The following is a 144,179-nucleotide window of genomic DNA, read 5'->3' on the forward strand; positions in this document are numbered from 1 at the left end:
AGACGGTCCACTTGGACTGTGGGATTACTGATGATCCTAATGACTCTGCCAGAGGATAACAAAGCTGAAGTTGCTATAACTCAGAAAGGTGGAATCACTACCTTCTGGTACAATTCCTCCAGTACTCACGTTGCAACATGTATCATACCATGTGTATGGAAACTAATAATGAAAGGAGTATCAAATATGTCATTTTATGAGACTCTGCTGCCTAATCCTGAAGGATATAGAAAATATCAGGCGGTATACAGGGAAAAGGGCAAGGGTAAAGAACCATGTTATCTAAGAAATTTGGTTCTAAGAGGGGATTGAAGAGAAATGTGAATCCATCTTGTTTGCTCTAAATATGTAAAGAATTGTTATAACATCTCACCCACACACTGTTTCAAGTTCCCCCGCTGTGAGTTAGGTTCGCTTATCTGTCCCAGGACAGATTCTGGGAATCTCCCAGAACTAGTACAAACGTTCTTGCCTTATTCAGGGTCATTCGGCACAACTGCGTACATTCTTATATGTGACTGATTAAAACCTATTCTTTTTGCTAACTGCACGTACACATACCATATAAGGATGTTCCGGTAGTATGTGTATGAGCACCAATGCTTATCTTTTATGATTGGTTTAACGCTGTTGTTATGCAAACTTTTCTACTGCCTATATAAGACCAAGCGATAGCATAATAAAGTTAGAGTATTTCTCAGTGATGCCTGTGTGATTGCCAACTGAGAAATATCTCTCCTGATGTCAGTGACATCAAACCAAGGTGGTCGTAGAGGTCCAGAAAGGTCCAAATCCTTTCAGTTTCTATTATGTATGCTTCACAAAGACCTGAACTGGTCCTTAAAAAGTTGGTTTTGGAAATGTCCCCAAAAAATAAAATGTCATTTTCAAAATGATCTAAACATGAAGTAGACATATGGGAAATGTAAAGTAATAACTATTATATGAGGTATCACTATGTATTTAAAAAGTAAAGAAATAGAAATTAGAAAATTTGGCAATTTTTTAAAATTTTGTGTAAATTTGGGATTTTTTCACAAATAAAGGTGAAATACAGTACAGACCAAAAGTTTGGACACACCTTCTCATTCAAAGAGTTTTCTTTATTTTCATGACTATGAAAGCATCAAAACTATGAATTAACACATGTGGAATTATATACATAACAAACAAGTGTGAAACAACAGAAAATATGTCATATTCTAGGTTCTTCAAAGTAGCCACCTTTTGCTTTGATTACTGCTTTGCACCCTCTTGGCATTCTCTTGATGAGCTTCAAGAGGTAGTCCCCTGAAATGGTCTTCCAACAGTCTTAAAGGAGTTCCCAGAGATGCTTAGCACTTGTTGGCCCTTTTGCCTTCACTCTGCGGTCCAGCTCACCCCAAACCATCTCGATTGGGTTCAGGTCCGGTGACTATGGAGGCCAGGTCATCTGGCGCAGCACCCAATCACTCTCCTTCATGGTCAAATAGCCCTTACTTTCAAAGTTTTCCCAATTTTCCGGCTGACTGACTGACCTTAATTTCTTAAAGTAATGATGGCCACTCGTTTTTCTTTACTTAGCTGCTTTTTTCTTGCCATAATACAAATTCTAACAGTCTATTCAGTAGGACTATCAGCTGTGTATCCACCTGACTTCTCCTCAATGCAACTGATGGTCCCAACCCCATTTATAAGGAAAGAAATCCCACTTATTAAACCTGACAGGGCACACCTGTGAAGTGAAAACCATTTCAGGGGACTACCTCTTGAAGCTCATCAAGAGAATGCCAAGAGTGTGCAAAGCAGTAATCAAAACAAAAGTAGGCTAGTTTGAAGAAACTAGAATATGACATATTTTCAGTTGTTTCACACTTGTTTGTTATGTATAAAATTCCACATGTGTTAATGCACAGTTTTGATGCCTTCAGTGTGAATCTACAATTTCCATAGTCATGAAAAAAAAGAAAACTCTTTGAATGAGAAGGTGTGTCCAAACTTTTGGTCCGTACTGTATATTGACTCAAAGTTATGACTATCATGAAGTACATGTGTCACGAGAAAACAGTCTCAGAATGGCTTGGATAAGTAAAAGTGTTCCAAAGCTATTACCACATAAGTGACATGTCAGATTTGCAAAAAAAAGGCCTGGGCAGAAGAGTAAAAACTGGCCCGGGGTAGAAGGGGTTAAGCTACATTCACATGACAGTGAAAAAAAGCCATTTCTAGAACTAATTAAAGTCAATGGGGCTATTCACATGGTCTTTTTTTAACAGCCAGTGAATAGCGGCCATCAAAAAATAGGACATGTCCTATTTTTGGTCTTTTTTACTACCACGGACAACAGACGAAATGAATGGCACTGTTAAAAATGTGTACACTGGGGTGAAATTACCTTTCAGGGGTTAACATATAAAATAATACTCACCTCAACCACTTGCATGCATGGGGACACTAGATGCAGCTGGACCTGTGTTCCCAGCATGATGATGTAACCACACAGGGATCTTCAGGTCCTGCTGCCTGTGGTAAAGGGAGTGTCCCCACGTATGCAAGTAGATGTTTTTTTCATACAAGCAGAATGGGGGCCAAAGGTGGGCATTCTTTATACTGGGGGCCACTAATTGAATCATTAATAGTACTGGGAGCCAATAATATGGGCATTCTTTATACTGCAGGCCACTAATTGGGGCATTAATAGTACTGGGACATTCTTTATCCTGGTGGCTGATAACGGAGCATTAATAATGCTGGGGGCACTAATCGAACTGGGGGACACTAATGGGGGCATTAATTATACTGGGAGCACTGTTGGGGGCATTTGATGTCCAGGGGCAGGGCCGGCCTTTGGGGTGTGCGGGCTGTGCGGCCGCACAGGGCGCCATGGTAACAGGGGCGCTGGGCGGCCGACAGCTCGCAATGTAATCTGCGGCAGGCGAAGCTGTACTTGTGTTCTCCCTCGGGGCGCCCCCTCCATCTCCCCCTCCCCTATCTGACCTGCCTGCTGCCCCCGCCGCTGCCAATAAGAAGAGAGACAGGAGGAGGAGGGGAGGGGCTGTGGCCACTGCGCCACCAATGAAGAAAACTGACCTGAATACAAATACAGGAGGCGGGTGCCGGAATCAAATAGCCGGCCTGGCACCCGACCTCTGTGACAGGGAGCTGCGATCAGCGGCAGTTAACCCCTCAGGTACCGCACCTGAAGGGTTAACTCAACTGCAGCTGATCGCAGCTCCCTGTCACAGAGGTCGGGTGCCGGGCCGGCTATTTGATTCCGGCACCCGCCTCCTGTATTTGTATAAGAAACGTTGGTGGCACAGTGCGCCCCCCCCCCCCAACACCCCAGTATAAGAAACATAATTGGTGGCTCAGTGCGCCCCCGCCCTAGTATAAGAAACGTTGGTGGCACAGTGCGCCCCCCCAGTATAAGAAACATTGGTGGCTCAGTGGGAAGTGCCAATGAGGGTTAAAAAATAATTTTAAAAAATTAACTCACCTCCTCCAGTTGATCGCGTAGCTGCCGGTCTTTCTTCAGGACCTGTGGTGACGTCACTGAGCTCATCACATGACCCATTACCATGGTGATGGATCATGTGATGAGCACAGTGATGTCACCACAGGTCCTTTGACAGGTCATGAAGAAAGAACAGAAGACGATCAATTGGAGGAGGTGAGTTAATTATTTTTTTATTTTTTAACCCTCATTGGCACTGCCCACTGCGCCACCAATGTTTATTATATTGAGGGGGGGCGCACTGCGCCACCAATGTTTATTATATTGAGGGGGGGCGCACTGCGCCACCAATGTTTATTATATTGAGGGGGGGCGCACTGCGCCACCAATGTTTATTATATTGAGGGGGGGCGCACTGCGCCACCAATGTTTATATTGAGGGGGGCGCACTGCGCCACCAATGTTTATTATATTGAGGGGGGGCGCACTGCGCCACCAATGTTTATTATATTGAGGGGGGCGCACTGCGCCACCAATGTTTATTATACTGGGGTGTTGGGGGGGCGCACTGCGCCACCAATGTTTATTGTATTGAGGGGGGGCGCACTGCGCCAATGTTTATTATACTGGGGTGTTGGGGGGGCGCACTGCGCCACCAATGTTTATTATATTGAGGGGGGGCGCACTGCGCAAATGTTTATTATACTGGGGTGTTGGGGGGAGCGCACTGCGCCACCAATGTTTATTATACTGGGGTGTTGGGGGGGCGCACTGCGCCACCAATGTTTATTATACTGGGGTGTTGGGGGGGGCGCACTGTGCCACCAATGTTTATTATATTGGGGGGGCGCACTGCGCACAACGATGGGTTAGGGAAATTTCACAGCAGAGTACGCATGCGCTGGGAGCCTCGCCGGCGGTTAGGGTAGGGAAAAATTATGGGCCAGTGCACAGGTGCGGTGATCGGATGGATGTTCTCAGCAGGACATCGGCCGACACTGCGCATGCGCTGGGAGCCTCACCAGCGGTTAGGGTAGGGAAAAAGCACTGGCCCGTACGTAATTTTTCCCTTCCCTAACCGCTGGTGAGGCTCCCGGTGCATGCGCAGTGTCGGCCGGTGTTCAGCTGAGAACATCCATCCGATCACTGCGCCTGCGCACTGGCCCATAGTTTTTCCCTACCCTAACCACCGGCGAGACTCCCAGCGCATGCGTACTCTGCTGTGAAATTTCCCTAACCCATCGTTGTGCGCAGTGCGCCCCCCCAATATAATAAACATTGGTGGCACAGTGCGCCCCCCCCAACACACCTCCTCACGTCATGTCCGGTGCGACCGGAAGTGACGAGGGTAGGGAAATCTCACGAAGTAGGGAAGTATAACATTACACCGGCCTTTGGGGTGTGTGGGCTGGTAACTACTTGGTTGGATAGTCAGCCAGCCTATGCCATGATGCCAGCAACAAGCAGTGTTTTTTTTTTTTTTTGGGGGGGGGGGTTAGCTCGCACAGGGCGCCTGAACACCTAAGGCCGGCCCTGTCCAGGGGCACTATGAAGGGCATTATGTATATTGAGGGTACTACAGGGGTTGGGATAAAAAATAAAAGGCAATTGAATTCATCTGTTTTAATGGCTGTTTTTTTTTTCCAGTGTCGTGTGAATGTAGCTTTTCAAGTGATGGCCTAACCTCAGGATGTACCATCACTTTTTGACAGGTGGAAGGACAAGTACCACACATGTTGTGTAGTGGATGGAGCTGGATGCTGCACTGCTTCTCCAACTGAAGTAAATGGAAGCAGTGCTAAAGTTACAAGCTTACTGCAGAACTGCTGATTTGCAGACATGAGGGCTGTCAGACCCCCTTCCCTCCTGATCTGATAGTGATGGCCTATACAGAGCATAGGCCATTACTTGTAAAAGAGCGGACAGCGCCTTTAAGTCTTGTTCACACATAAACCACAGACACTACCAGTGTTACATTTTCATTTTCTTAATTCCCGGTGAACCCCTTTAAAGAAGATGAAATAAAGATTATTATATTTTACAGATTGCTGGAGAAATTTTGCCTCTGGATTTTCACACGTTATTTTTAGGTTATTATGTCAGCTTTAATATTACAACACCTATATCATATTTTTAAATAGGAATTTCCTGTTAACCTACATTTTGTAAGATTGTGTATAAAATTTCCCCACATGAGACGGTACATGGAGAACACCATCTTAATAGTCCAGACTTGGTATATGACATAGGGCAACTTACAAACTGTTCAGTGAGGCTAATGGGTCTGTGGTCATCAGATAACTGCTACTACTGACAGCTACCGTAGGTGCGTGAGTCATGTACAGAACTTGAGGATGACATTACAGATCGGGTGTCTCTTCTCAGAAGACACAAATAATTCACTAAGCTAAATTTAAACATGAAACTGGAGCTCTTCTAGCATTGATGTGCAGATTTAATGCTGGATTCAGTAGTATGACATTCCACAGCTTACATGCAACGGCTAAAATTCACATAGAAAATGAACATGGAGTGGATTTTAAAATCTACAGTATGTTCATCATTTGCACAGATTTCTCATGAAAAATTACAACTAAGAGCTTGTTCACACGACCGTGTGAAGCCCGTGCTGTGGAGCGCAAATTGCGGTCCGCAATGCACGCGCACCAACCGTGGCCCAGCCGCATGGGGATCGCGGACCCATTTACTTGAATGGGTTTGCGAACCGTCCATTCGGCAAAAAGATTGAACATGCTCTATCTTTTTGCTGTGCAGAGGCATGGAACCCCAGGAAGCACTCCGTAGTGTTCCGTGCTTCCGTTCCACATCTCCGGATTTGCGAACCCATTAAAGTGAATGGGTGCATCCGTGATGCGGAATGCACACGGAACGGTGCCCGTGTATTGCGGATCCGCAAAATGCGGGCCGCAATACGGCAACGGGCAGCACACGTTCGTGTAAATGAACCCTAATTCACATGTCGATCTGCTGCAATATCTTGAAGTCAGAGTTTTGAAAGATACACATTAGATTTACCATAAGCAAATCCTAACATAGCCCTTGTGTTTCATGCCGCTATAGAATGCCAGAGAGGCAGATGTGGGGAGTTTCATTTCACCAATTGCACGTAAATGTTACAAGATTGCAAGATTTGAGTTTTTTAGTACATAATTCGTGGAATAAATGAGACAATTACCGACTATCTTATCATTAGAGACCTTTTATAAATAATGCGGGTTTATATCGCCACCTAGTGTACTACAATAATGCTTACATATTGCACTGACATTTCAATTTTTGCGGCCTCGTCCATGCACACTACACGTCAGGGTATGTCCACAGGGGATGGGTCCGCTGCAGACTATGCACAGAAGAATATCCACAGCAGCAAAATCTGAATCAAGTGAAATGCATTTTGATGCGGAATGCATGGCAGAAATCCTGCAGGTTGGCCACCAGTTTAATTCTCTGTAGTGTGGAAATCGGCAACATAAACTGACCCATGGACTTAGGCTGATTCTGCTTCACATTTTTCTTTGCATGAAGTTTTGTAGAATCTCATCCACTTTGCTGGTACTATAATACACTGAGGATTTTCCACACATTGTGATGGAAAATGTGCAGCATATGCCCCACATGTAAACATACTCTAAGGCCGAATGCACACGGCCGTGTTCCGCGGCCGAGAGCGGTCCGTGGTATGCCGGGCTGGATTCCTGTTCAGAGCAGGAGCGCACGGCGTCATTGGTTGCTATGATGCCGCTGCACTACAGTAATACACTATACGAGTTTATTGCTGTACAGCAGCGGCGGCATGAAGCGCACGGCACAATTCTGCACTGCAGAGACGTGCCACTAGCTAACCACTGCAGGCATGTCAGTAATACAACCACCGCTGGCTAACTCTACTTGTCCCTAGAGTGTCACAATGAATGGTTGTGGTCAGTCACAGGTATTTTATCACAATGGTATGACATAGGTTGCCAGAGTCTGGGGCAAGCCACGTATTGCGCCCCCCTAACTTGTAGACTCACCATTTTTACCTACATGCAGTCCTATGTAACACCACAGATAACACAGTGATAACCCTGAGCATAGATAATGCAGTTTACCTGCAGTCCCATGTAACACCACAGTCAACATAGTAATAACTCTGAGTACCATAGGCGTGCGCACGGGGAGTGCCTGGGCACACCCTAATCAAGCCTGTCACCTCCGTGCTCCCAGGTCGTCGCCCCCCGCTGATTCCCCTTTAACGCTGTGAATACTAATACTAAGAGCTGATTAGTACAGGAGGACCGGGAAGCGGTGAAGGATCTGTACTCACCGCTTCCTGGTCCTCGACTATTTGCTGTGCAGCGCTCGGCGTAAGTCGCTCTGTGATGTCACGCTGTGCGTTCCAGCCGACAGCAGGAGGAAGAAGATCGCGGGAGGTGCTTGTGATGAGCGGCGGCATCCAGGAGCAGGAAAGGTAAGTGTTTTATTTATTTTATCTGAGGCTGCTGGGGGCAATAATGGCCCGGTTGCTAGGGCTGAGGCATAAATTTGGCTGAGAGGCATAATGGGGAGGGCTGAGGCATAAATTGGGGTGACTCGGCGAGGCAATGGCATAGTGGGGGCTGAGACTCCTGAGAGGCATAATGGGGGGGCATAAATTGGGCTGAGAGGCATAATGAGGGGGGCTGAGGCAAAAATTGGGCTGAGAGGCATAATGGGGGGCGGGGCTGAGGCATAAATTGGGCTGAGAGGCATAAGACATAATGAAGGGGGGGGGGGGGTTGAGGCATTGTTAGGGCAAAACCCCTACAGCTGTGACCTGCTGGCATCCAAATCAGGTAAAAATGCGAGTACTCGGAAGAGATAAACAATACAGACTCAAGGTTGTATCAGAATGATCTCTCATCTTTATTGGGCGGATACAAAATATTTATACCCTTTTTCTAGAACTCAAGCCAAACATAGATATCGTCATTTTACGTAAGCATCGTGTGATTAATAATAATAATTTCTTTTTTTTGATGTTTGCAAGTGAAGCATATTTAATTACAAAAAAACTTATCTTATCCTTCAGTTGTTCATCCTTGAGAAGTATCTAGAACCAGTTGTACTCCCAGAACATCAGACACACATAGTTCTGAGGACTAACAAGTAATTAACTTTGTTTGTCTCAAATACACACGGCTCAGCAATTCTCCATTCTGACCTAAAATAAACCAGCAAAGTAAATTGGAATCCAGGAAACAAAATGAAGGTACAATCCCTCACAGCATAAATTGGGCTGACTCGAAGAGGCAATGGCATAATGGGGGCTGAGAGGCATAGTGCCCCGAGCACTGATCCTGAGCCTGCTGGAGTCTTCAGAACTGTAAGTATTTACAGTTATTCACTCTATAGCTATATTATATACAATGCTCAAAAAAATAAAGGGAACACTTAAACAACACAATGTAACTCCAAGTCAATCACACTTCTGTGAAATCAAACTGTCCACTTAGGAAGCAACACTGAGTGACAATCAATTTCACATGCTGTTGTGCAAATGGGATAGACAACAGGTGGAAATTATAGGCAATTAGCAAGACACCCCGAATAAAGGAGTGGTTCTGCAGGTGGTGACCACAGACCACTTCTCAGTTCCTATGCTTCCTGGCTGATGTTTTGGTCACTCTTGAATGCTGGCGGTGCTTTCACTCTAGTGGTAGCATGAGACGGAGTCTACAACCCACACAAGTGGCTCAGGTAGTGCAGCTTATCCAGGATGGCACATCAATGCGAGCTGTGGCAAGAAGGTTTGCTGTGTCTGTCAGCATAGTGTCCAGAGCATGGAGGCGCTACCAGGAGACAGGCCAGTACATCAGGAGACGTGGAGGAGGCCGTAGGAGGGCAACAACCCAGCAGCAGGACCGCTACCTCTGCATTGTGCAAGGAGGAACAGGAGGAGCACTGCCAGAGCCCTGCAAAATGACCTCCAGCAGGCCACAAATGTGCATGTGTCTGCTCAAACGGTCAGAAACAGACTCCATGAGGGTTATATGAGGGCCCGACGTCCACAGGTGGGGGTTGTGCTTACAGCCCAACACCGTGCAGGACGTTTGGCATTTGCCAGAGAACACCAGGATTGGCAAATTCGCCACTGGCGCCCTGTGCTCTTCACAGATGAAAGCAGGTTCACACTGAGCACATGTGACAGAGTCTGGAGACGCCGTGGAGAACGTTCTGCTGCCTGCAACATCCTCCAGCATGACCGGTTTGGCATTGGCTCAGTAATGGTGTGGGGTGGCATTTCTTTGGAGGGCCGCACAGCCCTCCATGTGCTCGCCAGAGGTAGCCTGACTGCCATTAGGTACCGAGATGAGATCCTCAGACCCCTTGTGAGACCATATGCTGGTGCGGTTGGCCCTGGGTTCCTCCTAATGCAAGACAATGCTAGACCTCATGTGGCTGGAGTGTGTCAGCAGTTCCTGGAAGACAAAGGCATTGATGCTATGGACTGGCCCGCCCGTTCCCCAGACCTGAATCCAATTGAGCACATCTGGGACATCATGTCTCGCTCAGTCCACCAACGTCCTGTTGCACCACAGACTGTCCAGGAGTTGGCAGATGCTTTAGCCCAGGTCTGGGAGGATATCCCTCAGGAGACCGTCCGCCACCTCATCAGGAGCATGCACAGGCATTGTAGGGAGGTCATGCAGGCACGTGGAGGCCACACACACTACTGAGCCTCATTTTGACTTGCTTTAAGGACATTACATCAAAGTTGGATCAGCCTGTAGTGTGTTTTTCCACTTTAATTTTGAGTGTGACTCCAAATCCAGACCTCCATGGGTTAAAAAATTTGATTTCCATTTTTTTATTTTTGTGTGATTTTGTTGTCAGCACATTCAACTATGTAAAGAACAAAGTATTTCAGAAGAATATTTAATTAATTCAGATCTAGGATGTGTTATTTTTGTGTTCCCTTTATTTTTTTGAGCAGTGTATATTACTTGTTTTATGTGAGTAAGGGTGGAGAAGGGGGAGGGAGGGGTAAAATACTATCTGCACATTGTAAAAAAAAAAAAAAAAGTAAGCATCACATTATTTTCTGTCTGCCGCCACAAAACAATCTGGAAGTGCCCCTCCCAAAGGGTAAATTATGCAGGGGGTAATATAACTAGGGGTATCAGGGTACATTATTATACAGGGGTTATATAACTTATTTTTGTTTATATTGATAATTATATGAGTGCGGATCTGTATGTATGTATGCAGAGTGTATTTGTGTATGTGTGTGTGTGTATATATATATATATATATATATAATATATTTATATATACATACACACACACACACACACACACACACACGCGCGCGCGTGGGGCGTGTGTGTTTGTGCTTTAGGGTGAACACCCTAATGCAATAGGCTGCGCACGCCTATGCTGAGTACAAATCATGTAGCAGATGTTACCTGCAGTCTTATGTAACACCACAGATAACAGTGATAACTCTCTGAGTACAGATAATGTAATAGATGTTACCTGCAGTCCTATGTAACACCACAGATAACACAGTGCTATAACTCTCTGAGCATAATGTAGAACATACCACCCTGCAGTCCCATGTAACACAACAAATAACAGTGATAACTCTCTGAGCACAGATAATGTAGCAGTTGTCACCTGTAGTTCTGTGTGGGGATCCAAGCTGGTGCCGCCTTCTCCTTATTGCCATGCTGCAGTTGTGTCCTCCTCCTTGTGCGCATTGTTGGGGTGGGCAGCACTAGAATTCAGAACAGCACTGTGTGAGTTGAAGTCCGCACCGGGCCCGCGGCAGTGAGCAGCGGCACTATGGGGGAACATTGCCAGGGCGCCCACTTGTGTGTGGCAAGCATTGGTAGCCTATGGGCATGATGTATGCCTGAGTATTACCTCACACACACCTCTGAAGGACACGACAACATGCAGTGAGAAAAGACTAATTCACTTACACAGAGAACGCCCATATAGAGAACATGACTGCAGTCAACAGAGAATAACGGTACAGTAAGGTGCTTTCACACATACATTTTTGGTGGCATTTCTCTGCACGCTTGTATTTTTAGTGGTGTTTTTTGTACCTGCGACTACCACTCCCAGCATGCACATTTACTTGGCTGTTCTTGTAACTCCCATTGAAAGGAGGATTCTGGGAGCTGTAATTTCTCAACAGCTGGAGTGCCGGAGGTTGCTGATACTTGGTCTAGAGGAAATATGAAATGCAGGACACACGGAATGCTAGAGTTCTTGGTGTTTTTACATCACCTTTTCTGTTGGGAAATAATACCATAAAGAAAACGCTAGTTGTAAGACACACTATTTGCAAAAAAAACGCAGCTGGCCAATATATTCCATCTTTTGTACAGGCCAAAAAACACCAGTGCAAATTCATGTGTTTAAGTACCCTGATAGCAAAATCTGAGCCAAGATCTATATGTATCAGGGGCAGACTGGGAACTTGAAGTGGCCCTGGAAAAAAAATTAAGTGGAGCCATGTTGTAGACAGGTCCAAATTGACAGAAAGCAAAAACAACACAAGCTGTCCAAGGAAAGAAGAAAATAATAAAATACCTGTTCCAAGCCACCATCTTTAGGGCAGGCATGGGCCTATTCCAGCCTGCAGCCTGAGACACCTGTGTCCCTGCACTATCTGTATACTGCCTCATATAGTGGCCTATGAGAGGGAACAGTAGAGGCGGGAGCCATAGGCTCGCATGTCCTGCAGCAGTATTAAACTCTATCAGTTATATTCAGGAGAGCATCTGCAGCTGCCGGGCAGGTACATAAGTACTTTAATCTCCCAGCGTTAATTACCACTGAGATCATCAGATCATTATGTACCTGGCCTGTGGCAGACAGGAGGACTTGGGTGGCCCCCTGGGCATCGGCCCCTGACATATAGGGTGCTTTCTCACGTGGCAGATTTTGTTATAGAAAAATTTCTGCGACTGAACATCAGTGCTATTCACCTGAATGGGGCTTTTCGGAAATCCATATGGGCGGGACAGTACCTTTTTTCACCAAAGTCCGTCTGTCCCTCTTTGATCCTTAAATGTCCCTCTTTTTGACCTGAGGAATGTGACGCTTTGCGATCCACAGCGATACTAGGAAATCGCAAATGCGCCATATTTCGCAATCACAGAGACACCAGAGCCTTTACTAAAAATCTTATCTTTTCACTAAAGGAGTAATTCACAGAGCAGAGGTGCCATTATCACCACCTTGTGACAAACCTTTCCTGCCCAGGCCAAGTTGAGTAGCCATCAATCTAGTTCTCTTATGACAGAACCTCATAAAACTGGTCTTTCTGCAGCCATAGTGTCTCCAATACCAGCAGGGGTCTCACACCTTTAGCCTGGGCAGCGAGCTTCAGAAGAAAAGGACAGATCCTTATCACACAGCTGGTTGGTACAGGAAGGAAGATGACCTGAAAGTCCCCTTCAATCCATAAGCTTCATATTTTTCCCCATATTTCCTAATATTTCATGGGTTATGGAAATGTGAAAGGAACCATCTTTTCAGAGATGGTTTTGGTTCTTCTAACCCACCTTCTAGGAAACCCGCGGGCAAATCAGAGATCCCTGCTCTGAGATATAAAGGTTCTCAGGCACCCTGTAATATCTTTTAGTCGTATTTGTTATCAGATGATGCGTAAAATTGTACTGATTATCAAAATCAACTATATTTCTTGATTGGACTTACGGGATATGGAGAAATGGGCAAAGCAAAGATTCTGCCAGATTTTCTCCCTATGGGGCAAAGGACTGCCCCTGTTCTAATTACACAAGGCTGGACCTGAACGTGTCATAACCACTCCCCGCTTCAGAGTGGGTAAAAACAGTGACACCCTCAGGTCCTGCGTCCTTCTTCTACCATCTGACGTTGACTAACATCACGACCGCCCGCTGGACACGGGCACACCCCACCATCTTGGATTATTATACAAAGACTTTGCCTTTTACTGGACACTACCACGGTAATTCTGAACTTACAGACATTCTATTCCCTTCCACCTCTTACCTATTTCTATCCAAACCAATCTGTCCAACTGGCAGGTAGATTTATCTGTCAGCTTTAATGTATATATTTTTGTGTATAGTTTTAGAATAAAAACTAACGATTTCATCATTCCAGTTTTGCCCTTGTTACTTGATGAACTGATCTATGCTAAGAACTCAGAAGACATACTACCAAATTGTTTTATTTTTATAAATTGTTAATTTACTAGCTAGGTTGCAAATAACCGTTTCGTCCCTTTAGGATTAGCTAGCCGGGGTCTCTTCGCCCCGATTCAATACGAAGAGTGGTGGCAGCAAATTAATTTGATTTCCAGCGTGAAATCAGTAAGTTTATTTTTACCGATTGTACATACAATCGTGATTGTATCCTGTCTGGGCCCACTAACCAATCTTAAACGTCTTCTGTGCTCACAGTGGATTCGCCTCCAGAAGTCTCTAGTGGAGACCTGTATGGCAACTGTGGCATAGTACGACGGGATTGGCGGGTGGTTGTCACATAGGAATTAATGCATAAATGTGCATTAATACATTTACTAAATTGCTCCTTACTAAAGTGTCTGTATGGTTTCTACCTGTATATTAGACTAGAACTTCATTATTTGGACCTTACAATATGTACATTTTCAGATGATTTATGTGCTAATATTTAAATGGATATTGAAGCGCAAGAAAAATATTGTCCCAGGTGCTCCACACGCTGTAAAAAGGAACGTATAGTCACCTAACCGATCCCCAGCTATTGCCGTTCTGACGGAGTCAGTAACTATGCTTTGGGTGGAGTTAGAGGCGTGGCAGGGATCTCAAGTCTCCCGGACGTTCAGGGAGTCTCCCGCTATTAGATAGCGGCTCCCTGACGCCCGCATGTGAAACAATATATCCCGGAAAGGTTTACTCGCAGTAAACCTTTCCGGCAACCTGTGCAGTGTCCCCTTCTCGGCGCGTGCGCACAGTGCAAGAAGAAGCTGATGCCAGCAGTCCACATCGGCGCATCAGGCTGAGCCTGTGCGCACGCGCGGGATCTCAAAGGGAGAGGCGGCACTGAGGAGTAGAAGGCGGCGCTGGGCACGAACGGCGATGCGTGCGGCTGGGCACCATGCATCCACAGACCTCCCCTGCTTGGGCACCTTAATTCAATGATTGACAGGTTAGTAAAACCTGTTTTTCCGCAGAATAAAGCTACAAATAGCTTTTATAAGGCCACCTTAGAAATCAGAATGCTACCCTGGACATGAGCATATGTTTAGCTCACAGGGCTTATAGGTGGTGACAGAATCTCTTTAATCATATACAGAAATATGATAATTTGGGGCAGGGTAATGAGCCCAGTCCTCCACACCATAGAGCAAAGTGTTTGGAAAATGTAATAAAAAGTTTGTGAAAGAAAAAAAAAGAAAACCTCCCTGAAATGAGAAGTGCACCTCCCTGAAATGAGTTTTTGCAGGTTGGGATGTCTGGCGTGGCCTAGTATGAAAAAACTGCCGTGATGCGCGCCGCTCATATTGTCCCTCTTTGTGATTTTCAAAAGTTGGGAGGTATGATGTGCTTCCTGCCAAAACAACCCCTTTCACATCAATAAAACTCATTTTCAGCTTTCTGCAACAAAATCTGCTGTTAGGAGGCACCCTTATGAGCAGTACATAAGGGTGTTCACCAGCAAACACATGCGGGCTGCCATCTTTAGTAAGGTAGACTCACCCGTCCGGCGATGCACAGGTAAGCCCTTAGCTGTGACGGGAGCCGGTCTGAAATCAAATGCAGTCACTGGGAGCAGGGAGTTCCGAGAACAGCCGCCGGGGGCCTTCATCGGGCTGTTCTCGGAACTGCCTGCTCCCGGTGACCGCATTTGATTTCAGACCGGCTCCCGGCACAGGTAAAGGCTTACCTGTGCATCGCCGGACGGGTGAGTTTACCTTACTAAAGATGGCAGCCCGCATGTGTTCGCTGGCAAGCACTGCAAACTGACCATCACTACTTATGAGGACACTATCAATGGCCTTGTTATGAGGACACATTACTATGTTTAGTTCTGTTTGGGGAAGACTGAGAATAACAATTTTAGAGTGTTCACTTAAAACAATGCAATTTAAAAAGTCTTGCTGAAGAGCACACAGTACATATAATACATTTCTATCCTTTTGTCTCTGAATCTATAGTAAATATAAGTAGTCAGAGAAATATCCATAAATAACAACGCAGAGAACCTGGGAGAGGTCTGATGTTTTCCTCCAGTCCACTAGGTGTCGCCCTTCTACTCTGCTATACAAATGCCCTATACGCGTTTCCGGTTTGATGACGCGCAGGAATGCGCCGGTATAACGTGACGTCATTATTCTGTGCGGTGGAGGAAAGTTTACACGTGTGTAGAAGGAAGACTTCAGAATGTCTGAGTTAGATCGTGTAGTGTAAGTACCGGACGCCCCATGAGTACGGGTGCTCGTGGCAGTAATGTAGGGGCGCAGGCTCTTGAATGATGAGGGTTTCCCTCATTCTCCAGCCTTCGCTCCTGCTATCATACTGGAGTAGTCATCTGTGTAATCCTATGTACTGGTAACGTTCTGATCTCTTGTTACAGAAAACCGAAAAACAGGAGATCAAAGAGATTCCTTCAGCACAGGGAGTCTAAGCTTACCGAGAACGACAAATATGCCATGCTTATTAAAGGGGGCAATGCCAACCTGATTGTCACCCAAGCTCTCAAAGATCTGGTATGTGGGTGGAGTTTTCTGTGCTCTAATGTTAAATGGTACCTGTGACATATGTGGGGTCTGGGTACTAAGACCCCCACCAATTGCAGAAATAATGAGGCTGAATGACTTCTCTGGTCATTGTGACCTGCTGTGCTCAGCCTCCTTGAAGAGTAGTCTAAGGACTGGTAGACTAGTTTCTATGAGTGTGTATGTGGATCCTGAGAACTAAGGGACTGTGGCGCTGGGTAAAGCACAGTGGTTTAATGTACAGTGTCACTTGTGACCATGAGTTGGGCAGAATAAAAGCTGAAGAAACACCCACAGAGATGGACCCTCAGCAATCAGTGGAGTGATGGCAGGGAACATCCCCTCGCACAACATTGAATTGAAATAGTGTGAAGGGCAGGGGTGGACTGGGAACTTAGTAGCCTTGAAAAAAAGTGGCCCCAAACTGGCAGAAGGTGGGGTAACACAAGTAGGTGTGTTCAACAGCACAAAATACTGTCCCAGCAGAACCATATACCACAGTGCAGCACAATTGCTCCAAAAGCTGTACCTCTGGTGGTCATCAGTAGATGCCATTTTCTGTCCTCCTCCAGTTGTCTCTGATTAAGATATGGAGCAGGGGACTTAGGAAATAAGATGCGGGCCACAGCAGTGGAGAGCTCATTATGTACCCCTCCAGTGACAGAGGCCAGTTGGCCCCCTGGGCAGTGATGCCCACCTCATTTCTACGCCCTTTTGTCTTGATTGACAGGGCCAGGCTAGCGTTGGTTCTCCTGCTGGCCCTGTCTGCCGTGTAAATCTTGCGCCTGCGCCGTCCCGTTCAGTACTCGGCGCAGGCACAGTGAGAAAGCTGGCTGCTGACTTTCTCACTGCGCCTGCGCCGAATACTGAACGGGACGGCGCAATACCATGTGCTTAGAAGAGAGCTAAAGGAACCAGAGGTACCCCAGAAGAAAAATAAGACACACTTGCAGTAGAATATTGCTTTATTGGTTCAGAGACATGCATCGCAATTCACGCAGTCCCATTCACTTCTATGGGGCCTGCGTTGCACGAAAAATGCACAATATAGAGCATGCTGCGATTTTCACGCAATGCACAAGTGATGCATGAAAATCACTGCTCATGTGCACAGCCCCATAGAAATGAATGGGTCTGGATTCAGTGCGGGGGCAATGCGTTCACCTCATGCATTGCACCCGCCCGTGTGAAAGAGGCCTAAGAACAGCACTTAATACCGTGTAGACACTGGAATGGATCAGCCCATCCATGACCTCAGATCCACTTTGGTCATCCAATCAGCAAACAAAGACAAATGACGGCAGCATCTCCAGAAGTGAATTTTTTTCACAGTGGGTCCATGAAAAAATATGCAACTGACGCCAAAAAGTGCAACGTTTCGACTAACAAGTAGTCTTTATCAAGCATGATATGCTTGATAAAGACTACTTGTTAGGCTACTTTCACACCTCCGTTAGGTGCGGATCCGTCTGGTATCTGCACAGACGGATCCGCACCTATAATGCAAACGCTTGTATCTGTTCAGAACGGATCCGTTTGCATTACCATAAACAAAAAAAAAATATTATTTTTTTTCTTTTCATGATCATGCAAATGAATCCGTCCTGACTTATATTGAAAGTTAATGGGAGGCGGATCCGTTTTCAATTGCACAATATTGTGTCAGTGAAAATGGATCCGTCCCCATTGACTTACATTGTAAGTCAGGACGGATCCGTTTGGCTCCGCATCGTCAGGCGTCAGTCTTTGTTTGCTATTATACAGATGATAGGTCATCGATATAGGAGTCCCTTACATGAGATATTTCTCCTGAAAGTATCCATGCTGCTACAAATGCTAGTGACAAAACAGTTTTGCCACATTTTTGGAGGTCTTTCCTCTACACTTTGCCTACCTTTTAGTGTCCAGTTCTATTAAAATCTGCATCCATCTGCGAAACCGCATGCAGAAATGACAGCTTTTATGTTAACTGATTTTTATGTTTTTCAGCGTTCATTGAAAAAGCCATACTGTGTGATTTATAAAAGGTAAGGTATAAACTGCATATGTGTATATTAGATTATATAATTGTATATATAAATTCATCTCATCTGTATTTGTGCATATGCAGTTTTTTTTTGTTTTTTTTATTTCATTTAATTTTGGGGCTTTTGAAGAAACATGGCTTTGTGCATACATAGTATCTGCTTGCATACACCCACATTATGGATCTGTAATACGGTACCTATAGACTACTATGGGGCCTTACTAAATGCATGTCACCATGCACAGATTTTTTTCTTATGTATTTATGAAAAAAATGGGGCATTTCTATTGCTTAAAGAGGTAACCTGCCCTAGAAGCTTTCCATATGGCTATAAGTGACCCATAAAATACTGCACTGTGTTAAAGGGGTTATTCAATTTCACAAACAATCTCCCCATATGCCGGGCCCCTCAGAGGGAATATAGGAATATACTTATCCCGCTCCCTGCACCGCCTCTGCTGCTTCTCCCTGTGCGCCGATAAAAACACGGTGACGCTAGGGAGCCTCGCCCCCGCTTGCCATTGGCTGCTCCCCCCTGACACCAGATGCTTTAATCCGTGTACAGGCAGAAGCAGCGGCGGTGCGGGGGCCAGGAGCGACGCAAGTATATTCCCTTTGAGGGGCCCGGCACATGGGGGGGCTGTTTGTGAGCTTTGTCATCTCGGCAAACTAAACCACTCAAAATATGTATCTATTTACCCTTGTAAAGACCCTGCAGCTTCTCACTGGGTGCAAAGTACATTGCAAGTGACTCCTGTTCTGCTGTATATCACCCATAGCAGATATGTCCTTTAGCATGTATTCACCTGGCTGCACCATGTGAATAGTCATAATTCGTGTTGTATCCGTGTAGTTGTCACTATTTGCATGATTCATTGTAATACTCCAATAATTTCTGAAATAACTAACGGGATATCTATCGGTTTAGGAAAAACATGACAAGACCTTTTGACGATCCTACATCCCTGGTAAGTGTAAATGAATGAGTGCAAACTTGCTGAGTAGATTTTCTCGAGACACGCAAAAGTGAAGTTCATTTTTCTCAACTCCATCCGTCAGATGTGTTTTGTTTGAATAAGGCCTGGGTGACACAAAGATATTTTGTAGTGTACCTTCAGGACTACACTACTGCTTCGTCTGATTCAGTTGCCAATAGGAAGCTGTTAATGGTATTTTGAATGTTTATTACACAGTAGAAAATGCTTGTTCGCTGCTAAAAGCATGTCGTGCGACATGTTTTGTAATTATAGTCTATGGTGTCGCACTGCAACACGACAGTCGCACAAAAATCTAACTTGGATGGATATTTGTGCGTCTGTCGTGTTACAGCATGTTGCATGGCGACACCATAGACTATCATTACAAAAATAGACTAAGGCCTCATGCACGCGACCGTTGTTTTGGTCCGCATCCGAGCCACAGTTCTGGCGGCTCGGATGCGGACCCATTCACTTCAATGGGGCCGCAAAAGATGAACTGTCCTATTCTTGTCTGCGGTCAAGAATAGGCAGTTATATTAAAGGCTGTCCGTGTCGTTCCGCAAATTGCGGAACGCACACGGACGCCATCCGTGTTTTGCGGATCCGTGATTTGTGGACTGCAAAACACACAACGGTTGTGTGCATGTAGCCTAAGAGTGGGTTTTGCACACAGGTTTTTGTGGTAGTTTGTGGTTTTGTTTTTTCTTTAGTTTTTTTTTTTTTTCAGGGGAATTCTTTTAGCTGGATTCACTTCTGACTTTGGCAAAAAAAAGAAAAATGCTAAAAAAGCTGTGCGGAATGCCACCCTAAGGCCTCATGCACTGAACTGTAGTTTCGTTCCGCATCCGACACGCATTTATTTGCGATTGGATGCGGACCCACTCATTTCAGTGGGGCCGCAAAAGATGCAGACAGCACATGACAGTATATGTCTGTTCCACTGCCCCTCAAAAAAATAGAACATGTCCTATTCTTGTCCGTTCTGTGGACAAAAATCTGCATTTGAAAAATACTACGGGAAGGAAAATGCAGGATGCACAGTTTGCGGACTGAAAAAACTGATAAGGCCGTATGCATTTGTTTTCTAAAAACTGATGCAGTTTTGCTGTAGTTATGACAGTTGCAACAAAGACTAGCCTATTAATACATCATTGCTAATTAATCACTCTTCAGCTTTACGTAGTGTTGGCATCTTCAGTAACATTGTGCACTAAAACAGATTTCACTGTGTTCTAGGAATTTTTTTCTAAGAAATCTGACTGCTCATTATTTGTGTTTGGGTCTCATAATAAGAAACGGCCAAACAACTTGATCTTTGGTAAGTCTGTTAACTATATATATAGATATATATACACTGCTGTCTTTAAAAAAAAAAAATGTAAAAGTTGAAATGGAGTGCCTAATTCTACATTTATACAGCCCAATTTTCAGGCAGATTATCTGGAATTTAAGTTTGTACAAACGCTTGTTCTGGATAATCTGCCTTTTGTAAAGGTGCTGCTGATCACCCGCTGGACAAGCAAAATGCTTGTTCATAAGGTGAAATGATTGTTCGTGTGTACACCTCAATCATTGTTTCTGGGCAGCAGATCATGCTTTTTAAACAGCACTCTGCTGCCCAGAAACCAAAAAAATTTGAGGACGAGTGGTGGAAGATATCTGCATGTAAAGGCAGCTCTCCACCCCTCCCCTGATGAGCAGGCAGTTATTGTGAAGAAACAGTTCCTTCCAAATAAATGTTTACCAGTAGTTTAAATGCGTCTTAAGCCTAGTGCATACAGTATTATTGTAGTTAATGTATAACTAGTATGCAGGAAGTTCCTCTAAGCTTCTTAATGAATTCCTGAGCAGGTTGGCTCCTCTTGAGTTGAGCCTCCCCTGGGTGTTCTTGCACTTCACCAACCACAGATGACCTGACCATTGTCTGGGCAAAATGAGTACTAAGGGGCCTCCATTAGTAGTGTTGTCTTTTAACCCTGCAGAGTAATTGAAACCCACATCATATATCTCAGCGCCCACTTTTGGTTGTGGCTATCTATTTTTGCGCACCGTACACATATTAGCCTTACTTATCAGGTAGTAATCCTACATCTGTGAAGCCTCCCTGGAAGCTACCTGATTAATGGCACATTCATCAGCACTGCTGGTAGCCATGCATAGAACCGTGTGTGTGTTTTAATTTTTTTGGTTGGTGGCAAATAACTCTTTCAAAAAAGTGCTCACAGCCCTCCCCTTTGCTGGCCTATGCTTTTTGGGTGGAAAATTGCCGAGCACATCTTGGACACCACCAGGGGCAAGAGCAGTCGTCTTCAACAGTATAGATCCGCCCATGCCAACAGCTTCAAAAGGATTAGGCCCTACTTTCTCTCCTTTTGGTGCTTTCCAAGCCCCCAGCCTTCTGGGTTGAAGACAACTCAGGACCACAAAAGAAGTCCTTCAAACCTTTCCTCTCATGATGACCTCACCACAACTTATCCAAACTCTCTTCCTCCAAGTCTACGTCCACTCCATTTGCAGCCCCCATCCAAGCTTGCTTGGGTGGGGTGTGGTTACATGTTTCGTTTTGAAAGGTCTGGCTTTCCAAGCGACCACCCCAGCCTTCCAAGCCAAAACCTCAACATTGTTTGAAGCCACACTAGGGTTGTCACAATACCAAAATGTTGATTTGATTTCGATACCATAAAAAAGTATTGCAATGCTCAATACCACACGAAAAAATAAAACCCCAAGAAAGCCACGCACATGCCGCATTTTATGGAACGTCTATCCTATTTTTGGGGGGACAAGGTGACTAAAAAATGGCGAATTGTGTGTTTATTTTTTTCTGTTACGGCGTTCATCGCATAGGGGATATTTTTTTATATTTTAATAGTTCTGACTTTCCATTTCATCCACCATGACTACAGGTGAGATTGACCCCTTGACCTCTGTAGGGGCAGGAATACACAGAGAGAGATTAAAAGTCCCCACCCACTCTCTCCCTTCAGTGTTTCCTGTCCCTACAGGGACATTGCACAGAGAGGCCGCCCTAAGGAGAGGTGAAGAGTTCTTATTTTCATTACGCCCCATGACAGCACCTGTGAGAGATCCTCCCCCTTCCGGACAGGGAACAGGAACTTCCCAGATCTTTAAATTGGTCCACTGCCTTCCACCACTCAGTTTTCCTGTTTCCTGTCCAGAGACAGTAGGATTTCTTTTCAGGTCTATCTTTTGGGCTGCAGGACCTCTAGGGTTAAAAGGATGGAAACCTAGTGGAGGTACCTGTCGGCGTAAGTCTCCACTAGGAGCCGCTGAGAAGCCCAGCGTTTTCTCTCCCTTCAGAGCCATGGGGGATGCCTGTAGCTGCCTCGTTGTCCCTGCCTAGTCGGTGAAGTTCGGTGTGAGGGGGAGGTGGATCTTCTCCTCTCATTGCGGCAGGCCGAGTCTGGACGCGCGCATCGAACTGGAAGTGACGCGTGCGTTCCACCGGCTGGAAGGGGAGGAGCTTAAACATGGCGGGCGTTGCACGGCCCGTTTGAAAAAGGGAACGCCAGCCAGCATGGAGGGAGCAGGAGGAGCAGCAGCAAGCAGATACCGGTCCGGACGGCCAGATCTTCCCTCCATTGCCCCCCTTGAAGCAGCATCATCATGCAGGAAGAAGGGGATGTGCAATTGCGCTCTGACAGACAGGAGCAGATTTCTGAATCCAGCATGGTACTCCTGGGGGTAAGAGGGTTAACCACCACCATCTCCCTTTGGGGAGTTATTATTGTGGTCAGAATTAGACTGATTAGGGCTGTTTTATTAAATGCAGGTTAAAGAAGCCCCAAGAAAAGCTACCCACAAAACAAGAGCTACGGAGTGTGGAATTTGCAAGCGTAAATTGGGCCCGTCCTACCCCAAAACATGTTGCCAACCATGTCAGGATAAGTTAGTAGCAGATGAGTCGCCATCTTTATTACAAAGCATCCAGGAGTTAGTTAAAAAGGAAGTTCGTTCTTCTGTGGAAGATCTTAAAAAATCCCTCCCTAGCTCATCCAGACATAAGAAGGCTCAGACAATAGTGGAGGATACTACGGATTCTGAGTCTGAGGAGGGCGCCATTGCAAGCTCAGATTCCTCCTCTGAGGATTTGACAGGGAAGCCGTTATTCAGAGCGGAGGATACGGATCTACTATTAAAAGCGGTTAGCTCCACGATAGAGCTGGAGGAAGAAAAGGAGTCCAGGTCTAGGCCAGAACTCATGTTTGAAAGCCTAAAGCCAAAAAAGTCTAGGGTGTTCCCCATTCAGGACTGTATCAAAGACCTGATTAAACGTGAATTGGAGAAGCCCGACAAAAAATTCTTTATCCCTAGAGCGGTTAAGAGAAAGTACCCCTTTGATGATCAAGAAGTATCAGCTTGGCAGGAGGTACCGAGGGTAGACTCCTCCGTAGCGAAGATAAATAAAAAATCAGCTCTCCCGTTTGAGGATTTAGGTTCCCTTAAAGATCCAATGGACAAAAGGGCAGATGCCTACTTAAGAAAGAATTGGAAGGCATCCACTTCTGCCTTTTAAACCGAATATAGCGAATTCAGAGCACTTCCCTTTGGGATATCTCAGGCGCGGAGGCTCTTCACAAAGCTAATGGCGGAGGTAATGGCAGAAATAATGATCAGACATCATTATAATCTCGTACCTGGACGAACTTCTCTTAGTAGGGCAGTCCCCAGAGCTGTTGATCTCAAATACAGGAGGTCCTGGGGATCCTGATGAGCCTTGGCTGGTTAATAAATTGGGACAAATCGTCCCTGATTCAAACCTCCAAATGCGTTTTCCTAGGCATCTTATTAGATTCCCAGACGCAGAAATCTTATCTTCCGGTAGACAAGAAGAAAGCTATTCGGCAGAAAATCAGGTCTTTCAGCAAAACCAAGGAAGTATCCCTAAGAAAAGCAATGTCTATTCTGGGTCTGATGACTGCTTGCATTCCAGCTGTGAGATGGGCCCAATTCAGGTCCAGAATACTTCAATGGCACATTTTGTCCAAATGGGATGGGATGTTGCTATCCCTGGATCGCAAGATTGTGATCCCGGGGTCAGTAACCCGGTACCTAACTTGGTGGCTGAAAACTCTGAACCTAAGTCGGGGAGTAGAGTGGTTGAAACAGGACCCCTTAATAATAACCACCGATGCAAGCCCTTGGGGACGGGGGGCCCCATTCAGTTTTGGGGTTTTTCCAAGGCCCTTGGTCAAAAACCCAGAGTGCTCAGTCCCAAAATGCCAGGGAGTTAAGAGCAGTCCTGTGCGCATTAAAGTAAAGTCTCTCATCATTGCCTCCAAAAACATGTCAGAATCCTATCCGACAAACGCCTCGGTGGTAGCTTATTTCAACAAACAAGGGGGGACAAGATCTCCTCAACTAATACAGCTAGCATCCAGGATCTTCTTACTAATACAGGGGAAAGCTCTTTCTCTCTCAGCAGTTCATTTGAAAGGCTCAGAGAATTACCAGGTGGACTTTCTCAGCAGACACAGATTCAGCCAAGTGAATTGGTGTCTGAATCAGGAGGTATTTCACCAAATAGAGGCCCTATGGGGATCTCCCACAATAGATCTATTCGCCTCGGTAGAGAACAAAAAGTGTGAAAGTTTTTCTTTTCTCTGAGCAGGGAGGATCAGTCGATAGGCACAGATGCGCTCACAGCCATGGGGGAAGGGCCTAGCTATGCGTTTCCTCCCATTAGCCTGTTGCCCAGAGTGATCCAGAAGATCAGTGGGGAGCAGGCAACAGTGATACTAATAGCACCGTTTTGGCCGAGAAGAGTCTGGTTTGCCTGGTTGAGGAGACTATCAATAGCCGATCCCTGGATACTTCCAGAAAGACAGGACCTATTATATCAGGGCCCTCTACATCATCCGGAAGTCAAGAACCTCCACCTGACAGCCTGGATTTTGAGAGGACATTCTTCAGGTCTAGAGGCCTATCGGAACAAGTCATTGGGACTCTTCTAGCCAGTAGGAAAAAGGTCACCTCCGAAATCTATCTGAGGGTATGGAAGACCTTCCCTCGGTTTGCAGGGCCAGGCCTAGACTTGAGCTCGCCCAACATCCCTTTTTAATTAAATTTTTTTTTTACAGGAAGGCCTTATAAAACTTAAACCCAGCACTCTCAAGGTCCAGGTCTCGGCACTGAGTGCTCTATTTGACTTTAGATTAGCTACTCATCCTTGGGTCAAAAGGTTTATTAAGGGTTCCTCTAGACCAGTGGTGGGCAACCTTTTTTTTCAACTGAGCCAAATATCGCCAAAACCACGATTGAAATTTCTTTGGAGAGCCACATTTTTAAAACCTAAAATATTGCGTCAACAGTACCAGTGAGGACTATTAGGGCTCATGCACACGACCGTGTGCCCGCCGTTGCCATATTGCAGGTCTCATACGGCGGGTCCGCAATACACGGGCACTGGCCGTGTGCAGCCCGCATCAAGGACCCATTCACTTCAATGGGTCCAGGATCCGGAATATGAGTGCTACAGAGTGCTTCCGTGGAGCTTCTGGCTGTGCCTCCGCACCGCAAAAAAGTAGCGCATGCACTACTTTTTCGCGGTGCGGAGGCACAGCCAGAAGCACCACGGAAGCACACTGTAGCACTCATATCCCCGATCCTGGACCCATTGAAGTGAATGGGTCCATGATGCGGGCTGCACACGGCCAGTGCCCGTGTATTGCGGACCCGCCGTATGAGACCTGCAATATGGCAACGGCGGGCACACGGTCGTGTGCATGAGCCCTAATAGTCCTCACTGGTACACTGGCATCATGGACCCATTCACTTTAGCATGCGCTACTTTTTTGCGGTGCGGGCAGTCGGATGCGGATCGTGAACCCCATTCAAGTGAATGGGTCCGCGATCCTCATGCAGCTGCCCCATGGTCTGTGTCCGTGCATTGCGGACGGACCGCTATTTGCGGTCCAGAGCACAGGCACGGCGCCCTTACATTCGTGGGCATGAGCCCAGAGTGTGTTTTTACATACTTTTATATGTACTTTCTTTTATTTGGATCTTGATTATTATTTCATTTAATCTTTATAATTTTTTACTTTTATTAAACGCACTTATGGGGGATATCTGTGGATGACGCACTTATGGGGGATATCTGTGGATGACGCACTTATGGGGGATATCTGTGGATGACACACTTATGGGGGATATCTGTGGATGACACACTTATGGGGGATATCTGTGGATGACGCACATATGGGGGATATCTGTGGATGACGCACTTATGGGGGATATCTGTGGATGACGCACTTATGGGGGATATCTGTGGATGACGCACTTATGGGGGATATCTGTGGATGACGCACTTATGGGGGATATCTGTGGAGGGCGCACTTATGGGGGATATCTGTGGAGGGCGCACTTATGGGGGATATCTGTGGATGACGCACCTATGGGGGATATCTGTGGATGACGCACCTATGGGGGATATCTGTGGATGACGCACCTATGGGGGATATCTGTGGATGACACATATATAGCATAAGATGCTATATAAGTGCCCTCCACAGATATCCCCCATAAGTGCCCTCCACAGATATCCCCCATAAGTGCCCTCCAGTAAGTAAAGTAATGTATTAGTGGGGGGAAGGGAGGAGGCACATGAAATACATGAAGCCCACGGGGGCACTCGGGAAAGCGGCATTTGATATTTGCCATTCGGTGTTCTTGGAAAGGAGGGTGACCACTTTTTTGCGCGCAGTAATGGCGGACATATTGCTTAAGACTCATAGTCATTGGTTATTATTTTTAAACTTTTATTTTTGAAGAAAATTTTCCACAGCTCACAGAACATTTTCCACAGCTCACAGAACATTTTCCCTCAGAGCCTATGTTCATTTTTGAGGGCTATTTTCCCTCAGCACAGTTCAGTCATTAATCCCAATTCATCCCTGTTTACTAAAACTTCCCCCGACGTTAGTCTCCACACCTCCCCATTGACTGCGACCTTCATCTGTATTATAAAGTACTGTAGAGGGCCCGGCCAGAGGCTATTCAAAACTCACCGCACGTCCGCACAGTCACTGCCGCCTGCTGCTTCTGAGTGTCTGACTGGGAGGGATCCGGAGATGCACGGAAACCACGCCTCCGGGCGGCTCCTCCTCACTCTCCTCTGACACACGTGAGCTGCCTACTGCGCTGCGCCGTGCGCACTGCCCCCGGCACTGTTAGATCACATTTTGAATAGGAGGCGGTGGGGGGGCCGGGGGCCCCCCTGGCTGAGGGGCCCGGTCGCAATTGCGACCGCTGCGACCCCTGTAGCTACGCCACTGCATCTCACCCTCCGTCATGCGCCTCCTGCCCCGCCTGCCTGCTTCATTCATAAAGTGGAAGGAGCAGACAGACGGGGCAGGAGGCGCATGACGGACATTTTGCAAGCTTGAGCGGCGCGATATGGCTGCGCGGCCGCCCACCCGCCAGCCCGCACGAAAGAGCCGCATTCAAGGATAAAAAGAGCCGCATGTGGCTCGCGAGCCGCGGCTTGCCGACCACTGCTCGCCGACCACTGCTCTAGACTATGTCCTACAGTGAAATCTAAATCAGCCCCGTGGGACCTTAATCTGGTTCTATCCGCTCTAACCAAGGCTCCGTTTGAGCCCCTTGGGGACATCCCCTTAAAGATGCTATCCTATAAAACTGTATTTTTAGTGGCCATTACATCCGCCAGATGAGTAGGAGAACTATCCGCTTTGTCATCTTCCCCGCCATATACTCAGATTCTGGAGGATAGAATTGTATTCAAACCGGATCCTGCCTTCCTGCCCAAAGTTTCAGTATTCCATAAATCTCAGGAAATAGTTCTCCCCTCTTTTTGCCAGAACCCGAAGAACGAGGGGGAAAAGTCCTTTTCATACTTTAGACGTCAGAAGGTGTGTCTGTGCATATTTAGAGTCTACGAAGGGCTTTAGGAAAACCCCACAACTCTTTGTTCAGGGTCAGAACAGAGGCTCGAAAGTCACAAGCCGTACCTTAGCCAGGTGGATCAAGAGAGCGATAGGTCTGGCATATTCACAATCAGGTTGTCAGGTACCTTTAGATTTTTCAGCTCATTCCACCAGGGCAGTAGCCTCTTCCTGGGCAGAAAAAGGGTGCGCTACTATTGAGCAAATCTGTAGGTCAGCAACGTGGAGTTCCCCCTCTACGTTTTACAAGCACCTTAATGAAAATATTAAGGATATGAATGGACAGATCCGGAAAAAGATCAGGGGTCTAGAAATAATTACTCTTTGATCCGTCCGAAACAAAAATCTTTAATGATATCCGAAAAATTGATATACAGGTGGCAAAAGTTAAGTAAACTTCCCAGCCTTTTGAGGATTCGTCACAGTTACGAGATCCCATGGAACGAAAGGCTGATTCCCTTTTGAGAAAATGCTGGTAAGCCTCCATGTTTGGAGTAAAGACAAGAATAGCGGCAACTTCCGTGGCTAGAGCTATGTACTTCTAGCTCGATGAGTTAGAAAATCACATTAAGAATAAAACTCCTAGGGAAGAAATTTTACCCTCCATCCCCTTTCTTAGATCCTCCACCGCATTTCTGGCAGATGCTTCTGCAGAATCAGATTTGCGGCCAAAGACTCGGCTCTTTCAAACTTAGCCAGAAGAGTGCTGTGGATGAAATCCTTGGGGGGGGGGGAGATAGGACCTCCAAGGCAAAACTGTGTTCTATTGCTTTTTCAGGTGAATATGTTTTCGGCCCTGTACTAGATAAAATCTTAGAAAAAGCGGCCGATAAAAAGAAAGGGTTTCCTGAGGAGAGTAAAAAAACTTTTTCGTCCCTTCAGTTCGCAGTCCAGACCCTATAGATCAGGTATGCTCAACCTGCGGTGCAAAACTACAACTCCCATAATTCCCTGACAGTCTACAGCTATCATCCTACAAAAGGGCATTGTGGGAGTTGTAGTTTTACAACAGCTGGAGGGCCACAGGTTGAGCATCCCTGCTATAGAGGAAAAGGAAAAACGGGACGTTGGAGTTATCAAAAAGGGGGCAACGGCAGGGGGTTCCTCCTTAATCCCCAAAACAAACAGAACGAAAAGCGATGACGCCAGAGTAGGAGGGAGGTTGAGGAATTTTATGACCCAGTGGGAATCTGTAACATCAAGTCCCTGGGCTTTAGACATCGTAGAAAACGGTTACAAAATAGAATTTTCCTCAACCCCTCTAAAAAGATTTCAGTCCACTTCCCACAGTCCGACCATTCCTTTTAAAAATATGGCAGGGAAGTTCTAGACTTAAAAAAAAATCAGAGGTAGTAAGAAATGTACCCGAAATAGAGAGAGGTTATTCCTAGTACAAAAACCAGACGTATCCTTCTGTACCATTGTAGACTTAAAAGATCTAAACAAATTGATAACCTACAGAAAATTCTAAATGGAATCTATTTTAGTCCATCATCCCCATAATCAAAAAGAGCCTATATCGCATCGGTCGATCTGAAAGACGCCTACTTTCACGTTCCTATCCATCCCAACTCTCAAAAATACCTGAGATTTGCACTAAAAGACAACAAGGGCTCTGCATCATTTCCAATTCTCTGCCCTTCCATTTGGCATTTCCTCAGCACCAAGGCTCTTCACAAAATTGGTTTTAGAGATGATATCTCCTCTCAGACAAGAAGGACTATTAATCTTCCCATACTTGGATGATTTCTTTTTAGTAGGAAACTCAGAATTAGAAACAATCAGACAAACAGACTATTTCTTGCAAAAAATTTCGGATTTGGGTTGGTTAATAAACAAAGTCCTACTTGATCCCGTCATCCAACAGGAAGATTCTAGGAGTAATGTTGGATTTAATATCTCAAACATCATCTCTCCCACAGGAAAAAATAGTCTATCCGGGAAAGAATAAAAGACTTTCAAAACCGGTGCTCTGTCAGAAAGGCTATGAGCATTCTGGGACTTATGACATCATGCATAATAGCAGTAGCTTGGAGTTAGGCTCATGCCAGGATTAACCGCTTTACGTCCGCCCATAGGATATAAACGTCCTATGGGTGGACGTCTATTTCTGAAAGCACGTTTTAAAACGTCCTTTCAGAAATAGCAGCTGCACGCTAATCGTGCAGCTGCTGATCGGGTTGCCCGCTGTCAGTGACAGCAGGGCAACCCTAAGACAAGGCAAGGACATGCGCTTCCTGTTCCGGCCCGGCGGTCATGTGACCGGAGAGTGCAGGGGCTGTGTGAGGTCTCTCAGAGACCTCGATCAGCCCTGCTCTGAGGCTGTACAGCGCTGGATTGCTGCTGTACAGCCTCTCTAGGGGTGTATTTGTCCTGTAACTGGGGCTACTATGTCAGCCCCAGTTACAGGAGAAATCAACTGTGAAAAACAAAAAAAAGTGAAGTAAATGTCCCCCAGAGGTCTTGTATGACCTTATGGGGGACGAAAAGTGTAAAATAAAAAAAATAAAAATAAAAGGTTGAAAATAAAAAAAAGTTTCACATGTAAAAAAAATAAAGTCCCCAAGTAAGGAATGAAAAAAAAGTTAAAAATAGAAAAAATAAAAAAAAGTATACATATTAGGTATTGCCGCATCCGTAAAAACCAGCTCTATAAAAATATCACATGACCTAACCCCTCGGGTGAACACCGTAAAAAAAAAAAAAAACTGTGTCAAAACAAGCAATTTTCGTCACCTTGCATCACAAAAGGTGCAACACCAAGTGATCAAAAACGCGTATGTCCCACAAAATAGTACCAATAAAACCGTCACCTCATCCCGCAAAAAATGAGCCCCTACATAAGAAAATCTCTCAAAAAATAAAAAAAAACTATAGCTCTCAGAACATGGACACATTAAAACCATAATTTTTTTGTTTCAAAAATGCTATTATTGTGTAAAACTTTAATAAATGAGAAAAAGTATACATATTAGGTATCGCCACGTCCGTAACAATCTGCTCTATAAAAATGTCACTTGACTGAACCCCTCAGGTGAACGCTGTAAAAATAAATAAATAGAAACTGCTAAAACAACCAATTTTTTTGGTCACCTTGCCCCATAAAGTGTTTATAATGAATGTAAAGTAGAAAGGTGTTATAATGAATGATCAAAAAATCATATGTACCCAAAAATAGTACTAATAAAACTGGCACCTTATCCCCTAGTTTCCAAAATGGGGTCACTTCTTGGGAGTTTCTACTGTAAGGGTGCATCAGGGGGGCTTCTAATGGGACATGGCATCTAAAAACCATGTGGAGTTCCTTTTTCTTCTGCGCCCTGCCGTGTGCCCATACAGCAGTTTATGACCACATGTGGGGTGTTTCTGTAAACCGCAGAATCTGGGTAATTAAATATTGAGTTTTGTTTGGCTGTTAACCATCGATGTGTTAAAGAAAAAAATTGATTAAAATGGAAAATCTGCCAAAAAAGTGAAATTTAAAAATTTGATCTCTATTTTCCTTTAATTCTTGTGGAACGCCTAAAGGGTTAACAAAGTTTGTAAAATCGGTTTTGAATACCTTGAGGGGTGTAGTTTCTACAATGGGGTCATTTATGGGGGTATCCACTATGTAGGCCCCACAAAGTGACTTCAGACCTGAACTGGTCCTTATAAAGTGGGTTTTGGCAATTTTCTTAAAGATTTGAAGAATTGCTTCTAAACTTCTAAGCCTTCTAACGTCCTAAAAAAATAAAATGACATTTCCAAAATGATGCCAACATAAAGTAGACATATGGGGAATGTTAAATAATAAATATTTTATGAGGTATCACTTTCTGTTTTAAAAGCAGAGAAATTGAAATTTAGAAAATTGCGAATTTTTCAAATTTTTGGGTAAATTTGGGATTTTTTCATAAATAAAGGTGAAATATTTTGACTCAAATTTATGACTATCATGAAGTACAATGTGTCACGAGAAAACAGTCTCTGAAGGACTTGAATAAATAAAGGCGTTCCAAAGTTATTACCACATAAAGTGAGATGTCAGTTTTGCAAAATTTGGCCTGGTCAGGAAGGGGGCAAATGGCCCAGATGGCAGGTGGTTAAACAAACATGAATTCTATGGAAGTCGTCCCTAGACAGAAAGATAATCATTCCATACCAAGTAAAGTCAGATTTAAACTGGTGGAGGAAAAAGATAAATCTATCAAAAGGCGTTCTCTGGCTGAAAGAACCAGAGATACAAATTATGACAGACTCAAGCAGTACAGGATGGGGAGCAAAAGTAGCCTCATCAACCTGACAGGGAAGGTGGTCAAAAGAAATAAAAAAAACAAATCCTCAAATTACAAAGAGCTGCGAGCTGTCTGGGAGACCCTAAAAGTAGCTCAAAACCTTTTACGCGGAAAACATATAAAAATATTTTATGACCATACTACGACTTTTTTAAAACCTCAAGGGGATCAGAAAATCCAGAGGCAGATTTCTTGAGCAGAAAAACCTTAGACCCGGGGGAATGGTCGTTAAATCTAGGAATCTTTCAGAAGATTTACGAAAAAGGGGGCCAACCACAAATAGACCTGTTCGCCTCAAAGGAAATGCAAAAGTCGAACGCTTTTGCTCCATAGATCCCAGAGAGCTGCCATGAGCAGTAGACGCCTTTTCAATAAAATGGACATGGAATCTAGCATATGCTTTTCCTCCCTGGGCTCTAATACCTTGAGTTCTACCGAAAATTCTAACAGACCCAGTAACGATAATATTAATAACCCCCTACTGGCCCAAAAAAAGCTGGTTCTCCATTCTGGAGGAACCTTGGGTAATTCCATTTCAAAAGGACATCCTGTCTCAGCCCAATCCTTCATCAGAATCCTGAGTTTTTCAAGCTGTCGACCTGGATCCTGAGAGCGAGGTCTTAAGGAGTAAGGGGCGCTCGGATAAGGTTATTTGTACATTAAAGGCCACCTCAGCTATCTACCTAAAACATTTTGGAAGAGGCACTGTAGTTGGTTGGGAAAAGACTCTCCAAATATGTCCTCCCCGTGTATTCAAAAAATTGTAGATTTTCTTGAGAAAAGAATAGACCTGGGCCTTAGACCAGGTACCCTAAAAAGTCCAGATCTCCCCCCTGGGGGCATTCGACGACACAAATCTAGCCGATCATAGATAGGTGAAAAGATTCATAAGAGCAGCATCCATACTTAGACCATCATTAACTCCTAAAGTTCCTCAATGGGATTTCAATTTAGTCCTAAGGGGGCTGACAAGATCACTTTGCCCCTGTCCAGGACATTTCCATTAAAATTGCCTTCTTGATAGCCATAACATCAGCTAGACGCCTGGGGGAAATACAGGCCCTCTCAAGCAGGGAACCATGTCTTTGAATTTCTTCCGACAGGATAGTACTAAAATTATCTTACCGTCATTCTAGTGATCCTCAAAACCCTACAGAAGAACTGTTCCATCTTTTAGATGTTAAGGAAAATTGGAAATTATTATCCAGTACCTGGCAGCCACTAATGAGTTTAGAAAAGATCTGTTGATTCAGTTCGCAGGTCTCAATAAAGGAAAGAAGCTTACCAAAGCCTAATGCGTCTTACATGTCCTTCTAGAATAAAAGCCTATTCCACCAGGGCAATGGCTTCCTCATGGGCAGAAAAAGCGGGCGTATATCTGGATAAGATATGTAGGGCCGCTACATGGTCTAGTATAAATATGTTCATAAAACATTACCAGATAAATATCTCTGCATCTACAGATCTGACCTTTTTGGCCATAAAATTCTTCAAGCAGTAGCCCCCCTACTGTATAATCTATTAGTTCTCACCTGTAGCTGTCATGGTGGATGAAATGGAAAACCGAAATTTAGACTTACCAGTATTTCGGTTTTCCTTGAATCCACCATGACTGCTCGTATATTCCCTCCCTTAAATTTTACTGGAAATAAGTATGTAGTAGTAATTTGGTGTTTTTTAAACTTTTTTTTTTTTTTTTTACTTTTTATTTAATTGCTAGAACCTATGTCCTATTAACTGTAATAGAGCTCTATTAGGGTGAATTGGATTTTACACTGTCCCTGCTGCCCTCTGCTTTGTGCACACAGCAGCAGGGAGCTTACCATAGCAGCCATGGATGGCTTCAGTACCGTCCTGGCTGCCATGGTAACCGATCGGAGCCCTGAGATTTCACTGCTGGGGCTCCGATCGGAAGCTACCAATGAATATACTGAGGAGTGGGGGGGGGGGGGGGCTGTGGCCACTGTGCCACCAATCAATATAAATTAACCCTTTATTAAAAATGTACTAGGCTGTACAGTAGCGCAGCCTAGTATCAGAAAATGGCGAATCCTAGTATCGTATCTATCCGGGTACAAAAGTATCAACTGGGTATCGAAAGTTCTATACCCGGTGCAACCCTAAGCCACATGAGTCCTATAGGCTCAGGTCCTTCATTGTGAAAGATTCCTCAGTTTTTATTCAAACCTGTTTATAGTTCCCAAGAAATAGTTCAGTTCACCCTTTGCTGGATTTAAGATCCTCGACAGATTTGTCCAAATGAAGCACTCACATGGAGTCTCTACACTTGATCTCTTCCATGGAACTAGGGGAGTTCATGTCTTCCATAAACATCCAAGATGCCTACCTCTGCAGCCAAATCAGTGTCACGCAGCAACAGTACGAAGATTCTCATTGGGGCCCCTCCACTGTTAGTTTCTGGCACTTTTGTTGGGGTTAGCAACAGCACCGAAGACATTTACCAAGGTATTTGCCTCGCTCATGGCTCTTCATGTGAGAGGGATCATTGCGAATCAATACTGAGTGACATTCTTGTCAAAGCATGCTCCAACTTTGCCAGTCTGAGGATAGTCCTGGACACACTTCACCACTTCGGGTTGTTAATCAACATCCAGAAATCCAACCTGTTCCCTCCAATAGATTGTCTGTCTTTCTAGGGATATTCTTTGACATATATGTGGACAGAGTAATCCTTCCTCCAGAGAAGATAACCTGCTTATGCAGCATTGTCCTTGAGATTTGCCCTCCTCACTGGTTACCGATTCTCCTTTGCATGCAAGACCTTGGGCTCTTGATTGCAACTGTGGAATAAGTCCCATAAACCAAATTTCACTGCCATCCTCTTCAGCAAGCAATCTTGAACAAATGGAACAAGTCTGTCCTCACTGAACGATCAGATATGCCTTCCAATGTTAGTCCACTGGTCTCTTAAGTGATGGCTGTCCTCTACCATGCTGACTATTGGTTGATCCTTCATCACTCTCTCATGGGTAGTTGTCACACAAGACACCAGTCTTCACAGATAGAAAAGGTTTCTTCAGTCCCTCACGGTCCAGGAGGAGTAGTCTCTCTCATTCGAGGAGTAATTTCTCTGATCTTCAGATTGGCAGAGGTTCACATACCAGCCCTGTCAGCCGTCCACATTCCAGGTATGGACAATTGGATGGCAGGTTTCCTAAGCAGGGAAAGCATAGACCTCAAATCTTTCAGGAGTTATGCAATTGCTGGGGTCTACCTGCGATTATGTGTACCTGATGGCATCTCACCCTAATCATCAAATTCCTGCTTTTGTCACTCGATCTCACAATCGCCTTGCTCTAAGGGTCTATTCATACGTCCGCAAATGGGTCTGCATCAATTCCGCAATTTTGCGGAACGGGTGCGGACCCATTCATTTTCTATGGGGACGGAATGGATACGGACAGCACACAGTGTGCTGTCCGCATTTGCGGAGCGCGGCCTTGATCTTCAGGTCCGCAGCTCCGCAAAAGATAGAACATGTCCTATTCTTGTCCGCAGCTTGCGACAAGAATAGGCATTTCGTTAGGGGTGCCGGGCGGGTGTGTTGCGGATCCGCAATTTGCGGGTCCGCAACACACCACGGACGTGTGAATGGAGCCTTACAGTATACTCTGTCATCATTCATTGGGACCAGTTCATATTTCCTCCACTTCTGCTGTTGATTATATAAATTGTAATCACCCCCTTTCCCCATAATAAAAATAAACAATAAAAAAATAAAGATTATATGCATCGCTGTGTCCCAAAATGGCTGCACATTTAAAATGTAAGCGCATCTATCCCGTACGTTAAATTTCGTAACTGAAAAAGATCACAGTGGCCTATTTACTTGGGGGGGGGGGGGGGGGTTCTTTGTCGCTTCACCTCCCAAAAACTTAATAAAAATGATCAAAAAGCCATACATACTCAAATGGTATTAATAAAAACTACAGATCGCCCCACAAAAAATTTGCTTCCACACAACTCTGTAGATGGAAATATAAAAAGTTATGGAGGTCAGAATATGGTGATGCAAAGAGAATTTTTTTTAAAGGGCTTCTGTCACCAGATTTGGTCCTATTTAGCTGACTGACACTAGCGATGTGCTAGTGTCAGCAGTCCATAAGTGTTCTTATCATCTGTCTGCTGCCGTTCACCTTAAAAACGTACTTTAATAGATATGCTAATGAGCCTCTAGGTGCTATGTGGGCGTCATTAGCACCTAGAGGGCTCCGTCCACTAACCATTTCAGCCGCCCATCGCGTCCCTCCAGCCCGCCCAGCTCCTGTTGATTGACGTGAAACTTCTCAGTATCTCGTACCAATGCCCGCGCCTGCGCCGTGCGCTTCTGTATTCGACGCAGTGAGTGAATGCCGCGCTCCTGGTGCCGGCTTCCTCACTCTAACGTAGTTGGCGCAGGCGCAGTGAGGAAGCCAGCGCCGGGAGAATACAGAAGCGCACAGCGCAGGCGCGGGAATTGGTACGAGATACTGAGAAGTTTCACGTCAATCAACAGGAGCGGGCTGGAGGGACGTGATGGGCAGCTGAAATGGTTAGTGGACTGAGCCCCCTAGGTGCTAATGACGCCCACATAGCACCTAGAGGCTCATTAGCATATCTATAAAAGTACATTTTTAAGGTGAACGGCAGCAGACAGATGATGAGTAAGAACACTGTTATGGACTGCTGACACTAGCACATCGCTGGTGTCAGTCAGCTAAATAGGGCCAAATCTGGTGATAGAAGCCCTTTAAAGTGGTGAAACACAAGAATGCCGTAAAAACAAAACCCGTAAAACTATAGCATAATAGTTTTTTTCAAATTCCACGTCATTTGGAATTGTTTTTCCAGCTTTCCACTACTTTCCACGCAATATTTTAAATGGTAACATTAGAAAGTACAACTTGTCCTGCAAAAACAAGCCCTCAAACGTCTATATGAACAGAAAAATAAAGGTATGGCTGTAGGAAAGCAGGGAGTTAATAACCAAAATGGAAAATCACAATGTCCTGTAAGGGTTAAGACGAGCATATAAAATGCCTTTCTGGATAAATTTCCCCCTGAGCATTTTTCCAGTTTTCATATACTTGAGATTCTGTTAATGCATGGTGCCGTTTTCACATTGCATTTGTTTGTTTACTAGGCCGGATGTTTGATTTTCATGTCCTGGATATGATTGAGCTAGGCATGGAGAAGTTTGTGGCTTTACAAGATGTTAAGGTATGTTTGAGTTCTGGTTAATGTTTTATTTGGTTGGGCTCTTTTGTATATTGTGACTTCAGACCTATATTTTCTTCCTGTTGTTTCTATAACTTGTTAAAGGGTTGGTCACTTTAAAAGAATCCAGGCTGAATTGGTGCTCAAGTCCATGCTGTGCCACAGCAATCAGACAGACATGTACCTTTCAGCTCAGCTGATCTGCATGTCATAAGATCCCTGGATATCTGTCCTCCGGCTATGTACTAGTGAATCTCAAACTTTGATATTATTTATTATCTCATTAATTCAATTCAAAAAGTGAAACTCTTGTTCCATGGGAACCAAAATTTTGGCGATCACGTGGGTTAATCACATGACCACTTTCTTGCCCATTCACAGCTGCATCCTCTTTCTCGTGCATGGCATTGGGGGACACAGCACCATGGGTATATGTCCAACTACCACTAGGAGGCGACACTAGACATAAAAAGTGTTGGCTCCTCCCCGTTGGGCTATACCCTCTCCACAGACACTAGGCAGCTCAGTTTTGTTCTAGTGTCCATAGGAGGCAGACCTGACCTGCTTTTTTGTGCAGGTCATCCTGCTACTTTTTTATTTTATTTTTTCTTTAATCATTTTTTCTTTCTCTGCAGGTTTCGGCCTGCGGCAGGGGTGGCTCCATCGTGTTCCACTTTAGTTGCCCCCCTGCGGGCGCGTACTCAGGTACCTGGCAGCCACCCAGTCCCCAAATCTGCTTCCGCAGTGGAATTCCGGCAGTCCCACGGTTCCCGTGTTGAGTCCGCCGAGGGGGTGGTTACTGCTGCGCCTGAAGACGTCTGAGGGTGAGTATGTTAGATTAGGCATCCCACCCTCCTTCCCGGGCCTGGACGCGTTCCCCCCCTCATGTTCCCTACCCGGATACATGATACAGCTTTTATTGCTGTGTGGGACAATGCCTTGCCTCTGATAAGCTGCCTTGCCTCTGCTACATAGCTTGTGGGTTTTTTCTCTCAGCTGTATCCTGGCCCCTGAAACCCCTGGCCTTCCGTTTTTTTCTCTCCCTGGGGGTCTCTTCCTCAGCTCTCTCCCCCACCTGGCCCCCGTTCGTCGCGGCAATTCTGGGGCACTGTCGCGGCCGTTCGCTCCCGGCCGCGCTCCATTACTTTAGTCCCCGGCTTTTCGGGCCTACTAGGCCGCAACTCCCCGCCCACTTTCTTCTCTTCCCGGGCTTACTCCGTCTCCTCCCCTCCGTGGGGGGAGCCTGGGAGGGGCCTCTTCTGCCTGCCAAGCCGGCCCCAGGTTCTCTGCTCTCTCTCTGAGGGGCGGTTCTTTCTCCGGCTGTCGGCTCCTTCTTTCTCCGGTCGCCGGCTCCTGCTATCTCCGGTCGCCAGCTTCTGCGCTGGGTGCGCTGCATAACTCCTGGGGTCCGGTAGGCAGCCTCTGGCTGAATTGCTCCACAGGCCCCTTCCCTCTCTCCCCTCTCTATTGCTGCATTCTCCTGCAGCCCTGCCACCTGCATGAGGTTTCCTGCCTACTATATAGCTGCTGCAGCACCTCTTGGGAACTGTTGTTTCCGGGGTTAGATAGGTCAGCCCTGCTGCTCTATGGGGCCTCCTCTCCCAGCCTCCGTATCGGATCGCCACGATTTTCGTGCGTCCGTTGTCTACGGAGGTTTCCACGTGGTAGGGCCCCCCCCCCCGCGCGCGAATGGGCTCTCTCCATGGCGATCCTTCAGTCCCTGGCGGATTCGCTGGAGTGCTACCTACAAATTGCGGTCTCCTTCCCCCCTGAGCCACGCGCACGCTAAGATACAGGGTCACGCAAGGAGTAGCCCATGGACCACCCTTGGGTGGTCTCAACTAGCTTCCACCCCTCCCCGGCATCCTCGGGTCCCCCAGGACAGGCCGGAGGCTGGTGACGAAGCCTTCTCTGTCAGTTGCCTCTGGGGACACCTCTGCACCGATTCCCTCGGAACAGAGCATCAGGCGGTCTTCCACCGTGCAGAATCCCTCTGCGTGGTCAAGTCAAACGTGCATGGTGGTACCTACCCTACCAGGTTTGGTGCCCCTCTAGTGGACTTTCAGATGGCGCCCTCCTGCCTGCACAGGTAATTACCGCACAGGTAAGGCAGCCGTCACCGTGCTTAGCAACTGGGACACCTACGCGGTGTCTCTGGTATGTACGCCCTCGTAGGCTGTGCACGACAGACCTTCCTGGCCCCTATCCAGGGGCTATGTTTTAGGCAAGCTGATAATTCAGGCAAACGCCACTTGTAGGGTTGGCTCCCCTTCTCGGCCTCTAAAGGTTCTTTTGTAATGCCTGTACCAGAGAATACAGGCCGGCTTCTATGCCGTGGCGATTACATCTGTCTGTTTCCAGCTGCCTTGTTACTTTCATAGGTAGAGTTCCTGCTGACTGGTTAGGTGTTCCATGCGGCACTATTTCCCCCTGCCGGGCGAGATACACAGGCCACCTTCAATTGCCGTAGCAATTGCACCTGTCTGTTTCCAGCCACCTTGCTCCCTTCATGGGTAGAGTCCCTACACCATCTCCTGATGCTGTATCCAGTATCCCTGGCGGGCTCTATTGTTCCGTGCGGCACTATTTCTCCCTTCCCGGCGAGATATAGAGGCCACTCTCAATTGCTGTGCAATTGCATCTGTTTGGTTCTAGTGGGCACCAGGCTGCCACCTTGTGCCCTTCATTTTTATTTAACCTCTCTATCTCCAGGAGCTGTTGCCGTTGCTTTTGTCTGGCCTTATGGTGTACCTTGCGGCACTATTTCTCCCTTACTGGACGAGATATTGAGGCCACTTTGTAGTGCCGTTGCCACTGCAACCTCATCTAGAGTGCACCAAACAGCCATCTTACTCCTGCTCCCTTCATATGTGAGCCTTGCTATGGCTTCCCTCTCCAGTGTGCCCCTGCTGAGATTTCCTGGGCTTGCATCTGGTTCCCTTCTTCCCTGATAATGAGTTTCGCCAGAGTTTCTCCGGTCTTGCGCTTCTCAGCGATATTTTGTTTTCAGAGGCTCGTTCCTCGTCTCCTGGTTGGGGATGCAGGTCTTGTCTTTTCTCTTTTCCTGGTTTTTACCTACAACCCCCTCCCCTTCCAGGGGTTGGCGGTTTCCCTTAGTGCCTTTAGGATCTTTTCCTTTCAATAGGGCGCTTAGTTTTTTCACCTGCTTTGCGGTGAGATGAGACCTGCTCCACTCACAAGTGAGCCTTGCTATAGCTTCACTCTCTCGTTTTGGCCTTCAGTGGTTCCAATTTCCCTTGCTCCCCTGGCCCTTCAGGGGTTGACCTCAGGGTGTTTGTGCTTTCGCCTGAGACAATTGGGATGTTGGGTAGATCCGATACGCGATGCTGTCCTACTTTCACTCCAGCCTTCGGCTGAGCTGGGTGTTCCTTGCCTTCTTGCATTTGGGACCTTCTCCCAGGCATTTGTCCTGGGGTGCTGGCAGTCGTCACTGTGGCCTCCTTGGAGTTTCTCCCTTGTTATGAGGCTTCCTGCCTATTCCGTGCTTTTCTCCTGTTGGGTCACATGGTTCTCCCGCACCTGTATGCCCACAGGTGGCATGGTTGTTCTTCCCACCCTCGGGGACTGCTTTGGGACGTCCCATGGTGCTGTGTCCCCCAATGCCATGCACGAGAAAATTGGATTTTTTGTACTCACCGTAAAATCCTTTTCTCGTAGTAGGCATTGGGGGACACAGATCCCTCCCTATGTTTTACTTCAGCTTCTCCGGGCTGGTCTCTTGATCTTTCCCGGTACGGGAGTTGTTGGTTCCTTGCCTTTCTTCTCTCTCCTACTGCTTTTGGTACAAACTGAGCTGCCTAGTGTCTGTGGAGAGGGTATAGCCCAACTGGGAGGAGCCAACACTTTTTATGTCTAGTGTCGCCTCCTAGTGGTAGTTGGACATATACCCATGGTGCTGTGTCCCCCAATGCCTACTACGAGAAAAGGATTTTACGGTGAGTACAAAAAATCCAATTTTTGCGCAGGCACTGGATTGTTTAAACTACTGTCCGGCGCCTGCGGAGAAGAGGATGCCGCTGTGGATTGGTAAGAAAGCTTGGATGCCATTTTGGTTCCCTTGAACGCGGTGGGATGTGTACATGTCTACGGGATGGGCAGCCTGGCAGTTTGGGACAGCTAGCTCAGGGGAGCTGTAAAGGTACATGTCTGATTACTGTGGCACATCATGAACTTGTGCCTGGATTCAAGACTAATAAAATTACTAGGGTTGAGCGAATCTGGTTCGGATTGCTGTATCCAAACCCGATTCTTTTAAAAACTAGGCCGAGTGTCGGCATTGTCCTACTGTAAAATGTATTGCCACTGCTGAGGTCTTTCCGAAGTTTCAGCAAATATCGCAAGACTTATTCATCTCACCTCTATCATGTGTCACTTCGTTTATTCACATAAATTACTGTATCAAAATACAAAGCTGAACTCTGCTTCTTTAATGAGGCACGAAGCTGAGTTTGGCTTGGTATTTTGATACAGTAATTTATTCTTGTAAAAGGAGTAACAAGTGATAGAGGTGAGATGAAGTAAGTCTTGCGATATACGCTGAAACCTCAGAAAGACCTCTGCTGAGGCAATACATTTTACAGTAGGATGGAGGTGATATTGTTAACAAAGAATTGGGTTTGGATCCAGCAATCCAAACCCGATTTGCTCAACCCTAAAAATTACATAGACAAAAAGTTATGATTACCTCTTCTAAGTAGGCCATTTGAATGCTATATAACATTATTATAACTGTGACCTGGACCATACTCATGCATACTGGCTATACAGTGCGGTCTTCATTAGTTAAATAACAAGCAGCTGCAGCCTAACTGGCCTTGTGGTTCTCTGAATGTTTTTTGCTGTGTGGAATGATCACCAATAACCATCTCCCTAATTTCTTACTCCCATCCATGGCAACTCCCTTAGCTGCTGTCAACCTGTCTTTGGGCTGATTAGGCCCATTTGATGGATCTGGGGTCTCCTGTGATCACTTCACTTCCTTGTTTTTGTTTTTTTGTACAAAAAGTATTATGGCGCAAGTAGTTCTTCCTAGTTGGTGCATCAAAATTTTTTGTGCCCAACTGGGGTGTCTGTTTTTTGTACTACTCAAAATGTCCAAGGGAATGTAGGACAATGGAAGAGCCCTATACAACTGTCGCTTCAGATACGGAGTCCACTAGTAAAGATAACCCGTCATTCCTCATGTCCTTCTTGTTGTCCGCTAGCGACTCTGAGCAACTCGCGTATACAATTTGACCCCACCAGACTCTGAGAATTATTATTATATTTTTTTTAAGCTTTTTCCTGATGATTTAATTGTTACCCAGACCAATTTGCACACAGAGCAGTTTTGTTAGCTAAATCACAACTCCTTTTACTCTAGACACCAGAAATGGACCCTTATAGATATATCAGAAGTGGCCAAATTTTGGGGCATTGTATTTTATATTATTAGTAAAGAAGCCAAGAATTTGGGACTTTTGGAGCACCAACATCCTATATAACATGGCAATGTCACGTACGGTCTTAACGGGGTTGTCTCATTGTGGACAATGGGGGCATATCGCTAGGATATATCAAGAACGGAGCCCCGCAACTGAAGGAGGACGCACTGCGCATGGGCTGCCTCCCTCCATTCATTTTGTATGGGGCAGGAGAAAATAGCCCTATATAAATGAATAGGAGCGGGGGCCGCACATGCGCGGTATGCTCCCATTCACTAATATGGGGAGCCGGCTTGGTGGTGGCCAGACCGGAGTCCTCCAGCCAACAACTTTGCGAGGCACCATTCTCTATATAGGTGCAGGTCCCAGCGGTGGGACCCGCACCTATAAGACAATGAAGGCATATCTTAGCGATATGCCCCCATTGTCTATGATGAGACAACCCTTTTAATGATGGCATGATTTGAGGCCATTGTAAAAATTTTACATTATAGCAATGACTTTCAAAGCCCACCGCAAGATCACTCGATTTTGTTTGTAGAAGTTTAGGTCTCTTATTAATCATTTGAAAGATTTTCCCAGCTGTATACTCCTTCTAAATGTATTTCATTGGAGGAGTCCCTTGTTCACTTCAAAGGGAGGCCGCATTTCCACCAGTACCTGCCAAGCAACAAGGTATAGTGTTAAAATATACCAACTCTGACAATCTCTTGGGCTATACTCATAAATGTATAATTTTTAAAGGGAGAGACCACAGAATAGAGCCCCAATAATGCCCCTCCTCCCGCATTGGGTATTGCCACAAAAACTGTGTGGGAACTTGTGCACCCACCTCTGGACAAAGGTTTTTATTTGTATTTGGATCGTTTCTATACAAGTGTGCCTTTATTCAAAAACCTTGCTACCAGAGCAACTTTGGCATATGGCACTATAAGGTGAAATAGTGAAGATCTCCCAAAATCGCTTCTTGCTCAACCACTAGAAAGGGGTACTAGCTGGGCCCTTTGCAGTGAAAACCTTTTTGCTTCAGATACAAGGATAACAAAAAATGGCGTCATTCTGACTGCAATACATGGCCACAGCACCTCCCCCGTCCAGATCCAGGAAACCACTACTGTAACCAGGAAGCCGGATTGTATCTTCAATTATAATCGGTACATGGAAGGAGTGTTTCGCTTGGATTAAAGGGATTCTGTCATTCTTCTTGATTTGCGGACGTCGCCCTGCTGCAGCATTAAAATATGAAGAATACAAGATGAGGGGTGGAGCGGGGTTCATTAGGAATGAGCGCCACTGGGCTCCGGGAATGATAAGTACCGCCTCTTGGGCTCTTTTTCATGCTCTTCACCACATTTATATTGCATATACAGGTATGCTTAGAAAGCCCTCTGGGGGACCCTACAGCGCCTTTATAAGCCTTTATATACGCTCAATTATGAAGACAGAATCCCTTTGAGTCCTGCAACCGTATATTGCCATGCTCAAAATGAGGACCTGGTATAAAAAGCTGGTGGTACATATTGTACAAATGGCCCTTTATAACTTGTGCTTCATCAATGTACAGCTCAGAGAGGAATCTTTCTGTAGTTCCAGGAAGTTATTATCAAGGTCCTTATTTTTGGCATCCAGGAAACTGAGCCCCAGCACTTTTCAGGTGAAATCCTCTATATGGGTTAAAAAGGGAAAAGTTGCACACTGTAAAAGAGGAGGGATAAGGCTACTTTCACGCTAGCATTTTTGCTGGATCCGGCAGGGTTCAGCAAAACGCTTCCGTTACTGATAATACAACCGTCTGCATCCGTTATGTACGGATCCGGATGTATTATCTTCAACATACCCAAGGCGTATCCGTCATGAACTCCATTGAAAGTCAAAGGGGGACGGATCAGTTTTCTATTGTCAGAGAAAACGTCCCCATTGACTTGCATTGTGGGTCATGACTGATCCGTCTTGCTCCGCATCCCATGCTGCAGTTTGCTCTCCAGGATGAGAACGCAACCAAACAGAACGGAATGCATTTTGGAGCATTCTGTTCTGTTCAGTTACGTTTTTGTCCCCATTGACAATGAATGGGGACAAAAGTGAAGCGTTTTTTTCCAGTATTGAGATCTTATGAGTCTGATTTCAATACCGGAAAATAGAAACACTAGTGTGAAATTAGCCTAAGAAGGGATACGATTTACCCCCGTGTAACCTGCCCCAAACAACTGGTCTTTGCATTAAAGGGGTTGTCTCACTTCAGTAAATGGCATTTATCAAGTAGAGAAAGTTAATACAAGGCACTTACTAATGTATTGTGATTGTCCATATTGCCTCCTTTGCTGGCTTGGTTAATTTTTCCATCGCATTATAGATTGCTCATCTCCAAGGGTTATGGCCACTGCTTCAGCGCATATACAAGGCAGCCGAGATGGGAGCATCTGTGTACACGTGCCTATGTGCGCTGCCATGGTCCTGACCACCAGAGAGGCTTCCTCTTTTTCCTATAGTGTACAGGCACAGCCACCATTGCTGGGTGGTCATAACCCCTGGGAACGAGCAGTGGATAATGTGACTGAAAAATGAACCAAGCCAGCAAAGGAACCAATATGGACAATCTCAATACATTAGTAAGTGGCTTGTATTCACTTTCTCTACATGATAAATGCCATTTACTGAAGTGAGACAACCCCTTTAATGCAAAGACCAGTTGTTTGGGGCAGAGCAGATTACACAGGGGTAAATTGTATCCCTTCTTATCCCTCTTTTTTTTACAGTGTACAACTTTTTCCATTTTTACCCATAGAGGGGACTTCACCTGAAAAGTGCTGCCCTGGTACAATACGACTGGACTCACTGCCAGTTGTGCTGGAACCCCTTTAAAATAGTTTAAATAGTACATTTGTGGAACAACCAGGCGATTCCTGCAGAGGAAGGGGGTATGTTTCTAGGGTTCAGTTTATTTTTTGCTGGCCTACAATTCTGATTCTTATTTTGGATAATTATATGGTCTTATATCCTGTGCTTGTGTCATGGCTTACAGTCCGCCAAGTGTCCAGAAGGAACAAAGCCTCTACTGATATTTGCTGGTGACGCATTTGAAATAAATGAAGACTACAGACGACTGAAAAGCCTGCTGATAGGTAATCAAAATAACAATGACTGTATTACCGTTACTCATCAAAGGGAACCTGTCATCAACTTCATGCTGACCTCAGTGAGGGGAGCATAAAGTAGAGACAGGTGAGTTGATTTCAGCGGTGTGTCACTCATGAGCTAAAAGTAAGTGGTTGCTGAGAACCAGCATCACAATCATTGCAGACTGGGCCTGGAAAAGAGCCAAATCTACTTGAGAAGAGTCATGGTTATTCATAATCTCCTGCTCTCCTGCCCATCTGCTGATGATTGGCAGTTCTCTCCTAGAGAGAAAGGGAGAAAACTAGGTAGAAGACTGTCGGGGAGAGCAAGAATTCCTGAATAACCATGACTCTTCTCAGGTGGCCGGGACTCTTTTCCAGGCCCAGTCTGCAACAATTGTGATGTTGGTTCTCGGCAACCAGTTACTTTTAGCTTATAAATGACAGACCGCTAAAATCAACTCGCCTGTCTCTACTTTATTCTGCTGTTAGTATGGACCGCATAAAGTTGATGACAGGTTGCCTTTAAGGGCTCATGCACACAACCGTATGTATTTCTCATCCATCTCATTGGGGGACACAGACTTGACCATGGGTATAGCTGTTGCAGCTAGGAGGCGGACACTAAGCACACAGTGTAAGCTCCTCCCTCTTCAGCTAAACCCTTCCTACAGGGACCAAGCTAAATCAGTTTTAGCTTATTGTCTGTAGGAGGCAGACCTTCCTGCGTTGCAGGTCTGCTGATTATTATTATTATTTTTTCTTTCCTTTAGCGGGAAGTTTCAGCCAGTCAGTAAAACTGCCTGCACTCCCACCCAGGAGACGGGAGACCAGGGGGCACCCAAACCCCCCTGCTCCTTCCCATGCTCCAGAAGAAAAGGAGGACCAGAGGTTCCTGTAAAAACCTCTGTCTCCCGCCAGCATTCATATCACCACGGCCGCCCACCGCAAGTCCCCTCGGTTTCCGGTGTAGCGTCCCTCACCAAAGGGCTGCACACCGAAGGTGGTGATCCAGCTGCAGCCAGGGGGGCAGAAGACGCCGGACAGGTGAGAATAAAGTTTGGAGACTGCCCATAGTGCCCCCCCTCCAGTACCCTCTGCTCCCCATGAGATGGTCCCCATGTGGTCGTCCTGTACTATTGGCAGCAATGAGAGCCCTTTAAATGTTAAATGCCACCTGGGGCGTCCGTCTTCCAGGGCCAGCGTGCAGGACTCAGGGGGCTGCTCCTGTGGCTTCCTTGGTCCGGCGGCGTGTTCCTGAACGCCGGGGAGAGGAGGGGGTGGAGTTACCCTCCTCTGTGTTGAGGACATAGCAGCTTCCACAGGGCCTCCAGGGCAATTATTAATTGAGGCCCCGCCTTCATTTGGGGCCTACTACTGGGGGCATCTGTTTCCCTAGTGGCGTCCTCCTGAATGCGCCTTGGAGAGGAGGGGGCAGAGTTTCCTCCTCTGAGCGCTGCTACCTGGTCGGCTCGGTTCTGGCGCAATTGGGGGCATTGGTATTTGAGGCCCTGACTTCTGTGTGCCCTGCTCCTGCAGTGTCCCCCCGCGGGTTATCTTTCCCTGGCCGGTGTCTGGGTTTGTCCGGGGATGCCGGCGTGTGTTGCGGGGGGGTGGGGCAGAGATGATGGCCGGTAACTGAGATATCTGGTGTTATTTTGGGGGCGTGGCTTGTGGTCACCCCGCCTTCCACGCCAGCAGCAGAGGGAGAGTGGGCTCAGCCCACTTTTGGATTCCAAGCAGCTGGCGGGATGCTGATGGACTGGCTTGCTGTTTGGAGGGACACAGGCTGGGTAAGTGCTGTTTGTCCCTTCTTACAGGGCCTAACCTTCCCCTCTTCCTCAGCGCCAGGATTGTCACTATGTCTGAGCCCAGACCCAAAGTCCCAAAGCAGGCGGTCCCTTTGGTGCGTCATTTTGCTTGTGGGTCGTGTCGCTCAAAATTTCCATCCCCTCAGTCAGACTCCCTCTGCTTTGCGTGTGCTGCGCCGCCATCAAGTGGTTCGGCTCCGGACCCGTTGCTTCCCACTGCCCAACCTACGGACGAACCGGAATGGGTGCGTTCCCTGTCTAGTGTGGTACAGGATGTCTTCAATACCAACAAAGCTATTGTGGATATATTGGGGCGTTTGTCGGCAAGGCAGTCCTCTGACCGATCCGACTCTGGGGATCATCGTGCGCGTATCCTTAGTTGAAGAGGCATGTTCTGAGGAGAGAGGGTCAGATGAGGATGTTGTCTCGCCGGAGGGTCAGTCGTCCAAACTGTCCTCCATGGTGGACAATCTAATTATGGCGACTATTGAGACGTTGCAGGTTGAGGATCCTGCCTTTCCAGCTCGGGTTTTTCCTTTAGAAGGTCCCATCGCTCGCACAAGTGTTTCCCTAACCACCAGGAGTTTGATTCCTCTCCTAGGAGTAAGATTTCCCTGATAGACGTTTTATGTTGCCAAAATGCTTGAACATCCTTTATCCTTTTCCGGAGGATTTGACTAAGAAATGGTCGGCTCCACCTATAGTGGACCTGCCAGTTTCCTGCTTGGCTAAACAATACTACCTTGCCAATGGTGGATGGGGCTTCCTCTCTCTCCAGGAGGACCTGCTGTCGCATGGGCCGATCTTCCACCCACCCGAAATTAGGGTCGCTACATTTTTAAATCAGATAGGTTTTTGTTGAATCCAATAAGAATTACAACAAATTTGTGCAGTATACAATGTATATCATACAATAAAATAATATCCAACAACATCAAAATTGCCGCTGAAGTCCTAAGTATCACAAAGATTGACATACATACGCACAAAATTTTTGAACAGGTAAGTATAATAATCTATACTATACCCCACCCCCCCTTCTACCCCCTACCCTCATTCCGATTTCAAGTGCCAACACCACTCCTATGAACAGCTGCATATATTTGAGACAGCCAGGGGTCCCACAATTTCTCAAATTTACTTAGACAGCCTCTTTTCTGAAGGATGGCTTTTTCGTATGTAATCATGGTATTCACTTTGCGCTTAAATTCCCCAATTGTGGGAGGTTCAGCTTGTATCCAGTGTAGATCTACCAATTTCCTAGCCGTATACAATAGCCTACCTTTAGCTATCGTGCTTAATTCAGACACATAGCCTAAGATATACACCTTCGGTACATGCGGAATGTTAACTAAATACGCTTTTTGTATGAGAGCAGTAGGGTTGCTACATTTCCGTCCTCCATTGGATCCTTAGGGTCTTTATCTAGTGCTCATTCAACGCTCTCCAATCTTCTCCGTTTGAGCCTTTGCAGCAGGTGTTTCTGCGCTTCCTGTCTTTTATAAGGTGGCTTTTTTTGGTTACAATTACTTCTATCGGTAGCGTGTCGGAACTCGCGGCTGTCATGTCGGTCGCCCTTCCTGATCCTCCATCAGGATAAGGTGGTCCTTCGCCCTGTGCAGTCCTTCCTGCCGAATGTGGTGTCGGCATTCCATCTAAATGAGATGATTCTCCCTTCATTTTGTCCGGACCCTTCTCATCCTCGGGATTCCAGAGGGACCGAGACAAGGGCTGGCAGCGTCAAAGACTTCCATTTCCCGATGGATTTGTTTGGCTATTGTGGAAGTGTACCGCGTTAAGGACCGGGACCAGCCCTTCCAGGTGACTGCTCATTCCGCTCGGCTAGTGGGGGGCCTCTTGGGCGGTGCATCACGGGGCTTCGGCCCTCCAGGTGTGCAAGGCAACTACTTGGTCGTCTTTGCATACTTTTTCCAAGTTTTATAGAGTGCACACCTTTTGCGTCTACTGACGCGTCTCTGGGGCATAGAGTTTTGCAGACAGCAGTTCTGATTGACGGGAGGGTTGCTTGTTATGCCCACTCTTGGGGATTGCTCTGTAACGTCCCATGATAAAAGCCAGTGTCCCCAATGAGACGGATGAGAACTAGATTTTTGTACTTACCGTAAAATATGTTTCTCTTCCTTTTCGGGCCTGTGTGGTTCTGGGTTTGTACATAGTATGATTTTTTTTTTTTGTGTCTGGCTTCTCCTACTGAACGGATTTAGCTTGGTCCCTGTAGGGAGGAGCTTACACTGTGTGCTTAGTGTCCGCCTCCTAGCGGCAACAGCTATACCAATGGTCAAAGCCTGTGTCCCCCAATGAACAGAAGAGAAACAGATTTTACGGTAACTACAAAAATCTAGTTTTTGCGGTCCGCAAAAAACTAATCTGCAAAAAAATACGGATGACCTCTGTGTGCTTTCCGTATTTTGCGGAACGGAACAGCTGGCCCCTAATAGAATAGTACTATCATTGTCCGTAATGCGGACAATAATAGGACATGTTCTATTCTTTTGCGGAACAGACATACGGAAACAGAATGCACATGGAGTAACTTCCGTTTGTTTTTTGTTTTTTCAGAAGTTTTTCTTTCCTATAGGGAAGTCTGAGTGGGGGAAAACATCTGAAAAATGCCACAAGGGATAAAAAACAGGAAATGGTGTTAAAATGCCACTGCAAACAATGGAATGTTTGTAGGTTTTTATTTTTGTTTTGTTTTTGGCTCTGGAATTAATGCAGTGACAAAAAAAGCAGCAAAAATCCTTAGGGCTCATGCACACAAACGTATTTTCTTTCAGTGTCGTTCGTGTTTTTTTTTTGTTTGTTTTTTGCGGACTGTATGAGGAACCATTCATTTCAATGGGTCAGCAAAAAAACTGAAGTTACGGAAGGGGAATGCACGCTGAGTATGTCCGTATTTCCGTTCCGCAAAAAAATAGAACATGTCCTTTTATTGTCCGCGTTACGGACAAGGTTACGACTGTACTATTAGGGGCCAGCTGTTCCATTACTCAAAATACGAAATGCACACAGACATCCGTATTGTTTGCGGACTGCAAAATACATATGGCCGTATGCATGAGCCCTAGGCTTGAGCTACACTGCAAAATCGCATCTAATGATTATTAGTAGGGTTGTGATGCAGCTTGTGATTTTGACAGTCATAAAATAACCATAATCCTCGTTCACACATCAATGTTTTGGTCAGTGATCTGCACCTGTTCTGTGTTTAGACCAAATATTGACTCTATGAATGAGGCATAACTCTGACTTTTTGGTTGTAATTTGCATGAGACTTTGCTGTCATCGACCACAGTGCAAGTCACAAGCAACATCTGTGACTTGAAATCAATAAGGCCCCTTTCACACAGGCGAGTATTCCGCGCGGATGCGATGCGTGAGTTGAACGCATTGCACCCGCACTGAATACCGACCCATTCATTTCTATGGGGCTGTTCACATGAGCGGTGATTTTCACGCATCACTTGTGCGTTGCGTTAAAATCGCAGCATGCTCTATATTCAGCGTTTTTCACGCAACGCAGGCCCCATAGAAGTGAATGGGGTTGCATGAAAATCGCAAGCATCCGCAAGCAAGTGCGGATGCGGTGCGATTTTCACGCACGGTTGCTAGGAGACGATCGGGATGGAGACCCGATCATTATTATTTTCCCTTATAACATGGTTATAAGGGAAAATAATAGCATTCTGAATACAGAATGCATAGTAAAATAGCGCTGGAGGGGTAAAAAAAAATAAATAATTTTTAACTCACCTTAGTCCACTTGATCTGATCGCGATGCCCGGCATCTCCTTCGGTCTCCTTTACTGAACAGGACCTGTGGTGAGCATTAATTACAGGTAAAGGACCTTTGGTGATGTCACTCCGGTCATCACATGATCCATCACATGATCCATCACATGATCCATCACATGATCCATCACATTGGTGATGGATCATGTGATGACCGGAGTGACGTCACCACAGGTCCTTGACCTATAATGAATGCTCACCACAGGTCCTGTTCAGTAAAGGAGACAGAAGGAGATGCCGGGCATCGCGATCAAGTGGACTAAGGTGAGTTAAATTTTTATTTATTTATTTTTTTAACCCCTCCAGCGCTATTTTACTATGCATTCTGTATTCAGAATGCAATTATTTTCCATTATAACCATGTTATAAGGGAAAATAGCAATCTACAGAACACCTAACCCAAGCCCGAACTTCTGTGAAGAAGTTCGGGTTTGGGTACCAAACATGCGCGATTTTTCTCATGCGAGTGCAAAACGCATTACAATCTTTTGCACTCGCGTGGAAAAATCGCGGGTGTTCCCGTAACGCCCGTGTGAAAGAGGCCTGCTACAAAAAGTTAGTGCTTTAAGGCAGGAAGGGACTCCACCCAATACAAGGCAATAAGAATAATTACATTTTGGTGCCAAATGAAAAATACCTACAGCAGGATTGTGTTTTTTTTTTTAAACTTCTGTTTTGTTGAAAATGTAGTATTGTTATGAACAACCATTTAAATTACTGGGAAACATTTTAATACTTTTTAAAATTACCAACGCACATTCTCTGCTCCATTTTTGGTGTTTTATCTTGTAATTTTTTTTGTCATTTGTAGATTTCTTTAGAGGACCAGCAGTGCCTGCCATCCGACTTGCAGGACTTGAGCATGTCTTGCATTTTACAGCAGTGGATGGGAAAATTTTTATGCGTAGCTACAAGTAAGTGTTAACACAAGGTAGTCTCTCCTTTTACCATATAGGTAACAGGAGGCTTATGTTTGAAATGCTTGTCCCAGTTGAAGTGTCTTCTCTGCATTATGTAGTAAGGGCTTTTATATACCTACTAGCTGAAGGACCCTATCCACTATAACAATGACATCTACAGCACACTGCCACCTTAACAGTGACCCCCCCCCCCCCCCCCCCACAGTGCCCAGTCCCTCGAAATTGGACCTCCACAGCAGCTCCTTAACTTTGACCTTTATAGCAGCCTTCCCCTTTAACAGTGAGTTTCACAGCACACCACCCCTGTGACAGTGACCTCCACAGGGACCCGCCACCTTAACAGTGGCCTTTACAGCCATCTGCTCCTTAACACTGACCTCCATAGCGGACCATCCCCTTAACTGTGACCTCCACAGCAGCCTGCCCCTAAGGTGGCCAGAGGTCCAGTTTTAGGCAGGACAGTCCGGTTTTCAGACTCCCTGTCCTCCGTCTGGCGCAGGGCCTTGACGGACACAAGGATGTCCTTCTGAACAGCTCACTCTCAGACAGCAGGACTGTGTGAGCTGCAGGAAGAAAGTAACCGTCCCTCCCACCCCTGCAGATGACAGAAGTTGATTTTTAACTACATTTTTTAAATCCCTGTCGGCTGAGGAGTGGAAGGGGGCGTGGCCTAACCTGAAACTTGAATGGGTCCACTATCCGTCCGCACTGCAAAAAAAAGAGCACGTTCTATTTTTTTGCAGTGCAGAGGCACAGACCAAAATGTCACGGAAGTGCTCCGTAGTGCTTCCGTGGCCTTCCGCTCCGTGCCTCCATTCCGTATCTTCTGGATTGCGGACCCATTCAAGTGAACTGGTAAAGTCCAAGGACTATTTGTGGGCCGCCAATACGGGCAAGGCCAGCACACGTTCGTGTACATGAGCCCTGATGGTCCGTTTTACATGTATAGATCTGGCAGATTATTTGGAATGAAGCGGACACTCCTGATATCTGTCAGATCATCAGCAGAGATGAGAGCTGCATTTACATGCGATATCGCAGTTTCTTAATACCGCGGTATATTGTGAGTATCGGTATATTGCCCTAGTCTTTTTTTTATTTTTTTTTTATATACAAGACCTAGCACAAGAACACTCTTGTAGGGGTTCTCCGGGTTTAAAAAATCCAGCCACCTTCTGCCCTGTTGTGGGAAGAGAAATTGGTTAGTATTTGTTTCTCTATCAGGCTGACAATTCCACCGCCTCACCTGATAGAGGGGTAATTGCTGACCAAACTCAACTCTCACAACAGGGTAGAAAGTAGCTAGATTTTTTTTCTTTTAAAGCCCAGAGAACCTCTCCACCCCAGATAATGCAGTAAGAATCCTAAAATTATAGCATTATACTTCACATAAAAATAGGTAAACACATGGCAGTAGGCACAACAACACCTAAAAGAATAAATAACAATGGCAGTCTTTTACAATATAAACACACACAAGATGAAAAAGCAATATAACTTAAATTACCACTCAAATTCAAGATCATTATAATAGAGAAGTAGGAAAAATTCTGTAAAACCCCTTCCACTCTCCTCGTATTTTCTCAAACTTCGACAGAGCTCGCAGTTTCTTGTAGACCTCATTCTGTAGCCTAATACTGTTCGCTCTGGCAAGGAATTCTCCAAAAGCAGGTACAACATCAGTAAGCCAGTGGACTTTCTCGATTGGTATAGAATGATTTATAGTATGTTTCAGGTATTCATCCCCAGAATGTCATCTACCCAACCAAGGATTCATTAAAGGGGAAGGAGCAATCCTGGAATGCAGAACTGAGTAAATATAGGATAGGATTGCATTCCAGAAAGACCTAAAAGGCACTTACATTGAAAGCATCCAATATATCAACTGGGCAGACTGCGTCAGAGCTAACCCCACTCCTATAAAGAAACATTGATGTTCTGAAAACCCTGTGAAGAAGGGAAAACATGGCTTGCGATGGAGTCCCAATCTTATGATCCCAATATCTTGTTCCCATTTCTCCTTTAATTGTAAGAGGATAGCTTTTTCAAATATTCTTTCTAATAAAAAGGTGGTATCTCTCCTGATTTTTCTCTTGCTCATCAATGATGATAGAAAGATCAGTTGAAGCCCCCCTGAGCAGACCATTTGTGTCTTAGTTGGAGATGCTTATCTCCTGGGAGACTAACCAAAGCTCATCTTGTAGCTGATGAAAGCTTTTAAAGACTGAACCTACTGTAAGATGTGATTCAGATCGTATGCCTGCCATTTTGCATGGAGTGAAGCTCTGAAGTCTGAAAAGCTCTGCCCCCCCCCCCCATAATTCCCCAGCTCTGCAATTTCTCCCTTATAGGGAGCCTTGTGCTTGGGGACAACTGTTAAACCAGGGGGGCAGAGGATATTTTCTGTGGAGGACATCATCTTGTGGGGGGCCGCTTACCGGTCTGCGGCGATCCCAGGACTTTTTTCTTCCCTGCTGGGCCCTCTTATCTGAGTCTGAGGGAGTCTCCCTCCCTCCCCCCGCTTACTTGTGCAGCTTCCGGGGGCGGTCTCTTCTCTAAGCTGAGCTGAGGGCCAAAGCCTTGATCGCCATTCGGACTGTTCCTGCATCTTTTTAGCTGCTTCTTCTGCATCGTGGGGCACAGTACCTGGGGCCTGGTAGGATAGCCTCTCCGGCTATACAATTCTTTTCCTTTTAAAAGCCATCATGTCCTGTGCTAGTACAGACCCCAAAGCACAGGTGCCTATTGGGGTACCTACTTTCTATGCTTGCTCTAAGTGCAGTAAAGCTTTCCCCGCAACCTAACTCGCTCTGCGCGCAGTGCAGTGCTCCCATGCCACCTTCTGACGCCCTGGCCCCCCCTGCGGTAGCGGTTTCTTCTGATTGTGCCGCCTCACTGTCCCAGGCCATAGGCGACCTTGCCAGCCTGTCCCGGTCCATAGTGCAGTTGCTGGACCACTTGCCTGCTCAAATTGCGGCAGTCTCTGCCCCTCACAGGGACCATGCTGCTAAAAGGGCTCGCCCTCGCTCTGACACCAGGTCCCGTAAAAGACCTCGAGTGATCTCAGCCGCGTTCCACGCCTCCTCAGACCTTTTCGTCCTCCTGTGGAACCGTGGGATTTGAACATAGTCTTGGACGCTCTTCAGGCCTCCCCCTTTGAGCTGTTACAGGATATTTCTCTTTCCTTTGTTTTGTTAAGGGTCGCCTTTCTTGTGGGGATTACTTCTATTCGCAGAGTTTCTGAACTTTCTGCGCTCTTGCAGGTCCCCTTTCTTGGTGTTTCATCAGGATAAGGTCGTTCTTCGTCCGGTGCCTTCCTTCCTCCCTAAGGTGGTGTCCTCATTCCACATTAATGAGCAGATTGTCCTTCTGTCATAACCCCTCTCATCCTAGGGAGCGTTCGCTTCACCGTTTGGATGTTAGGGCGCTTCGCCTCTATCTTCAGTTGACTGAGCCCTTTCGCCGGTCGGACTCGCTCTTTGTGATCTCTGAGGGTTCTCGCAAGTGCCTGCAAGCTTCCAAGGCCACCATATCCCGTTGGATTAGGTCGGCAGTTAAGGAGGCCTATTTTGCCAAGGGTCGTGTTCCTCCCTTTTGTCTAACCGCTCATTCCACTAGGGCGGTCGGGGCTTCTTGGACGGTTAGACATCAGGCCTCAGCTTCCCAGGTCTGTAAGGCCGCCACCTGGGCTTCTGTTCATACGTTTTCCAAATTTTATCACATCCACTCCTTGGCTTCTGCTGATGCCAGTTTGAGTTGCAGGGTTCTGCAAGCACCCGTGAGTTAGTTGCATTGCATGGCTGTTTTATTGCTGCCCTCCCTTGTGGACTGCTTTGGGACATCCCATGGTGCTGTGTCCCCCAATGCATTCAAGAGAGAACTGGATTTTTGTACTCGCCGTAAAATCCTTTTCTCGTAGGATGCATTGGGGGACACAGATCCCACCCTTTTTTGGCTAAGTTTTCTGTTGGTCCATTCTGGTTTAGGACTTGTTGGCTTACAGTTTTTTCTTGTGCTCCTAGTGCTTTTCTACCTACTGGTTTGCTCCTGCATCTGCAGTGGATATAGCCCAGATAGGAGGAGCCAACACATTTTACTTCTAGTGGCAGCTGGGCATATACCCATGCTGCTGTGTCCCCCAATGCATCCTATGAGAAAAGGATTTTACGGTGAGTACAAAAATCCAGTTTTCTCAACAGGACCATCCGTTAAACTAGTGCTCTATCTTTAAAATGCTGCAGCTGGGATATCAGGAAATATAGCCAAGGATTAGGCACAGCTAGGCTTTATTCATGTTTTTCCAAATAAGGTATCTAAATAAGGACTGCAATTTTTACAGAAATTGTCTCATAAGGATCATAAAGATTGGTCCTGCCAACCATAGACATTAGTAAATGTATACCGGACATCAATGTTTTGTGAGAACTCTCCACCCTGGAGGATAATAGTTAGATGTGTATGGGGCGCTCTCCAGCCCTCCTGTGAACTCTGATGCAGCCATCAATGGCAAACAGTGTTCAATGATGAAGGCATATTTTTGCCTTGGTGTAGGAGAGCTGGAGAGCACCCACTGCCATCATGCAAAGTGCGGAGACACAAAAAACCAACACCAGTTATCATGGTGCAGGGTGCCATTACCTACCTTGGCCATTCCCATCTGGTATTTATTTAGGGAACATTGACCAGTCTTCAGTATGTTCAGGACATTCTGCAACCAGTCCTACTGACTTTTTTTAGTCTGTTAAAAGACCTGGTGTTCCAGCGAGAAAATTATTTCCCACACACTGCTTGTGCTACACTAAATTCTCTTCAGGGTATCCAGCAGCTCCCCTGGCCAGCTCAATTGCCAGATATCTCCCCCATCCAGGGTGTCTGAGACTGAATTGGGCAACGACTCTCCCATGCACAGCAGCCAACCACCACCTTGGCCGAATTATGGGTCCAAGGTCTGTGTACAGATAAGGCAGGAACCACAATTAACAATAGGTGATTGTCAAATCTCATCTAGTCTTTCCTTGTACAATGACCTCTGTACAAGTCACAGAGCATGCCTAGAAAACTCTCCCATATAAGTCAATAGGGTCCCCTCCTGACCCCCATAATAATGTTCAGGAAATAAGATCATAAAATCTACAATCGGAAAATAAAAACTGATTTTAACTAGCAGATAAAATTTTTGGTAACACATTTCCTCCAATTTCACCCTGCCTCAACATACAGTGCCTTGCAAAAATATTCACCCCCTTGACTTTTTTTCTTGTTTTGGTGCCTCACAACCTGGAATTAACATGGATTGTTTGAAGATTTGCATAATTTAATTTACAGAACATGCCCACAACTTTGAAGATGTTTTTTTATTTTTTATTGTGAAGCAAACAACAAATAGGACAAAATAACAGAAAAAGTCAATGTGCATAACTATTCACCCCCCCCCCCTAAAGTCAATACTTTGCAGAGCCACCTTTTGCGGCAATCACAGCTTTGGATAAGTCTCTATGAGCTTGCCACATTTTACCACTGGGATTTTTGCCCATTCCTCCTTGCAAAACTGCTCCAGCTCCTTCAAGTTGGATAGTTTGCGCTTGTGAACAGCAACTTTTAAGTCTGACCAGAGATTTTCTATTGCATTGAAATCTGGGCTTTGACTAGGCCATTTCACCACATTTACATGTTTTCCCTTAAATCACTCAAGTGTTGCTTTAGCAGTGTGTTTGGGATCATTGTCCTCCATTTTAGCCTCAAATCACTCAGAGTGGTACAGGTTTTGCTCAAGAATATCCCTGTATTTAGCATCATCCATCTTTCCCTCAACTCTGACCAGTTTCCCAATCCCGGCAGCTGAAAAACATCCTCACAGCATGATGCTGCCACCACCATATTTCACGGTGGGGATGGTGTTCTTTGGGTGATGTGATGTGTTGGGTTTGCGCCAGACATAGTGTTTTCTTTGGCTGAAGAGTAAAATTTTTGTCTCATCAGACCAGAGCACCTTCCCCCATAAATTTTGGGAGTCTCCCACATGCCTTTTTCGCAAACTCACAACGTGCCTTTTTGTTTTTAGCTGAAAGTAATTGTTTATTGTTGTCCTATGTACAGATACTCCAGTCTCTGCTGTGGAACTCTGCAGCTTCTCCAGGTTTACCTTAGGTCTCTGTGCTGCCTCTCTGATTAATGCCCTCCTTGCCCGGTCCGTGAGTTTTGGTGGGCGGCTGTCTCTTGGCAGGTTTGCTGTTGTGCCATGTTTTTTTCCATTTGGTTATTATAGATTTGATGGTGCTCCTGGGGATCATCAAAGATTTAGATATTTTTTTTACTTGTTTGGAGAGTTCCTTGGTCTTCATGGCAGTGTTTGGTTAGTGATGCCTCTTGCTTAGGTGTTGCAGCCTCTGGGGCCTTTCAAAAAAGGTGTGTACATGTATTGACAGATCATGTGACACTTAGATTGCACACAGGTGACATAATTTCACTAATTATGTGACTTCTGAAGGTAATTGGTTGCACCAGAGCTTTTTATGGGCTTCCTAACAAAGGGGGTGAATACATACTCGCATGCCAATTTTCTGTTTTCTATTTCCAAACAATAGTTTTATTTATATATTTTTCTCTTCACCAACTTAGACTATTGTGTTCTGATCAATCACATAAAATTCAGATTAACAAAACATTGAACTTAAAGGGGTTTTCTCATCTCAGACAATGGGGGGCATATCGCTAGGATATGCCCCCATTGTCTTATAGGTGCAGGTCCCACCACTGGGACCCGCACCTATATCGAGAAAGGAGCCCCGAAAGTGAACGAGAGCAGGCACCTCGGCTAAATGCCGTGTCGGCGATCGCAGCAAACCGCAGGTCAATTCAGACCTGCGGTTTGCTGCGCTTTCTGCAGTTTCTGATCCCCGCGAATCAGAAACTTTAACATGCCCAAAATATAGATTTTCCCCCCCCCCCCCCCCCCCCCTGCACCCCTGAGTGATTTTATGGCAGCGGGTGGTGCAGGGGGGGTTGCGGGAGGCGGGCGTTGCGGCAGGCGGGATCGCGATCCCCGCCCGCCTCCTCTTGAATGATCATTGGTGGACAGTGGTATAAACGGCTGACATCTGTGCTTTGATGTCATACGGACCGCGGTATGGAAGAGCAGACGTTAACAGTCGGGAGCTCCCTCCCTCTCTCATCGGGGGCCTGCTGTGCCTTTGCAGCCCCCAGACAGGACGGGGTCACAGAGGGAGGGAGCCCCCCTCCTTACCCTTCCCCGTCTGCGCAGTTGTGGCCACAACTGAGTAGACGGGGAAGGTTCCCATGACAACAGGACGCCTTCTCAGGCATCCTGCTGTCCATGGTGCTGAACAGATCTGTGCTAAAGGCATAGATCTGTTCAGACAAAGTGTAAGTATAATACAGTACAATACACTATATAGTGTACCCTATTATACAGACATCAGACCCACTGGATCTTCAAGAACCAAGTGGGTCTGGGTCAAAAAAAGTGAAAAAAGTAAAGTTAAAAAAATAAACACATTTTAACCACCTCAGCCCCCAGTGCTTAAACACCCTGAAAGACCAGGCCACTTTTTACACTTCTGACCTACACTACTTTCACCGTTTATTGCTCGGTCATGCAACTTACCACCCAAATGAATTTTACCTCCTTTTCTTCTCACTAATAGAGCTTTCATTTGGTGGTATTTCATTGCTGCTGACATTTTTACTTTTTTTGTTATTAATCGAAATTTAACGATTTTTTTGCAAAAAAATGACATTTTTCACTTTCAGTCGTAAAATTTTGCAAAAAAAAACGAGATCCATATAGAAATTTTGCTCTAAATTTATAGTTCTACATGTCTTTGATAAAAAAAAAATGTTTGGGTAAAAAAAAATGGTTTGGGTAAAAGTTATAGCGTTTACAAACTATGGTACAAAAATGTGAATTTCCGCTTTTTGAAGCAGCTCTGACTTTCTGAGCACCTGTCATGTTTCCTGAGGTTCTACAATGGCCAGACAGTACAAACACCCCACAAATGACCCCATTTCGGAAAGTACACACCCTAAGGTATTCGCTGATGGGCATAGTGAGTTCATAGAACTTTTTATTTTTTGTCACAAGTTAGCGGAAAATGATGATTTTTTTTTTTTTTTTTTCCATACAAAGTCTCATATTCCACTAACTTGTGACAAAAAATAAAAACTTCTATGAACTCACTATGCCCATCACGAAATACCTTGGGGTCTCTTCTTTCCAAAATGGGGTCACTTGTGGGGTAGTTATACTGCCCTGGCATTCTAGGGGCCCAAATGTGTGGTAAGGAGTTTGAAATCAAATTCTGTAAAAAATTACCTGTGAAATCCGAAAGGTGCTCTTTGGAATATGGGCCCCTTTGCCCACCTAGGCTGCAAAAAAGTGTCACACATCTGGTATTGCCGTACTCAGGAGAAGGTGGGGAATGTGTTTAGGGGTGTCATTTTACATATACCCATGCTGGGTGAGATAAATATCTTGGTCAAATGCCAACTTTGTATAAAAAAATGGGAAAAGTTGTCTTTTGCCAAGATATTTCTCTCACCCAGCATGGGTATATGTAAAATGACACCCCAAAACACATTCCCCAACTTCTCCTGAGTACGGCGATACCAGATGTGTGACACTTTTTTGCAGCCTAGATGCGCAAAGGTGCCCAAATTCCTTTTAGGAGGGCATTTTTAGACATTTGGATACCAGACTTCTTCTCACGCTTTGGGGCCCCTAGAATGCCAGGGCAGTATAAATACCCCACATGTGACCCCATTTTGGAAAGAAGACACCCCAAGGTATTCAATGAGGGGCATGGCGAGTTCATAGAATTTTTTTTTTTTTGGCACAAGTTAGCGGAAATTGATATTTTTAATTTTTTTCTCACAAAGTCTCCCGTTCCGCTAACTTGGGACAAAAATTTCAATCTTTCATGGACTCAATATGCCCCTCACGGAATACCTGGGGGTGTCTTCTTTCCGAAATGGGGTCACATGTGGGGTATTTATACTGCCCTGGCATTCTAGGGGCCCTAAAGCATGAGAAGAAGTCTGGAATATAAATGTCTAAAAAATTTTACGCATTTGGATTCCGTGAGGGGTATGGTGAGTTCATGTGAGATTTTATTTTTTTACACAAGTTAGTGGAATATGAGACTTTGTAAGAAAAAAAAAAAAAAATTCCGCTAACTTGGGCCAAAAAAATGTCTGAATGGAGCCTTACAGAGGGGTGATCAATGACAGGGGGGGTGATCAATGACAGGGGGGGTGATCAGGGAGTCTATATGGGGTGATCACCACAGTCATTGATCATGCCCCTGTAAGGCTTCATTCAGACGTCCGGATGCGTTTTGCGGATCGGATCCATCTATCAGTGCATCCGTAAAAATCATGCGGACAGCTGAATGGAGCTTTACAGGGGGGTAATCAATGACAGGGGGGTAATCAATGACAGGGGGGTGATCAGGGAGTCTATATGGGGTGATCACCACAGTCATTGATCACGCCCCTGTAAGGCTTCATTCAGACGTCCGGATGCGTTTTGCGGATCCGATCCATCTATCAGTGGATCCGTAAAAATCATGCGGACGTCTGAATGGAGCTTTACAGGGGGTTGATCAATGACAGGGGGGTAATCAATGACAGGGGGGTGATCAGGGAGTCTATATGGGGTGATCAGGGGCTAATAAGGGGTTAATAAGTGACGGGGGGGGGGGTGTAGTGTAGTGTAGTGGTGCTTGGTGCTACTTTACTGAGCTACCTGTGTCCTCTGGTGGTCGATCCAAACAAAGGGGACCACCAGAGGACCAGGTAGCAGGTATATTAGACGCTGTTATCAAAACAGCGTCTAATATACCTGTTAGGGGTTAAAAAAAAACACATCTCCAGCCTGCCAGCGAACGATCGCCGCTGGCAGGCTGGAGATCAACTCTCTTACCTTCCGTTCCTGTGAGCGCGCGCGCCTGTGTGCGCGCGTTCACAGGAAATCTCGGCCATCGCGAGATGACGCATATATGCGTGACTCTGCGCAGGGCTGCCACCTCCGGAACGCGATCCTGCGTTAGGCGGTCCGGAGGTGGTTAAACTGAATAAAAATAAAATACACTACACATATTGGGTATCGCCGCGTCCGTAACAACCTGATCTATAAAACGGTCATGTTACTTTCCCTGCACGGTGAACGCCATAAAAATAAAAACTATGAGAAAATTGAAATTTTGCCCACCTTACTTCCCAAAAAAGGTAATAAAAGTGATCAAAAAGTCGCATGTACGCCAAAATAGTACCAATCAAACCGTCATCTCATCCCGCAAAAATCATGCCCTACCCAAGATAAACGCCCAAAAACTGAAAAAACTACGGAAACACTAAAACATGAGGGGTTTTTTTGTTTCAAAAATGAAATCATTGTGTAAAACTTACATAAATGACCACCGTAAAAAAATAAAAACGGTGTAAAAAAAGCCATTTTTTGTCATCTTGCGTCCCAAAAAGTGTAATAGCGAGCGATAAAAGTCATATGCACCCCAAAATAGTGCCAATCAAACCGTCATCTCATCCTACAAAAAGAGACCCTACTTAAGATAATCGCCCAAAAACTATGGCTCTTAGACTATACAGGGAGTGCAGAATTATTAGGCAAGTTGTATTTTTGAGGATTAATTTTATTATTGAACAACCATGTTCTCAATGAACCCAAAAAACTCATTAATATCAAAGCTGAATATTTTTGGAAGTAGTTTTTAGTTTGTTTTTAGTTTTAGCTATTTTAGGGGGATATCTGTGTGTGCAGGTGACTATTACTGTGCATAATTATTAGGCAACTTAACAAAAAACAAATATATACCCATTTCAATTATTTATTTTTACCAGTGAAACCAATATAACATCTCAACATTCACAAATATACATTTCTGACATTCAAAAACAAAACAAAAACATATCAGTGACCAATATAGCCACCTTTCTTTGCAAGGACACTCAAAAGCCTGCCATCCATGGATTCTGTCAGTGTTTTGATCTGTTCACCATCAACATTGCGTGCAGCAGCAACCACAGCCTCCCAGACACTGTTCAGAGAGGTGTACTGTTTTCCCTCCTTGTAAATTTCACATTTGATGATGGACCACAGGTTCTCAATGGGGTTCAGATCAGATGAACAAGGAGGCCATGTCATTAGATTTTCTTCTTTTATACCCTTTCTTGCCAGCCACGCTGTGGAGTACTTGGACGCGTGTGATGGAGCATTGTCCTGCATGAAAATCATGTTTTTCTTGAAGGATGCAGACTTCTTCCTGTACCACTGCTTGAAGAAAGTGTCTTCCAGAAACTGGCAGTAGGACTGGGAGTTCAGCTTGACTCCATCCTCAACCCGAAAAGGCCCCACAAGCTCATCTTTGATGATACCAGCCCAAACCAGTACTCCACCTCCACCTTGCTGGCGTCTGAGTCGGACTGGAGCTCTCTTCCCTTTACCAATCCAGCCACGGGCCCATCCATCTGGCCCATCAAGACTCACTCTCATTTCATCAGTCCATAAAACCTTAGAAAAATCAGTCTTGAGATATTTCTTGGCCCAGTCTTGACGTTTCAGCTTGTGTGTCTTGTTCAGTGGTGGTCGTCTTTCAGCCTTTCTTACCTTGGCCATGTCTCTGAGTATTGCACACCTTGTGCTTTTGGGCACTCCAGTGATGTTGCAGCTCTGAAATATGGCCAAACTGGTGGCAAGTGGCATCTTGGCAGCTGCACGCTTGACTTTTCTCAGTTCATGGGCAGTTATTTTGCGCCTTGGTTTTTCCACACGCTTCTTGCGACCCTGTTGACTATTTTGAATGAAACGCTTGATTGTTCGATGATCACGCTTCAGAAGCTTTGCAATTTTAAGAGTGCTGCATCCCTCTGCAAGATATCTCACTATTTTTTTACTTTTCTGAGCCTGTCAAGTCCTTCTTTTGACCCATTTTGCCAAAGGAAAGGAAGTTGCCTAATAATTCTGCACTCCCTGTAGAGACACTAACATTTTTTTTGTTTCAAAAATGAAATCATTGTGTAAAACTTACATAAATAAAAAAAATTGTATTCATATTGGGTATCGGCCCGTCCGTGACAACCTGCTCTATAAAATTACCACATGATCTAACCTGTCAGATGAATGTTTTAAATAACAAAAAAAGAGCCAAAAAAGCTATTTCTTGTTACCTTGCCGCACAAAAAGTGTAATATAGAGCAACCAAAAATCATATGTACCCTAAACTGCCACCCTATCCCGTAGTTTCTAAAATGGGGTCACTTTTTTGGAGTTTTTACTCTAGGGGTGCATCAGGGGGGCTTCAAATGGGACATGGTGTCAAAAAACCAGTCCAGCAAAATCTGCCTTCCAAAAACCATACGGCGCACCTTTCCCTCTACGTCCTACTGTGTGCCCGTACAGTAGTTTACGGCCACATATGGGGTGTTTCTGCAAACTACAGAATCGGGGCAATAAATATAGCATTTTGTTTGGCTGTTAACCCTTGCTTTGTTACTGGAAAAAATAGATTAAAATGGAAAATTTGCCCAAAAATTTAATTTTATCACCATTTGCCATTAACTCCTGTGGAACACCTAAAGGGTTAACAACGTTTGTAAAATCTGTTTTGAATACCTTGAGGGGTGTAGTTTCTAGAATGGGGTCATTTTTGGGTGGTTTCTATTATGTGAGCCTCACAAAGTGACTTCAGACCTGAACTGGTCCATAAAAAGTGGGATTTGGAAAATTTCTGAAAAATTTCAAAATTGGCTTCTAAACTTCTAAGCTATGTAACATCCCCAGAAAGACACTATAAGGAACTTTCCTGGTGTGCTGTTGTCCAGGAAGCCGCCTGAGCCCTTTTCATAGCTGCCAGCCAGGTAAGTAATGTTCTCGCACTCCCAGAGTTAACGATGGGATGAAGTACTTATGTACCTGGCTGGTGGCCACAGGTGCCCTTCAGACTCCTGAATTCAACTGTATTGCCATCCAGTTTCAACGAGTTAGAGGGCAGTGTGTGGCAGCTGACACTGGCCACCACAAAGAGGTAGCTTCTGGGGTACTATTTTGTGCTGCTGGGGCATTCTTTTGTCATGTGCTGTGGTATTTGGCCTTCTGGAGCGGTATTTTGTGCATTAAGGGTCCTTTAACACGACCGTAAGTGTTCTGCGCATCTGCAAAACACGGACACCAGCAATGTGCGTTCTGCATTTTGCGGACCGCACATCGCCGGCACTTAATAGAAAATGCCTATTCTTGTCCGCAATTGCGGACTAGAATAGGACATGTTCTATTTTTTTCGGGAACGAATTGCGGACCCGGAAGTGCGGATCCGCAATTCTGGATCCGGGCAGCACATCGTGCGGCCCCATAGAAATGAATGGGTCGTGTGAATGGACCCTAATATGGTATTGTTTTCTCCTTCTACTTGTGTTGGTCCTGCCTTCTGTCAATTTGGACCCTGCTACAACATAGGGCCACTTTAAACTTTTTTCGAGGGCCACTTTGTTTTCAGTCCGCTCCTGGATGCAGACCCCAGATTATTAGCAACAAAAAAAACTCAAACGTCCAGCAAACATGCCTCATTAGCTAGCACAGGAAGCCAAAATGTATCAAGTTTCCAAGGAACAACCCCCCCCCTCACCCCTCCAACAAAATTGGATCTTGCCTCTATCACCACAAGCAAAATCCAGCGAACTACAAGTGAGATTCCACTCTAGTAATCAAAATACTCGGCTCAGCATTGGCAATTATTAGATCAGTCTGGGATAAATATGGATGAGACACTGAGAAACATGAAAGCCATCTCTCAGCTGGAAATCAAAGTTGAAATTAATCATCTAAATTAAAGTTAATGAGACACTCAAAAGCTTTGAACAACTGAAGGAGGAGTTTAGCCTCACTAATACTTACTTTTACCAGTACCTACAGTTATGCCACACCTTGGCAGTGCAGGGGATGGTAACTGATACTGATCTTACCATACAGGCTTCTATGATGGCTGAGCAGATTAGAAAATGGGGGTAGACGTAAGGGAGTGATCTATCAGGAGCGCTTTCCACTAACCGTAAGTGAAAAGTGGTCTTGAGATGTAGGTCCCTTAACCGATTCACAATGGTCGGAGGTGCTATCCTGGGGTCCCTTGCTATCATTGTGTGAGACGCACACTCACAGCTGTATCTGATACATAGGGTATACAGGACACCCATGTTCCTTCATAGGCTGGGTATACGTGATGCATCTAATTGCCCTAAATGTGTGATCCCTGAAACACACACAATCCATATATTTTGGGAATGTCTTAGGCACTTTCTGGCGAGCAATACTGGATATTATTTTTGAGGTATATAAAATTAGACTTCTAGTTGAGCCATTGACATGTATATTGGGCCTATTACAAGATGAATTCACAGAGGGTCTTAGTATTGGTATAAGTAGACTACTATATCAGGCTAGGAAACTAATAGCCAAATATTGGATCAGTACCAATGTACCAACTGAACAGGAGTTCATTGCATGTATGAATGTGATAATTGGGCTAGAGAGAGGAGTATACTATAAAAGAGGAACTATTCAAAGATCGAGTCTATATGGGGAACATGGCTCACAGCGCCATGACTCCCCTCAGGGCGCCTTCTATCTATCCTAGACTATAGAATACCCAATCAGGGGGATATAGGGAATTAAAACTTAACCTTTACTAATACCATAAAAATCACGCCACACCAAAAAGACATACAAATCATTATATAAACGATCACCAAAACTGTAGCAGATTGCAGCACACTTTTCCATTGGAATTCGTGAATGATCTACATTCCACGAAGGACCTACTACGTTCGGATTGGTGAGATTGTTCCTTTTTATTCCCCTCTTACCATGTTTTATGGGCCCTACAATACTACACAGTGTGCTACAATCTGCTACAGTTTAGGTGATTGTTTATATAACTGTGATTTGTATGTCTTTTTAGTGTGGCGCGATTTTTATGGTATTACTAGTAAAGGTTCAGTTTTAATTCCCTATATTCCCCTGATTGGGGATTCTATAGTCTAGTATTGATTTGGGAGTGCATAGGAGAGCCACCATCAGTCTCTTTTATCTACTGTTTTTCCGCCTTCTATTTATCTAATTGGGGGGAGGTGCCGTTAGGTATTGACAAAAAGGAGATAATTTAGCTTTGTCGGAACATAGGACAGACCTGTGATAAGAAATATTGCATTACAAAACGGGAAAGTAGAGGGATATAAGGTCAATACGGCATGGTGCGGTTCAGAGTAGGGAGGGGGAAGGGGTTATATAATTGTGTTCAGTCTTTGACCAATGCTGTACCCAATTAGGGTGTATATATATGTTTACATATGTAAATCTATTGTAGTAAGGTGAACAGAAATGTGTATGGTAAAGTCCTGGAAGGGGTGTATATCCCACCCAGGTTCCTCAACTGAGTGAGGTATATGATATCCAGAAAGTTAAAATGGTCTCAGCAATGTATAGGTTGCTGAGACAGTTTTGTTAAGTTTGAGCTGGATTTTATTGGACTGGGGAAGGTAGGCTTGGTAGAGGGACCTCCCCAGTCCACCCTATTCCAGGGCAGGTTTTCCCCTAGCCTAAGGGGAAATAAAGCACAGTCCAGGCTGTCAGTCTGGGGAGAGTGATGCCTGGAGAAAGTCTGGGAAGCTGGCTGCCCTACGGACTAGAGAAGCCGATTTCTCTGTGTGACCTGTGTTCAATAGGTGAGCTAGGATCATCACTGTATTAGCCAGAGCCCAGACGGGCAGGTATTTTGGTTTGGTTTTTTTTGTTTTGTTTTTTGTGTTGGACCTTCACCTTACCCAGTGAGCTATAACTGGGGTTTGCCTGTATTGCCAGAGTGTAATGAAAAATAAAGCATAATTTGGACTTTAACCCTGTGGTCTGCAAGAGAATCTGTCAGCGCCGCCCTGCTTGAGAGAGCAATCCCTTACACTGTTATCTCTGTTTATGTACAAAAAATTGAGAAAATCAATAAAAACGATTTGATAAAAAAAAATCTAAATTAAACTTGACATACATTGTGATGTATAGTTGTATGTACCACAAGCCCCTAAAAGATTATTTAAATGGTTATTCCTCTAATCAACCACTTAATTAGCAGGGTATTACAATTACTTGGTAGTATGGTGCTTATTATTTTTCTTATTTGCTTTCTCTTTTTTACTTATTGCTTTCTGTTGACTTGAACAGGGTACTGTTGAAGAAGTCTGGGTGCAGAACACCCAGAATAGAGCTAGAAGAAATGGGACCTTCTTTTGATTTTGTGATGAGGAGGACACATCTGGCTTCTGATGACCTCTACAAACTGGCTCTGAAACGTCCTAAAGCCCTTCAGGTACTGCATACCCAACTTTTCTTATTAAAAGCCAATTCAAATTGTGTTAGTACAAGAAGTTATCTTTTCCCTCACTGAAAGGAAAAATAAATAAAGGGGTTATCAAAGAGTATAAAGTGTCACTCCATGTGCCGGACCCCCTACATGGAATATACTTACCCCACTCCCTCCGCCGCTTCTGCTCGTGCACAGATGAAAACATACGGTGTCGGGGGAGCAGCCAATGGCAGGCAGGGACGAGCCTCCCTAGCGTCACCCGCGATGCTAGGGGAGGCTTGTTCCTGCCTGTCATTGGCTGCTTCCACTTGACACCAGAAGTTTTTATCCATGCATGGAGAGAAGCAGCGGCGGTGGGGACCAGGAGTACCACGGGGAGCGGGGTAAGTATATTTCATGTGGGGGGCCCGGCACATGGGGGACACTTTATACTCTTGGTTAACCCCTTTAAAGCCTCAAGCTCCTTTTATTCATTTAACCCTCCTACTGATTACCCATGAGATGGATTGATTCAAACTGAACTGGACAACACTATTTTGAACAATTTCAGCTTGGGCTTCGTAGCCGCAAAGGAGGGTCTACTCTGGGAGTTGTATCTCAGGCTAGAATACAGTTTGGTTTTGTTTTAAAGCCAGGAATCTTTGCTTTAAGCCTCATGCACAGACCGTCGTTGTGGTCTACATCAGAGCCGCATTTTTTGCGGCTCGGGTGCGGACCAATTCACTTCAATGGGGCCGCAAAAGATGCGGACAGCACACGGAGTGCTGTCCGCATCCGTTGCTCCGTTCCGTGGCCCCGCAAAGAATAGGCATTTCTACAATGGGCCGCCCATTCCGTTACACAAATAGCGGAAGGCACACTGGCGGCTTCTGTTTTTTGCGGATCCACGGTTTGTGGACCGCAAAAAAAACGATACGGTCGTGTGCATGCGGCCTTAAAATGAGACCTGAATCAAGCCTATAGCAGCAGAACAGGTTGAAATGAGAGCTGCATATGTTGTATTTGGAGCTCTCACTTCAGCCTGTGTAGAGAAGAATGGAGAAAGAGGAAGCTCATCCTCCTGTACCTGTATGAGTTTAGCTCATTCCAGGAAAGGGGCGATATGGACTCTTCATGTTATCCCCTCCTATCAGTCTGAGCATAAATTATCTCTGGTTGTCAGGTATGGCAAGGAGGATATATATATTTTTGTGAGCAGATGAGCAGTTGCATATCAGTTAGCAACCTCTGTCTAATTAGCTGTTTAACCCAATAGATGCTGTGGTCAGTTTTGACCATGGCACCCAATTGGTTTTACGGGGAAAAAATAAACTCTTCTCCCATACGCAATGTAGTATTAAAAAAAAAAATGCTGCATCTGTACTATAAACTTAATATATAATTATCAGTTAAAGGCAATCACAAATGGCACTTATAGTGAAACTATAAGTTGTCCCACAAGAACAAGCCCTCAGCCACTTACAATGATGAAAAGTAAAAATCTCATCGTTCTTGGAATGCGATGATGCAATAACAAATTATTTTGTAATAGTGTTGTGCAAGTAGTGGAATGTAATTAAACTATTTAAATGTGTTATCAATCTTACTGGCCCACAGAATATAGTACTTCCATCATGTTAATTACACTGCACAGTGAATGCTTTAAAATAAGCCCCTCAAAGTCGACATTGTTGTTTCACGACAGACAAAAAATACATTTTTATAAATTGCGTAGTCTGAAATGGTTCCTATAAAAACTACAACTTATCCCACAAAATTCAAATTCTCATACAACTACATTAAGGCCCCTTTCACACGGGCGAGTATTCCGCACGGATACGATGCGTGAGGTGAACGCATTGCACCCGCACTGAATACCGACCCATTCATTTCTATGGGGCTGTTCAGATGAGCGGTGATTTTCACACATCACTTATGCGTTGCGTGAAAATCGCAGCATGCTCTATATTCTGCGTTTTTCACGCAACGCAGGCCCCATAGAAGTGAATAGGGTTGCGTGAAAATCGCAAGCATCCGCAAGCAAGTGCAGATGCGGTGCGATTTTCACGCATGGTTGCTAGGTGACAGTCTATAAACTGTATTATTTTCCCTTTATAACATGGTTATAAGGGAAAATAATAGCATTCTGAATACAGAATGCATAGTAGGTGATCAATTGAGGGTTAAAAAATAAATAAATTAACTCACCTTCTCTTGTTCGCGTAGCTCCCGTCTCTTCTTTACTTCTCAAAAGATGAACTATCGGCTAAAGGACCTTTGGTGACGTCAGATCACATGCTCCAATCACATGGTGCATCACCGTGGTGATGTACCATGTGATTGGAGCATGTGATCTGACGTCACCAAAGGTCCTTTAGCCGATAGTTCATCTTTTGAGAAGTAAAGAAGAGACGGGAGCTACGCGAACAAGAGGAGAAGGTGAGTTAATTTTTTTTTTTTTTTTCCCTCAATTGATCACCTAGTATGCATTCTGTATTCAGAATGCTATTATTTTCCCTTTATAACCATGTTATAAGGGAAAATAATAAAATCTAAACAACACCTAACCCAAGCCCGAACTTCTGTGAAGAAGTTCGGGTTTGGGTATCAAACATGCGTGATTTTTCTCACGCGAGTGCAAAACGCATTACAATGTTTTGCACTCGCGTGGAAAAATCGCGGGTGTTCCCGCAACGCAAAACACACGTTTGGGCTGGCACCATGCCAGAGGAAGCACATTATGGGTAATGACTAAGTTGTTTGAATATTATTGCACTTCGCACTTTATTATGATCTTACTTATATGGACTGTCACCCTTTGTGTCTTTCTCTTGTGGATGCCCACTTTTCCCTGCACTTAGTTTCATGTATGTATTAGACCTTTTATATTGTGTTAATAAACTTTATTCATATATATGCGGTCTGGTAATATACAAAATATGTAGAAAAAAATCCATTATATAAAGAAAAAAGTGCAAATACATAAATCGGTGCTATTGTAAAATAAGATTATACATTTTTTTTAAGCTGGTAGGAAAGAAACTACCCCGCTGGAACTAGGGTTGTTTCGGGTATCGAATTTTCGATACCCAAACAATACTTTTATGCCAGTATCGATTCGGTATCAGGATGTTCATATTTTTTTTTTTATACTAACTAGACCCTCCCTCCTATGACGCGGCCGCGCTGAGCTCAATAAAGTGAGTCAGCTCTGAAGCTGCCCGCACCACTGCCACCAATGAATGTGCCGCTATTATTTAAATCAGGAGGCGGGGCGGGGGAGGGAATACACTGCTGCGCCGTCTGAGCTAGTGAGCTCGGCGAACGGCTGCAGCCTCCTCCTCCCCAGAGTCAAACAACCAGCATAGCAGGTGCCTGGCCACTGCGCCACCAATGATAATTGACCTTTAATACAAATGCAGGAGGCAGGTGCCAGTGGTACCCGCCTCTTGTATCTGTATTAAAGGTTAATTATCATTGGTGGCGCAGTGCACCCCCACCCCAATATTAAAGGTACTGGTGGCAGTGGCCACAGGGTCCCCTCTTCATTGGTGGCAGTGGCAGCTTGTGATCAGAGCCCCAGCACTGTAATCCTGGGGCTCCGATCGGTTAGCATGGCAGCCAGGACGCTACTGAAGCCCTGGCTGCCATAGTAAGCTCCCTGCTGCTGTGTGCACTATGCACAGGGCAGCAGGGAGAGTGTGAAGTCCCATTCACCCTAATAGAGATCTATTAGGGTGAATATGACAAGGAATTAAAAGATCTAACACCTAAGGGCAATAGTTATTAAATAAAAAAAAGTTTTAAAAAAAACACCAAATTATGAAGTATAAATCGCCCCCTTTCCCAATTTTACATGTAAAATATATAAACAAATTTCATATCGCCACGTCTAAAAAGTCCAAACTATTAAAATATAAAAAAAAACTCCTATGCAGTGAACGCCATAACAGAAAAAATAAAGAAATAAAAACCGCACTAGTTGCTATTTTTTAGTCACCTTGCCCCTAATAGGTTTTGATCGTTGGGACTCTAACTAATGAGACCCCAGTTGATGAAATGAGGAGATGGAAGCAGTCAATCATTGTGTATCCTCTCTACTCACTAGCTGTGAGAAGAGTGGCTCAGAGACTATTGAGACCATCTGCAGCTACCGAAGGGAGACCACCCTTGCCAGAGAGCTTCTTTCTCCTCATTTCAGTAATTAATAGAAGTCTCAGCGCTAGGACCCCCATCATTCAAATCCTTTGGTATGTCTGACATATCAAAAGTTTTGGAAAACAGTTACTCTTTATTGAAACAGTTTTACTAAGCCTGCCATTGCTCTCTGCTCAGTATTTACTGATGATTTGCTCTGTTCTAAATAGGCAAAGAAGAAGAAGAACATATCTCATAACACATTTGGTACACAGTTTGGCAGAATCCATATGCAGAAACAGGATCTGAGTAAGTTGCAAACTCGTAAAGTCAAGGCACTAAAGAAAAGACCAGCAAAGAAAATGTCTGCAGCAAATGAAGACAACAGCCCAAAGAAAAGCAAGACTGAGTGACACCGTAAACAGAAATCATAAAGCATTTCACCATGTATCAGGACTCTAACTGAAGCACAAGCTTCAGTGCAGCTTAAACTATCAAGGTTGTTTAGGCTGATTATAGGACTCTGGTCCCCTTTGCAGGATTTCAGTAAACAACTGGAGTAGTTTATTTCATGTTTTATATATTCCTTTTCTTTTCCCATTGGAACACTTTATATACACATAACATTTGTCTCTATGCCTAATATATGTATGAGAAGTTGTGCTGCTTTGTACAAAATGTTCCGTTATGCATTGTGCAAATAAATCTGCCTGAAATCTAACACTAGAGGTCACTGTCTGGTCAGAAATTAGGTTCATTGTTATTACCTTTCATCCTTTTAACTAGGTACAGATCATAACCAAAATGAATTAATATTACAGAACATTTTGCAGCAAACTGCTTTAGCTTCTCTCCCTTTAGGTAGCATTTGGCCTGCATGCATGATATTCTCATCCTTGGTTGGGATCAGTTGGTGGAGGATCACTTTGTGGCAACAGACATGCTCTTTCAGCCTCTAACAGCGCTGGTGAGTTGGTTCTCTTTCATGGGAGATACCTCTTTGTATGTTTCCCATGGAGCATTGTCTAGAAGTCTCCATACCATGGAGTACTTCTAGTAAGTCCTCATACAGGACTGGTCTCTTTAAAGGGCTTCTGTCACCCCCAAAACACATTTTTCATTTTTGGGCTTGTTAAAATCCTTATTGAACGACTATTCCCTATATAGGGCTCTTACCTTGGTCTGTGGCTTCGTTTCATTAAAAATCTATCTTTTAAAATATGCTAATGACTTCACTACCAGCAAGTAGGGCATCTACTTGCTGCTAGCCGCCGCATCCTCCTTTTAAAAAAATGTCCCCACCTCCTGTTGATTGACAAGGCCAGCGTGCGCTCTCCTCCTCTGTCTGGCTCTGTCAGCATTTCAAATCCTGCGCCTGTCTTCATTCAGGCGCTCTGAGAGAAGGACGCTCGCCTCCTCAGCACTCCCTCAGTGCGCCTGCGCCGATGACGTCACCGAAAGAGAATAAGTCATTGGCGCAGGCGCACTGAGGGAGTGCTGAGGAGGCGAGCGTCCTTCTCTGAGCGCCTGCGCCGAATGAAGACAGGCGCGGGATTTGAAATGCTGACAGGGCCAGCCGGAGGAGGAGAGCGCTCGCTGGCCCTGTCAATCACCAGGAGGATGGGGCGTTTTTTTAAAAGGAGGATGCGGCGGCTACCAGCAAGTAGACGCCCTACTTGCTGGTAGTGAAGTCATTTGCATATTTTAAAAGATTTTTTTATTTATTTTTATGAAACGAAGCCACAGACCAAGGTAAGAGCCCTATATAGGGAATAGTCGTTCAATAAGGATTTTAACAAGCCCAAAAATGAAAAATGTGTTTTGAGGGTGACCGAAGCCCTTTAAGAAGATTCGGCACCCTGCCTAAGCCGCTTTCAAGGCATCGTACTGAGCCAGCCGGAATCCCACTCTGTACCGATGAGGGGCAAGCACCGCAAAACAGCTGTTTATGGATGGATATCTGGCTTGTATTCCCAAAGGTTGTTGAAGTCTTATCTTGAGTTGTAGGGAGCCACTTCCAGTAGGTGGTGCTGAGGGTTCATTGTCTTGGGAGATACTTCTTTGCACAGCCTCTAACATACTTTTACAGTGGTTTTTACATTTGGTGCTGCCGAACCCAAAGTGCAAGTATCTTTTGCAATAGATGTGTATATGCTGCAGAATTAGACAACCCATTTTAACATGTCATTTCCCGGCGCCTCCACAACAGCGCTCACAGGAGGGTGTCCCCGCCCCCAGGACAGGAAACAACGTAAAAGCAGAAGATTTAAATGGCCTCCTCCCCCCTTACCTAATCAGTCGTTGTTTCCTGTCCTCGGGAATACGCGTGGAAGCCTCTCCTGGAGTGTCGGGAAAACTTTTTTGAAGAGATCGCCCAGCCTTGCCTCCTTCCGGGGGGGTCCTTCCCCATGTTCATGTGGGAGGACTGGAGCAGTAATCGGGTTCCCCGGAGACGCTTGGTCTCCCTTACCTGTTCCTGGGAGTAAGTCCTGCTTGCAGGCTTCCCCGGGCGCGCAGCAGTTTCTCTGGAGGAACTATCGCGGGATCCGGCGTGTGACGTCATCACGTGAGATTTTCCTTGGGCAAGAGAATCTCGCAAGTGGGCGGAGCTTCTGGCGGCACGGCGTTCAAATTATGGGGATATATTCAGATGTCCTCCTCGCTCTGCGCTGACAGCATGCTGGCCCCAGGAGACATGGAGACCGCCGAGAAGCCTGTGGATCCCTCTGCCTCAGCCCGGTAAGCCTCCTCCCTGAGGAGAGAGATGGTCACTGCCTGCATTTTTTTCCTTTTGCTCCACTAACAGGGTGCTTTAATATTTTACTTATCTACCACCGGTGATGGGTCTTGGCCTCCTTAAAAGTGCTAGCCCAATTGAGTGTAACCCTTCTTGATTTTAGGCCAGAGAGATCTCAATCCCAAAGCCGACCAGTGGAGACTTAACGTGCAAAAAATGCGCCATATGCAGGAAGGCCCTCTCCTCTAAGTCTAAAAAACGCTGTGACCCAAATGCACAGGGAAGATGGTTACTGATGAATCCCCGTCCTTCCTCGAAACTATGAGGTCCATGATAAAAGAGGAAGTTAGTGCTGCCGTGGACTCAAGAATGCCCCCATCTCCAAGGTCATCTACCTCGCAGAGATCCCTGGCCTCTGATACGGCCTTTGACTTAGACGAAGGGGAATTATTCTCCGAATCCGACGACTCCTCTGATGATGGCTCGGGAAAACTTCTATTTCTACCAGAGGAGACGGACGGGCTCTTAAAAATTATTAGAGCAACCATGAATAATTAAAAAAAAAAAATTTAAAACAATTTTTATTTTGGAAGATTGAGCAGATTACATCGTATACAGCAGATACAATACTCCTATACACATAGATGGATAAATGACAGTCAATTCACCAGGGTACATAACATGAAGTATATATTCTATTCATTGTCATAGATAAGTGAAATCAGCGCTATGAGCTGGTTATACTTCCAAATTCTTTTTTTTTTTTTTTTTTTTAAATATAGCCCCAACCATTCCCACCCACCCCCCAACTTTTTCCAACGAATGTCATATCAGAATTTACACACACCTTCAGGTACACGAACCCCACCTACAGTTGTCATATATATCAGACCTCGGCTATTCGCCCCTTTGTTCTCTTCCTATCTTGCATGTCAATGCATCTCTAAGCTTCCCAACGTCCCCGTCACTTTCTCCTCCATATACCATTTAGTATCTATGAAAGGCGTCGTCACTTTTTTTTTTTGTAGGAGTTAATGAGTGCATAATAAACTCTTTCCACTTATCGAAAAAGCGTTTTGCTGATTGTTCTTTTCTACCTCCAACCTATCCAAGTACATAATATATTTAATTGTTCCCACCGCTTCATGCAATGTGGGAACAGTGGGATATATCCAGTGTCTAAGTATGGTCTTTTTCACCGCCAAGAGGAATAAGTGTATTCCTTTAATTTTAGTGGAATGAGATATTTCTCATTTTCCTCCTACTGGAATATAATGAAAAATACAGTGTATAGGTGGAAATTGGGGTTTTATCCCCCATACTTGCTGAATATATTCAATAATGTCTTCCCATAGTGATTTCAGACTAGGGCAGTTCCATAGGCCATGTAACAAATTAGCTCTCTGCCGTAAACATTTAGGACACCATCAAGTAGTGTGCCGGAGCATTCCTATAAATCAAATGCATATGTTGCTTTATGCAAAATCCTATAATGCATTTCCCTCCATGTTTCGCAGGCTATCGCCTGCCGAACCCTTTCCATCCCTTCTCTCAATTTAGGTGTCACCGATTCCTCTTCCAATTCCTCCTCCCACCTCTTATATACAGTGTCGCCCAATGGGGTAGATAAAATGTTTTGCACTTTTTTATAGAGGCCAGGCAATGAAAAGTCTTGAGTTCCTACCAAAGCTTCGAACCAAATCAGCCTTTCAGGCTCACCCAATCTTGCAGACTGAGCCACACAGTAGGAATGTACCTGCTTATATGGTAAGAAATGGGAGGCAGGAATCTGGTATTTGGATTGGACGTCAGGCCACGTGAGGAGTTCAGTACCCTCATCGTTTAGCAAGTGCTTTACTGTGAATATTCCCTTACCCCTCCATAACTGGAACAGGCGAGATTGTCTGCCTTCTGGAAAGGCTGGGAGGGTCCACAGTGGCATATAAGAAGTGATATACATAGGTAATTTATACATTTTACATAAACTTCTCCAAGCAGCTAAAGTATCTTTTAAAACCACATAATGCTTAAGCGGTGTAGGGAGATCTCTCACCTTAGTGTGCAATATTGCCACTAAGTCCCAAGGGGCCGCTAGTTCGTTTTCTAAAGGAGTATTAGAGAAATGTTATGTTCCTCTCAGCCAATCTCTAGCATGCCTAAACAAAGAAGCTAAGTTATACCTTCTAATGGACGGTAATTGAAGTCCTCCCTCCCATTTTGTGAGGCAAAGTTTGTTATATGCGATCCAAGGGCGCTTTCCTTGCCATAGAAAACGTACAAATGCCCTCTGAAGCCTGGTGATGTCTGTGCGTTATCAGAAGAGGTATAGTCTGGATGGGGTAGAGTAATCTTGCGAAGCTCACCATCTTCAGAAGGTGAGCCCTGCCGAAAAGTGACAGGGGTAATTTAGACCACTTATCCAATTCCACCTATATTTTCCTGATTAAGGGATAAAAATTTAGCTTCTATAAGGAGGACGGGTGTCTGCCAATTTTAATACCTAAATAAGTTAAATAGTGTGGTACCACCTCTACTCTGCATAACTCCTGTTGGGGTGGGGACTGACGCCCATGATTGGTCAAATAAAGTAATTGGCTCTTGCTTACATTTATTTTATAGCCAGTTGTCGCTCCAAAATACTCTAGTGTATCTAGGATCCTTCGGAGATGTAGATTCGGAGAGTCTGTAAATATTAGTATGTCATCAGCGAAACAGACAAGTTTCAGTTCTCTCCTCCCAATCCGGATCCCCGAGAAAGTATCCGACTGGACCAGGTATTGGACAAGTGGCTCTAGGGCTAGGTTGAAAAGGAGAGGGGACGAAGGGCAGCCCTGCCTCGTGCCCCGGCCAAGCCGGAAAGGTCTCTACAGAAAGCTCGGTGTACTGACCTGCGCCTGCGGATTTTTATAGATATTCGCCAGCAGGGACCTAAAGGGGCCCTCTATCCCAAAGGCTTCCAGGGTCCTCCATAACCATTTCCAATTCACAGTATCGAAAGCCTTTTCCGCGTCGACAGACAACAAGGCAGGGCCGCCCCCCCTCCCTGTGGTTATTGTGCTGGGTATAGTCTTGTGCTACCAATACCGATCTAATATTTGCCACTGCAGCCCTTCCCTTTATGAACCCCACTTGGTGGGTTCCTATGAGGTTTGGCATATACTGTGCCAATCTATTGGTCAGTAATTTAGTCAGTATCTTAAGGTCTTGGTTGATCAACGAGATTGGGCTGTATGAAGTTGGCTGTTCAGTTTCTTTACCCGGTTTGGGGATGAGTTTAATGTGTGCCATGTTACGCGATGGCATAATGTCCTGGCCTCCCAGGCAGCTATTAAACAGTGCCGTTAATGAGGGAGCAACCTCTTCCAACACACTTTTATAAAAATCCGCTCCATATCCATCTGGGCCTGGCGCTTTCCCGTTTTTTAATGACTTTATAGTGGTTTTGACTTCCTCCTCTGTGATCTGCTTATTAAGATGCGAGCGCATTTCTTACGTGAGACGCGGAAGTAAGGTCTTTGATAGGAGTTCCTCGGCCTTTTCATGATCATAATCAGTCTGGCTGTATAGAGTAGCATAAAACTGCCCAAAGCAGTCTACTATTTCCTTCGGATCTATAATCCTATCTCCCGAAGCATTCACGATTCGCCTGATATTTGAGCTGGGTGCATATGGTTTGGCCAGGTTCGCTAACATCCTCCCTGCCTTATTGCCAAATTTAAACAAGTGTGCCGTCTTATGGTCCATAAACAGTTTTGTTTTCTGCTCAAGATAATAATCATAGTTATGTTTAGCAGTAACCCATTGAGTCTTATGTAGCTCAGTCGGGTTTGCCAAGAAAGTGGTGTACCTGTTACCTACTTCGTCTGTAGCTGCATTTAGACTTTGGGTCAGTTTTTTCTTTTCTGCCGTAATGTACAAGATGATACGTCCCCTAATAACCGCATTGGCCGTGTCCCAGAATAGGGAATGATTATCTCGATGCTCCGCATTTGTGTCCGCATATTCCCACCACCATCCTTTTAGTCGGAGGATAAAGTCCTCGTCCGCGGCTAGGTAGCTAGGCATACGCCATATGTAATCCGACCCTCTCGGTATAGTTTCCGACAAAATCAGGGATACTGGAGCATGGTCAGAAATTAGCATGTCCATTATCTCTGACCCCTCAACCTTCCCCAGTAGCTGTGGTGAGACCAGTGCATAGTCTAGTCTAGACCAAGACTGGTGGGCGTAGGAGAAATATGTAAATTCCCGCTCAGTCGGATTTAAGTGTCTCCATACATCTATCAGATTTGTGGACTGCAAGAAGGGTTTTTAGAGTCAATCTGTGTACAGGAGTGCTTCGCATCTGCAAGCCTGTGTCAACCGTTCTTTTGCAATCTTCCTGGATATTGTGGACTGCGTTTAAATCTCCCATTACCACTATTCCACCCTGTCCCTCCTGCAAGACCTTCAATTCCAGGTCGGAATAGAAGCTGGCCTGTGTGGAGTTGGGACCATAAATATTAAACAGCGTTAATTTACCAGTATCCGTATCTAAGTTAAGTTTCAACAGTCTCCCACAATCATCATTTTCTGCAGATAAGACCTCACATCTGAGCTTTTTATGTATAAGAATCAGCACTCCCTCCTTTCTACCGTCGGAAGGCGAACCATAAACTTGGCCCACCCACATTCGCTGCATGCACCAGAAATCAGCCTCCCCAGGTGCGTCTCCTTGATCAGGGCTATATCAGCGTGTAACCGCTTGAGATGCCTTAGTACCATTATCCTCTTTTGAGGGGACCTTAATCCTTTTACATTCCATGTAATAAGTTTCATAAATCAGGCCGGTTACATGATACTGGGAGAGGTTCCCCGGTGGAAGGCCGCCCCCTGTCGGGTGGTGGTGTATTCTGCTCGTCGGTGTGTCTATGGATCATGACATGATAAAACATATAAAACTTTCCCCCCCCCCGCCCAACCAGTGAACTGTAAACACATAACTTTGTGCCCCATAAGAAAACATGGGAGCGAGCAGCCAGCAAAATCTTCGTATGGACTTCTCTTTTTTCGGACATTCCTGTCCCCCTCACCCCTTAAATTCTAATCTTAATACACAATGACTCCCACATCATCTTACATAATCAGCGCCAATTGTAGTATACCCACGCCGATAAGTCTCTCCGCATTCTCGGTCAGACATGTCTCTCACGTGGATTATCTCCATTCCGGACTAGACGCAGGGTCTCGCAAACGTCCCGGCAAGGCTGGTGAAGTCGCAGTGGATCGTGCGCCGCTACTGTTTCCAATATGGCCTCCTCTTGGTGATGATCCTCCTCTGTTTGGTGTCCCCATGCTGGAGCCTTTCGGAGAGTCAGTCGTCCAGCGCTTCTACTGCATCTGTCGGTGTGAGGAACGTATCCACTCTGCCATCTCGCCTGAACACTCTCAGGGTTGCTGGGTATATTAATGCAAATTTTATTTTCTTACGAACTAGCTGGGTACATATTTGAGAGAAGGCTCTCCTCTTTTTAGATACTTCCATGGAATAGTCCCCAAAAAGCAGGATTGTATGTCCACACACTTTGAGCGGCTGATTTAACCGTCTATATTTGAGCAGTATCGCCTCCTTGTCTGCGTAATTGAGGTATTTAACAATCGTCGTCCTAGGCTTCCTTCTAGAACCATCGTCAGAGTGCTCTCGTGGTGGGCCTATTCTATGTGCTCTCTCCGACGTTGCTGAGGTCTGGAGTCCCAACGCTTGTGGTAGCTCGTCTGCGCAGATTTGAGCTAGTTGATGGGCCGGGATATTTTCCGGTAGCCCTAGGATTTGCAGATTGGTTCTGCGGGACCGATTTTCTAGGTCGTCGACTTTGTCTTTCAGCTCCTTGTTGGAGCATATCACCTCTCTGATTTGAGTATGCGCCTTTTCTAGCTCATCCTCCATGATCCCCACTCTCTGCTCTAGCTCCTGTATTTGTGCTGTATTCTGGGCCACCGCCGCTTGCAATTGCTGCAATGTTGTTGCAATTATGGCTTCCAGGGTAACTTTTATGTCAGCGGCTAGTAGTTTAGCTACTTCTATAGCCATTTCCTTACAGGATGATTCAATCCCAGCGTTTCGCTGTGTAGTGTCCATCTGACAAGTCTGGGACTCACCCGCTTTAGGCGGTGGAGGGGGTTGGGATGAGGATCGTGTCGCTCCCCTCTTAGCATCCACCATCTTGTCTTTCAGCTGCGCAGGTATGTCTCACGGCTGGAGGGGAGAACTTGTCAGCGGGGTGCCACTGCGCACCACAAACTTCTCCATAGACCTCCCGATGTCTCGAGGAGGTAAATTATCGGGGTTATTAAGCCCCAGGTCTCGGCTACACCCGCTGCTATTATCCGGGGAGACAGAGCGCTCCTTCCTTTCCTCCTTACATGTGTGCGCCGGAACCGGAAGTCACAACCATGAATATTAAAGAAGTGAAGGAACCACATTCTACTGTATACAGGATCAGATGTTCCAGGGGTTAGGAGAACGAAAGAAGAGAACCTTTCCGATTCACAACAACAACATCAAAACACTTATTTCGGGAGAATGGAAGGATCCTAAAAAAAGATCGGCCATCACCAGCTCTTTTAAGCGTAAATGCCCCTTCTCAGAGTCTGATTCAAGCTTGCAGGATAAGACCGCTAAGGTGGATGCTCCGGTGGCCCGAATCTCAAAGAGAACCTCGCTGCCGTTTGATGATACCAGTCTCCTTAGGGATCCTATGGATAAGAAATGTGAAAGCCTATTGAAAAAATCTTGGGAAACGAGTACAGCTATGTTGCGTCCAGGTATAGCATCTACCTGCACAGCAAGAGCGCTTTCAGTTTGGCTGAACCAACTGGAGGACCATCTGGCGGCGGGTACGCCACGAGAAGAAATCCTTGCTTCCTTGCCAACGCTGAAGAAAGCGTCCAATTTCCTGGCTGACGCCTCGGCGGATTTAGTTAGACTCTCCGCTAGATCGGCTGCCCTGTCTAATGCCACCAGAAGGGCAATCTGGCTCCAAACATGGTCAGGGGATGTGAGCTTAAAAAATCGTTTATGCTCTATCCCATGTGAAGGTGACAGCTTATTTGGCTCCACCCTGGACGACATCTTGGATAAGGCTGCGGATAAGAAGAAAGGGTTTCCAACGGAAAATCGCTACTTCCAGCAAAGACGTTCCTTTCAGAACCAATAAAGATCCAAGATGGACCCTAAGAAAAAGGAAGGTTCAAAAAGGTGGCAGCCTTCTAAAGGTAGGGGTAGAGGATTTCTTTTCAACCCCGATAACTCCTCAACCTCAAAGCAATGATGCCAGGTAGGGGGAAAACTGAGGCATTTCGCTACCATCTGGGAAGATTTAGGAGCCTCCCCGTGGGTGGTAGACACCTTAAGACAAGGCCTAAGGTTGGAATTTCATTCCTTCCCTCCGGACCGCTTCCCAATCAACAAGAAGCTACCTCAAAAAGAAAAACAATCCTGCCTGGAATTAAAGATTTTATCTCTAGTTCAGAAGAACATGATTCGTCCGGTCCCGAAGGAGGAGCAAGGCAAAGGCTTCTATTCTCCCATCTTCTTAATCCAAAAGCCAAACGGGTCATACCGTCTAATAATAAATTTAAAGGGTCTAAACAGATCCATTACATACAAACGCTTCAAGATGGAATCAATAATGTCCACAATAAACATTCTACCACAAGATTGCTTCATGGCGACCATAGATTTACAGGACGGCTATTATCACTTTCCAATTTCCATCAGCCATCAGAAGTTCCTTAGAATTGCCGTCTTCCTAAAAGATCAACTCAGTTCCACCTGGAAGAAGTCCACAATTGTTTCTCCACTCTAGGCTGGATTATAAATTTCAAAAAATTGGACTTGATTCTGGAACAAAGGAAGACCTTCCTGGGAGTCCTTTTAGATTCACATCTGTTAATGTCTTCTTCCTCAGGGGAAACAAGACGATCTGCTCCTAAAGATTTCCCAGTTTTGCAGCCGGATTATATCATCGATACGGTACATCATGACCATCCTGGGGCTTCTAACATCAACAATCCCGTCGGTCAGGTGGGCCCAGTTCCACACAAGGACTCTACAGGCGTTCCTTCCTCCGCCCTGGGACGGCACCGCCTCTGCCCTGGATAAATGGGTGATCATTCCAAGGTCAGTAAAAAAAATCCTTGATGTGGTGGAAAATTCGAAAGCACCTTCAGACGGGGGTTTTTTTGGTGACAGGGGGACCAGATGATTGTGACTACCGATGCCAGCAGTACAGGCTGGGGGGCTCATGCAGACGGAAAAGTGGTCCAGGGCACTTGGGGAGCAGATTTGGAACATGCCTCCTCAAATCTAAGAGAACTCTTGGCCGTTTACAACGTAATTGTCTCCCTTCACACCCCCTCATCACCAAAAAGTATAAAGATTTTTTCAGACAACACTACAACAGTTGCATATTTGAACAAATGGGGGAACTAGAAGTCGCTCCCTAGCGGCAGTAGCCACAAAGATATTCTGTTGGGCAGAAAATAACCTTGCTTCTCTAACAGCTATACATGTCAGAGGAGAAGACGCCACGCCCTAAGAGAAGGAGAATGGTCCTTGAATCCTCAGGTTTTCCGTCAATTATGCCTCAGGTGGGGGATGCCGGAATTAGACCTGTTCGCCACAAGGGTCAACAAACGGACCAATCAATTTTGCTCCCTCTCCCAGGGGGATCATCCACTTTGGGTAGATGCCCTGTCTCGACCGTGGCCCAGGTGTCTTCTTTACGCGTTTCCTCCCTTCAGTCTGATCTCCAAAGCGCTGATGAAAGTGGAGGAGGAGGGGGCCAAGGTGATCTTCATAGCCCCCTACTGGCCGAGACAATCGTGGTTCCCCCTACTACTCAGGCTTTCCGCAGGAACCTTTTGGACTCTACCATCCACGCCGGATCTCCTACACCAGGGGCCAGTACATCATCCGAGTGTCAATCATCTAAGCCTGACTGCTTAGAGACTGAACGCGGGGCCCTAAAGAAAAAAGGTCTCTCAGATGCTGTAATTACCACTCTCCTGCTCAGTAGGAAGCCCATAACGTCAAGAATACACCTGAGGACCTGGAATGCTTTTCTGTCCTTCTCGGGTAATATGATCTCCCCGGGGATTCCTAAAATTTTACTATTTCTTCAGGCAGGACTTGATAAGGTCCTAAGACCGTCAACAATCAAGACACAGGTTTCGGCCTTAAGTGCATTCTTGGACATTAAATTGTCAGAATCCCCATTGGTCAGGCGCTTTCTAAAAGGTGCTATGAGAAGTGTCCCCATATCTCGTCCTATTGTTGCGCCCTGGGATCTTAACCTGGTTCTTTCGGTTCTAATGTATCCTCCGTTTGAACCAGTTGACAAAATCCCTCTGAGACTACTGACTCTCAAGACGGTGTTCCTTACGGCAATGACAACTGCCAGAAGAATCGGGGAAATCCAGGCTTTTTCCTGCAGGTCTCCATATTTAGTAATCCTGGATGATCGTATAATCCTGAAACACTGTCCTGCCTTCCTTCCCAAGGTTGTTTCCAGATTCCATTGCAAGCAGGAAATCTCGCTACCTTCCTTCTGCCCTTGACCATCCTCTGAGAAAGAAGAAAGGTTCTGGATGTGAGAAGAACCGTTCTGTGCTACCTTAATAACACTACCACCTTCAGACGTTCTGACCAGTTGTTTATCCAGTTCCAAGGCCCCAACAAAGGTCATGCTGCGAGTAAGCCAACTATAGCCAGATGGATTAGAAGCATGATCAGTTCAGCCTGTTTACAGAAGAATCTTCAACCTCCCGAGGGTATTAAAGCTCATTCCACCAGAGCAGTATCCTCCTCATGGGCCGAGGCCGCATCAGTCTCGTTGGATCAGATTTGCAGAGCAGCCACATAGGCCAGCCCTATGACTTTCTTTAACCATTACAGGTTGAACGTTTATAGAAACCAGGACTTGTCCTTTGGTCGCAGAGTACTTTCAGCTGCAGTCCCTCCCTAAGCATATTTACTCTGTCAATCCTCCTGTGAGTGCCGTTGTGGAGGCGCCGGGAAAAGAGAGAATTACTCTTACCAGTAATTGGTTTTTCCAATAGCCTCCACAACGGCACTGGGATTTTCCCACCCTGTTATATTTTTTCGTTTATTTATTATTATAATGATTTAATTATCCTTAGTTATTAATACATATTGTTCTTGCTTCAGTTCCTTGTCGTCTCTTATTGACTGATTAGGTAAGGGGGAGGAGGCTATTTAAATCTTCCGCTTCTACGTTGTTTCCTGTCCTGGGGGCAGGGACACCCTCCTGTGAGTGCCGTTGTGGAGGCTATTGGAAAAACCAATTACCGGTAAGAGTACCGTAATTTATCTCTTTCTTTGACAATTGCTTTCCTTTGATTGCCTTCAGTCCTATTTGTATCACAAAATGTACTGTTCTCATGCAGACTGTTCGTATATCCATATGAAAGAAGCTCAAAAGAGTAGTCTGTCTTATGCTTTATCTTGGCTCAACTTCTATGCTTGTCACAAAGAACAAGTCATCGGTTCCCATTTATGAAAAGTTAGTGGCTGTAAATAAAGCTATTTTGGTTTTGCAAATAAAACTCAGTCCAAGGTTATGTTGTCTTTGAAGCATGCGAAACAAACATCTGGTATGAAGGTTATATGTATAAAGTGTTGCTGACAAATACTAACAATCGTGAAGAAATCTCCATTTGCCATAAACTGTTGAACACCTAAAGGGTTAATAAAGTAAAATCAGTTTTGAATACCTTGAGGGGTGTAGTTTCTTAGATGGGGGTCACTTTTATGGAGTTTCTACTCTAGGGGTGCATCAGGGGTTCTTCAAATGGGACATGGTGCCAAAAAAAAAAGGCCATCAAAATCTGCCTTCCAGAAACCATAAGGCGTTCCTTTCCTTCTGCGCCCTGCCGTTTGGTTATACAGCAGTTTACGACCACATATGGGGTGTTTCTGTAAACTGCAGAATCAGGGTAATAAATATTCTTTTGTTTGGCTGTTAACCGTTTTTTTGTTACTGGAAAAAACTATTTAAAATGGAAACTTTGCCAAAAAATAGCTGTTTTGGCACAGTTTTTTTTTTTTTTTTTTTGACCGTGTTCATCTGAGGGGTTAGGTCGTGGGATATTTTTATAGAGCAGATTCTTACCGACGCGGCGATACCTAATATGTCTATTTTTTATTTATTTTAGTTTTACAAAATAATATTTTTTTTTTGTGTCAAGTCTGAGAACCATAGTTTTTTTTTTCCCCGATTGTAAGTGGCTAAATTGGGGAAGGGGAATATAAATTTAGTACTCCATGGAAGTGTGCTACTCCCTGAAGCAACCAATAATGCAGAGGCCCGGATGATCGGGGCACGTGTCACACTGAGTGGTGGTGTCCTTCCATATCCCCCTCCTGTGACACACTCTGCACCTTTTTTGGGTCCGTCCCTTCTTTCCAGTATGGGGGACCACACCTGGAAAGTGTTGGCCAGGGACGAACCTGGCGCCTCCATTTCCTGAGGTACTCCGGCCTGCTCTTTCCCGGTCAGAAAAGATCAGGGCCTTGAGGACTGCCTCATAGAACTGAAGGAATGTCCCTGTGTTGCCAGCGTTCCGGGACAGCACAAAAGAGTTGTACAAGGCAACCTGTACCAAGTAGACCGCAACTTTTTTGTACCATGCCCGGGTTTCGCGCATGGCATTATATGGCTTGAGGACTTGATCAGAGAGATCAACTCCTCCCATATACCGATTGTAGTCGACGATACAATCGGGCTTGAGGACCGTTGCCGCGGTACCTCGCACAGGGACAGGGGTGATGCCGTTACCGTGAATTGTGGACAGTACAAGGACATCCCCCTTGTCCTTAAATTTGACCAGCAACAGGTTTCCACTGCGCATTGTCCCAGGGTGCCTGCTCAATGATTTGAGCAGGCACCCAGTTCCGATCACCGCCCGCCGCGTGGCGGTGATCGGAACTACCCATGACGTACCGGTACATCATGTGCCCCCAACAGGTTAAAGGGGGTAGGATACAGTCCTAGGAGACCTCAGAGCGACATATACAGTCAGGTCCATAAATATTGGGACATCGACACAATTCTAAAATGGTTGGCTCTATACACCACCACAATGGATTTGAAATGAAACAAACAAGATGTGCTTTAACTGCAGACTGTCAGCTTTAATTTGAGGGTATTTACATCCAAATCAGGTGAACAGTGTAGGAATTACAACAGTTTGCATATGTGCCTCCCACTTGTTAAGGGACCAAAAGTAATGGGACAATTGGCTTCTCAGCTGTTCCATGGCCAAGTGTGTGTTATTCCCTCATTATCCCAATTATAATGAGCAGATAAAAGGTCCAGAGTTCATTTCAAGTGTGCTATTGGCATTTGGAATCTGTTGCTGTCAACTCTCAAGATGAGATCCAAAGAGCTGTCACTATCAGTGAAGCAAGCCATCATTAGGCTGAAGAAAAAAAATAATACATCAGAGACATAGCAAAAACATTAGGCGTGGCCAAAACAACTGTGTGGAACATTCTTAAAAAGAAGGAACGCACTGGTGAGCTCAGCAACACCAAAAGACCCGGAAGACCACGGAAAACAACTGTGGTGGATGACCGAAGAATTCTTTCCCTGGTGAAGAAAACAACAGTTGGCCAGATCAAGAACACTCTCCAGGAGGTAGGTATATGTGTGTCAAAGTCAATAATCAAGAGAAGACTTCACCAGAGGGAATACAGAGGGTTCACCACAAGATGTAAACCATTGGTGAGCCTTAAAAACAGGAAGGCCAGATTAGAGTTTGCCAAACGACATCTAAAAAAGCCTTCACAGTTCTGGAACAACATCCTATGGACAGATGAGACCAAGATCAACTTGTACCAGAGCGATGGGAAGAGAAGAGTATGGAGAAGGAAAGGAACTGCTCATGATCCTAAGCATACCACGTCATCAGTGAAGCATGGTGTGGTAGTGTCATGGCGTGGGCATGTATGGCTGCCAATGGAACTGGTTCTCTTGTATTTATTGATGATGTGACTGCTGACAAAAGCAGCAGGATGAATTCTGAAGTGTTTCAGGCAATATTATCTGCTCATATTCAGCCAAATGCTTCAGAACTCATTGAATGCACTTCACAGTGCAGATGGACAATGACCCAAAGCATACTGCAGAAGCAACCAAAGAGTTTTTTAAGGTAAAGAAGTGGAATGTTATGCAATGGCCAAGTCAATCACCTGACCTGAATCCGATTGAGCATGCATTTCACTTGCTGAAGACAAAACTGAAGGGAAAATGCCCCAGGAACAAGCAGGAACTGAAGACAGTTGCAGTAGAGGCCTGGCAGAGTATCACCAGGGATGAAACCCAGCGTCTGGTGATGTCTATGCGTTCCAGACTTCAGGCTGTAATTGACTGCAAAGGATTTGCAACCAAGTATTAAAAAGTGAAAGTTTGATTTATGATTATTATTCTGTCCCATTACTTTTGGTTCCTTAACAAGTGGGAGGCACATATGAAAACTGTTGTAATTCCTACACCGCTCACCTGATTTGGATGTAAATCCCCTCAAATTAAAGCTGACAATCTGCAGTTAAAGCCCATCTTGTTCGTTTCATTTCAAATCCATTGTGGTGGTGTATAGAGCCAAAAATGTTAGAATTGTGTCCATGTCCCAATATTTATGGACCTGACTGTATGACTTCAGAGCAATCAGTGCACTTTTGATTTGGAATTTATTCGGACTGAGTCAAAATTGATGGCCGAGTCAATCAAACTGGACCCCAAACGAATATAGGTAATTTGCTCATCTCTAACGAGGACACTCATAGTGCAAAATGCTGCTCCTGTCTATACTTTTCCTGAGTAAGTCCATTCTTGGTTCACCTTCTCTCGCATTCTGTATAGTGATGTCCAGAAAACTTACACTTTGTTGGTCATAGGTCATCTGAGCTCTTGACATGAGTTGTTAATCAATTGAAGGAATTCCGCAAGGTCTCAAGAGGCCCCACCTACATGCAAAAATGCTATTGACACATCTCTGCCATATTTTCACATATATAAAATATGTCTGATAGCCGATAGCACTTGACTAAATATGTTAGGGTGCCATCGCACACGGCAGATTTTATGGCCGAAAATTCTGCAACTAAAAATTAGTTCCATTCATTTGAATGGGGCAGCAAACACATGGATTTATGCAAGCTCCTTTAAGGTGAATGAAACTGATTTTCAGTTGTGGAATTTTCTGGTGTGTGTGAAGGCACCCTTAGCCGGCCATTGCACAAACATTTCATGAAAGAATCTTCCTCAAGGAAAGGTCCTTTGCCCAGTGCTGCTAAACATATATGACCACACGTTGCTAATAAAAAAAAGTTAATGCAGGTTAAGAGATCTCAGAAACATAGTGCTTCGTTTACTATGTATGGAGTTTCATAGCTGCAGACTGGTAAGAGCCATGATGACTCCTCTCTGCAGTCAAAAGAACCTAGAATAGGATTGTGAGCATCAGAATTGGGCTATGAAGCAATGGAAGAAGATGGTCTGGTCTTTTACATCATTTGGACATCCAAGTTCATGTGTGTTGCTTACCTGGAAAAGACACCAGAGTGCATTGTTGTAGGCTGTTGGGTCATGTGCCACTTGGGAACACATCACCACTGAGGCTGATCATTGGCTGCGGTAGCACTTTACTCCGTCTGTCCAGAAGTTTACAGAAAGGGATCAGAAGACCAGTAAAGGAAGCCAGGGAGCTAAAATGTAGCAGCAGAGAGCAGGTGAGAATGTTTTTTTTCACAGATGCAGCAGGCTGGGGTTGACATTCACTACACTAATGTTGCCACGAAGCAATATTATTCCCCTTATTCCTCACAGTAGTGGAATAAGCCCAAAGTGTACATTAAGAACAGTACAAATTATTATGATTTAAAATTTATATATGTTATTACAAAGAAGAGTGTGCTCAGGTACAACTTGTCAGCAGAATATGTAGAGCACATGCTAGAAACTATTTTCTGTAATATGGATTAACATTTTACAGCATTCATTTCTCCTTTTTTTTCAGCAAAATAGACAAGAACAGTACATGTTCTATCATTTATGAAACGGCCACACGGATGTGGGCATCACACGCATGACAACCGAGGTCTGTCCACATGTTTTGCAGGCCCATAGAAATGAATGGGTCCATGTGCAATCCGCAGAAAATGCTGGGGGCATGGGCCAAAACTACAGTTTCCCAGTTACACATTTGAAAAACAAATGGAAACTGTTGGTTTACAGATAGCCTGCCTGTACCATAAAAGAAGGAAGAAAATAGTTAATTAAACATGCTGTGATGAGTTATCTAATACTAACTTGTGTCTTAGGGTATTTTCACACTAGTGTTAAATTTTTCCAGTATTTAGTTCCATCCTAGGGGCTCAATACAGGAAAAAAACGCTTCAGTTTTATCCTAATGCATTCTGAATGGAAAGCCATCCCTTCAGTATGCATCAGGATGTCTTCAGTTCAGTCCCTCTTACGGTATTTGGCCGAAGAAAATACTGCAGCATGCTGCTGTATTTTCTCTGGCCAAAATTCCAGAACACTTGCCGGAATGCCGGATCCGACATTAATTTCCATTTAAATATATTAATTCCGCATCCGGTACCAAGTGTTCCGGAAAACCGGATTCGGTTTACCGGTCTGCGCATGCGAAAAAAATAAATACCGGGAGAGAGGGATCCGGTATTTCAATGCATTTGTCAGACAGATCCGCATCCGGATCTGGAAACAAATGCTATCCGTTTGCATACAGATTTCCGGGTCCAGCAGGCAGTTCCGGCAACAGAACTGCCTGCCGGAATCCTCTAACGCAAGTGTGAAAGTACCCTTAGATTATCCTAAAATGTGAGATGCATTGTACAGGGTGGGCCATTTATATGTATACACCTTAATAAAATGGGAATGGTTGGTTATATTAACTTCCTGTTTGTGGCACATTAGTATATGTGAGGGGGGAAACTTTTCAAGATGGGTGGTGACCATGGCGGCCATTTTGAAGTCGGACATTTTGAATCCAACTTTTGTTTTTTCAATAGGAAGAGGGTCATGTGACACATCAAACTTATTTGGAATTTCACAAGAAAAACAATGGTGTGATCAATCCACTTTCCAGGAAACTGTTCATCTAGGAAGGCTCGGACCTGACACCCATAATGTAATGGTGCACCACCACATTATGGGTGTCAGGTCCGAGCATTCCTAGATGAACAGTTTCCTGGAAAGTGGATTGGACGTCGTGGGCCAGTTGAATGGCCCCCAAGGTCTCCCGATCTGACCCCCTTCGACTTTTATCTTTGGGGTCATCTGAAGGCAATTGTCTATGCTGTGAAGATACGAGATGTGCAGCACCTGAAACTACGGATACTGGAGACCTGTGCTAGCATTTCTCCTGCGGTGTAGCTATCAGTGTGTGAAGAGTGGGAGAAGAGGGTTGCATTGACAATCCAACACAATGGGCAGCACATTGAACACATTTTATAAGTGGTCAGAAACTTGTAAATAACTCATGAAAGAATAAAGTTACTTCAAAACCAAGCACACCATTGTTTTTCTTGTGAAATTCCAAATAAGTTTGATGTGTCACATGACCCTCTTCCTATTGAAAAAACAAAAGTTGGATTCAAAATGGCCGACTTCAAAATGGCCACCATGGTCACCACCCATCTTGAAAAGTTTCCCCCCTCACATATACTAATGTGCCACAAACAGGAAGTTAATATCACCAACCATTCCCATTTTATTAAAGTGTATCCAAATAAATGGCCCACCCTGTAGTGTTGATTGTAATCATTCTAGTAGAAAAGACTCATCGTTGCCATATACCAATATAAAGTTTTTATTTTATCATCCATTAAGCGTGTAGTTCTGTGCATAGAAATGGACATAATGTTACGGGTAATAAGTGTGTGGAAGCAGAATGATGCTTGCCAGGGGCACACAGGGAACTTAAAATGATCCAGTAAAAAAATCTAAAAGAGGCCCCATGTTGTAGGTACTGAACTTAATGCAGCACAGCAGGAATAGATAAGAGTGAGAAGCTGTGAATATTTTGCATGAATCAAATAATTTCTGATTGCTGCCTAGTTAAAATAATCAGAATCATTTTTTGCGCCGTCTATTGAGGGACCCAAACTTGTTGGATCCCCACATTCATATGTAAATCACTGTAAGGGGAGCGGAGTATTGAAAGGGACATGACATAAGGTGAGGGGGGACACAAAGGCAAACAAGCTTCTAGGGGGGAGTAGGAGGCATGCAGTAGGAGTTAGTAGAAGGGCTGTGAAGATTGCGACACATCAGACTGTTAGAGAGTTTCACCAGAAAAACAATTGTGTGCTTCAATTTAAAATGAATAATTTTCATGTTCAAATATTTAGTCTGTACAGATGATATGAGGGAAAATGGTTTGCAGTTGTCAAACTTCTTAGTTTGGAAACTGTACTATGGGTATCATCAAGTATCATTCTACATTGTGCTTTTGTCCCATTTTTGCCACAAAATGTGGCAAAACCATGATATAAAATACTACCCACAGACATCTCCAGGACTGTGCAGGAATGGGGGCTGAATTACGGCCCCTGCAGTCTTGTGCTGCTCTTGATCCAACTGGCCCATTAAGAATTCTCTGCATACAGTAAGTATCCAGTCTAAGGCCTCTTTCACACGGGTGTCGCGTGTGAGGGCCGGATAGGAAGCGGGTGATCGCGGGAAAATGCACGATTTTTCCGCGCGAGTGCAAAGCGTTTTAATGCGTTTTGCACACGCGTGATAAAAATCGGCATGTTTGGTACCCAGACCCAAACCCGAACTTCTTCACAGAAGTTCGGGTTTGGGTTAGGTGTTGTGCAAATTTTATTATTTTCCCTTATAACATGGTTATAAGGGAAAATAATAGCATTCTTAATACAGAATGCTAAGTAAATTATGGATGGAGGGGTTAAAAAAAAGTTAAAAATAATTAAACTCACCTCATCCACTTGTTTGCGAAGCCCGGCTCGTCTTCATACTTCTTCTTTTAGGACCTGGGAGGAAAAGGACCTTTGGTGACGTCATTGCGCTCATCACATGGTCCATCACCATGGTGACGGGTCATGTGATGGACCATGTGATGAGTGCGTAGCCATCACATGGCCCATCACCATGGTGATGGACCATGTGATGAGCGCAGTGACATCACCAAAGGTCCTTTTCCACCCAGGTCATCAAAGAAGAAGTATGAAGACGAGTCGGGCTTCGCAAACAAGTGGATGAGGTGCGTTTATTTTTATTTTTTAACCCCTCCATCCCTAATTTACTTAGCATTCTGTATTAAGAATGCTATTATTTTCCCTTATAACCATGTTATAAGGGAAAATAATAATGATCGGGTCCCCATCCCGATCGTCTCCTAGAAACCATGCGTGAAAATCGCACCGCATCTGCACTTGCTTGCGATTTTCACGCAGCCCTATTCACTTCTATGGGGCCTGCGTTGCGTGAAAAACAATATAGAGCTTGCTGCGATTTTCACGCAACGCACAAGTGATGCGTGAAAATCACCGCTCATGTGCACAGCCCCATAGAAATGAATGGGTCCGGATTCAGTGCGGGTGCAATGCGTTCACCTCACGCATTGCACCCGCGCAGAATTCTCGCCCGTGTGAAAGGGGCCTAACTTAATAGAGAACCTAACGAGAAAAAAACAAAAAAACACACATGGCTGCAGGGATCACAAATTTAACTGGTTAACAATCGCTCACTGTACATACTTGTGGCAGGTGGTCCAGGTCCCTATAGCCCGTGTCAAAGTATATTTAGCTGGCTGCCAATACATAAAATAATGCATCCCAAAAAACATTCCTTATGCTAATGGTTGCTGTACTGGTAGCCATGACCCAATTACCTGAAAGTGGACACATAATATGCCAAATTATATGGTTGATGAACAATAATTTAAAAAAATCTATTGTAGGGTAATACTATATTATTACTAGAAAAGAAATAGTTTACATGTAAAAAAAAAAAAGCATATTTTTATTATTTTCTTTTCAAACTATAAGCCTAAAAATAAAAAAAGATGTGTATAAAATGTTGGAGAAAAACCTGCATTTCCCCCTACCCCCCCTCCCCTTCCAAAAAAAGGAGCAACATTATGTTGTTAGCCCAACAAACAGAAAAGTTATAGCCAAAAGTGACCCATTCAAAAAACTGCTAAGTATATCTGGTTCTGTAGAAAGTACCCTGGTCATGAACCGATCAAATTTGAATATCTCAGAAAGTAAGTGGCTTTCACAAGAAATATAAACAGGAGATTATCTCTTCCGGCTCTATGGGGCCGGAAGAGATGCGGAGAGCACACTATGTGCTCTCCGCATCCGCATTTCCGGGGCACGGCCCCGATCTTCCGGTCCACAGCTCCCCAAGAAAATAGAGCATGTCCTATTCTTGTCGCAATTCCCTATTCTTGTCCGCATGTGATCCGTTGCTAACGGCAATCCCCAGCAAAAATGCATACAATGGAGGATGTCGGCAGCGGACCACATGCACCACAATGGCATCCTACACAAGATGGGATAATGTGTGGATGCAAATATAAAAATATATAAATCACTGCGAAAGGTGCACCACAATGATATGCAACTGCTGGGGATTGCCATTAGCAACAGATCACATGTGGAGGAATTGCACCCCCAGTTATAAACACGCCACAGTGTTTGGGGTTTTTGAGCATTTCCTCCCATTTAGTCCACTTTATTTCAGTTATTCTTCTTGATATGTTTAAAATGTGCCATTGCGTACTGCTGGTAGCATTCTGTTGCACCTGGTAGCCTGTGTCACATGTCCTGTTATAGGCGGGGCTTACAGCCTTATCTCCCCCACTACATGAGTGATTTCACTATGGAGGTATGCGGGAGCTTGGCTGTAAGTTGTATCTTAGCACCTATAGATAGTCTAGTGGTAGGAACCCATGCCACGCTAAGATACCTTGACGGTGGTGCAAAAGGGCTCCGATGTGTTCCTGACAGGAATACAATGGCTAAAGTCTCAGTTTTTTTTATTTTTTATAATTGTATATTTATTTAATAATATGGAAATAAAAATGCACATTTACAATAGATGAATGCACGATAGTACAAGGTAAAGGATGAAACATGAAATACATCACATTCATATTGATTGAGCACTTGTAACACTCGATAATAATCAGTGATGAAAAATGAGAGACCGAGCAGAAATATAACATTAAAGTGTACTAAGGGGGACCGTGTCTATCTGTAATCAGTCCAAAGAAGGACTACTTAGCGGTGTATCCTAGACAAGAAGACATCAGGTAGTAGCGGAAAAGTCTTAAAGACCCAAAATCCCAGAGCTTCTCAGCTAGTAATGCTTTACCTAACAAATAACCAAAAGACAAGACAAATAACATAGACAGAGACATAAGGGGTGGGGGGGGGAAACCTCCTTCACATGAGGTCGTTAAGGTTGCCTTGTGGCCCAGTAATTGTCCAATATGGCATTGAAGAGTGCCATTTTGTCCTGAAACATAGCAGTGGAGTACTCCATTGTTCGGACCTCCATCACCCTAGCATACAAATCAGAAACCCGTAGCGGTTCGGGGCTTTTCCAAGCTCGGGAGATCAGACAACGAGCTGCTGTTAGTATCAATAGTAATAACTTGAGTGAGTGTTTTTTTTAACTTGAATGGGGACCACATTAAGCAGAAAGGACATAGGATCAGGTCGGATTTCTACTGCAAAAATATCACTCAGGAGGGTGCCTACTCCGGTCCAATAGGAGCATATCTTGGGGCAGTTCCAGAAAATATGAGGCAATGTCTCCCGGGACTACTGGGTTTATTCTATGGAGAAGGTCAGGAGTGTGGTGCCAGTACATTAAAATGTTATATTGGTTCTCCTGATAAAGTACTGACATAGAGGATTTCGCTGCCCTCCTCCATATAAGGTGCCAGAGTGTGTCCGGTAAGGCCCTCCCCAGATACTCCTCCCACCACACCATGTAGGAATGCCTTTGAACCCGATCGGGGAAGGGAGTCAGCAATATGGAGTAAATCTCAGAAATTAGACCTTTCGCATGTACCCCTTCCCTGCAAAGGCGTTCAAAGGGAGTCGGGAGGGAGACTGTGATCCCTGAAAAAATGGACTGAGCGAAGTGACTAATCTGGATATAAAAGCAATTGGAGGAGGGGGAGATCATATTTGGTCTGGAGCGTAGAAAACGGCAAAAGGTCCCTAGTGAAAGGGTCCACAATATCTGCAAACCGAAACACCCCCCGCTGAAACCATGGTCTCGTTGTGGACGTGGTAAGACTAGCAGGGAGCGTAGGGTGATACAAAAAGGAGTTCATGGCGGAGTGATTGGAAACCAGAGGGAATTTGCCACTGCACTGCTGCCAGATGCGTCTGGTACAAGCCATGGGCCCTAGGAGATCCTTGGCTGGTAGAGTCTTGTCAGATCCGGACCATAGCATGGAGTTAGGATGTACAGGAGCTAGCCAGAGTCTTTCTACTTGCATCCAGACAGAGTATGGGTGCAAGGAAGCCCAGGCTGTGACAGAACGTAGCTGGGCCGCCCAGTAATATTTGGACAGATCCGGTACCCCTAGTCCACCCTGAAGCCTACTAGATAGAAGGACTGACCGTGGGATTCTATGACGCCTTCCCGCCCATATGAATCTAAGGAGGTGAGATTGAGTGGATCTCAGATCTTTGAGGGGAACTATAAGGTAAGGTCTCAAAAAGATACAGAAGCTTAGGCAAGATCGTCATTTTAGTCGCAGCAATACGTCCCATGAGAGAGAGTGGGAGAGCGTGCCACTTATCCAGGAGACCCCTGATATCCGCATATATGCGTGGGAAGTTAGCTTTATAAAGCTCCCCATATCGGGGAGTGAGGTCAACACCAAATATTGCAGGGAGTCTGTCTTCCAATGGAAAGGGAAGTTAACCCTGAGAGAGCCCAGGGCTATCTGAGAAATATTAAGAGGGAGGGCCTCAGTTTTATGGGTGTTGACTTTATACCCCGAGAGTCGACCAAACTCCTGCAGGATGGAGTGGAGGTTTGGTAGGGAAATATGAAGCTTGCTAAGGGTAAAAAGGATGTCGTCTGCATATAGCGATAGCTTAAACTCCCTGTCCCTGACCATAACACCTCTGATGTCTGGGCATGCCCTGATTTTGTCCGCCAGGGGTTCGATACACATGGCAAATAGTAGGGGAAATAGGGGGCAGCCTTTTCTCGTCCCGTTAGCAATGCGTATGGGTAGAGATTGAGCATGAGGTAGTTTGATTGTCGCTGTGGGGGAGGAGTATAGGCTACGAATGGCCCTAACAAACGGACCAGAAAGGCCATATGCCTGCAAGGTAGCAAAAAGGAAAGGCCAACCTAAACAGTCGAACGTCTTTTCAGCATCTAAACTAAGAAGTAACGCCTCCTCACCCGAGCGAGATATGAAGTAAATATTTCTTTGTGTGTTGTCGGCCCCCTAACGGCCTGGGACAAATCCCACCTGGTCTTTGTGGATCAGGGAGGGGAGAAAAACATTTAGTCGGGAGGCTACGGCTTTGGTGTAAATCTTAAGGTCTGAATTAAGCAGGGCAATGGGCCTATAATTATGGCATTCGTGAGGATCTTTTCCAGGTTTCGTAATCATCGTGAGATAACAGTGAGACATTGGGGCAGGTATTGCGTTGCCAGCTAGAAAATGATTAAAAAGGGTTACTAAGTGAGGGATTAGTTCAGTCTTAAAAGTCTTATAATATTTGTACGAAAAGCCATCAGGCCCTGGGGATTTACCCTCAGGTAGATGGTCCACCACTTCCCCAATCTCTTCCGGCGTGATCGGACTATTAAGGGTGGCAAGGTCGGAAGTCGATAGGGTAGGAAGGTGACAGGATGCCAAATAAGACCGGAGTGTACTATCTGTAAAGTCTCAGTTTTTAACATCAGCTTGAGGGATTGGCCAGTGTTGTCAGTTGCATATCATTGTGGTGCACCTTTCGCAGTGATTTATGTATTTTTATATTTGCATCCACACATTATCCCATCTTGTGTAGGATGCCATTGTGGTGCATGTGGTCCGCTGCCGACATCCTCCATTGTATGCATTTTGCTGTGGATTGCCATTAGCAACAGATCACATGCGGAGGAATTGCTCCCCAAGTTATAAACACGCCACAGTGTTTGAAATAAAGTGGCCTAAATGGCGGGAAATGCTCAAAAACCCCAGTTATTTTTCTTGATATGTTTAGAATGTGCCATTGCGTACTGCTGGTAGCATTCTGTTACACCTGGTAGCCTGTGTCACATGGCCTGTTGTAGGTGGGGCTTACAGCCTTAACTCCCCCACTACATGAGTGATCTCACTATGAAGGTATGTGGGAGCTTGGCTGTAAGTTGTATCTTAGCACCTCTCAGACCGTGTTCACACACCGTAGGTAGTCTAGTGGTAGGAACCCATGCCACACTGAGATACCTTGACGGTGGTGCAAAAGGGCTCCGATGTGTTCCTGACAGGAATACATTGGCTAAAGTCTCAGTTCTTAACATCAGCTTGAGGGATTGGCCAGTGTTGTCAGTTGCATATCATTGTGGTGCACCTTTCACAGTGATTTAAGTCTACTTTCACACTCGCGTTTTGGCTTTCCATTTGTGAGATCCGTTCAGGGCTCTCACAAGCGGTCCAAAATGGATCAGTTTGCATTCTAAAAATGGAAAAGAATCTGCTCAGAATGCATCAGTTTGCATCAGTTCAATTCCGCTTTGGAGACGGACACCAAAATGCTGCTTGCACCAGTTTGGTGTCCGCTTGACGAAACTGAGCCAAACGGATCCATTCTGACACACAATGTAAGTTAATGGGGACGGATCCGTTTCCTATGACACAATCTGGCACAATAGAATACGGATCCGTCCTCCATTGACTTTCAATGGTGTTCAAGACGGATCTGTTTTGGCTATGTTACAGATAATACAAACGGATCCGTTCTGAACGGATGCAGACGGTTGTATTATCTGAACTGATCCGTCTGTGCAGATCCATGAAAGTAGCCTAAGATTCCTGAATTACCACTAATCAGTTGTTGTTGTTTTTGGAGTAACCTCTTCGGGTATACCAAGCTCAGCGCCGTACATTGTAAAGCGTCTGTGCTTGGAATTGCAACTCACTTGAATGGGACTAAGCTGCAGAAAGGCCATGTGACTGATGGACATAATGTCACTGGCCTAGAGAGAGGCTGCAGCACTTACCTGAGCACTGCAGCCTCTTCCAACAGCTGATCAGCGGGAGTGCTGGGATTTTGACCCCCACCGATCAGATATCGATCACCTATTCTAAGCATAGTTGAACAATATTTCAGTCCCAGACAACCCCTTGACTATTAATATAAAACACTGTGCAATAAGTTCTTTAAAAATGACATTTAGGTGTCAGGGTGTCTGTGTGTGGACACCATATATGTTATTGGGTCCCCAATTATTTATTAAAATTGTTCTCTAAAAATCAGCTCAATTGGCACCCTATTTTTTTTTTTACCTTGTTCATAGCTCTAATCTAACCTTCATATGGAGAGAATAAATATAATTTGAAATAACTTGCATGTTACAAGGACAATGGCTGTAGAGCAGCACATCTTTTTCTATTTGCATAAGTCGTGGTGAAAATGGTGACTTGCCTGCTTATGATAACATGGCAATGAATAATGTATTACTTCCAATAATGTTCATCCACGGGCTAAAATAACAGACTAGCCTAGTGAACACATAGCTTAACAGTCAATGCTGATTTGGCTTAACAGTCAGTTCATTTACTGTAATAAAATATAATGTATGAAGCAAAATATTGTCCTATATTGTGTTTTTAAGCAAAGCAAATAATTGATGCTACAGCTTTGACTACAGGACAGGTGAAAGGGAGGTCATTTTAACCCAAAACTTCACCCTTGGATGTCTATTGGCATTAAAGCAGAAAGCAGTTGTCTTCATCATTAGCATGTGGGATATTACATTACCAGTCTAGATCTTGTTAGGGTCTGACCAAGCCACAGTACCCACATGTGATTCACTACTAATTGCAGACTGCATCTGTACTTGCACTGGTTTTTCGTTACCAGCACAGGATAGCATGACAATTAGTGTTACTCTGTGTGCGGTACCCTGTGTAATAGCACCCTAAGGGCTGTTTCACACGAACGGATGCTGTGCGTGACATCCGCTGCGTGAATGAGAGCCAAGACCCGTTGCGGACAGAAGAAGCACAGAGCATTAACATGATTGATAATGCTCTTTGTCACTGTGATTTTGTAGTAAAAGGATTACAGAGAGGCAAAGAGCATTATCAATCATGTTAATGCTCCGTGCTTCTTCTGTCCGCAGCAGGTCTTGGCTCTCATTCACGCAGTGGATGTCACGCACGGCATCCGCGCGTATGAAACAGCCTTAGGCTGGGTTCACATGGGCGTTGTGGGTGACGTGCGGGAAAAGATGCGGGTGCGTTGCGGGAAAATGCGCGATTTTTCCCCACGAGTGCAAAGCGTTTTAATGCGCTTTGCACGCGCATGAGAAAATTTTTCATGTTTGGTACCCAGACCCGAACCCGGACTTCTTCACGGAAGTTCGGGTTTGGGTTAGGTGTTGTGTAGATTTTATTATTTTCCCTTATAACATGGTTATAAGGGAAAATAATAGCATTCTTAATACAGAATGCTTAGTAAAATAGGGATGGAGGGGTTAAAAAAAATAATAATTTAACTCACCACATCCGCTTGTTTGCGCAGCCCGGCTTCTCTTCTGTCTTCTTCTATAATGCCCAAGAGGAAAAGGACCTGTGGTGACGTCACTGCGCTCATCACATGGTCCATCACATGGTCCATCACATGATCCATCACCATCCCTATTTTACTTAGCATTCTGTATTAAGAATGCTATTATTTTCCCTTATAACCATGTTATAAGGGAAAATAATAATGATCGGGTCCCCATCCCGATCGTCTCCTAGCAACCATGCGTGAAAATCGCAGAAAATAGTCTAAGGCACACCTGTGCAATATTCATGCTGTCTAATCAGCACCCTGATATGCCACCCCTGTGAGGTGGGATGAATTATTTCAGCAGTATAGATCATACCAGTGTATGCGGAAGCGACCAATGATGCAACCAATGATGCCGTGCGCTCCTGCACTCAGAAGAAATCCAGGCCGGTATCACACGGACCACGTTCCACGGACGTGTGAACCCAGCCTAACACAGATTTAGACAGATTTGTGAACAATGTTTGAGAGTAATGGATCTTCTGTGTATGTAGAAAATGTTTCAGATCTTTGAGTTCAGCTCATGCAAAATGGGAGCAAAACTGAAAGTGTTGTGTTTATATTTTTGCTCAGTGTATATAACCTCTGTATATAGATAAGCTAGTAACTGATGTAAAGTGATCTGTACAGACCAAGTGACGCCTATTATTATTCTTAGTTGCCAGTGGGAAAACCGCAGGATTGTATGGTTTTTGTTTAAATATAGATCATCACCACAAATTATTTAAAAATATGTTAAACATAAAAATGTGATTTAAACAATAGGTAAGGCTACTTTCACACTCGCGTTTTGGCCGGATCTGTAATGGATCTGTAAAAATGGATCCGTTACAATAATACAACCGCATGCATCGGATCCGGTTGTATTATGTCTTCTATGGCCATGACGGATCCGTCTTGAACACCATTGAAAGTCAATGGAGGACGGATCCGTTTTCTATTGTGCCAGATTGTGTCAGAGAAAACGGTTTGTCTCAGTTTTGTCAAGCGGACAGCAAAACGCTGCAGGCAGCGGAATAGAGACTGATCGGAGGCAAACTAATGCATTCTGAGCAGATCATTTTCCATTAAGAATGTATTAGGGCAAAACTGATCCGTTTTGGACCGCTTGTGAGAGCCCTGAACGGATCTCAGAAACGGAAAGGCAAAACGCCAGTGTGAAAGTAGCCTGATTTTCTGATGACACATTCACTTTAACAGTTAATTTATCAAGAGTAAGAGCTCTCACCATAGTGCTTCTTTTTTATTATGGCTCTCTAGTCATTCATTCATCTAATGGATCAGAAGCAGTAATTTTGAGCCAAGAGAACCTCGGTGCCTTTTTTCTCATAGTTGTATGTTCTTCACTGCCTTTAGGGTCACTGTACAGCTGCACAGCTCGCACCATTAATATGTCCACCCCAGGGTTTACAAAGAATATGCTTAGAAATAGCCTTGCGGTTCACCCGGCGGGCGTTTCGCGGCGAACTTTGCGTGTTCACGATTCGCCGAACATGCGAACATATAGAGATATTATCGCCCCGCCATATTCTTTTACATTGTGAATAACTTTGACCCATGACACATCCATCAGGTGGTACAGGACAGCCAATTGAGACATTTCAGCACATGGACATACCCCCTACCTTATAAATAAACCTGATCTGGCCGCCATTTTACATTCAGTCTTTTGCCAGTATAGGGAGAGGTTGCTGTGTGGAGCAGGGACAGGCTGTTAGGGACACCAAACGCTAGCTAATAGGGCCACAAATGTCCTTTTAAGGACTGGTATAGGTGTGCTATCGATAGGTGTGACATACAGAGGGGTGCGATATACTTATACTTTTATAATGAGTCAAAAACACATAGATCTATATAGTGATCACCTGGAAGTCAGGGGGCTAGGGGCTTACTAGGGCCATTTTTATATAGGGTAAGGTTCCGGACGGGGTCGCTCTTATCAGGGCAGGTGGTCTGTGGTTAGGCTATCAGGGCCAGAATAGCACCCCCCTGTAGGGCAATATCAGGGACAGTTCTTTGCCCACCCTGTTCTTCATTACCACATCATCATCTAGCCCAGGGATAGATGTTTTTTTTTTTTCCTCCGGAATTTATGGATGTGCACTGGAACCCCCCGGATTGTGGTAGGACATATGGTTTCTGATTTAGTGCCGCCGAGAACTTATGGCCTACCACATCTATGCTTTTTGCTTAACTTTAATAATTTAAATTATTTTCATTTTGAGGGATATCTTTTCCATTCACACGTCCGCAAAATGGGTCCGCATCCGTGCAGACCCATTCATTTTCAATGGGGCCGGAATGTGCTGTCCGCAACCGCATTTGCGGATCCGCACTTCCGCATCCGTGCTTCCGTTTCCGCAAAAAAATAGAACATGTCCTATTCTTGTCCGCAATTGCAGACAAGATTAGGCATTTTCTATTATAGTGCCGGCGATGTGCGGTCCACAAATTGCAGAATGCACATTGCTGGTGTCCGTGTTTTACGGATCCGCAAAACACTTACGGACGTATGAATGGACCCTCATAGTAAAATTATTAAAGGTTACGTTTTATCTTTATGTATATTCTAATGGATTGCCTTCCTTGTACAATGTTATAATATACTTTCTATGTTAGAAAGTATATTATAGTGCATTTGTATTGTGCGGCAGTTGTGTGCGGTTCTGCTGCGATACCGCAGATATATAGAGGGACAAGGGTTATTGGAACAAATCATTTCTACTGGTGTGATATACCGGTCGTCCCCCAAAAAACTGAAAACTGATTGAAGCGGGGTGTTATATACCAATATACTTTCTTTATAGTGCATTTGGGTACTGTATAGAGCATTTGCGCATGCGCGTACGCGAAAATTATATTGCCGATATTTCGCATTGAAAAAAATAATGAATGGAGATCGCAAATTCGAATAATACATCTGGTATGTCACTGTCCATGTTGTGGGACTATTTGTGGACTTCTAGTAATTATTTCTTGGCTGCAATTATGAGCTGAAGGTTTTTCAGGTTCGCCTGCCATTAAAATGAATGGGACCAGCCGCGAACTTGCGGTTCGCGAACATTTGATCGCGTTCGCGCACCGTCCCGGCAGATGTTCGTCCATCACTAATTATGCATATGCTGCCCATCTCAATGCAGATGACAACTTTGGATCCATACAAGTCCATATGGAACTAGTGTTGCCTGAATATTTGGACTGATGCTCAGTTGACATCAATGCTTAAACATTATTTATTACAATATGAGGCATAGATATTAAGGGTGCAGAGGTAGCAGTCCTACCAAAACCCTGATACTTCAGAGAGCTAAAGTGCCCTCTGCCACATAAGAAGACCCAATATTAGAGATAGGATATAGTTAGTGGGGTAACTGTTTCAAGATCAGGCACTTCAACCTATGCCTCTAATTACAATTACAGGATAACCTATCACACCCTTGCCGATCAGCTGTTCTGTGTAGCACTAGAACTGCACTGCACGGTCATCATTGTAGTGTCAGCACTTGTCACTGCAGACTGTAGACTTTAGTGCAGCAGTGATGAGCACTGTCCACTACAATGGTGACAGTGCTCTGTATGTCTGGTGTCAACTTTTGGCAAATGAGCTACACAGAGCAGCTGATTGGCGGGGGTGTGAAGTGTCATACCTCCACCAATCAGCTATTGATGACCTATCCTCAAAATAGGTTGTCACTTTAAAAAAGGCTAGACACCCGCTCTAGCCCTTTCATGCCATAAACAATTTTCATGTTTTTATTTTTTTCCTCCTTGTCTCTCAGGAGGCATATCTTTATTTATTTTTACTTTTCCATTCACATAGCCATATGAGAGCTTGTATTTTTGTGGGACAAGATGTATTTTTGATGGCACCATTTAATTTACCATTTCATGTATTAAAAAATGTGAAAAAAATCTTCATTTTTTTTGGGGGGGGGGGGGGGGCTTTGTTTTTATGGCGTTCACTAAGTGCTAAAGCTGACATATTCTGTGGCTCAATATGTTTATAGAGAAGCCACATTTAGTTACTTTATAATGTATATACTTTTTCTTATGCTTTACTGCTATATATAATCACACATAACTTTTTTATATTTTCAAATACAAAGCTGTGTTAGTATTAGTTTTTTTTAAGGGTGAGCTGTAGTTTTTATTAATACATACATCACTTTTTTCAAATCTTCTCAGGGGCATGGTTACTAAAAAAATTTGATTCTGCCATTTTTATTTTTTTATTTTTGTTACGGTGTTCACTGTCCTGGATCTATATGCTTATAGTATATATATAGTATAGCACCATGGATTCTGTCCCGCTAGGAAGTATAAAAACAGATCTGGTAGTGCCGCTCCTCCCTGCAGTTTTGGCCTCTGTAAAGTGCGGATCGCCAGTTTCCTTCTGGCTTTCCCCCAAATGAAAGCTGACATCATGGAGTGGAGGCGGTCAAAGAACTTTCTAGGAACGGTCGTACTCGCATGTTCTAGAACATATAAGGCTTTAGGAAGGAGAACCATCTTAATGAGATTCAGACGCCCCATCAATGAAATGGGGAAAGATTGCCATGCCGCAAACTTCCTGGTAAATATGGAAATTAAGGGCTCCGTGTTCAAGGTATATGCTAGGGGAGGGTCCCTAGTTATTATAATACCTAGGTATTTGAACCTATCTACCACCGGGAGATTGTGATATATTGTATGCCATCCCTCCGGCTTGAGAGGCATTAGAGCTGACTTGGACCAATTAATGTGCAATCCAGAGAAACGGCCAAAATTTTCAATCAGCTCAATCGCTCTAGGTAGTGACTGTTCCGCCCTGTCCATAAAAAGGATCAGGTCATCAGCGTAGAGTCCAACCCTATCCTCTCTATCCTTTAAGCAGATACCCCTGTATACCTCGTCCTGCCTCAGTCTAATTGCTAGATGTTCTATTGCGACTGCAAACAGAAGGGGCAATAGAGGGCATCCTTGTCTAGTCCCTCTAGCTAGCTCAAAATAATCTGAGTGTGCTCCATTCACTAGTACATTAGCTCTAGGCTGTCTATACAACATCTGTACCCATCTGATGAACATCGGGCCAAAACCAAAGCAACCCAGCACTTCCAGTAAATACGGCCATTCCACCGAGTCAAAGGCCTTGGCCATATCCAGCGAGGCCAAGACCCATGGCTTATCTAGAGCTCTACCTAATTGCGTGATAACTTGCGCCCTTCTAATGTTATTGGAGGTGGATCTCCCAGGTATGAAACCGGATTGATCCAGGTGTACAACAGAGGGGACTACCCTATTTAGTCTATTGGCGATTATTTTTGTAAGGACTTTATAGTCCAGGTTCAGTAAGGATATAGGTCTGTACGAACCACATTCCAGTGGGTCCTTATCTGATTTCAAGATAACCACTATGGTGGCATCATAAAAGGAGTCCGGTAGTTTTTGCTGGGTTTTAGCCGCTTGTAACATGATTTTCATTCTGGGGGCCAGAATAGCGCTATATCTGTTGTACACCTCGATCGGAATTCCATCCGGGCCGGGGGCCTTCCCAGTCGACAGACCTCTCATAGCTTCCTGAATCTCATCTAGTGTAAAATCCCTCTCCAGCATGTCCCTATCTTCAGCACTCAGTCGGGGGTGTGTCACTTCCTGTAGGTAATCTGCAAGCTCTTGGGGTGAATACTGTGCCGCTGAACTGTATAAGTCTTGATAGAATTCTTGGAATCTAGTGATAATATCTGGCGATTTTTCCTTTATCTCTCCATCTGACCCCTTGATACGGAGAACTGGCGGGGCCGAGGCATTGTTTCTAGCAATGTGGGCGAGTAGCTTACCTGCCTGTCCCCCCTGCTCAAATGACTGTTGTTTAAGAAAAAAAAGTTTTCGGTCGCTCTTCACCTGCAGGTGTTGCATATATTGCCGCCCTTTAAGGAGCCAATCTAGCCTGTTTACCTCGGAGGGGTTATCAGTAAAAGCAGACTCAGCTATCTTACAAGCCTCTTGAAGCTCCACCTCCGTACGATGAGACTCTTTTTTAATAAATGCTATAGATGACTTTATACACCCCCTCAGGTAAGCCTTCAATGTTTCCCAGATCAGTAACTCATCAGTGGTATCTCCCTGCACCTCAAAAAACATATGAAGTTGATCCGGGATTCGGTCATTAGAACCCATCAATGTTAGCCAGAAGGGGTGTATACGCATCTTGTTCCCATTCTCCCGTCCATCCGTAAGTAAGAGTTTAGCTACCAGTGGAGCATGATCAGAAGGCCCCTGCGGACAGTACTCAATACTCTCCAGATCAGTGAGAGACAGTGCATTGCCCATGATGTAATCTATCCTGGACAAGGCACCTCTAGAGGGGGTGAAGCAAGAGTACTGCACCGCCAGGGGGTGTCTCTCCCTCCACAAGTCGAGCCATCCCATCTCAGTAGCCACTTTGTGAAGTGCTGATGTGGAGCTAGTGGACATCTCCCCTCTTGCTGGGTCACGAAATCTGTCTAATTCCGGGTTCATTAGCATATTAAAATCTCCCATACACAATAGTCTAACATTCGGGTATTGCACAACAAAGCTCACTATTGCCTGTAGGACAGATGTGCTGGCTGGTGGAGGATTATACACATTGATGATGACGTATGGAGTGCAGTTGATATAAGCATATATAAATATGTACCGTCCGTCCGGGTCCACGACACACCTCTGCAGTTCCCACCTAAGGCTGCTATGTATCAGGACCGCTACCCCTCTTGAGTATGAGTTCCCATATGTGTTAGCGCTCCACTGTACCCACGGTTTCTTTATTCTGTTACCCGTTTCTATTGTCAAGTGGGTCTCTTGCAGGCCCAGGATATGTGGAGCAAACCGACGCACATGCGAAAACACTGCTATTCTCTTCCTAGGACCTCCCAAGCCTCTAACATTCCATGACATAACTTTTAGAGCCGCCATGCTATCCTAAATCCCATGAAATGCATGGTCATGTCACTTTGGGAAAATTTACTGAACTTTCCTCTCTGCCGCCTCCCCTGCATATCTGCTTCATATAGTACCATGGAAATTATATGTACCACAACATAAAACATAGAAAAGATAAAGAAGAAGAAAAAAAAATAAAATAAAAGTATCTGAACATGAAAACCGCTGGTAATTAGCAGTTCAATAGCCTGCTTCTTTTTGACCGTGTATACGGGCACCTGCACGGTGTAAATGGATGTTAACCCAGTGCAGGTAGTCGCCGGGTAAGACCCTTGATCATGCTCTGCTAAACAGCCCAATATTCACTAATACTACTACAGATATTAAACATTTCAATCGAGTAATCACTCCGCATATCTCTACAAAGAAAAACGTGGCATTTATACGATACCAATAGCGTGATACCACAAGCGGAGTCCAGCTTTGAACAATACAGGGCAGCGTCCTTCCCAGGTCTACTCAGAGTAGGTAGACGGCTCGTAGATCTCAAGGCTGCTCAGGCCTGTGTCTCGGCCTACCCGCTACCCACTCGTCAGCCGTGAAGAACAAGGATTTCCCGCCATCCACAACCCGGAGCCGTGCAGGATACGACATGGAGTACTGGACATTCATCTCACGTAGCTTCCTCTTGACTGCCACAAAGGTAGATCTTTTTTTCTGTAGCTCCGCCGAGAAATCAGGGAACAGAGAAATCCTGGCGTTGTTGTATGACAGGTTTTGTGCTGTTCTGGCAAGATTAAGCAGCATATCTCTGTCCTTCCAGTTCAGGAGTCTGGCTAGCAGGGGTCTGGAGGGAGCCCCCGGTGGGGGAGGCCTAGCTGGGACTCTGTGGGCCCTTTCTACAGCATATGTCGCTGAAAACGCAGCCCCTGGGAATGTAGACTTGAACCAATTTTCTATGAAGGACGCCGGGTCCATACCTTCAGCCTTTTCCGGAAGGCCCAGGATTCGGATATTGTTGCGTCTCGATCTGTTCTCTAAATCGTCGCACTTTTGCTGCCATAGTTGAACTTTTTGTTCCAGATCTGAGAGTTTAACCTGCATGGGTCTGGTGATGTCTTCCAGCTCAGACACCCTGTGCTCCGTTTCTCTCGCCCTCTCCCTCAGCTGCTGCACTTCATGCCTGAGGAGCCCAACGTCCACTTTCACCTCCTCAATCTTACTTGTGAGAGAGGTCTGGCACATGGAGATCGCCGTGAGTAGCTGTTCATGGGCCGCTTTAGGCGAGAGTTCTGGCTCTTCCTCACTTTGAGGATCTTGCTGCAGGGACGGGTTCCCGCGGGTCGCGTGAGTGCGGACGTTGGAGGGAGATGCGGCGCCATGTTGTGTCTCGGCTCTAGCATATTCCTTGAGCCGCTCCGCTGCCGCCTGTCCCTTGCTTGGGCTCATTTTACTCCTCCGGGTGTTCCCCTTTCGTTTCTGGACCTTCCACTCAATGTTTGCGGCTGGTTAGCAGTCAGGATTGATGAGGATTGTACTCGGGTCTTGGAGCGGCGCTCAGAAGCGTGCGCTCATACCGGAAGTCGGTCACGCCCCCCGCACCATGGATTCTGAACAGTTAGGCAGAGTGGGGTGCTTGCTCTGCACATCGACTGCCCCGCCTTCCCCGTGGTGAAATTGTAGGGTGCAAATCGGTTGTCAGAACAGCCTGGATCCTTGTAAAAGCTATAGTATTACAGTCTATTTTGTATAAGGCTTATACAATAGACTGTAATACTATAGCTTTTACAAGGATCCAGGCTGTTATGACAACCGATTTGCACCCTACAATTTCACCACGGGGAAGGCGGGGCAGTCGATGGGCAGAGCAAGCACCCCACTCTGCCTAACTGTTCAGAATCCATGGTACTTTTGACCTCATAATCTAAGGGGTTAAGTGTCCAAGGTGTCAGCTGTGTAACACTGCCATCACCACCGGACTAAGGCATTACATAAAACATTTTTCAAAAACAAAGATCTACTTGCCACTTTAAAACTTCTATTTATTAAACTTATCTACTCTGGAGTCAGTTGTGTACACATGGTTCACATTGCATGAGTTTACATCACTTTTTTTTGCATTCCCTTTCATGTTTCTGGAAGCTTTCAGCAAGCACTGATTTATTATACATAGTATTTTAAATCATCTAAGTTTAAAGGACATGCTACTAATACAAGTGAATTATGAGCTATATACCGTTTGTTGGAAGGCAAGAAGCCAATTAATGACACATCAGGGATGTAAGTGATTAATACTAAAGTGGTCTCAGCTATTTCATAATATGCTAGACCATATCATTATTAATTTCATGTGTCTTGTTTTCAGTGTTTTACATTTTTGATTCATTGAACACATGGTATAGAAGCTCTGTCAAGATGGATGGGGACCATCGGTGGACAGATATTTTCAGGTCTCTAGAGATGTTCGATTGTGTTCAAGTCAGGGCTCTGGCTGGGCTACCCAAGGACACTCACAGAATTGTCCCCAAGCAACTCCTGTGCTTTCTTGGCTGTGTGTTTAGGATCATTGTCTTGTTGGAAGTTGAACCTTTGGCCCAATATCAGGTCCACAGCACTCAACTTTTCATTAAGAATATCTCTACACTTTACTCCATTCAGCTTTCTCTCAACTTTGTCCCAGCCACTGAAATACACCCTGCAGCATGATACTTGCACCACCATGCTTCATTGGACGGATGGTATTGTACAGGTGATGAGCAGTAACATATATGGTTTCTAGATATGATGCTTAGAATTGAGGCCTAAAAGTTCAATCTTGGTTTCATCATCATCCTGGTAGGTTGTCACCAGGAATAGCTCCAAGGCGTCATGAAATGTAATGTAAACTCCAATATGCAGAAGCGCAGAGGTAATCCAGAAACTATGAGACAGCTTTCCAATAACAGTAAGGGGTACATCATATCAGAATATCAAGATACAAAAAAAGGAAAGTATCACCATAATAGTACCAGGACTAATCCATGAACAGGCAGATTTGTCCCAAACTCAGTATACATATTTCACCTGCAGTAGCTGGCTATACAAATGTAGTGTAGGTGAAAACAAATGTGAACATAAATAGATCACAATATCATGGGTAACCAAGAAGAAGTTAAGTACACATCAGCTATCACCAAGCTAAAGTGTTTTCATGTATTGCAACCAAGGGTCCCAAATTCGTAGGTAGAGGTCACGCTTATGCATCTGCCAGCTAGTCAGCTCCTCTATTTGACATAATTGATTCACTTTTTCCAACCATTGAAGCTTTGTTGGGGGGTTGGGTTGCAACCAGAGAAGGGGTATCAAACATTTGGCTGCGGCTAGAAGATGCGTGAGCAAAGAGTGCTTAGAGGGTCAAAATTGTGGTGTGGGCCAGGCTAACAAAACCAGCTCAGCAGTGAGAAGTAAATCATGTGTGCCCACCATTCTCATATGTGTTTGAACAACAGCTCAGAAGGAGCAGACCACCGGGCAAGATCACCATATGTGGGCACTGTGGGTGCCCACATGAGATTGAGATCTCCAGCAGTGTCCGGTAAAAGATAGTCTCTTCTGAAATATGTTGTGCCTTTTCATAGGTAAATGCATTGATATCCAATTCATTCTAGTCAAGATGGATGTTCATTGCCTTTAAGAGCCATGCTCGACTATATTTATAATTTTGTATGTCTTGAGTAGGCCAAAGTAAGGTCGTACAAAGGTTTCTACTTTTTAGTGTTATTCTTCTCATGAATGTACCAGTCTGAGAAGAATCCTCCTTGTCTACCTATAAATTTATGACGGGAGATAAAGATAAGCTCTATGCAGCTGGTAATAATTACCTATACAATTAGGCATTTATTAATGAAGCAAAATATATAATATTCATGTATTCATTTAATGAGCCTTAGTTAGTCCTTAGCATAAGACAATCAGTAGGACATATATATATATATATATATATATACAGTTGCAAGAAAAAGTATGTGAACCATTTGGAATTATATGGATTTCTGCACAAATTGGTCATAAAATGTGATCAGATCTTCATCTAAGTCAAAACAATAGACAATCACAGTCTGCTTAAACTGATAACACAAAAATAATTAAATGCTACCATGTTTTTATTGACCACACCATGTAAACATGCACAGTGCAGATAGAAAAAGTATGTGAACCCCTGGATTTAATAACTGGTCGAACCTACTTTGGCAGCAATAACTTCAACCAAACGTTTCCTGTAGTTGCAGATTAGACGTGCACAACGGTCAGGAATAATTCTTGACCATTCCTCTTTACAGAACTGTTTCAGTTCAGCAATATTCTTGGGATGTCTGGTGTGAATCGCTTTCTTGAGGTCATGCCACAGCATCTCAATCGGGTTGAGGTCCGGACTCTGACTGGGCCACTCCAGAAGGCGTATTTTCTTATGTTTAAGCCATTCTGTTGTTGATTTACTTCTATGGTTTGGGTCGTCGTCCTGTTGCAACACCCATCTTCTGTTAAGCTTCAGCTGGTGAACAGATGGCCTTATGTTCTCCTGCAAAATGTCTTGATAAACTTGGGAATTCATTTTTCCTTCGATGATAACAATCCATCCAGGCCCTGACGCAGCAAAGCAGCCCCAAACCATGATGCCCCCACCACCATACTTCACAGTTGGGATGAGGTTTTGATGTTGGTGTGCTGTGCCTCTTTTTCTCCACACATAGTGTTGTGTGTTTCTTCCAAACAACTCAACTTTGGTTTCATCTGTCCACAGCCAGTACTGCTGTGGAACATCCAGGTGCTCTTGTGCAAACTGTAAACGTGCGGCAATTTATTTTTGGACAGTAGTGGCTTCCTCTGTGGTATCCTCCCATGAAATCCATTCTTGCTTAGTGTTTTACGTATCGTAGATTCGCTAATAGGGATGTTAGCATATGCTAGAGACTTTTGTGAGTCTTTAGCTGACACTCTAGGATTTTTCTTCACCTCATTGAGCAGTCTGCGCTGTGCTCCTGCAGTCATCTTTACAGGACGGCCACTCCTAGGGAGAGTAGCAGCAGTGCTGAACTTTCTCCGTTTATAGACAATTTGTCTTACCGTGGACTGATGAACAGCAAGGCTTTTGGAGATGCTTTTATAACCCTTTCCAGCTTCATGCAAGTCAACAATTCTTAATCGCAGGTCTTCTGAGAGCTCTTTTGTGCGAGGCATCATTCACAGCAGGCAATGCTTCTTGTGAAAAGCAAACCCAGAACTGGTGTGTGTTTTTTATAGGGCAGGGCAGCTGTAACCAATACCTCCAATCTCATCTCAGTGATTGGACTCCAGTTGGCTGACACCTCACTCCAATTAGCTCTTGGAGATGTCATTAGTCTAGGGGTTCACATACTTTTTCCACCTGCACAGTGAATGTTTACATGGTGTGTTCAATAAAAACATGGTAACATTTAATTATTTGTGTGTTATTAGTTTAAGCAGACTGTGATTGTCTATTGTTGTGACTTAGATGAAGATCTGATCACATTTTATGACCAATTTGTGCAGAAATCCATATAATTCCAAAGGGTTCACATACTTTTTCTTGCAACTGTATATATATATATATATATATATATAAAACTTTATATTATATTGTTATATGTTATGAAGACATGTATCCAGTATATTATATATATTTCTCATTAGGAGGATATTCGTCTCTAAAAGAGTGTATGTGAAGATGTGTGTTTTGTAACAATTAATCACATCTTTGGTATGACAGGAGGTACTGATATCTCTGTGAGAAAACAAGGCCATTCATACTATCATGGTCCATAAATCAACAGTGTGAGAAACATTCAGAGAGACACCTAGAGGTCTGTCTCTAATTGCTACAAGTGTGAGAATTAATCCCTATAGCTTTGAATTAAAGCTTCTAAGGTCAAATGTATAGAATAAGTTTTATTCAGACTTACATAAGTTAACCCTTTATACTATGATGCAAATAGCTTACACAGCAGTGCCACCTAGGTATGAGTAGGTGACATTACAACAGTAGCAAAAGTGCATTCTGGGTAAGGTTATGATGTCACATTTTTTATCAATAGTCACGCCCATCCGACAATGATTGGAAAGTTCCAAACTAGGAAGGTGTGTCTAACTGATAAGTTTGTGATCATAAACCATACACAGAAGGTAGAAGAGGAGGAGAAAAAAAAGAGAGAGGAAAACAAGTGGAGCTCTCTAGAGGGGTCTATCAAGATGAAAGCCATGGTGAGATGTGCTATGATGGACCACCCAGCTTTCCTAGAAGCAGAAGTGAGATTCCTACTAGGACTTGGTAAGAGACACAAAAAATGATATTTCATTTTATTAAGACTAATTTGATAGTGTAGGTGAAATTATACCATCTAGATTGGCGAATAAATAAATGATTAAATTAATTGATCATCTCCATATTGAGATGTAGTCTTAGGATATTGTGAGGCTTCATTCTACCTGCAGAAGAATCAAGACTCATAATCTAGCAAAGCATTAAATAATTTTCTTATATATATATACACTGCTCAAAAAAATAAAGGGAACACAAAAATAACACATCCTAGATCTGAATTAATTAAATATTCTTCTGAAATACTTTGTTCTTTACATAGTTGAATGTGCTGACAACAAAATCACACAAGAATTAAAAAATGGAAATCAAATTTTTCAACACATGGAGGTCTGGATTTGGAGTCACACTCAAAATTAAAGTGGAAAAACACATTACAGGCTGATCCAACTTTGATGTAATGTCCTTAAAACAAGTCAAAATGAGGCTCAGTAGTGTGTGTGGCCTCCACGTGCCTGTATGACCTCCCTACAATGCCTGTGCATGCTCCTGATGAGGTGGCGGACGGTCTCCTGAGGGATCTCCTCCCAGACCTGGACTAAAGCATCTGCCAACTCCTGGACAGTCTGTGGTGCAACGTCACGTTGGTGGATAGAGCGAGACATGATGTCCCAGATGTGCTCAATTGGATTCAGGTCTGGGGAATGGGCGGGCCAGTCCATAGCATCAATGCCTTCATCTTGCAGGAACTGCTGACACACTCCAGCCACATGAGGTCTAGCATTGTCTTGCATTAGGAGGAACCCAGGGCCAACCGCACCAGCATATGGTCTCACAAGGGGTCTGAGGATCTCATCTCGGTACCTAATGGCAGTCAGGCTACCTCTGGCGAGCACATGGAGAAAGAAATGCCACCCCACACCATTACTGACCCAATGCCAAACCGGTCATGCTGGAGGATGTTGCAGGCAGCAGAACGTTCTCCACGGCGTCTCAAGACTCTGTCACGTCTGTCACATGTGCTCAGTGTGAACCTGCTTTCATCTGTGAAGAGCACAGGGCGCCAGTGGTAAATTTGCCAATCTTGGTGTTCTCTGGCAAATGCCAAACGTCCTGCACGGTGTTGGGCTGTAAGCACAACCCCCACCTGTGGACGTCGGGCCCTCATATCACCCTCATGGAGTCTGTTTCTGACCGTTTGAGCAGACACATGCACATTTGTGGCCTGCTGGAGGTTATTTTGCAGGGCTCTGGCAGTGCTCCTCCTGTTCCTCCTTGCACAAAGGCGGAGGTAGCGGTCCTGCTGCTGGGTTGTTGCCCTCCTACGGCCCCCTCCACGTCTCCTGATGTACTGGCCTGTCTCCTGGTAGCGCCTCCATGCTCTGGACACTACGCTGACAGACACAGCAAACCTTCTTGCCACAGCTCGGATTGATGTGCCATCCTGGATAAGCTGCACCACCTGAGCCACTTGTGTGGGTTGTAGACTCCGTCTCATGCTACCACTAGAGTGAAAGCACCGCCAGCATTCAAAAGTGACCAAAACATCAGCCAGGAAGCATAGGAACTGAGAAGTGGTCTGTGATCACCACCTGCAGAACCACTCCTTTATTGGGGGTGTCTTGCTAATTGCCTATAATTTCCACCTGTTGTCTATGCCATTTGCACAACAGCATGTGAAATTGATTGTCACTCAGTGTTGCTTCCTAAGTGGACAGTTTGATTTCACAGAAGTGTGATTGACTTGGAGTTACATTGTGTTGTTTAAGTGTTCCCTTAATTTTTTTGAGCAGTGTATATATATTGATAGAACATTCTTCGCCAAGCTAAGTGATGGATTCACACAGGAAAGACTAATTTCAAGTCCTTCCCATTTAAGATATGGTCTAGCAAGATCCTAGATCCCTGTTATTTGTCTTAATATTCTTACCAAAGTTATATATGTGAAAATAGTCCAGGATGGGGCGGAAGGATACAGTTGTCTCTTCTAAGTTATATCCTTGAATGGATTTGCCCATCTTGAAGTCATGTGATGTGTAGTTGGTTAGGGGGGCAGAATGTATTTAGCATTCTATAATGATGTCTAGGATTAGACATGCCCATCTTGATATCATGAGGTTTTCTCTAAACAGAAGTGATATATATAACTTATGTTCCTACTTTGATATCCTAACCTAATAATAGCTTGGTTATAATGTGACAAGTTATTTCCACTCACATGTATTGTTAAGCTTGTAATGCTTTATATTAACGCTATATACACTCACCTAAAGAATTATTAGGAACACCATACTAATACGGTGTTGGACCCCCTTTTGCCTTCAGAACTGCCTTAATTCTATGTGGCATTGATTCAACAAGGTGCTGATAGCATTCTTTAGAAATGTTGGCCCATATTGATAGGATAGCATCTTACAGTTGATGGAGATTTGAGGGATGCACATCCAGGGCACGAAGCTCCCGTTCCACCACATCCCAAAGATGCTCTATTGGGTTGAGATCTGGTGACTGTGGGGGCCATTTTAGTACAGTGAACTCATTGTCATATTCAAGAAACCAATTTGAAATGATTCGAGCTTTGTGACATGGTGCATTATCCTGCTGGAAGTAGCCATCAGAGGATGGATACATGTTCTCATTCTGTTTACGCCAAATTCGGACTCTACCATTTGAATGTCTCAACAGAAATCGAGACTCATCAGACCAGGCAACATTTTTCCAGTCTTCAACAGTCCAATTTTGGTGAGCTTGTGCAAATTGTAGCCTCTTTTTCCTATTTGTAGTGGAGATGAGTGGTACCCGGTGGGGTCTTCTGCTGTTATAGCCCATCCGCCTCAAGGTTGTGCGTGTTGTGGCTTCACAAATGCTTTGCTGCATACCTCGGTTGTAATGAGTGGTTATTTCAGTCAACGTTGCTCTTCTATCAGCTTGATTCAGTCGGCCCATTCTCCTCTGACCTCTAGCATCCACAAGGCATTTTTGCCCACAGGACTGCCGCATACTGGATGTTTTTCCCTTTTCACACCATTCTTTGTAAACCCTAGCAATGGTTGTGCGTGAAAATCCCAGTAACTGAGCAGATTGTGAAATACTCAGACCGGCCCGTCTGGCACCAACAACCATGCCACGCTCAAAATTGCTTAAATCACCTTTCTTTCCCATTCTGACATTCAGTTTGGAGTTCAGGAGATTGTCTTGACCAGGACCACCCCCCTAAATGCATTGAAGCAACTGCCATGTGATTGGTTGACTAGATAATTGCATTAATGAGAAATAGAACAGGTGTTCCTAATAATTCTTTAGGTGATTGTATATTCATTTGCATGTATCATTGTGTTTATTTACTTATATATGTTTATAACCTTGTAACCAATAAATCTGCATATTTTTATGTGTATAATTATGTGTATTATTGTATAATGCAGAACTACATGTTTATCATTAACGTCATCTCACGTCAAAAAGAACTTATTTATCTGAGGAAATAGTCGGACTCAGATGTGAATTGTATCAATTAGGTTGTCTACAATTCACCAGGTCATGATTTTAAGAATTTATGACAAATTTTATAAATTTTATTTTTTATGGTTAATTATTTTTATGACCATAATTAATAATTCTTAATTGAATTATTACCCCCCCCCCCCCCCCCCCCCCCCCCGAGACAAATAGAAGGTCAGGTGTTTTATACCATCTAGATAATATTTTATACTGGTTTTCTTGTAAACCATGAGAGTTAGCCAGAATAAAGGTTGTATCAGCACTCGATAAAGAGATGCCTAATTCAGTTTCCCAGGACTTCAGAAAAGGGGGAGGGTCCACTGAATGTTATAGCATAAGCTGGGAGTATATGGGAGTATATAGTGGAGAGTCGTTGTCTAGTAGTTCTATGAGTTAGTATCAGCAGTTCATACAAAGTTAACTCCCTGCAGGCCAAGGAAGAAGCCAAAAAAGCAGAGCATGTAGCTCAAAAATGTCCGTACTGCAAGAAGTTAATAATGATTGATTGGAGCAGAGTTTGCAATGTACCGTGATTCGGGATAGTGTTAGAAGGCAGACAAGATGTTATAGTGAGATGGCGAAATCTGACCCATACAGATTGTGTAGGGGTATTCAAGGTAATAGACTTGCAGTGTCAGTGGAGAAAAACCTTGGAATAGGGTGTTAAACCTGGACAAAGAATGCCAGACCGATGAGGTCCCTAGTACCAGTGTATCTGAGAGTGCCCACAAATTTGTACTTGTTGGTAACCATATTGTTTCTACATGACAAGGTCCTAAAATGAGGAGATCTAGCTCTTGGAGAAAATCGGAAGCTTTAGAGGTGGAGAGGTCAAGCCATCTTTGAAGATGAATGTCAGTATAGTACTGACGCACATCTGGAAGTCCAATACCTCCTCTACATTTTTTCCTCGAGATCAATTTGTAGTATATTCCATAAGTATAAAGAAAATAACCTCCTTAATGCAGTAAAGAACAAATCTGGGAGATACATTGGTAACATCTGTAAGTAATAAAAAACTAATGGGAGGATATAAGTTTGCAGCAAATTTTTGCGGCCCATCCATGACAGGTAAGGGATATTATAATCTTTTAAGGGACGGGAAATTTTTTGTAGGAGAGGCTGAGGGATCTGCACCCCCACATAAAGTGGCTGCTTGGGACGGTGTAAGTGAGATGTTCAAAAGGTCTGATTTAGCATCATTGACTTTAAAGTTCGATATTAAACCATACTGTTGGAAAATATCTAAAAGAGGCGTAGCTTCAAGAGGGTCAGAATGTAGTAATAGTAGATCGTCTGCAAACGCTGAAATTAAATGAGTTCCAGTGCCGGCAGAGAATCCCTGTATGAAATCATCTTGACCCCCATCAGCTGTTTGAAGAGGCCTCAGTGCTCGCACATCCTCTTAAAATGTGTGAATTGATTTTTGATATCTATTGATCGGAAATTACTGTTGTCAGTCAATTAATAAAAAGCTTGTGGGCAGATATTCTAAATCACCATACTACTGCAGTAAGCATCTGCTTTACTTGCTTGTCAATTTTTTTGATTTGTAACTATTTCTTAGTTGTATTCCCATCAGATAAGCCCATGTATTAGCTTTTCCATGCACAGCTATGATACAAAAAAAGTGTGAAATAAGTATGTAGCAATGTCATAATATATTGGCAACACCCAAAAGTGTTACAACCTCTGCTGTGTGTCCAGTGAACATTATCTAAACTAGAAAGCTTTGATTCATTCGATTCTTATCAACTGAGTGTGCATTCAAGAACGGATACTTATGTTTGACACACAAAAACTACTCTGTGTGGTTGCTATCAAGGAAGTCAACTAAGGTGAGGTTTTAGTGGAGCTCTTCCATAACTGTTATTAATACCAGCAATAGCTGCTAAGAATTTAGTGTTGAATCTATTTTTATTGAATAGAAAAAGAACACAACAATCATACATAGCAACCAAGACATTGTATGAAAAGTATATCTCCAATTCCATTTCCAAGACCATGTAAAACATAAAATAAAGTGCACAGATGGATTCAGAGACCACCATATTTCTCTGGGACGCAACCATGAAGACCAGAGAAAACAAATGCCATCAAATAAATGCTAAAGGAGAGGTTCAGCAATATTAGATACATACAGTACGATATGAAGAACCTTGACTACTGAAAGGGAAGGCAAAAGGAACTTAGGACACAATCCTGAGATACTCAGTGATGGCGTTTTGAACAAAGGGCTACTAATATGTAACTCTTAAGTGAAACAGATTAAATCGTTAACCTAGGAGAGACAGGGGGACAGACAAGAACAAAACACGACGAAACAAAAGACAGGGGAGGGAGGGGGGGTGGAAAGTAGGGGGGGGCGGGGGGGAAGGGGAAAGGACAAGACATCATATCACGTATCCCAGGTACAGTCACCTGAGACCAACCAGGTTTGAAAACGAGAGGAGCTCCTAAATTGATTCCAAGGTTCCCAGGTTAGTGCAAATGTTTGGACTTGGTTACAGGCCTCAGCTTCCATTTCTTCCATCCTGAATAAGGCATCCAGGGCACGTATCCACGTAATTCTCTGCAAACTGTCTGAGGATCTCCACTGGCGTGGTATGATCTGTCTCATAGAAAGGACAAATGTTTTAAGTACTCCCTTTTTGACATGTTTGATCCTACCCGGGAATATAGAGAGCAGGGCAATCAAAGGGGAGGGAGATATAGTAGACCGGTAAAGTGCATTATACAGAGAAAAAACATCTTGCCACAAAGGGGCGACCCCAGGGCAGTCCCACCAGATATGTAGCATGGAAGCTGCTAAGAATTTAACACAGTGACTAGTATAAGTAGCAAAAGACTTGCAGTCCACAAAAAAATGATATTTTTTGCTATTGCTTTCTGAAAAACTGCTTAAAATAAATTAACTGAAAACTTTGAATGACCTAGAGCTTTCACTTAATTGAGTTCTCTCATTAGACAACCCATTTTTAATCAGAAGTCTACTTGCAGAAATCTGTTGTTATTTCCAGGGAAGAAATGGCAGTCACAATAAATAGACATTTGTTTAATGCACCAGACAGGGTGGCCCTTCTGTTTGGCACATACAGGAAGACCCATCTGGTTTTACATCAATATGCCCTAACATGGCATAAAAACAGGGGATGTCATGGGGAGAGAACCCATTTAAGGATGTTTTTCAAATCTGATATGTGTGACTTTATGTGGTAATAAGTTTAACACTTTTACTTATCAAAGTAATTCTGAGACGATAATTTGTAAAAATTAGCAATTTTCATTTAGATTTTTTTTTGCTTCTAACACAAATAGTCATACCACAGAAAATAGTTCATATTTAACATTTACCATATGTCTCCTTTATTGCCAGCATTTTTTAAATCTACTTTTATATTTTCGGATGTCTGAGGGCTTTTTTTTAGCAGCAATTTTACAAACTTTCAAAAATTGACAAAAATTTCAAATGCCTATTTTTTCTATTGGGGGGGGGGGGGGGACGAATTCAGTTATTTTATGGCATGGTCTATATGTTAGAAACCCTCTTTCAGTCTAAAAGCCTAAGGCCTCATGCACACGAACGTATTTTCTTTCTGTGTCCATTCTGTTTTTTTTAATTCTTTATTTAAATAAATACAAAAGTCCAACTATGCATTAGTAAAGTTATACAATACAATCCTTGTATCAGAAATATAGCACAACAATGATATCACATCATACATCAATTCCCATAATAATATCTTATGGCACTTGTGGTATAATGAAAGGAACCTCACCTGAGCGAGGACCCTTTTCGACTGGCCCATAACCATATCAGGCTAAGAAAAGAAAAACCAAATAAGAACATAATCCTAGCATTAAAACAATATTACCAGTATGAGTAAAGTGCATAAATGCACACAGACTAGGAAGAGTCACCTTAGACAATAACAATAACAAGAAGAAAGAAAGTGCGTCAATTGCCTAGCTCTCCAGAAGCCCAAAGAGCAGGGATCTGTTATACTTAGAATCTCGTCATAAGTGCGCCATCTGCCTGAGGTTCTGAAGAAGGGAGCTCGGGACCTACCATTAGTTCTCCACTGCAGGAACGGACCGCCCTTGCATCCCGCTGGGAAAGTGGGATTCCCCAAGATGGGAAATAAAGGTGAGGGGGAGGGGGAGATCAGAGGATTATCTCTAATTCTATGGAACTGTGAGATAGTGGGTCCAATTGTGGGATGATTAGCTAGGGCTGAAGGTAGTTTAAAAGCCACCCAGGGGAGAGACTCTAATGGGTAGTTCGAGCATAGTTGTTCAATTGATACCCACTGCTTGAGCTGTGAATGCCTACACCAATCCACTATCCTCTGGAGCAGGGAAGCTGAGTGGTATTTACGTAAGTCAGGTACTCCTAGCCCCCCTTTGTCCCTCGGTATGTGTAAGAGAGATCTGGCAAGTCTCGGACTACCCTTTGCCCAAATAAACCTAAATATGTCTCCATGCATCTTGTTAAAGAAGCTAGCGGGTAGTTTGATGGGAAGGGTCTGAAAGAGGTACAACACTCGTGGGAGAATATTCATTTTGAAAATGGCGCATCTTCCAAACCATGTGTGCAGTCCTTTCGACCACTTCTTAAGATCTTCCCTAATCTGTTCCCGGAGAGGGATAAAGTTTCTGTGGTATACCTCTTTCAGATCTGTGGGGATATATGTACCTAAGTATTTCACTGCCCCAGAAGCCCACTTGAAAGGGAAGGAGGTCACTAGGTCGGCCACGAGCATAGCAGGAAGGGAGACATTCAAGGCCTCTGATTTCTGAAAGTTAATCTTCAGATTCGAGAGACCATGAAACGTATGGAATTCCGCCATCAAATTTGGGAAGGAAGTCTTGGGATTAGTTAAAGTAAACAACAGGTCGTCCGCATATGCCGCTATCTTAAATTCTTTACCCTCCACCGAGAGTCCCGATATATTCGGGTTCTGTCGGATTGTCCTCAGGAGCGGCTCAAGGGTAAGAACAAAAATCAGCGGGGAGAGGGGACAACCCTGGCGGGTCCCATTCCGTATCGCAAAGAACGGGGAAAAAACACCATTCACTTTGCGGACGCAGAGGGAGACTCATATAAAGCTCTTATCCATGATGCCAGAGGACCGGTGATACCAAGATATCGCAGCACCGTGAACAACCAAGGCCAGCCCACTCTGTCAAAAGCCTTTTCCGCATCTGTGGATAGGAGACAGAGTGGGGTATCACGGATCCCGGCATGATGAATCAGATTTAGAACCTTAGTGGTATTATCTCTCGCCTCACGTGACGGAATGAAACCCACCTGATCATTGTGTATAAGATCCGAAAGCAGAGGGACCATCCGTGTGACCAAAATTTTTGCGAACAACTTAAGGTCCACATTTAATAATGAAATGGGACGATAGTTGCCACAAAGTGTGGGATCCTTCCCTTCCTTATGTATCACTGTGATATGAGCATGTGACATGTCAGCAGGGAGAGAACGTCCTGTGCTAAGTGTGTTGAGAGCCTTAGCTAGCGGGGTCTGGAGCAGAGGTAAGAATCTCTTATAATATGACGCCGGGAGACCATCTGGACCCGGGGCCTTATTGGGTTGCATATTTTTCAAAGCCTCTGCTATTTCATCTGCCGAGATCGGTCTATCTAAGTCCCTAAGGGAGTCTGCAGGTAGTCTCGGCATGCCCGAATCCATCAGATACTGGTTCATCTTTGAATGTAAAGTCTCACTCGTGTCATTAGGTTGAGGGAGATTGTACAAGGATTGATAATACTGAGCAAAAGTTTCTGCAATCGCGACAGGGTCATTAAGCGGGGGCCCTCGGGTAGCGGCAATACGGGGAACATAATTCCTGGCTCTTTGCTCCCTAAGTAATCTGGCTAGGAGTTTGCCACTTTTATTTCCAAACTCAAAGAAATATCGGCGACCTTTAGCTAGAATGGTTTTTGTACGTACATCTAACTTTTCCTTAAGCTTACTTCTAGCCAATAGAAGGGAAGTGTGTGCAGCCACCGCATGAGACTTTTTATGGGCCTGTTCCAGGGTAACTATTTCCGCCAAAATTTGTGAGATTTCCGCCGCCCTCTCTTTCTTACGTCTAGCTCCATGCTTGATGAATTCACCTCGGATTACACATTTGTGAGCCGCCCAAATAGATATGGGTGACACGTCATCTGTTTGGTTAGTTTCAAAATAATGGGAGATCTCCGTATGCACTTCCTGAGCCACCACCACATCCTGCAATAGGGATTCATTCAATCTCCACTGCCAAGATTTCGGAGCAGGGAGGGGGGAATTCAATGAAACATGGAGCATCGCGTGGTCTGAGAAGGTCAGCGGATCTATGGCCGACGAGGCCAGGAGGGAAACCGCCGAATGTCTCAATAAGAAGTAGTCTAATCTGGAGTAAGTGTCCCTCACTGCAGAGTAGAACGTGAAGTCTTTGACCTCAGGGTTAAGGACCCGCCATGCATCTACTAATTGATGAGAAAGTAGGTGCTTTTTAAAATCCCGGAGATATGAATGCGAAAGGTGAGAGGATCCCCTAGAGACATCCACAACCGGATCTAGTGCCACATTTAGATCCCCCCGACCAACAAGGTACCCTCTGCAAAATCCTCCAGGCGAGTCAGTATCCCAGCTAGGGCCTTAAGTTGTTTAGGGTTAGGCAGGTACAAGTTAGCCAGAGTGAAAAGCTGCCCCGCCAAACGTCCCTTGAGGAAAAGAAAACGCCCGTTATCATCAGTACGAGCATCTAAAAATTCCCAAGGAACAGATCTGGCAATGAGTATGCTCACACCCCTAGATTTTGACCCTGAGAAGCAACTATGGTAGGTATCAGGATACCTAGGGGATTTAAGCGTTGGCATAGCATCCCCGTGAAAATGGGTCTCCTGAATAAAAGCTACCTGAACTTTCTTACTCCACAGGAGCCGGAGAATGGAGGAACGCTTCTCAGGAGTATTCAGTCCGTTGGCATTGATAGACGCAAACTGGACCTTGGACATGGTTGTAATCTGCTGAGAAAAAGGAGAGTGTAAATAAAAAAAACTCAGAACAGAGGAAACAAGAGGGAGGGGAGGGGGGGGGAAGACAAGACAAGACAATGAAAGCAATACAATAAGTCCCTAACTGGCTAATCCAGTGAGGGAACACAAAGCCTGCAGAGAGAAACTCCGCAGAAAATTGTGGGACAAACTCCCACTATGCGATTCTTGGAGGGCTCGATATGAGTCGACCAAGATTCGCCGGACCTAGTTGGAGAGAGGAAGAGCACTCAGTAAAAGAATAACCAAATGTCTCCCAATCCCTGAGCCGAGATCCAATGATTCTAGATGGCACACGATAAATCAACTGGTTAGTGGATGAAACAGTAACAGTAAGCCCACTCAACCAGAGTGAGATATCGGTACTTGGGGTATATCCCACTAGGACCCTGATAGAGCCAAGTACTGACTAAGCTAGAAGAGGCCTACACGCCACAACGAAGGCCCGTCAATCTGGAACATCGCGGGTTGAAAGATCTCGTCTCCCCCTTGGTACATCCTGAGGGAAAAACCGATTCTCATTCCCACCCTGGAGACTAGGTGAGTCCAGGACAAAAGAGGCAGGAATCGGAACGTCCCACCAGTTTGGCAATGAAACTATCGGGACATCCAAGAAGCGGGACAAGTCCTCAGCTTGATCCGGTGAGAGAAGAGCAAAGGTAGTCCCATTCCTGCGGACAATCAGATGGAAGGGGTGTCCCCAACGATATGTGGCTCCAGCTTCAGTGATGGTTTGGAGGATCGGCTTCAGAACACGTCTCATCATCAAAGTTCTTCTAGAGACATCAGGAAGAATATGTACTTGAGAATCTACAAAAGGCACGGTGCCTCGCCTCCACGCTCTCTGAATCAACTCTTCCTTTTCTCTGAAGAAGTGTACACGACACAACACTTCTCGTGGATTGGATGCACTGACACGTCGAGGTCCTGTGACTCTGTGGACCCTGTCCAATTCTATCTCGGACTCCTCCGGTCTGTCAAGAAGAGTATTGAAGATATAAGTCACCGCTTTGCGCAGTTCTGAGGACTGGATGTCTTCAGGGATCCCCCGCAGCTTAATATTGTTGCGGCGCCCCCTGTTCTCCTGATCATCAAGCTGGAGCAGCATATGTCTGTTCATAGCTTTTTGAGCGGCCACACTTGCCTCCACCTGAGTTAAACGTGATTCCAGAGAGGTAGAAAGACTCTCCTGGGAGGTCAGCTTAGTAGCAATGACGCAGATGTCAGCTTTGACTGATGCAATTGCCTTATCTTGTTTAGATTCAAGTTTCGACAACATCGCCTCTAAGTCCATTTTGGTGGGCAGAGTGCTGAGTAGCGACCAAATATCACGCAGCTTGGGTCTTTTAGCGCGTTTGTCGGGCGAGGAGGAGGTTGAGGATGCCGAGTCAGAGGCCTCCGACATTGAGTGCGGTCGGAAAATAACAGGGGTATCTGTTAGGTCCTGCTGTGATTCCACAGGATCCCCCACCACGGTACGGACCCCAGCCGGGGCGACAGGCGGCATGGTCTGCGCAGTGGCTGTAGGGGGAGACCCCAAAACGATATACTGCCATGTCTGCAGTTGCGGTGCTGTTCCCTCAGGTGCCCGTGTCCCAAAAAGATTAAGCCCCAGAGTCTCAGAGCCCTGTGATGGCGCTGCAGAAGCTTGAGGCCGGCAGAGCTCCTGACAGGGGGAGTCGGGCGGCAGTCTCACCTCCGATCTAGTAGGTGCAGGCATCGTCTTAGGAGACAGGGAGGCCGCTTGCAGTGAGGGCCAGGAGCTGGAGTTGAGGGCAAATGCAGGCTTTGCAGGTGTCAGCTGCGTCCCCTCTGCGCTCCGGTCTGCAGCGATTAGGGATCCAGTGGGCAAGGTAGCTGGGGCTGGGGACAGGTGCTGGCTTTGCTGTGCAGGCACGTCCGGCCCTGCCGATTCAACAGGCGCCATCTTGGGAGCGCCGCTCAGAGTCTCTGTCGGCGGCTGCTGGGTAAAATACCTGGCGATCTGCGGTTCAGCCGGCATGAAGCGGGTCCCCCAGCGTCCAGAGCGTCTCACCATTAGAGTTGTTGCGATACCAAATTTTTGATTCGGTTTCGATACCATGAAAAAGTATTGCGATACTCGATACCATTCGATACCACGCGAAAAAAATAAACAAAAAAAGCCACGTGCATTCCTCATTTTTAAAAATGGCGAATCGCGCAGTTTTTTTTTATTTTTTCTGTTCCGGCATTCACCACCTAGATTTTTTTTTTATATTTTAATAGTTTGGACTTTTCTGACGTGGCGATGTAATATGTTTATTTATATATTTTATATGTGAAATTGGGAAAAGGGGGGTGATTTATACTTCATATTTTAGTGTTTTTTTTTTTTTCACTTTTTATTTAATAACTATTTCCCCCCTTAGGGGCTAGAACCTGGGATCTTTCATCCCTTTTCCTATTCACCCTGATAGATCTCTATCAGGGTGAATAGGACTCCACACTGTCCCTGCTGCTCTGTGCTTTGTGCACACAGCATCAGGGATGTTACCATGGCAACCAGGGCTTCTGTAGCGTCCTGGCTGCCATGGTAACCGATCGGAGCCCCAGGCTTACACAGCTGGGGCTCCGATCAGAAGCTGCCACTGCACCACCAATGAGGGGGAGTGGAGAGGTCCCTGTGGCCACTGCCACCAATGATTTTAATACTGGAGGGTTGAGAGGGGCCGGCGCACTGTGCCACCAATGATTTTAATGGGATGGGGGGATTGAGGGGGGGGGCACACTGCACCACCAATGATTTTACCCCTTTATACAGGAGGCGGGTACTAGCAGATCAGCGGCAGTTAACTGCCGCTGATCGCAGCTCCCTGTCAGGGGCAGGGTGCCGGCAATGCGATTCTGCTGCCGGCACCCGCCTCCTGTATGTGTTAAAGACTGACTACTGTATATGAGTCCAGACTTTCACTATTAGGCCACACAGAGCGGCGCCCAGCGATGTCTCAGCACTCACCATTTAGTCCTGGGCGCCGCTCCGTTCGCCCGCAGTGCCCCATTACTGTCTCCTCTCCTGCTCCACATGCTGCTGATTACTATCGGAGCGATGGGAGGAGACATCAGCTTCACTAGTGGGCGTTCCTTCTCCCTGGCTGTAGCGCTGTCCAATCGCAGCGCAGGGAAAAGGAACGCCCACTAGTGAAGCTGATGTCTCCTCCCATCGCTCCGATAGTAATCCTATCATTGGTGGCGCAGTGCGCCCGCCCCTCCTCCGCCCCTCTCTTCTCATTGCCGCCCCTCCTCCACCTCCTCTCTTCTCATTGCCGCCCCTCCTCCGCCCCTCTCTTCTCATTGCCGCCCCTCCTCCGCCCCTCTCTTCTCATTGGTGGCAGCGGCAGCAGCACAGGGGGAGGGAGGACAGCTTCCTTCTCCCCGTGCTGCTGAGAGAGAACATGAGCGCGCCGATAGCAGCGCGCTCATGTTCAGAGATACTAGACTGCGCAGAAGCGCAGCCCAGTATCGAAAAAACGGAAATCCCGGTATCGTATCGATACCGGGACAAAAGTATCGATTGGGTATCGAAATTTCGATACCCGCAACAACCCTACTCACCATACCCTCTGGAAAAGAAAGGGGCCACAGGGAGCCTAGAACTAGGTAAAAGAAGGGCCCAGGGACCGGGAGCTCTTTAGGTTAGCTGCTCACGCGTCCATGCTCAGGCCACGCCCCCCCACTCTGTTTTTTTTTTTTTGCGGACCGTTATACGGAACTATTCATTTCAATGGGTCCGCAATTCCGTTTCCGTATATCCCGTGACACAGTAAAGGGAGTTGTATGGGGAGGCAGGTATTTTCCTCCCAGTGTGTGCTGCTGGACTGATTATCGGCCAGGTGGGGTCAAACACCGGACTGGACTCATGTGCCGTTCCGGGTTTTGACAACACCTAGCTGCCTTTAAAAGACAGATGGGTTCAGCAGAAAGGATCTCTCTATTGGGATCTGAGGCTTGTGCTGGGCTTGGAGGTCTGAGACCAGTGTGAGGGGAAACAGGCCGCCTAAAGTCTGTTCATGGACTCTTTGAGGCAGAACTGAAAGCTGGGTGTAAACTAACACCAGAAGCAAAAGGTGACTTTTTGTGTTGAATGTGACTTTTTGTTTATGAACCTGCCAAGAGTGTGAATAAATTAGACCTACAACACCCCACAATTACAACACATCAGTCCTCAGAAAAAAACAACATAAGGCAAACACCAAAAAATGAGGATACTGTTTGTATAAAAATGTATAATTTTATTAAATTACATCAGACAATTAATATATCACTTATAGTCAAAAGGGATGGGATATAGAAAAACGAGCCTCTAAAAAATGGACTCAACAATGCGGAGAACCGCATCGGAGGAATATCGCACTTTGATGCAGCCACGGTTCACAAAATACTAAAGAGTCGGGTGACAATCAAATTCATAATAACTTACAATAATGGGAAATATCACATCAAACCCCTAACATGATTATCCAAAAAATCCTCTCACCCTCTTCAATATAGAAATCAAGTTGAATATCAGACTACGACGTTATCTATTTATATAACTGGTAAGCAAAGCCTACAATCTTGATAACTGCTTTTCACTAGGTAAGTCCGCCGGTCTAAACATCAACTATGTCTCCATATTACATACCCATATTACTGCTGCTCGCGGTGACAGATGGTCCCCAAATGCCTCAACCTCGACACGTGTTTCGCCACGTAGGCTTCGTCAGGAGGATATTTCCCATTATTGTAAGTTATTATGAATTTGATTGTCACCCGAATCTTTAGTATTTTGTGAACCGTGGCTGCATCAAGGTGCGATCTTCCTCCGATGCGATTCTCCGCATTGTTGAGCCCATTTTTTAGAGGCTCGTTTCTCTATATCCCATCCCTTTTGACTATAAGTGATATTTATTGTCTGATGTAATTTAATAAAATTATACATTTTTATACAAACAGTATCCTCGTTTTTTGGTGTTTGCCTTAAGAGTGTGAATAAACACTGAACTGTTTGATTTAAGAACTGGTTGGTGCCTCTATACTGCGTCCGCTTATCCTGTCTACCAGAGCGAATCCCCACAGTCCATATTTACGTTCCGCAAAAAAATAGAACATGTTCTATTATTGTCCGCATTACGGACAAGGATAGTACTGTTCTATTAGGGGCCAGCTGTTCCGTTCCACAAAATATGGAATGCACACGGACGTCATCCGTATTTTATGTGGATCCGTTTTTTGTGGACCGCAAAATACATACGGTCGTGTGCATGAGGCCTAAGAAGTCTGCCTAATCTGTCTAGCAATAATAAAGTTTGATATTTGCTCCTTTTTTTGTACTGATTGAGACTGTACATAGAGGTGAGTAGATTTTCTCCAGGTCTATCCACCGGATAGGTGATAAATATATTCAGATGGTGAAGAGAAAACATTAGCCCTGTAGAAGTGAATAGAGTGGTGGATCGCCATGTGCACTACCACTTTATTCAGAGAAGGGACTTGGGACCCTTGATTGTTGGGCGTCCCAGTGGTTGTACCACTTGTGATCTGATATTTATTACCTGTCTTGTTGATAAATACTTTTTGTTGGATAACCACAAGGTATTGTTTTCACTAAAAGAAGGTAAGATTACAGTATATCTAGTAATCTGTGAAAATGCACTTTGAAAGTAACGACAGATCAAGTTTTAAACTGACCCTGAGAGATCAAGTTTTAAAATGCCTTTGTCATTATGGAAGATCAGGTTAAGTTGTAGAAGAGGCTTGGATTTCCTCTTTTGTTTCAAACAAGGTGAGGAAGTCAGGAGTATCAAGGATTTTATAGAAATTTCTGCAATGGTTCAAAATGGTGGAGAAGGGGCATGTCTTCACTGGGCAAAATGCAGGCTTCACTAGTATTTCTCATGCTGGGAATTAGTCTGCACTCCTTTTTAACAAATTTTTTCACTCAAGGGTGAAGCTAGTTTACCATCACACACACAACTAACATAAATCAGTACTAGGCTTTTTTTTTCTAGTTCTTCTTGTAGAAAGTCAAAATAGTCTATAAGGAAATACCTAAATGTAACATCCACACCTTTTTTTTTATTCCAGATTTTCAGAAATTTCTACTGAATGGATATTAATAACTTTATACAACAGTGTATGTTCAGGCTAGATCTCAATCTTGGGTGTGTCAGGTAATCTCGCACTGTTAGACATTTAATAGAATTCTAGTAAAGCCTGTATTAGACTGGCAGATAGTCTGCCAGATCATTGCTAACGAGCGTTCATAGTAAAGCTTGTTAGTGATGATCTGGCAGTGTAAGGCTGGGTTCACACGGGCGTTGCGGGTGACAAGTGGGAACAAATGCGGGTGCGTTGCGGGAAAATGCGCAATTTTTCTCAGCGAGTGCAAAACGTTTAAATGCATTTTGCCTGAGCGTGAGAAAAATTGGCATGTTTGGTACCCAGACCCGAACCCGGACTTCTTCATAGAAGTTCAGGGTTGGGTTAGGTGTTCTCTAGATTTTATTATTTTCCCTTATAACATGGTTATAAGGGAAAATAATAGCATTCTTAATACAGAATGCTTAGTAAAATAGTGATGGAGGGAATAAAAAATATAAACTCACCTTAATCCACTTGTTCGCGTAGCCTGGCTTCTCTTCTTTCTTCTTCTTTGAGGAAAAGGACCTGTGGTGACATCACTGCGCTCATCACATGGTCCGTCACATTAACCATCACCATGGTGATGGATCATGTGACGGACCATGTGATGAGCGCAGTGACGTCACCACAGGTCCTTTTCCTCCTGGACAGCAAAGAAGAAGACAGAAGAGAAGCCGGGCTGCGCGAACAAGTGGATGAGGTGAGTTAAATTATTATTATTATTTTTTAACCCCTCCAGCCCTATTTTACTAAGCATTCTGTATTAAGAATGCTATTATTTTCCCTTATAACCATGTTATAAGGGAAAATAATCCGATCATCTCCTAGCAACCATGCGTGAAAATCGCACCGCATCCGCACTTGTTTGTGGATGCTTGCGATTTTTACGCAGCCCCATTCACTTCTATGGGGCCTGCGTTGAGTGAAAAACGAACAATATAGAGCATGCTGCAATTTTAACGCAACGCACAAGTGATGCGTGAAAATCACCGCTCATGTGCACAGCCCCATAGAAATGAATGGGTCCGGATTCAGTGCGGGTGCAATGCGTTCAAGTGTGAAAGAGGCCTAATACTGTCGCCAACTACCCGATCAATGAGAAAACGCTTGTTCATCGGGCAATCCTAATCCTTCAACAGGTTTAAAAATCATTGTTTGCCAGAGGCAGATCGTGGTGTCTAATCACGATCTGCTGCCAGCAAACAATGATTCAGTATGGGGATGAACGATCGCTTCTCCCCATAAAGTGGAGAAGATCTCTGCATGTAGCAGCAGTGGTCTCCTCCGCTGACAAGAAGATGATTGCCAGGAAGAAACGCTTCCTTACCGACAATCACCTGCATAATCTGCCTAATAGAGCCTTAAGAATTTTTTTTTTAAATGCAATAACAAACACTCCTATATTGACCTTCATAATGACCCTCCATAGATATTCCAAGGATAAGGTTTTTGCCTGAAGTAGCTGCTGGCTTTCCCCCATCCTACAGGGCCACTATTGGTTTCCAGTAGGCTGACCACTACCACAGCTTGTCCTATGTATGCATAGGTTTGCACCAGCCACTTTCTATCCATGAACTCCTTATTTTGTTAACCCCTTAAGGAATCGGGCTCATTTTCACCTTAAAGGGAGTCTGTCACCTCCATATGGCCATATACAGTGCTTACATGGCTCTGTAGCACACCTATACAGGATTGTAACGGTACCTTTGTTCTTTTCTTTAGACTTGCACAAGCAGGAAAAACGAAGTTTAATTCATATCCAAATGAGCACTCGCAAGTGCCCAGGGACGGCGTTCAGTCTGTAGGTGCCCAGGCTGCTCTGCCTTCTTTTCACTTTACTCCTCCCCAGCCTCTGCCTTTGCCCGCCCTCCAAGTCCAGACCTATCGATGAGGCAAGAGACTTGGAGGGCGGGCAAAGGCAGAGGCTGGGGAGGAGTAAAGTGAAAAGAAGGCAGAGCAGCCTGGGCACCTACACAGTGAACGCCGCCCCTGGGCACTTGCGAGTGCTCATTTGCATATAAATTAAACTTCGTTTTTCCTGCTGGTGCAAGTCTAAAGAAAAGAACAAAGGTACCGTTACAATCCTGTATAGGTGTGCTACAGAGCCATGTAAGCACTGTATATGGCCATATGGAGGTGACAGACTCCCTTTAAGGACCAGGCCATTTTTGGCAAATCTGACCAGTGTCACTTTATGTGTGAATAACTTTAAAACTCTTTTACTTATCCAGGCCATTCTGAGATTGTTTTTTAGTCACATATTGTACTTCATGACACTGGTAAAATGGAGTAAAAAAAAAACATTTTTATTTATAAAAAAATACCAAATTTACAAAAAAAAATTGAGAGATTTGCAAATTTCCAAGTTTCAATTTCTCTACTTCTATAATACATAGTAATACCTCCAAAAATAGTTATTAATTTACATTCCCCATATGTCTACTTCATGTTTGGATCATTTTGGGAATGCCATTTTATTTTTTGGGGACGTTACAAGGCTTAGAAGTTTAGAAGCAAATCTTGAAATTTTTCAGAAATTTTCCAAAGCCCACTTTTTAAGGACCAGTTCAGATCTGAAGTCACTTTGTGAGGCTTACATAATAGAAACCACCCAAAAATGACCCCATTTTAGAAACTACACCCCTCAAGGTATTCAAAACTGAATTTACAAACTTAGTTAACCCTTTAGGTGTTCCACAAGAGTTATTGGCAAATGGAGATGAAATTTCAGAATTTAAATTTTTGGGCAAATTTTCCATTTTAATAATTTTTTTCCAGCAACAAAGCAAGGGTTAACAGCCAAACAAAACTCAATATTTATTGCCCTGATTCTGTAGTTTATATAAACACCCCATATGTGGTCGTAAACTACTGTATGGGCACATGGCAGAGCGCAGAAGCAAAGGAACACCATATGGTTTCTGGAAGGCAGATTTTGCTGGACTGGTTTATTTACACCATGTCCCATTTGAAGCCGCCCTGATGCACCCCTAGAGTAGACACTCCAAAAATTTGGCGATTGTCTGTGGCCAAATAGAATTAAAATTCGGGAAGGGGATTATAACTTTAGTACTCCATGGAAGTGTGGTACTCCCTAAAGCAACCATCAATGCAGAGGCCCGGATGATTGAGGCACGTGTCACACTGAGTGGTGGTGTCCTTCCATATCCCCCTCCTGTGACACACTCCAGTTCCCGAGGTACTCCGGCCTGCTCTTTCCCGGTCAGAAAAGATCAGGGCCTTGAGGACTGCCTCATAGAACTGCAAGAATTTCCCTGTGTTTCCAGCGCTCCGGGACAGCACAAAAATGTTGTACAAGGAAACCTGTACCAAGTAGACCCCAACTTTTTTGTACCATGCCTGGGTTTTCAGCATGGCATTATATGGCTTGAGGACTTGATCAGAGAGATCAACTCCTCCCATATACCGATTGTAGTCCACGATACAATCGGGCTTGAGGACCTTTGCCGCGGTACCTTGCACAGGGACAGGGGTGATGCCGTTACCGTGAATTGTGGACAGTACAAGGACATCCTTCTTGTCCTTATATCTGACCAGCAACAGGTTTCCACTGGTAAGTGCACAGGTATCACCCCTGGGGATAGGTACTTGGAGGGGGTGGGTAGGGAGGCCGCGTTGATTTTTCCGCACGGTCCCACAAGCGGACGTGGATCTGGCGGCGAGGGACTGGAACAAGGTGATACTAGTATAAAAGTTATCCACATACAGGTGGTAACCCTTATCTAGCAGTGGGTGCATAAGGTCCCACACAAGTTTCCCCGCTAACACCCAGAGTGGGGGGGGCATTCTGGGGGTTCAATACGGGAATCTCGCCCCTCGTACACACGAAACCTGTAAGTGTACCCTGAGGTACTCTCACAAAGCTTGTACAGCTTCACGCCATACCTCGCCCACTTAGAGGGAACATACTGGCGGATAATAAGTCTCCCCTTGAAAGCAATGAGAGACTCATCAACAGCGACCTCCCTTCCGGGTACATAGGCCTCCAAAAATTTCGCCCTGAAGTGATCGATGAGTGGCCTGATTTTGTACACTCGGTCATAGGCAGGATCACCTCGGGGGGACATGCTGCATTATCTGCATAATGCAGGCATTTCCAAATGGCCTCAAAACAGGAACGTGTCATGGCCATGCAGTAGAGTGGGGTCTGGTAGAGGACATCCCCACTCCAGTACTGCCTGACACAGTTTTTTTTTACTAGGCCCATGTGCACCACAAGACCCCAAAACGTCCTCATCTTGGCTGCACTGACCGGAGTCCAGCCACCAGACCTAGCCAAAAAGGAGCCCGGGTGTTGAGCAATGAACTGTTGGGCGAACAAGTTTGTTTGTTCCACCATCAGATTCACAAAGTGGTCACTGAAAAATAAAAATAAAAATAATTCATATTCAGTGAAGCCCACTGTGCGAATCTGGATTCCTGGTTGGCTAACAAAGTCAGGATAACGGGCTCAAAATCCTCTGGGGTACACCAGACATGTTCACCGGTAGGGGGCTCAGGTGGACTTATCTGGTGGGCCGGAAAACTAGTATGAGCCCCAGAGCTGCTCATACTAGTGTGGGCCACAGGGTTCCTGGCATGGGGGTCCCCTGGCTCTGCCTGTAGATTTGCGTCCGTCAGTAGATTTGTACCTATGAAACTGGCTGACCTGTTACATGTGTGCTTGGCAGCTGAAGGCATCTGTGTTAGTCCCATGTTCATATGTGCCTGTATTGCTGAGAAAAATGATGAATGAGCCTCTAGGAACCAAGAGGGTGTTGCTGTTACTCCTTGAGACTCAGCTCTCTCTGCAACTGTGCCACCTCTGCACTTTGATTGACAGAGTCAGGCGTGATGATGTTTTCACTACCTGGCCCTGTCAATCAAAGCGGACAGGGAGTGGCAGTTGCAGAGAGAGGAGCGTCTCTAGGTGTAATTGCTCCTAGAGGTTCATTTGCATTTATTAAAACATCATTTTTTCAGCAAAGGCACATACAAATACAGACACCTTCAGCTGCCAAGCGCACATGCAACAGGTTGGCCAGTTTCATAGGTACAAATTTGCTGACAGATGGCTTTTATGTTATTACCTTTTACAAATTTGTTCCCAATCACCCTTCAGTTAAAACGCAAATGTGCATGTCACCCAACTCTTTGCATAACAGGACTATGGTTCCACACCTCACATTTCAAGTCCATATCAAAGAAACATTAAAAACAGTACTTCAAATGGTTCTTGTTAACTACCACAGGTAAATATTAACAGACCAACTTCAATGTGTCGCATGTTAATAGTGTTGGACCTTCACTGTACATGGGTTGCTTCTCTATACCCAAATAGCCTTACAGGGACCCATTGGGCTTATCCTGCTGTTCAATTCAGGACCGAAGTCTCACAAAACCCACATAATATCTGATGGGGCTCCTTCTTGGTTCAAGTCTCCACATAGCCTAAAAAAATCTTGCCTACTCAGTCATTTAGGGCTGAAGTCCTCATAAAGCCCAAAATAGTCTGTCAGAGGTAACTACTCTCAGGGCTAAAGTCTTACACAGTCTAAAGGCTCATGCACACGACCATATGTATTTTGCGGTCCGCAAAAAACAGATCCACAAAAAATACGGATGATGTCCGTGTGCATTCCGTACTTTGCAGAATGGAACAGCTGGCCCCTAATAGAACAGTCCTATCCTTGTCCGTAATGTGGACATTAATAGGACATGTTCTATTTTTTTGCGGAACGGATATATGGTAACGGAATGCACATGGAGTCATTTCAGTTTTTTTGCGGCCCCATTGAAGTGAATTGTTCCGCATATGGGCTTTAAAAAGAAGAGAACGGACACGGAAACAAAATATGTTTGTGTGCATGAGCCCTAAACAGTTCACTTCCCTCACCCAGCCTTGCTACTCTGTACTGTTCTGGACCTTTGGGTCCCTGTCACAACGTCAGAAGATATCCAAAAAATAAGAAAATCAGGTCACTCACCATTATATTAATTGTATCCATTTATTCCATAAAGTGCATGGTAAAATGGAAAATACAGCTTGCAGCAAATTTCGCATGCCCTAGCACCTTACCTTGAAGATTTAAGGAAAGTAAGTAGATAACTAAGGCTGCATTTACATCTGCGCTGTTAACACAGGCAGTCTGCCATGGCGAAGGAACAGACTACCATAGTACATTGTATCCGGCGTAGCCAGATACCACTGTGCACTGCCAGATACCACCTCTTTCTGGCATATAAGCCGGCTTTTCTCCAGATGCAATGCGTTTTGGGGCTAGGGCTGCGTGAAAAACTCAAAATATAAAAACATGCTGCGATTCTCATGCAATGCAGAAATGATACGTGAAAAAAATTTGCACAGACCCATTGAAATTAATGGGTCAGGATTCAGTGCGGGTGCTATGCATTCACTTCCCGCATAAGGAGTAGGAGACGCCTATTGAGAAAACCAAATGTCTCCTCCTCCCTGTACCGATGGTACAAGCTGTATAGACATATGCAGGGCCGTTTCTTGGACCGGGTGGGCCGGGCGGCCGCCCGGGGCGCTGTCAGAAGGGGGGCGCCGACAGGGCACAGCAGGAGATGAGCGCTGCGCTTCCATTGTGGAAGCGCTCACTCATCTCCATAGTCATCTCATCTGTATCGCGATACAAATGTCTGTGCTGCGGCAGGGCAGGGAGAGGTGTGTCCCCTCCCTGTTCCTCTGATAGGCTGCCAGCACTAGGCCGGCAGCCTATCAGAGGCCGGTGCAGGCGGACTGATGACGTCATTGCGCCGCCTGAGCCAGTGAGAGACACAGATCGGAAGAGGCCTGCATCGCATCCTGGAGGAGGTAAGTATAAGTTTATTTTTTTTTATATGTAAAAATTACAATACTGGCACATAAGGGGGGCTGCTGGCACAGACATAAGGGGGGCTGCTGGCACAGACATAAGGGGGGCTTCTGGCACAGACATAAGGGGGGCTGCTGGCACATAAGGGGGCTGCTGGCACATAAGGGGGGCTACTGGCACATGATAGGAGGCTACTGGCACATAAGGGGGGCTACTGGCATATGATAGGAGGCTACTGGCACATGATAGGAGGCTACTGGCACATAAGGGGGGGGCTACTGGCACATAAGGGGGGGGCTACTGGCACTGGATAGGGGGGCTACTGGAACTTGATAGGGGGACTACTGCCACATGATAGGGGGGGCACTCTGGCTACTGGCACATGATGGTGGGGAGCTCTTATTACTGGCACATGATTGGGCGGCATCTACGGGGGCTCTTATTACTGGCACATGATTGGGGGGCATCTATTGGAGCCTCCATACATTTTATGTACAGTATACAGTAATCCGCCTTGCCATCTATGCTTTGAATCTGGTTTTATATGTTACTTGGTTTTTGTACATTTACTTGCGTGTGCTAGTTGAGACCTGCTGTGATTGGGTTTTAGTTAGTTATTAAATGCTGTTTTTTGGTTTTGCACATTATTGATGATTGTATTTCATGACTACTCTTCTAAGGGTATTCCTTCCTTTATACTGCAGTTCTCCTGTACCACTCTGCCTGCGACTTTTAGCAGTTTAAGCAGTAATTTATGATTTTCCTATGCTCTCAATAAATCTTGTGTTAAGCATAAAAAAAAAAAATATATATATGGTGAGACGGTTGCAAGTACTCTTCTGATATGATTTTATCAAGCAGTTTTGATGGGGGGGGGGGGGGGGGAGTTTTTTTGACACTCGCCCTGAGAGAAATTTTACCTAGAAACTGCACTGGACATATGCAATATCTCAGTAATAATAAGGAAGAAAATGTCATGGGGTACACACACCCTGTGAGTACTCTATCGACTTCATTTGCTGAACTAACTCAGCACAGACATGCGATGAGTAATGTCTTTTCACTTTTTAGACCATGCAGATTTTTGGGGTAAGTGGGTTTTACATTACATTCTGTAGAAGAATTATTCAGCCAACAATATCTCACCAATGTAGCGCATCTTATTTTCTTACATATGTTTTTCTCACGTGAACCCTTGTTACTCTCTTCCCAATAATGGCATTGTTTGATCAAACTATAAAAGATAACACGATTAAAACTTAGCTAGTATTATTTTAACACATACTTATCACATTTATTTGCACTGCCAAAAAAATTATTATTTTACCCAAGTCAATTTTGTAATAGCCTGCATGAAAACATTTTTATATATAACCTGCTTTGTTCATGCTGAACAAAGTTTCTTGATATTTTTATTATATCATAGCATTTATGTTTATATGAATGCACTGAGTAAATATGGGTGGGAGATCATAGGGGCAGTAGGTGGTATAAGGTACAATAGAAGGTTTTAACAGTATGAGGTATCATCAATTATATTAACCACCTCAGCCCCTATGGCTTAAACACCCTGAAAGACCAGGCCACTTTTTACACTTCTGACCTACACTACTTTCACCGTTTATTGCTCGGTCATGCAACTTACCACCCAAATGAATTTTACCTCCTTTTCTTCTCACTAATAGAGCTTTCATTTGGTGGTATTTCATTGCTGATTACATTTTTACTTTTTTTGTTATTAATCGAAATTTAACGATTGTTTTGCAAAAAAATGAAATTTTTCACTTTCAGTTGTAAAATTTTGCAAAAAAAACGACATCCATATATAAATTTTGCTCTAAATTTATTGTTATACATGTCTTTGATTAAAAAAAAATGTTTGGGTAAAAAAAAAAATGGTTTGGGTAAAAGTTATAGCGTTTACAAACTATGGTACAAAAATGTGAATTTCCGCTTTTTGAAGCAGCTCTGACTTTCTGAGCACCTGTCATGTTTCCTGAGGTTCTACAATGGCCAGACAGTACAAACACCCCACAAATGACCCCATTTCGGAAAGTAGACACCCTAAGGTATTCGCTGATAGGCATAGTGAGTTCATAAAACTTTTTATTTTTTGTCACAAGTTAGCGGAAAATGATGATTTTTTTTTTTTTGATTTTTTTTCTTACAAAGTCTCATATTCCACTAACTTGTGACAAAAAATAAAAAGTTCTATGAACTCACTATGCCCATCAGTGAATACCTTTGGGTGTCTTCTTTCCAAAATGGGGTCACTTGTGGGGTAGTTATACTGCCCTGGCATTCTAGGGGCCCAAATGTGTGGTAAGGAGTTTGAAATCAAATTCTGTAAAAAATGGCCAGTGAAATCCGAAAGGTGCTCTTTGGAATGTGGGCCCCTTTGCCCACCTAGGCTGCAAAAAAGTGTCACACATGTGGTATCTCCGTATCTTGGTCAAATGCCAACTTTGTATAAAAAAAATGGGAAAAGTTGTCTTTTGCCAAGATATTTCTCTCACCCAGCATGGGTATATGTAAAATGACACCCCAAAACACATTCCCCAACTTCTCCTGAGTACGGCGATACCACATGTGTGACACTTTTTTGCAGCCTAGGTGGGCAAAGGGGCCCACATTCCAAAGAGCACCTTTCGGATTTCACCGGTCATTTTTTACAGAATTTGATTTCAAACTACTTACCACACATTTGGGCCCCTAGAATGCCAGGGCAGTATAACTACCCCACAAGTGACCCCATTTTGGAAAGAAGACACCCCAAGGTATTCGCTGATGGGCATAGTGAGTTCATGGAAGTTTTTATTTTTTGTCACAAGTTAGTGGAATATGAGACTTTGTAAGGAAAAAAAAATAAATCATCATTTTCCACTAACTTGTGACAAAAAATAAAAAATTCTAGGAACTCGCCATGCCCCTCACGGAATACCTTGGGGTGTCTTCTTTCCAAAATGGGGTCACTTGTTGGGTAGTTATACTGCCCTGGCATTTTCCAGGGGCCCTAATGTGTGGTAAGTAGGTAAATGACCTGTGAAATCCGAAAGGTGCTCTTTGGAATGTGGGCCCCTTTGCCCACCTAGGCTGCAAAAAAGTGCCACACATGTGGTATCGCCGTACTCAGGAGAAGTTGGGGAATGTGTTTTGTGGTGTCATTTTACATATACCCATGCTGGGTGAGATAAATATCTTGGTCAAATGCCAACTTTGTATAAAAAAAATGGGAAAAGTTGTCTTTTGCCAAAATATTTCTCTCACCCAGCATGGGTATATGTAAAATGACACCCCAAAACACATTCCCCAACTTCTCCTGAGTACGGCGATACCACATGTGTGACACTTTTTTGCAGCCTAGATGCGCAAAGGGGCCCACATTCCTTTTATGAGGGCATTTTTAGACATTTGGATCCCAGACTTCTTCTCACGCTTTAGGGCCCCTAAAATGCCAGGGCAGTATGAATACCCCACATGTGACCCCATTTTGGAAAGAAGACAACCCAAGGTATTCAATGAGGGGCATGGCGAGTTCATAGAATTTTTTTTTTTTTGGCACAAGTTAGCGGAAATTGATTTTATTTATTTTTTTCCTCACAAAGTCCCCCTTTCCGCTAACTTGGGACAAAAATTTCAATCTTTCATGGACTCAATATGCCCCTCACGGAATACCTGGGGGTGTCTTCTTTCCGAAATGGGGTCACATGTGGGGTATTTATACTGCCCTGGCATTCTAGGGGCCCTAAAGCGTGAGAAGAAGTCTGGAATATAAATGTCTAAAAATTTTTACGCATTTGGATTCCGTGAGGGGTATGGTGAGTTCATGTGAGATTTAATTTTTTGACACAAGTTAGTGGAATATGAGACTTTGTAAGAAAAAAATAATAATTTCCGCTAACTTGGGCCAAAAAAATGTCTGAATGGAGCCTTACAGAGGGGTGATCAATGACAGGGGGGTGATCAATGACAGGGGGGTGATCAGGGAGTCTATATGGGGTGATCACCACAGTCATTGATCACGCCCCTGTAAGGCTCCATTCAGACGTCCCTATGCGTTTTGCGGATCCGATCCATCTATCAGTGGATCCGTAAAAATCATGCGGACATCTGAATGGAGCTTTACAGGGGGGTGATCAATGACAGCGGGGTAATCAATGACAGGGGGGTGATCAGGGAGTCTATATGGGGTGATCACCACAGTCATTGATCACGCCCCTGTAAGGCTCCATTCAGACGTCCGTATGCGTTTTGCGGATCCGATCCATCTATCAGTGGATCCGTAAAAATCATGCGGACATCTGAATGGAGCTTTACAGGGGGGTGATCAATGACAGGGGGGTAATCAATGACAGGGGGGTGATCAGGGAGTCTATATGGGGTGATCACCACAGTCATTGATCACGCCCCTGTAAGGCTCCATTCAGACGTCCGTATGCGTTTTGCGGATCCGATCCATCTATCAGTGGATCCGTAAAAATCATGCGGACATCTGAATGGAGCTTTACAGGGGGGTGATCAATGACAGGGGGGTAATCAATGACAGGGGGGTGATCAGGGAGTCTATATGGGGTGATCACCACAGTCATTGATCACGCCCCTGTAAGGCTCCATTCAGACGTCCGTATGCGTTTTGCGGATCCGATCCATCTATCAGTGGATCCGTAAAAATCATGCGGACATCTGAATGGAGCTTTACAGGGGGGTGATCAATGACAGGGGGGTAATCAATGACAGGGGGGTGATCAGGGAGTCTATATGGGGTGATCACCACAGTCATTGATCACGCCCCTGTAAGTATCCATTCAGACGTCCGTATGCGTTTTGCGGATCCGATCCATCTATCAGTGGATCCGTAAAAATCATGTGGACATCTAAATGGAGCTTTACAGGGGGGTGATCAATGACAGGGGGGTAATCAATGACAGGGGGGTGATCAGGGAGTCTATATGGGGTGATCACCACAGTCATTGATCACGCCCCTGTAAGGCTCCATTCAGACGTCCGTATGCGTTTTGCGGATCCGATCCATCTATCAGTGGATCCGTAAAAATCATGCGGACATCTGAATGGAGCTTTACAGGGGGGTGATCAATGACAGGGGGGTAATCAATGACAGGGGGGTGATCAGGGAGTCTATATGGGGTGATCAGGGGTGATCAAGGGTGAATAAGGGGTTAATAAGTGACAGGGGGGGGTGTAGTGTAGTGGTGCTTGGTGCAACATATTACTGAGCTGCCTGTGTCCTCTGGTGGTCGATCCAAACAAAGGGGACCACCAGAGGACCAGGTAGCAGGTATATTAGACGCTGTTATCAAAACAGCGTCTAATATACCTGTTAGGGGTTAAAAAAAATCACATCTCCAGCCTGCCAGCGAACGATCGCCGCTGGCAGGCTGGAGATCCACTCGCTTACCTTCCGATCCTGTGAACGCGCGCGCCTGTGTGCGCGCGTTCACAGGAAATCTCGCGTCTCGCGAGATGACGCGTAGATGCGTGACTCTGCGCAGGGCTGCCACCTCCGGAACGCGAATCTGCGTTAGGCGGTCCGGAGGTGGTTAAAGGGAACCTGTCACCGGGATTTTGTGTATAGAGCTGAGGACATGGGTAGCTAGATG

General features: G+C 44.7%; 1 protein-coding gene across 1 annotated transcript; it reads left to right on the forward strand.

Annotated features, from left to right (window-relative positions):
* The first annotated feature begins 15,751 nt into the window (after positions 1-15,751).
* On the forward strand, positions 15,752-73,926 carry RPF2 (ribosome production factor 2 homolog). Its single transcript, XM_040428880.1, has 10 exons — positions 15,752-15,869; positions 16,040-16,172; positions 18,171-18,208; positions 19,136-19,175; positions 20,424-20,505; positions 37,535-37,611; positions 46,075-46,174; positions 52,604-52,706; positions 68,950-69,094; positions 73,438-73,926. The coding sequence occupies exons 1-10, from the start codon at positions 15,847-15,849 to the stop codon at positions 73,618-73,620; spliced, it is 924 nt and encodes a 307-aa protein (XP_040284814.1). The 5' UTR covers positions 15,752-15,846; the 3' UTR covers positions 73,621-73,926.
* Positions 73,927-144,179: the final 70,253 nt, after the last annotated feature.

Source organism: Bufo bufo, chromosome 4, assembly GCF_905171765.1.
Source record: "Bufo bufo chromosome 4, aBufBuf1.1, whole genome shotgun sequence".
Lineage (NCBI taxonomy): Eukaryota > Metazoa > Chordata > Amphibia > Anura > Bufonidae > Bufo > Bufo bufo.

Coding starts and splice junctions, on each gene's coding strand:
- RPF2 (XM_040428880.1), top strand. CDS start 15,847: ATGTCTGAGTTAGATCGTGTAGT. Junction 18,209..19,135: donor TACTGTGTGATTTATAAAAG/GTAAGGTATAAA, acceptor CTATCGGTTTAG/GAAAAACATGACAAGACCTT. Junction 52,707..68,949: donor ATTTTTATGCGTAGCTACAA/GTAAGTGTTAAC, acceptor TGACTTGAACAG/GGTACTGTTGAAGAAGTCTG.